The sequence below is a fragment of the Elgaria multicarinata genome, chromosome 9 (assembly GCF_023053635.1).
Source record: "Elgaria multicarinata webbii isolate HBS135686 ecotype San Diego chromosome 9, rElgMul1.1.pri, whole genome shotgun sequence".
NCBI lineage: Eukaryota > Metazoa > Chordata > Lepidosauria > Squamata > Anguidae > Elgaria > Elgaria multicarinata.
The window spans coordinates 53,878,331-54,022,509 of NC_086179.1; the positions used below are offsets into that span (position 1 = coordinate 53,878,331).

At 40.7% G+C, this 144,179-nt stretch overlaps 1 protein-coding gene across 1 annotated transcript; it reads right to left on the reverse strand.

Moving 5' to 3' along the window:
- Nucleotides 1-18,178: 18,178 nt before the first annotated feature.
- Nucleotides 18,179-110,847, reverse strand: LGR5 (leucine rich repeat containing G protein-coupled receptor 5). The gene is made up of 18 exons (XM_063134994.1): nucleotides 110,612-110,847; nucleotides 74,355-74,426; nucleotides 69,139-69,210; nucleotides 66,478-66,549; nucleotides 56,148-56,363; nucleotides 50,862-50,933; nucleotides 50,064-50,132; nucleotides 41,664-41,735; nucleotides 39,450-39,521; nucleotides 39,273-39,341; nucleotides 38,624-38,695; nucleotides 27,874-27,939; nucleotides 26,911-26,982; nucleotides 25,097-25,168; nucleotides 23,074-23,199; nucleotides 20,677-20,822; nucleotides 19,760-19,843; nucleotides 18,179-19,269 (listed from the first exon to the last, which is right to left on the reverse strand). Exons 1-18 carry the CDS (start codon nucleotides 110,845-110,847, stop codon nucleotides 18,179-18,181), a joined length of 2,751 nt encoding a protein of 916 aa, XP_062991064.1.
- Between the last annotated feature and the right edge of the window lie 33,332 nt (nucleotides 110,848-144,179).

The window sequence follows — 144,179 nt, forward strand, 5'->3', positions numbered from 1 at the left end:
GCAAGAGCGATGTTAAGAAAAGTACTTGTGACTGCAGTGCGGCCTAGGAGGCTTTTTAATCGTTTTGACAGCCACTTTTCTTTATATGTTTGCAGTCGAACTTGCTGCTGCTGAAAGTAATCTTAACTGCCCTGGCTGGCTATCTGGTACAATAAAATGAAATGTATTGCAACTGAAAACAAAGCTTGCGAAATTGTTGGCACAGAATGCTGAGATTTATTTGCTTTTCCGTTGGAGGGGGTGTAACTTTAGATCGTAAAAGTTTTCAGTTGCACCTGTCGGCATAGAACTGAGCTGGCCAAGAGGAAAGGCATTGTCCCGTGTATGATGTAGTAGTAGTAGTAGTAGTAGTAATAATAATAATAATAATAATTAAAAAAATTCTCTCCTGCCTCTCCATTTTGATCGAGGCAGGGAACAACAGTAAGTATAAAATACATAAAATGCTGATTAAAAACATAGTTTACATTGTTAAAACTTCCTAGAAAACATCCTAAGAGAATAATAATAAATTTATGTAGAAAATGTGCAAGCAAGAGCAGCAGGAGAAACTGTATTTGTGCAAGCATTTGAAAGGTATATCCCCTTCTGCCCTGTTTGCTTGGGGCAGCTTGCAATATTTCTATATTATAATTTGTATACTGTACTTAGAGCAAAAAAACACCAGAAAATAGATGTGCTGATGGCCAAATCCTCTGGGGATGCTCTTGTGTTAGATCCATGGGGCCTGGTTCTTCCTTGCCTGAGAGCGATGATTGCTAAAACAGAGAATCCTAGTTACATTTGGGGCGGGGCGGGGTGGTCAAATGTAAACTGTTATATTGTAATTTGAATGTTCCTATCATGATACTGTTGGATTTCAGAATTTTAGGGGGAAAAGATGTAAATACATAGAATTCGGTAAGTTGCTGCTTAATATTATTGCCGTACAATGCATCAGCAAAGTGCAAGACTTCAAAGTATCCCTTAACACAGGGGTGGGCAACGTTCAGGCATCGTTGGACTACAGCTCCCATCATTTCTCATCATTGTTTATGCTGGCTAGGGCTGTTGGGAGTTGCAGGCCAACATCTGGAGAGCCACATGCCCCTCACCCCGCCTTTAAAGCAAAGTGTGGAAATAGTCAAATCCTGACATTTTGCTAAATTTCCGATTTGTGCAGAATTTCATTTCAGCTCTAGCTTAGTTGCTCTGCAATAGTGGTCCCAAAGGAGGGGCAAGAAGCAGCGTGAGCCCACAGTCCTTTCCCCACTGTCACCATTACCATTACCACTGTCACCATTACCATGGATCCCTGCTTCTGATGCAGTGCGTGGGAACTATAGTTAAATTGCAAAGCCCTGTAGTGCATCAGAATATTACTGTGCATGCTTCTGGATGAATAGAAATGGAATTTATATGTAAAACTTAAATTTCCCAGTTGAAGGGAAACATATTTTGATGTTGATGTTTTTAAAAAATTGGTGAGGCAAGCTGCCAGGCCACAAAAGTGGCTTAGGCAATGCACGCCATCAGACAAGTGTTTTATCACACACTCCTTACTGGCCACTGACAATTTTTCACATGCCTTTTTAACGACGAAGTCTGGCTCCCGCGTGTCTCCTGTGCCTTCTAACCCTTTTTCTGCAACAAAATAAGACCTGGTGAATCCGGTGTTGTTGTTTTTATTGAAGCGAAACTGGGCCCCATTTCCTGCCGTGTGCAGGAAAAGCAGCACGATAAAAATGCCCACTGAACGGGCCACGTGGTTGTTGCTGCTGCTTCCTTTTTCTTCCCTGTGTGAAGAAAGAGGAAGCTGTTCGTTGCTATTGTGGGGCAGCAGCAGGAGGCCAAAGCAACGGTAGGGAAATGTGACAACTCCCCCCACAATCTGATGATGCTTAATATTGTGCTATGAATCACTATGTTTCCTTAATATAAAACAAGGGAACTTACAGATAATTATTTGAGAGATTTCAGAGCAGAAATTTCCAAAGCGCTCATAACATTACTATTCCTTTCCTGGGCAAGGTGCTTGAGCGGGTGGTTGCAGGACAACTCCAGGCACTCTTGAATGAAACGGATTATCTAGACCCATTTCAATCGGGCTTCAGGCCTGGTTTTGGAACGGAAACTGCCTTGGTCGCCCTGTGGGATGACCTCTGTCGGGAGAGAGACAGGGGGAGTGCGACCCTGTTGGTTCTCCTGGACCTCTCAGCGGCCTTCGATACCATCGACCATGGTATCCTTCTGGATAGGTTGTCTGAGCTGGGAGTTGGAGGTACTGCGTTGCAGTGGTTCCGCTCCTACTTGGATGGCCGATTCCAGAAGGTGGTGCTGGGGGATTATTGCTCTGTGCCGTGGCACCTAAGCCATGGGGTTCCACAGGGCTCTATCTTATCCCCTATGCTGTTTAACATATACATGAAGCCGCTGGGGGAGGTTATCCGGAGATGTGGACTGAGGTGTCATCAATATGCGGATGATACCCAGCTCTACCTTTCCTTTTCATCAAACCCAGGTGAGGCAGTGGCTGTTCTGAACCAGTGTCTGGGCACGGTAATGGACTGGATGAGGGCTAATAAACTGAGACTCAATCCAGACAAGACGGAGGTACTGTTAGCGGGTGGTTCTTCTGTCCGGCGAGGTGATGTTTGCCCTGTCCTGGACGGGGTTGCACTCCCCCTAAAGGATCGGGTCCGTAGTTTGGGGGTGCTCTTGGATCCAGAACTGTCACTTGAGGCACAGGTGAACTCAGTGGCAAAGAGCACCTTTTATCAGCTCAGGCTGATATACCAGCTGCGCCCTTATCTGGACAGAGATAGCTTAGCTACAGTTATCCATGCTCTGATAACCTCTCGTTTGGATTACTGCAATGCGTTATACGTGGGGCTGCCTTTGAAAACGGTCCGGAAACTTCAACTGGTGCAAAACAGGGCAGCAAGGTTATTAACAGGGACTGGCCGGCGAGATCACATTACGCCAGTCCTTTTACAACTTCACTGGCTGCCAGTCCAGGTCCGGGCCCAATTCAAAGTGCTGGTATTAACATTTAAAGCCCTAAACGGTTTGGGGCCAGGTTATCTGAAGGAACGCCTCCTCCCATATGTACCTACCCGGACCTTAAGATCATCTACAGGGGGCCTTCTCCATGAGCCCCTGCCAAAGGAAGTGAGGCAGGTGGCTACTAGGAGGAGGGCTTTCTCCGCTGTGGCACCCCGGTTGTGGAACGAGCTCCCCAGAGAGGTCCGCTTGGCGCCTACACTGTACTGCTTTCGTCGCCAGCTGAAGACCTTTTTATTCACTCAGTATTTTAACACTTAATTTTAACTTAAATTTAAATTTTACTGTTTTAACTCTGTATTTTAATCCTATATCAACTTTGCTGTGTGGTTTTATCCTGGTTGCGCTTTTTATACTGTATTCCGTAATTGTGTTTTAAACTGTTGGGTGTTTTACTGTGGTTTTAATTTTTGTGAACCGCCCAGAGAGCTTCGGCTATTGGGCGGTATAAAAATGTAATAAATAAAAAATAAATAAATAAATAAATCTCCCATTTCCTCGCATCCTCTACTCAAGCTTCCGACTAATCCTTCCATTACACAGAGTGAGGTGGCCATCTCAGGCAGCAGAATGCTAGGGCCAGGGAATGGTGGTAAAGTGTTGGAGAACTGAGTTTGCCTGTGTGCCATGCAGTCCCTTTCCACTGCTTTCTGATGGAGGAGCATTGCAACGGTCCAAAGGAAATAGTGGAAGCTTTCTTTAATGTATTTACAGCACTTATATGCCACCCAATGACACTATTCTCTGGACAGCTTACAAACAATAAAACATTAACATATAACATTTCCTAACTAGGATGCTATCACTGAGAATAGCTGTCCATAACACCTCACCTGGAGAAGAGCTTCTTAAGATGATCCCAGGTCTGGGTAGGGACATATAGGAGGAAGCAATCCTTTAGGTAACTTGGTCCTAAGCCCTTTAGGCTTTAAAGTTCACAACCAGCAGTTTGACTGAGGCTCAGCAACAGATGGGACACCCATGTAGATCAGTGGAGGCTGTGGCTCTGATGTCAGTGGGTTTGTGAATTTGGTCCAGGATCCAGTCAGAACTCTAAAGGAGCTATCCATAGCTCCTTTAGTGTTCTGACTGGTTCTAACAGAAACCCAGAGTGGATTCACTGCCCCACTGACATCGGAGCAGCCAACTTCCACTGGTGAAGGTGATAAAACACTGACCTAGTGTGATCAAATTATCCAGGCCCCACTAACAGTCTTGCCACCCTATTCTGGACTAACCAAAGTGTCCCACCCATTTTGAGTCCTATGTACAATGAATTGCAGTAATCAGATGACAAGTTACTAGAGTATTAGTAGAAGGAAGAGTATTATTTATTTGTTTAATTAATTTATATACCGCCCCATAGCCGAAGCTCTCTGGGCGGTTTACAAGAGTATGTCCATCCAGGTAGGATTGCAGTTTGCATAACAGCCGAAGCTGACAGGGAATATTGAAAGTGGGAGGTGGGGCTAAAAGGAAGTGTTGTTAAACCCTGTTGAACTATGTGTAATCTCTTTGCTGCAGAAAGGGGAATATTCCCTGGACTCATTCCAAGATATAAACAACAACTTTATTCATAGAACTCACATGAATCAATTGAGGATTATAAAATCCAAACAGACTTATAAAACTCATGTTTATATTCAGGGACATCTTCCAAGAGCCTAGCATTCAGTAGCTTTTTGTTGGGATTTATCAGGTCAAGTAAGATCAAAGAGTGGGTTGTGCATAAAGATTGTGCAAAGAGTGGGTTGTGCATTTAAGCCAAACTTGGCTTAAAAATCTTCCTGATTTCTCTCCATCCAAGTGACTTGGGTTTTTTTTTTTTTAGTTTTTACCTGTTTGAAAAGTATTGTTTAAAATTAGTGATAAACATATTATTGCTTTTTGGTTTGGGAAATGGTGCATTAACAAAGGTATCAATGAATATCCTACAAGAGGCCAGCTAGGAGTAAAAATGATCCTGAAGGATCATTCTAGGTTACCCACCTTCATTGTAAGTGAAGTTCATTGACCTGTGTGTCCTCTACTGTAACCTCACCAAAGGAGCTGCCTTCCTGCAATATGCAAAGCCAGGGAACTCCAGACGTATATAAATGCCTTCCTGGCCTTCATGTCACCATCCTAACTGAGCAACCCAGAAGGCTGTCCAATCTAGAGGTTTGTTGGAAAATGTCATCCAAACCTGAAGTATCCTCATCTTAAGCTTGATCAGCAAATTAAAGCACCTCGTGGGCACCTCTCCCTGCTCGTTTATTATTCTGAGGACTTCCACCTAATTGTCTCTCAGAAGCATGTTTTTTTGTAAGGCTTTGTCAGCTTGCTGTAATTTAGTCACGTGCCAGGCATGCAAAGGAAGGCTTCCTTTATCCCTCTGCCAGTTGAGTTATTGATCCCTTTGGTCTACCTCATCCTGAGTCTGGCAATAACCGCTGTCCCCTTGCGCTCCCAGTTTGGATTATCATGATTTTTGGCCGTGGGGCCCAGCGTGGACAGAGTCGTTGTCATGCAGATCCACTCCAGGGTTCACTTGGTGTACAGCCCCTTCATTGTGTTCCCCACTCTGGTGCCTAATGCCATCTGCAGCAGGAGGCTGCCAACTTACATCGATTTTAAATATCAAGAAATACTTTTGTAAGCCGCCGTGAGAGCCTTTTTTGGCTGAATGGCGGCATAAAAATCCTTAAATAAATAAAAATAAATAAATAAATTTTGAGAGATCTAAGATGGTGACCACCTGCCATGGATGATAGCTGAGCAGCTCCCATTCAAAAGTAGGTGCCACCCCATGCATGGGTTGGGATGTCTGGCTGAGTGGGGGACCATGATTGGTAGTGATGAATGGGTGTGGCAGCAGGTACAATGGCATGGCTCTGCAGGTGATGTCATGGGAACACGGCATTTCAGATGCCTGAGATCTTTCTGTTACTTTCTGGCTCCTGGCTCCTATCAAAAGATATTTCTTTAAACCTGGGCCCATTAGCCAATAACCTCCTTAATAAAAGTCATGGCCAGGCAAGACTGTCCAATTTGACTAACTGTAAGTAGTTTTCTGGCCCCATGAAACCTCTCTTGTCCAAACATATAACTTCATATACTTTCATAGAAGCAGTATCTTCCTTCCCCCTGTTGTCCCCCCCACCCCCCCGGCAACTTTAAACGGTTTCCCTCCCATTGATGCTGTTCAATTGTGCGAACCACTCCAACGGCAGATGAAATGCACAACAAAGTGATGTGTGTTCTGGCTTTCTATATACATTGTGTTGAAGTTTAAATCTTAGAAGTTGCAGTAGAAAATAAAGATTGATCCAGTGTTATGCATTAGTTGGAAAGGGAATACTACTACTACTACTACTACTACTACTAATAATAATAATAATAATAATAGCAAGCATGTCCATTTTCATAATGCAATTACATGCATTTTGTAAGCCAGTAAGATGCAAGGAATAAAGTTCGGCTAAAACATAGGAGGAGACCTAGGATGGAGACCATACTCTGCTGTAAAGTTAATTGCAAAGTCTTTGACCTGTCATCACCTCTCTCCACACTGGCTGTGAGGCTGAAACAGCGCACTGCATTTCCACTTGTCCCTGTCCCTGTTTGCCTGTTTGCCTTTCAACCCGTTGGTAAACTATGGTTTGGCCATGTCTAGAATTCTGTGGTTGAGGCAGATGCTGGTGGGTAATACCAACTCTTCTCAAAGGTCCTGCTGCATTCAATGCCTGGAATTATAAACTTGGCAATGTGCTGTTTTAGCAGGGCTTGGGACGCACTTCCTCCAAGGGCTGTTTTGATTCTCCCAGCAGCTACCTTCAATGGCTAAAAAGTGTGTCTTTAACAATTAGCGCTATGTTTATATTCTTTAATGGGAAGCATGTCTACTTTTATATGAGAAAAACCATGAATAACAGAACATGTTTTCTGGGCAGGGAACGTCCCGTGAATTTAACCTCCATGCCCTTCTTTTAGGTTAGGACTAGAGTTAAATTTATGTCCTCTGTAATTCCAAGAAATATTGAGTAAGAATGATACCCTAATCGTACATGGGTTCTATCATCTGTCATACACATTCTGTTTCCAGTCACGTTTCACTTCCACAAGTTCCCCAGGGACAAATATTCCCTTTGTTCACTTAAAAAAATAGTTCACATTCTCTTTCCGTTATTAAGTGATCTGTAAGCTACTTTTTTTTGGGGGGGGGGGGAAACAATATGCCAAGTGATCAGAATTTATAGTTTGGGGTATGATGATGAAGAATTAATTTCTGAAAGCATCCTCTGAGATTCTTTTGCTAGCAAGTTAAGGTCACCCTTGGCTGGCTCATGATTTGAAATCATAAATGTTAAATGTTTCTAAATGTCTTCCTTATGGCAAAGGTATTTGGGGTGGAAAACCTTGAAGAAGAGGGTTGCCAGGGAATTTACTGGGCAATCTAGAACTGTATAATCTTTCCTAATTAACCTAATAACTTGCATTATCGGGACTTCTCAGTGCGTCCCACAGGAAAATAAAATGGAGTGTTTAATTTCTAAAATGTGAAGTGCCAGAGCTGAAACATGCCCGTGGCTTGTATTTTCATGGACCTCATATGCTTGGCTTCTGAACATACAGGCAGCCTCCACTTTGCCTGTCCATCCCTCCAGCAAAGTGGTCTTCACAGTACATGAGAACTTGCAATAAGGGCCTGTTAGGGTCAGTTAAATATTTGGACTGGAAAAGTGATTTTTAAAATGTTATTTTTGTCAGTAAATGATGTACTTAAAAGTTTTTTTTTAATGGAAATGGAAATTATTTGCAAAATCCAGCTCTACTACTGGGGGCGCCTCTTCCTTGATTTGGTGAAAATCCTCTGTGTGGACAACTTATGGAACACATGCTCCACTGATGAAGCTTCAAGAGGGAAGAGCAGTATTAATACGGCAGAGCCTGCAACTTGCTCCCCTTCAGTTGAGTTCCGGGGGTAAAATCCAACATAATTCCTACTTGGAGTAGAGATATTAAAATGAATGAGACTTAAGTTAGTCATGCCATTAATTTCAATGGGATTTTACTAAGTGAAGGGAGGAAATACTGCTTTCCAGAGTCTAATTCTTCAACGCCCAGCTCAACAAGGGTTGATGGTATCAAGTTTTAAACACACACACACACACACACACAGAGAGAGAGAGAGAGAACACATTGGCACATGTAGATGAGCCATTAATTCAGGGACTATCGCTTGAGTTAAGTCAGTGTAGGTTGTTTGTTATGCAAACAAGTGGTGAGGTGTAGTAACTGACCAAGCAAAAATTCAACAGGTTGAGCTTTTCTCATCACTTTTGCCTAAGCCCAGTACTGGTCAGCCTAAACCGGGAAGAAGCAACATTTTAGAAGCACACAAATACAAAAAAGCAAATTAGTGCACCTGGGGAAGAGCTAGCACCTGGGGAAGAGCTGGCATTTGAATGTGAGCGAATACATGATCTGCAGTATAATAGTAAGGGTATATTACTGGTGCTTGCAGCACAGCTCTGGAAGGAAGGAGTATGGTTTGCCTTTCAGCCAATGGGATGGAAAACTGGTCCACCTGAACAGGGGATCAGACATTTTCTTTCCTGAGATGTAGAGAATTGTTTGAATGGGCCAGTGAATGGATTCACACTGCAGACATCAGTGCACTGGAGTGTAGTGATAAACACCTAAACAGGTGCAGCTAATTGCTAATGACATTTGCCAGGGTTCATCCCTGTGAGATAATAACAAACATCTGGTACTGCTGCAGGAAGTGTTATTGGTGCACCTCCTTTTCACACAATATGGAGACTGGGCTTGGACAGCGTGGTAACCCACAGTGGGTTAAATAAACCACAATGGTTAATTTAACTTCTAATGGCTTCGCATGTCATCTGTGAGCTTTTTTCCCACCCAGGTGGGTTATTTCCCCCAAATATGCCACCCTGCGAACTCATGGTCTGCAGTAAGGATTATTTTAACTGTGGTAGGTTAGCATGTCATCTGTCACAGTGGTATGGGCTAGGGAGATTGCCTACAGAGCTGCTTGGCAAGAGCGGCCAAAAACGCTGCTGCTCCTTCTCTTGAACTTGTTTTCCTGCCACATTTCAGCTGTGTCTTGCTCCAAGTAAGTTCTCACACTTCCTGTGCGGTTCCCAAATGATTTCACGTTTGGATAAATCCTCTTTTCCATGAAAATTTTTATTTATTTATTTATTTATTACATTTTTATACCGCCCAATAGCCGAAGCTCTCTGGGCGGTTCACAAAAATTAAAACCATAATAAAACAACCAACAGGTTAAAAGCACAAATACAAAATACAGTATAAAAAGCACAACCACGCAGCAAAGTTGATATAAAATTAAAATACAGAGTTAAAATAGTAAAAATTAAATTTAAGTTAAAATTAAGTGTTAAAATACTGAGAGAATAAAAAGGTCTCCAGCTGGCGATGAAAGGAGTACAGTGTAGGCGCCAGGCGGACCTCTCTGGGGAGCTCATTCCACAATCAGGATGCCACAGCGGAGAAAGCCCTCCTCCTAGTAGCCACCTGCCTCACTTCCTTCGGCACGGGCTCATGGAGAAGGGCCCCTGTAAATGATCTTAAGGTCCGGGCAGGTACATATGGGAGGAGGCATTCCATCAAATAACCTGGCCCCAAACCATTTAGGGCTTTAAATGTCAATACCAGCACTTTGAATCGTAATGTGATCTCGCCAGCCAGTCCCTGTTAGTAAACGGGCTGCCTTGTTTTGTACCAGCTGAAGCTTCCGGACCATTTTCAAAGGCAGCCCCACGTATAACGCATTGCAGTAATCCAAAGAGCATGGATAACTGTAGCTAGGCTATCTCTGTCCAGATAAGGGCGTAGTTGGTATATCAACCTAAGCTGATAAAAGGTGCGCTTTGCCACTGAGTTTACTTGTGCCTCAAGTGACAGTTCTGGATTCAAGAGCAGCCCCAAACTACGGACCCGATCCTTTAGGGAGAGTGCAACCCCGTCCAGGACAGGGCAAACATCACCTCGCCGGAGAGATGAACCACCCGCTAATAGTACCTCCGTCTTGTCTGGATTGAGTCTCAGTTTGTTAGCACTCATCCAGTCCATTACTGTGCCCAGGCACTGGTTCAGAACAGCCACTGCCTCACCTGGGTTTGATGAAAAGGAAAGGTAGAGCTGGGTATCATCCGCATATTGATGACACCTCAGCCCACATCTCTGGATAACCTCCCCCAGTGGCTTCATGTATATGTTAAACAGCGTAGGGGATAAGATAGAGCCCTGTGGAACCCCATGGCTTAGGAGCCACGGCACAGAGCAATAATCCCCCAGCACCACCTTCTGGAATCGGCCATCCAAGTAGGAGCGGAACCACTGTAACACAGTACCTCCAACTCCCAGCTCAGACAACCTATCCAGAAGGATACCATAGTCGATGGTATCGAAGGCCGCTGAGAGGTCCAGGAGAACCAACAGGGTCGCACTCCCCCTGTCTCTCTCCCGACAGAGGTCATCCCACTGGGCGACCAAGGCAGTTTCTGTTCCAAAACCAGGCCTGAAACCCGATTGAAATGGATCTAGATAATCCGTTTCATTCAAGAGTACCTGGAGTTGTCCTGCAACCACCCGCTCAAGCACCTTGCCCAGGAAAGGGATATTAGCCACCAGCCTGTAGTTGTTAACGTCCTCTGGGTCCAGATTAAGCTTCTTCAGGAGTGGTCTAATTACTGCCTCTTTTAAAGAGGCCGGCACCACTCCCTCTCTCAAGGAGGCATTTACAACCTCCTGGACCCAGCCGGCGATCCCCTCCTTATTTGATGTAATGAGCCACGAGGGGCAAGAGTCAAGCACACAGGTGGTCGACCGGACTTGGCCAAGCACCTTGTCCACATCCTTGGGCCTTAATAACTGAAACTCATCCAATAAAACTGAACCGGATGGCGCTCTGAACGCCTCTACTAGTGGAGCTGCATTAAGTGTGGTGTCCAATTCATGATGAATCTGAGTGACTTTATCTTCAAAGTGCCGTGCAAACTCGTCACAGCATGCTACCGAGGGTTCAACTATCTCACGCCCTGGCCCAGAGTGTAACAGGCCGCAAACCACTCAGAAAAGCTCCACTGGACGACACTGAGAAGATGCAATGCTGGTGGAAAAGAACTGTCTCTTTGCCACCCTCACCGCAACAGAGTAGGCTCGATAGTGAGCTCTAACCCGTGTTCGATCAGACCCAGCACGAGTCTTCCTCCACCTGCGTTCTAGCCGTCTCCCCTCTTGCTTCATCGCCCTCAGCTCAGGTGTATACCAAGGAGCTGACCGGGCTCTGCTCAGAGGGAGAGGGCGCTTGGGTGCGATCGTGTCAACTGCCTGAGTCATCTCTGCATTCCACAGAGCGACCTGGGCTTCGACAGGAGCACCGGCCATATCAGCAGGAAAATCCCCCAGAGCCCTCTGGAATCCATCGGAGTCCATTAGCCTCCGGGGGCGGACCATTTTAATAGGCCCCCCACCCTTGCAGAGGGGAAAGGCCGCCGAGAGTCTAAACCTCAATAGGAAGAAATCTGACCATGACAAGGGGGTAGATGTTAGTTCTCCCACTTCCAGATCACCATCCACCTGTCCAGTCGAGAAAACCAGATCAAGCGTGTGTCCTTTTACATGCGTTGGGCCAGTAACATGTTGAGACAGCCCCATGGTTGTCATGGCAGCCATGAAGTCCTGAGCCGCTCCGGATACAGCAGCCTCGGCATGGAAGTTGAGATCCCCCAGAACCACCATCCTGGGGGTCCTCAACACCAGGTCCGAGACAACCTCTGTCAGCTCAGGCAGGGAGACTGTTGGGCAGTGGGGTGGACGGTACACCAGCAGAATCCCTAATCTGTCTCGAGTACCCAACACACAGTACAAACACTCAAGATTAGCACTCGAATGAACAGGAAACCTAGAGAGGGAGATTGTATTTCTATAGACCACGGCAACCCCCCCCTCCCCGGCCCTCGAGTCTGTGCTGGTGCTGCACTGAGTACCCAGGAGGGCAGAGCTGGGTGAGAGTAACTCCCCCCCAGAAAAGGCAAAGTCCCACATTTATCCAGTAGTGCATGTGGTGACTCCCCATAAGGGGAACCGAATATTAAATTTCAGTATATTAAGTTTCCATTTCTGCAAACTTTCAAGGAGTTAAAAGCCCCCCTCTTCTGTTGTTGTTGCACACAGGCAGAGAAAGGAGACCTGGCAAAGCCTTGAAAATCAGCAAAGGCAGCTGGGATACGTGCCTGGGTGGCAGGCAGACAACAGTAGGAGGTGGGGCAAGGGGAAAAAACACACACGCACGGCACTGTAGCTTATTTGTTCAATCATCTGTCAGGGCACAGTTGGCTCTTTGCAAAATAAGCTACTGTGCTTATATAAGCCACTATGGGTTAACATGATGCGTGAACAGGCTTGGAGTGCCTGAGATTTTTTTTAAGAGAAGTGTTAAGGATCCTACAAATTCACTTGTATTCCTATTATTATTATTATTATTATTATTATTATTATTATTATTATTTGTTTAAAATAGATACTGCGACTTAAGGTCCTTACCTTAAGTTGCAATTACCTGTGACTTGCCAGATGTCCCATCAGCCCTAACCATTGCCCATTCTGGTTGGGGTGACAGGAGTTGGAGTCAGGCAACAACTGGAAAGCCACATGTGGCCCACCCCTGCCTTTATTTGTGCTCAATGAAAGTAGTTATTCAAGACTATAGAATGGCTTTTCTGGAAACTTATGCAGAACTAGAAGCATAGAATCAGAGTTGGAAGGGGCCTATAAGGTCGTTGAGTCCAACCCCCTGTGGATGTGGATACAGGAATCCATGTTAAAGCATCCCTGACAGATGACTGTACAACTGCATCTTTAATGCCTCTAGTGTGGAGAGCTCACAATCTCCCTAGGTAATTGGTTCCATTATCAACTCTCTCTCTCTCGCTCTCTCAGAATGGCATGTTTAATGAAAAAAAAATTGACATTCCTACCATGTAATTTTTGGTTCCCCCCTTTTTTTATTTCACGATTTGTTTTCTGTCCTGTCCTGTTTAATGGGGGGGGGGGGGAGAGAATGGCTTATATGTTGTGTTTCTTTAAAACTTAGATTCTGTGCACCTTTGCTATAATCTTTCACTTGTCCACCATGGTAAGATTACTATGGCAATTCTTTCTTAATTTGTATCTGTAAGTATCAATTAGCATATATAAATTTTATACATACCTCTATCTGCCTTTATTCTGCTTTTTGGCTGAGGCGTTACGTGGCCACCTGTCCTATATCAATGTTTAGTAAGATACAGGCTTGTAATTTTGTTTTATTTATTTATTTTTAAAGCATTGATCACTCTTTTCTTGCTATGCGAGCAAAATATTAATGAAGTTTTATATTTCTCCCTACATGCTTCTGTGCATAGATATAGCTAGATCTATTTAGTACATTTGTGTATTCATTGGCATTTTGTCTTACAAGGGAAGTCATCAAATGCAGCAAGAAACCTCATCTATCATTTCTAAGACAGATTTGGATCAAATTCCTGGGCGGAATCTTTAAAGATAAACACAGAACTGTTTAGTCAAGTTTTTATTTAGAGAATGGTATTGTTTTTAACTTTTAAAAATGATGGATGATCTGTTTGTATCTCAAAATGAATTTAGATTATTGTTGCCTATTATTGGCTAAAATGTTGATCTGCCTCTATCAATGGATGTTTATTTCCAAAGTCATATACCCAGTTACATGCTACTACAAGCAAATTTAAGTTTTGTGAGTTTGGCAATGTTTTCTTAAGCTTCTTGTAATTGTGTTCCTCCCCACTACCTCTAATCTTTACCTCTTGAAGAGTCCTTAATGCACCATTATTTTGGGTTATTTTAAAATTATAGCCTTTTGTGCAATTCTTTATGAGAAGTTTGTTATGGCAATAAAAATTGCAACGTGAAATGCATGTGACCTAAAAATCCTCAAATTTGATGATTGTGCCAATACTTTTCTTTTTTTTAGTATGTGAGAGAAACTAAGTAGTATTACCCTGATGCAGGGACAAATGGAGGGGGCGCCACTATTCCAGTGTTTTGGGGCAGAAGGAAATGTGGCAGGAGGAGGGGGTTGGGACATCAATGTAGAACAGCTTATAGGTCTCTATACACTGTCCCCCTTCTACCCTCCTCCTCTAGCTCTCTTTTACCTGGAAGCTCATCCACTGAGCCTTCCTTTCTTGCAGTGTTGCTACTTAATGCCAGGTCAGTTCATAATATAAGGTCACTCTTATTCATGATTTAATCATGGATGAGAAAGCTGACCTGGCATGCATTACTGAAACTTGAATGGGTGAGCTGGGTGGGGTTGATCTGACCAAGCTCTGCCCACCTGGGTACTCAGTGCAGCACCAACATAGATTGGAGGGCAGGGGAGTCACCGTGATTCATAGATATTCTATCTCTATCACTAGGAAGCCACTCCACCTTGGAGCAGGCCTTGAGAGGTTGCACCTGGTGTTGGGCCATAGGGACAGATTGTGGATGCTGCTGGTGTACCACCCACACTGCTGCCCTGCATCCTCCCTGACTGAGCTGGTGGAGGTGGTCTCGAGTGTGGTGTTGGAGGAATCCAGGACAGTGGTTTGGGGTGACTTCAACTTCCATGCTGAGGCCATCTCTGAAGCTCCAGCTCAGAACTTCATGGCCTTCATGACAACCATGGGGCTATCTGTTTGTCACCGGCCCAACACATGAAGCAGGGCATACCCTTGATTTGGTTTTTGCTCCAATCTGTGAGATGGGTAGTCTGAAGATTGGCGGGGTCCAAGTAACCCCATTGTCATGGTCGGAGAATTTCCTGGTGAGATTTGAACTTATGGTGGGGGACACATTTGGATGGTCCATCCCAGGAGACTGATGGAATCCAACGGGTTTCTGAACGCTCTTGGGGATTTTCCAGTGGAGAGAGCTGGTGAACCAGCTAAGGCCCTAGCCTCACTGTGGAACAGTAAGATGCGCAGGGCCATCAACTTGATTTCACTGAGTGCCCTCTCCAGCCCTGTAGAGCCCGCTTTGCTCCTTGGGATACTAGGGAGCTGCAGTCAATGAAGCAGGCTGGTCATCGGCTAGAGCACAAATGGCATAAGACGAAGCGAAGATGACCGAGCACGCTCTAGAGCGCATATTTATGCCTATTGCATGGCAGTGCAGGCAGCAAAGAAGGCTTATTTTGCTGCTTCCATTATGTCCTCGAGTAGCCATCCAGTGGAGCACTTCTGGGTGGTCTGGGGGCTGCTAATACCTTCCTTTGAAAATGGGGCCCTGGCCCTGTCGAGGACCCGCTGTGACCTTTTTGCATTGCACTTTGAGGACAAAAGCACTTGTCTCTGCAGCAAGCTTGACACTGTTGTTAGTGCAACTCCAGTTGAGCTGTCTGATGCCACCATCTGCCCAATTTTGTGGCATCAGTTCCCGTTATTGTGGCCTGATGATGTGGACAAGGTGGTTGCAGCAATGCAACCAAACACTTGCCCTCTCAATCCCTGTCCCTCCTGGCTTATAAAAACAAGCCAAGGGGGGTTGACTGGGTGGGTCCAGAAGTGAAAAATGTTTGCCTTCAGGAAGGGAAGGTCTCTGCTGTCCTTAAGGAGGCAGTAGTGCGACCATTCCTTGGCCCCTTGACAATTGAGCAATTGATAGTGCCGCAGGGCACCATCTTGTCTCCAATGTTATTTAACACCTATATGAAGCTGCTGGGAGTGGTCATTAGGAGATTTGAAGCTAAATGTCATCAATATGTTGATGATATGCAGCTTTATCTCTCTGTGACAACTGAGGCTGTGCAGGTCCTGGACTAGTGCCTAGACTCAGTATTGGGCTGGATGAAGGCCAATAAACTGAAACTAGATCCTGGCAAGACACAAGCCCTGTCAGTGAGATAAGCTCATTGCCTCTTCCGGATGGGATTGCACTCTCTTTGAAGTGGGTTCATAGTTTGGGGGTACTCTTAGATCCATCTCTGTTGTTGGAGGCTCAAGTGGCCATGGCGGCTCAGAGTTCCTTTTATCAGCTTCGACAGCTATGGCCTCTCCTAGACAGGGATAGCTTGACCACAGTGGTACAAGCATTGGGAACCTCAAGATTGGATTACTGCAATGTGGGGCTGCTGTTAAAGCTGCCTCAGAAGCTGGAGCTAGTGCAGAATGCTGCAGCTCGGCTGTTGTCTGGAGCTGCCCCTTTTCAGCATGTAACTCCTTTGCTGAGGGAACTGCACTGTCTGCCTATTCGCTACCAGGCCAGGTTTAAGGTTCTTGTACTAGTGTAGAAAGCCCTCAACATGGGACTTCTCTCCTACCAACCTGCCTGGTCACTGAGGTCATCCAAGGGCATACTCCTGGTGGTTCCACATAGACTCATCCTCCAATTGGAGTTCACTAGGGGAAGAGCCTTCAGCGTGGTAGCCCCCTCCTTTGGAATTCCCTGCTTTTGGACGTCAGGCAGGCGCCAACTTTGTATTCCTTTCGCGCCTCCTGAAGACACCATTGTTCTAGGAAGCCTTCCCTTGATGACCAGCCATGGTTCACTTTGCATTTTGCTTCCTTTAAAAATCTATTTTAATGTGTTTTTATTCTGTTTTAATTTTATTTTATCTTGTACACCACTCTGAAATTTTGAGTGGGAGTGATCTATAAACATTGTAAAATAAATAAATAAATAATTTTAGGTTTTCTTTTTTTCTTTGGGGGGAAAATAATAATTTACATGTTCTATTATGATGAAGTGGTAAAAAATAATCCAGAATTATTTGGAACTACTGACAAATGTTTGTGAGTATAAGGCATTGAAGTTCCCTTTCTGCTTAGCTGCAGATTTTATTACAAATTACATATATTTGAAACACCAGTAGAAAAGAAAGCACACAATCTATTTACAATCGCTACACATTTACATATATTATATACAAATAGTGAATTTAGTCAAATATATGAACAGAAAATAGAAATCTAGCAAATATATCAGTATGAAACTGTACAAGACTTATTCTCATCTTTTAGTATGATTTTACTGTAATAATAAATACAGTTCTATATTTACAAATTGTATTTTTTTTTTTAAAAAAAAAAGCTTCTCTGAAATGGATTTTAATATTTCCAAGTTAAAATATCTGAATCAAAGCTTTTGAAGTTGCTTATAAAAATAATATGCATAGTAGCCTGTTTCGTTTCGAAGTTTATCTAATCATTTTTAATATAAAAGGATATTTCTTGAGTCAGTCTTCAGACTGAATTCTTTCACTTCTCAAATTTGTATAAAAATGTAAATATAGACATGTGAGGAACAATTTCACTGACATTAAGCAGCTCCCCGTAACTGAACCACAGTAAAACAATAAAGCTAAATAAACATGGTAATAAAGTATTGTGCAATGATCAGATGAGCCCTTGTTTAATCCACAGTGGTTTTCATAGCAGTGCTCCGACTACATGCTGCATTGCTTCAAAATCCAAAGAGATAAAGGAATGTGATAATCTTGTAGCCAGACTTTTTGGGCATAGTTTCTGCATTTGTTCATTTTCTTTTCCGAGGATGCTCATGTCAGCTAGTAAATTACTGCAGCACAGAACTGAAAATAATACAGTTTTCCCCACCCACATAATTCAATATGGCTCTTTCAAACATATCTACTAATGTTCATAGACTTCTCAAAATAAAAAATTATCTTAGATGCCAACAAGTTGTGCAAGGACCAGAAGTCATTTCTATTTAATATTTTTCAGTTATTTGGATACAATGAACTGTGCAATCCTATATATTACTAAAAGTAAGTATAATTGAGTTCAATGGGTCTTACTACTAGGTAAGTGGATATTGTAGGATTATACCCTTATGGGGCATGATAGGAGTTAAAATGACTCTAAAATATAATTTTATGTGTGTGTGTGTGTGTTTAAGGCAGACTGAGTTAGTAGCTGTTGGCATTTCAGAATGCCAGTGTTCATTTCCATCAAGTATTCTTGACACACGTACTACAAGTAGGCCATTCTTTTTCTCTCTTCTGCATAAGAAATTAATACACATTCATGTAATCTGAGTGATAATTTTGTAAACATGACTTGAAGCTAACAACATGAAGCTAATGGCATGGAACAAATGTTACTGATGTAAGGTTACAGCTTTCACTCGTTCGATAGGATGATGACACTAATGAATTGTTGGGGGCAATATCATACGATATTCTGGTGCTTGCAAAGGTTACTAGAGCCTGTGTTGAATCACATGACTGCTTTTCTGCATCCTCTGAATTAACAGAGACCAGACTGGCATGCTTTGTTGCTTTCCATGCAACTGTTTGCTTTCGAAGACTTCCTAGGTCTTCCTTGAAATGGGGATTAAAAAGTATGTAGAGAAGTGGGTTTAGACATGCAGGTAGGGGGACAATAACTAGAAGTATTGGTTTAATTACTTCTGGGCTGATAAAAGTAAGGTTTAGTAGGGAAGAAAATGATAAAATAGCCACAGGACAATAGAGAATGCAGTTAGTAAAAAGTAGTAAAGCTATATGCTTGACCATGGAACAGTCCAAAATACTGTCTAATTCTCCCTTATCCAGACTACAGTAGAGTTTTGTATAGGCTATGGTCATTACAAGAAAACAAAGGGAGTTCAACAAGACTAGCGCTACCATATAACCCACAGCAGTTGGCTTCCCAAATGGTAATGGTATGCACAGGGGAGAAACACCATACTCGCTCCCACCCAGTACCGGGATCACTGCAATGATTAAAGCCAACACAAAGCAAAAGAAAATAGCTATTCTTACACTAGCAAGGGTAGTTTTTGTCTCAAACTTTGCGGCTTGTTTCACAGAGAACCCACGCTCAAGAGCTGCTAATGTGAGCAAGAAAATGGAAGCCTCTGAAGCAAAGATGAAGAGGAGGCCAGTCATGTGGCAACCAAGTCCACCTTCCCACCACGCACCGTACTGAGCAAAGACGCCAAAGGTTAGCGCATCCACGCTGGCAAGCACACTGCTAGACACACCCATGAGAGTGTTTACAATGGCTATTAGGCCAATTAACAGCTTTATGGAGGAGATGAAGAGCGGGAATCTGAAGATCGTTGCAACCACCAATGCATTGCAAAAAAAGGCCAAAACCACTATGGTCCAAACTCCAATTCTGATTAGCCAGCTGCCAAAGAGGTAGTCACAAGGCTTGAAGGGTCCTGCAATGATAAGACAGGAAAAGCAGTGTCATATAAAGCTTAGCTGTGTTTGGTTTTCATTCCTCTGAGTCCTGCATTGATGAAACGGAATAAACTATTTCTTGGTTGCAACAATGGCCAGGAGAACACTTCACACTGTTTTCACCTGGTGAGGGCTGTGCCATTTACCTTGGGATCCAGATTTCATGACTACGATTTATTCCTTTTAGCCTCAAAGCTAGACTTTGTCATAGGAACACATAGGAAGCTGCCTCATACCAAATCAGATGATTGGTCCATTGAGTTCAATATTGTCGAAATCAGGTGTAGGCAGAAAGTATTTTATTTGTTTATTTAAAACATTTGTATCCCACCCTGGGATGCACTGGCCCGTTTCATAGTTTCTCTTTTTCCACAGGTTTCTATAAAACATCCAGAAATTTCACAAAAGAGGATCTTAAAAATACACCCACACCCACCAGGAGTTCTGCTAATACAGCAGGATTTTTACCTGGAGAGGGAGAACACTGCACTGAATGATGAGCTTTCAAATCTTCATCAAAGTCAAGAAGAAAATCTTCAAAGTCATGGTCATCTGTAGGAAGGAATACCACAGTGTTCGGTCACTTACGTTGCTGATAACATCTCATTTGTAGCTGTTTGTAGCTATTGTAGAAAGGTTGTGACCATTTGATATTCTGGTCACACTCTTATAAAGAGCTCCAAATTGCTGTCTTGGGATCTATTGAGTTATGAAATATTATTTCAGGCATGTCAAAATGGGTTGGGTCCAGGAGCAAAGGATCACTTGGCTGGTGCATGAAGGAGGAGCTCCTCCATGCAGCAGTCAAGTCAGGCACCTCCTTCTCATGGGATGGCACATGGTGGATGAAGAATCACTTGTCTAGCAAATGGAGGAGTAGCCTCCTCTGTCTCAAGACTAATCTATTGTTATTCATTCTGACCCACTTATTCATGGTCTGTTATCTTTTAGAATTGCAAAGATACCAGGTTTCCCTTGCCCAGATCAATGCCTGTAAACTAAACCATATTGTATATTATCATCCTTGGGCAGTTTACAGTACAGTCTAAAACAACAACAACAACAACAGAACAATACAAGCAACAAAATATTAAAACAGATTGAGACAGCAGAGTGGAATGCTCCCAAAAATTCTGAGTGCTTAACAAAACATAATACCACTCAGAACTGCAACTCACAGTAACTTGACTGGGAAAAATATAAAAACAAAACATTGTTTTACAAGGATGTAATATGTATATTATTGGGAGTTTATTAATAGCATTCCCGTATTAAAATGGCAAATTAGAAAGGCATATATTTATTGGATCACTGACTACCACATTCAAATCATACCCATTTAAAAATATGAGTTAATTGGGTTGGTTTTTTTTTAAAAAAAATACCATGTGCATGGAAAATGCCAACTTCTTTCCTCTGAAAGTCATCCATACTGCTGTTGTCATCTTTGTTCCACTGGTTTTGGATTTTGTAGTAGCTGTCACAAGCACCAAATGCACAGCACTGGTAAGCATAAGGCATTTCTATTACCCTTTAAAGAAACAGTTAAGATGTGGTTACACTCATTAAAATAACTCATTATACCATCATTCCCTCTATTTCTAGTGTTTAGGTTGTGAGTGACTTATGCAGCCAAAACATAAGAGTGTTTTGGCTACATAAGCAACTCTCACACAAGAGTGAGGTATCAGGAGGCTGTGGGGAAGCCCCAAGGTTTGCAGAGGTACAAAGAATATTTAGGGACAAAACCCTAAGGCTGGCACCCAAAAAACAGCCCAGTGAGGACTGAGCATGCCATAGAATCTGACTGACTGTTGGGGAGAAAGCACAGAACATCGGGGTGGAATGGAATGGCTGTAATATAGAACAGCGGCACTCCACAGGGCAACATTGATGTACATCCTCACTCTCCTTTATTCCTCATATCGAGGCAGTAGCTAAATCCTGTCGTTTCTTCCTGTATAATATTGCCAGGATTCGACCATTTTTGTCTGTCTCTTCTGCCAAGACTCTTGTTCATGCACTGGTTATCTCTCGGTTGGACTACTGCAACCTTCTTCTCTCTGGCCTTCCTTCGTCTCACATCAGTCCGCTGGTCTCTGTCCACCACTCTGCTGCTAAGATCATCTTCTTGGCCCGCCGCTCTGACCATGTCACTCCACTTCTGAAATCTCTTCATTGGCTTCCAATTCACTCCAGAATCCAATATAAACTTCTCCTGTTGACCTTCAAAGCTTTTCACGGTCTAGCTCCTGCCTATCTCTCCTCTCTCATCTCACACTATTACCCCGCTCGTGCCCTCCGCTCCTCTTATGCCATGCTTCTCGCCTGCCCAAGGACCTCCACTTCCCTTACTCGGCTCCGTCCTTTTTCTTCTGCTGCCCCTTACGCCTGGAATGCTCTTCCAGAACACTTGAGAACTACAAACTCAATCACAGCTTTTAAAACTCAGCTAAAAACTTTTCTTTTCCCTATAGCTTTTAAATATTGAGTTTGTTCTGACTCTGTACTGTTAGCTTCACCCCACCCGGTGCCTATTTACACTTCCCTGTGCCTGCTTGCATTCTCTTTCCCTCATTGTTTACTACAACTTTATTAGATTGTAAGCCTATGCGGCAGGGTCTTGCTTTTTACTGTGTTATCTGTACAGCACCATGTACATTGATGGTGCTATATAAATAAATAAATAATAATAATAATAATAATAATAATAATAATAGAATGGCATATTCATTATCTGAGGGCCAAATTAGGAGCTCCATCAGACGCGGGGAAATCATGCTTCCCTACCATCACTTCTCTATCCAGCTTTTGTTGCTGAAGAGGAAGTAAACAATGTGTACATGGCCCATTCAGTGGGCCGTTTTTATCAAGCTGCTTCTCCTGTACACAGCAGGAGATAGCAGCAACTTCCATCTCTAAAACTAAATTGGACTTAACAGGGTCTTTTTTTGTCACAAGAAGAAGGCTAGAAGGGGCGGCAGACACATGGGAGGTAGACAACGTCCTGAATAGGGCCTGTGAAAATCTGTGAGTGCCCAGTAATGAGCGTGCAATAAAATGCTCGTCTGATCATGCTCTGGATGTGACATTAATTCCACAAAGCATTGCAAAGCTGATTTTTTCTAAAGACAGACTGACTTTTTGTGTTGCATCTATACTGCAGCTGGTAATAGCCACTCAACACCCCTGGCTGGTTCATAATATTGGCGCAATGCAGCAATTTGTGACCCTGTGCCTCTTTGGCACTCCTTCAGCCTTGTTTTATGTTCTTGTATGCCAGCTCAGCCTCTCAAGGAGCTGGCTGTTAAGAACTCTCTCTCAGATCTTTTTGATACAGTATTTTTTTTCAATATGAATATGTCAAAGTATTTACTTCCATCCTCAAACTACCTATATTTTTTTGTAGTTAGCTATTGCCTACACTTTTTTTTTAAGTGGTAGATGACATAGTAACAATCAAGTTGAGGGAAGCATGCCACTATAAAGTATGAATTATACAAAGCAATTTTAGGAAAAGAGGCCGTGTATGTTTTTTTGGGAAAATATTGCTGAGAATCAGATGTGTTTCAGAGTGAGCAGCTACCAGGGTGTTCAAAATCAATCATATTTTCTTGAGATAAAAAAGGATGTAACAAGGCTGTAATTTTTACCATGTATGTCTTAGTTTCAGTGCTGTGGTTCAAAGACTTCAAATAGGAAGTAACACACATTATACAGTGACACCCCTTCCATTGCACATGAGCACAAGTGTGCCTTATTATTTTTAATGAGGTACTCACTTGAGTTCTGGAAAGTTTTCAGATGATATCAAACTTTGTAGTGCACGATTTCCTGTTAATTTTAGATGAGTTAAACCATATAGGCCAGTTACAGGAAAAGAGGACAAAAGGTTGGATGACAGATCCCTGCAAAATAGCAAAGAAAATCAGCTTACAATTCTAGAAAGACGGGATTTTTTTTCACCCAAGGATATTTGTTATTGTCACAGGTTATTAAGCTAACAGAAACACTACTCAGCAGACAAAAGATGAACCAGCTCCAGAAATGTCTATCTGGATTCAGTTAAAAACAAAGCCTTTTCCTTGGGGTCACTAGTAAGAGTCCGTCACTTCATGTTAAAGCACATTCCACTTGGAAATTGTCTTGTAGAAATTGTGGAAATGAAGATAGAACGAACACCAAAAGTTGCATTGCTGTCACTATTTGAAGAAGATTTTAAATGTAAAAAGGAAATTAAGGAACTGATAACGAATTTGTTGACTGCAGCAAGATTGATTGTAGCTAGGAACTGGAAGATTCAAGGGGAATAGTCTATTGAAGAATGGTATAAAGAAGTATGGGATATAGCTATTAATGATAAATTGACAAGTAATATTAAATGGAGAAGAGGTATAGCTAAATCAAATGATTTTGAAGGAATTTGGAAACAGTTCCTAATATTTGTGTTTTCTAAAGGAAGTGGGAAACCACCAGCAGAAGAAAGTATGAGATTCTGGAATCAGGAATGAGATCCCGAGGTGGGGGGTGCACTTCTATGTTAATTTTGATTATGTATTTAGATAAGATATTATGTATTCAACGTTTCAATATTATGTAGTATGTTGTTGTTGTTTTTCTTTATGAGAGGATGTAATGTGTATGTTTAAGTATTGTAGAAAAATAAAATTATATATATATATATATATATATATATATATATATATATATATGGAAATTGTCTTGTAGAACTCCCACTGAAATGAACAGAGGATTGCAAGAACATGTCAGTGGGTTCTCCTCTTACTTTTTCTTGCGAACTACTCTATGATGTCCTAAGGACCCTTTTATGAAAGTTATCCTTATCTGGATGTCAGTCCCAGTGATTTAAATGGAAATTGCCTCCAAGCAAAGGTGCTTAAGAGTTGTGAGATTGTCTTGCATTGGACCCAAAGAATCATAAATCACTATTGCTGTTCTGCAAGCACTTAAGAATTTATGGAATGCTGTAACAGGTGCTATAGAGTTCTCATGCTTTGTACAAAAGCTTGCACAAACTGAACATCTCTGCATTCAGTTTCACTTTTATTTTAAAGCCATCCAAATTGGTGACCATCACTATGTCTTGTGGAAGTGAATAGTTTATGTGCTGTGTGAAGAGGTACTTCCTTTTATCTGTCCTGAATCTCCCACCAATCACCTTGCGTCATCCCTATTATGAGAAAGGGAGAAAAATGTCTCCCTCCACACCACATTCTCCACACCATGCAGAATTTTGTACACCTTTATCATGTCTCCCCTTAGCTTCCTTTTTCTCAAGCTAAAAAGGTGTTGTAACCTTCCCTCATAGGGGAGTTGTTCCATCCCCTTGATCTTTTTAGTTGCCCTTTCCCACACTTTTTCTAGCTCATATACACACACACACACTCAAAAACACACACACACACAGACCAGAATTGTACACGACTGAAGAGTGGAATAAATTAATGTAGACGTTACAGTGATTGTGAGCTGAAATGCATCTAATTGAGCTCCAGAGTGATCTGGATCTGATCCTAATTGAATCACATGGGGGCAGACACCAAGCATCTCGTGTCCACGCTCTCCTGTTTAGGATTCTACCCTATCACTAATTAAAGCCATCTGCAATGCAAGACTACAAGACTACTGTGTTGGCCAGAAGGAAACAACTGATTCACTTTCAAATTGTTCTAACCTATTTTGCTCTGCACTGAATAGGGTTTTCTTTTTTGCCACTGCATAGCTGAATGATTGTAAGACAGCTCTATTGAACATTAAAATAAAGAAAAATAAGCAGACACTTACAGTTTAATCAAGGACAGTAAAGAGGAGAATGCATTGGCATGAACGACTGATATTTTGTTCCAAGCTAAATCCCTACAGGAAGGATGAAAATGATATGTGCTTAGTAATGCATGGGGCTTTACATCGAATCATTAAAATAAAATAAAATGCGTTAATTTACTCAGAGTAGTTTGATGTTAGACCTGTCATAGTGAAATAGATGTATCCAATTTAAATGTCACTAGAATCAAATGAAATCCCTGGAGCCAATGTTTGGGTTGATACATTTCAATGAACACATCCCTTTCCTTGACCCACCACTTATTTATCAAATCATGGGAAATACTTTGACCTGGTTCAAAGGTAATGTTGCTGCTCCAACAAACCATGGCTTGCTGGAGTGTGAATGAGTAATGGCCTTGAGCGCTCTCTCCTCCAACTCCCACTCCCACTTTCTCTCAAATGCCCAGCTAAAGAAGAGAATTCCCAACTGCTAAATCACCTTGATATCTGAGCTGGGAAACTGAGGTTTCAGTGCTCCCTACCATCCTGGTTTGCCAACCAAGATCAAACTGTGGCCTTAGCTAGACCTACCTGTTATTGCACGATGGAGGGGTGAAGAACTTGTGCCTGCCATTTTGGGTTTTTTTCTTAAAGAGGAAGATGCGCACGAGCGCTCATGCACAAAAGGTAAGGCTTTTGTTTTGTTAAAAAAAGTATTTTCCCCACTCCCCCATGCCACCCCTGATGGGCGCAGTGCTCTGAGGAGCTCTGTGCCCCGTGCACGGCTCCCCATGAGGAACCATGAGGAACCGGGACAAACCGGGGCACGTATTCTGCAATCTCAGGCCCAACCCGGGACAACATAAAAACCGAGCTCAAAGGGTAGGGCAAGATCCTGGGGCAAGGGAGGAATTATTCCTCCCTGATCCCAGGATCCCCTGTGCATCATGTGAATGCACAGGGATGAACCCAGGGATCACCCAGGGATTTTGCCCCGTCTAGCTAAGGCCTGTGATTTCGATCTTGGTTCGTAGGCAGTGTTAAAGCCCCATTTGTCTAGTTTAGATGTTACAGGAAACTGCGATTTAACAAACCAGGAAGTCTCCTCTTAAGCCAAGCATGCAAGAGGATGAAGGAAATGAAAGAGGGAAACACTCAAGGTTGTACACACTCTAGCAAACCATCTGAAATGGACTTTTTTTTAATACATCACCTTCTCACCTGTCTTATTGCCTCTGGCACATTCTCTCCCCCCACTTCTTTCCTGTGTCAGCCTCCTTTTTGCAACATCCCCCCCCCCCCCGCATCCTTCTCTCCCCTACCTCTTTCTTGATGCCTATGCTGTTCAAGGCAAGGCTTCACAAGCACAATACAATAAAGGAATGGTTTTATCTGTTTCCAAAATATTCAAGCAGCATTACCACTTTCAGCTGTAGATTTTTATAGATTTATACAGTCTGCCCCTATTTCTTTAATATTGTCATCTGTATAAAAGTCACTCAGCTTTTCCCTTCAACAGTGGATTTTGGAGAGTATCAATAAGAAGGTTATATATATGATTAATTTAAGCTTCCTATTTCTTCAAGTGAAGTCTACAAGTGGAAGCTACTTCAAGGGATTTTTGTTTTTTTGGTTCATGGCTATGTGAATTCATTGCTGGAAATGCTCAACGTCAGAATGTTTGTTTTGCTTTGGCAAATCTAACCCAGCAAGCTAAATGATCAAAGGGGAAAGATGGAAACCAAAATATGTAGGAGCAGGCAGAGGAAAGGAATGTGAGCTTCCATGATTCTCAGTACCAAGGTAAATAACTCTTTTATGGCTGTACTCACAGTGAACGCAGGGCAACCAACTGCTGAAAAGTGCCCGCATCGATTTCATATATTTCATTGTGGTGTAAGACACTGTAATAGCAAAAATGGGCTTTATAGATAACAACTTTTGAATTATTTCAAATGCTGCCTAGGATCCAAGCGCTACTTCAGATGTGCCCAAGATTTCAGACACATCAACACTCCCACGCCATATCATAAACTACTTTTGAAAATTTCTCTCAGATTCATAAGTGGCTTGCTATATATGCCACGGGGAACTGATGTTCAGGAAACATGATCCAAATTTCCCCTGAATGTGTAGAACTGGTTGTATGGTTCTTTGGATCTTGTTTAGATTTCTTTTAGAGCTAGATGTTGCACTAGAACAGCACAAAGCCCTCCAGATATTTTGGCCTACAACTCCCACCAACCCCAGCCGGCATGGTCAATGGTCAAGAATGCAGGGAGTTGCAGTCCACAATATTTGGAGGGCACCAGGTGGGAAAAGGCTGCACGAGAACAGAAGTTTCCAATTGTCTCATGCAGAAGGAATCTTTTCCCCTCCAGAGATGTGCACTCTATTCATTTTCTCTCTTCATCCTGGAGGAGGAGCCATAAGCTGTGAACAAGGTGGGGAAGAGTACTGGGGGATTGGATCTCCCATATCCTGGATCAAGGTCTGGAGCTTTCAAACTGTATTGAAAACCCCATAGGCAGAGTCACCAATCCTCTCCAACATCAAAATCCCCTTATGGTAATTGTGTGTCCTCCTCCCGGAGGAGATACATAGTCCATTAACATACAAAAGAAGTGTGCTATGTGACAGGATAAAATGATTCACCCCTAACCAAAACTATGGATATCAAATACAAGCAAACAAACATTCACACTCTCATGTTTACAGATCTTCTCCCTGCACTAGAGAGGCTGGGGAAGGCTGCATCATGTGTGCATTGATCAAAAACTTTTTGGAAAACTTACATTTTCTGAAGTTTTTCACAAGCGGTGAAATGAGGCAGGACTTCCAGCTGATTATATGAGAGGTCTCTGAAATGCAGAAAAAAACACAAGGTTCATGGCTCTGCTAAATAGTAAACACATATTTTAGAATTACTGCTTGTTTCTGGAAAGGGATAATAGTGGAAATATTACTGGATCCATTTTTCTCCTTTTAATTATTTAAAATAATCTACTAGATACTTGGTTTTGAAACTTTTTTTCCTAGGAGGATCCCATCTTTTTAGCTGTAATCACAGTGAAATTTAATTAGCTTCCCAGACTACACTTTAAATTAAATAATCTTGCTTCTGACCTTTAGAACTGCCATATCTTTAGCTGAGGAAAGTGGTTTGTGGAACTAGAACTAACTCTGGAAGTCAATCACTACATGGGAAAAAAGCCTTTCAAACGATTTGAGCCAAAACTCAACAAATTACAGAATAACTGAAACATCTGGAATCATTTATAGTATAATATAACTAATCAAAAACAAGCCATGGTAATTTGCAGAAATTGTAAAAAGAAGAAAGAAAAAAGGGAAATAGATTTGTATCCTGTACTCCTTTGTGCAGGGAAAACTCCCATCAGGTTTAATAGGATGTTTGCCTCTGTAAAGAAAGAAATGAGACTGGACAGAGGACATGTCCTTTGTTTCTGTTTTTTAACCTTAGATGGTAAAGTTTTATGACTGTGTGAATGCTTTACAATTAATTCAAATTTATGTTGCTCAAAAATCAAATTTCCTCTAGCTAGAGAATATTTAATCCTCATAGGAATGAGGAAGTTCACAAAGATTCCTCCTTCTAGACCCTGCCCCACAAGGTCCAGGAGATGCTCAGTTAGGGGAAAGGAAAATACAAGAGTCACCTGTAATCTCCTCAAAAGGGGGTAAGTGGGGGAGGCACAGGGAAGTTGAAAGGAGGCATTTTTGGATACCAGAGAGAGCACTGGGGAGGGGGGCAGTCTCAGGGTGGAGAAGCAAAATTGTAACACACGGGTAGGGTAGAGTGACTGCAGTGACCCTGAAAAATGAACTCCCAGAGGGCCTCAAAGACTAGGCATGGTAATCTTTGCATCTCTGGTAGTATCATATGAGCCCCTGGACTTGAGGATTGATTATTTGCAAATATTGGCAAGAGAGCCTCATGGAAGGATAAGGATTGTAGGCTATATCCCTGATGTAAATTTTAATACCAATGAGAAAATCACTCCATACCCAAATACGCCACACTTGGCTGGTCTTTGGCAAAGGGGGGAGTGGCATAACTCTGGAAACTTCGAGGCTTGACTTCTGTAATGCGCTCTACATAGGGCTACCTTTGTGCCTAGTCCGGAAACTTCAACTAGTTCAAAATATGGCAGCCACGTTGGTCACTGGAACATCTAGGGGTGACCACATCACACCAGTCCTAAAATCTCTTCACTGGCTGCCAATTAGTTTCCAGGCAAAGTATAAAGTGTTGGTTATCACAGTTAAAGCCCTACATGGTTTGGGTCCAGGCTACCTGTGGGATCACCTTCTCCCATACAATCCGATCCACACACTCAGGTCCTCTGGGAAGAATCTACTTCAGTCAGCAAAGACCAGGCTGACAACCATAACCCAGAGGACCTTCTCTTCTGCTGCTCCCAGACTGTGGAATAGCCTGCTGGAGGAGACTCATCAGCTTGACAGTTTTTTAGCATTCAAGAAGGCTGTCAAGACTGATCTCTTCCAGCAGGCCTATCCAGTAGAATTTTAGGATCTTTTAGTATGTTTTTAGGATGCTTTTAGGATGTTTTTAAACAGTATATACCATGTTTTTAAATCAGTATTTTATGCTTATTGTTGTTCCCTGACTCGATCCAATCAAACAGGCAGGTAAGAAATAATAATAATAATAATAATAATAATAATAATAATAATAATAATAATAATAATTGCCAAATCCACAGGAACCACTGTGTCATGGTTTTCAGTGAAATCTCAGTAAAGTGTGTTTTTCCTCAGGTTAGTTCATTTGTTGTGCTTCCGGGTAAATGAGTAAATGTTTAGTTATAGTGTTTGATGTTAGCAAAAGGGTTTTAAAAAGGTCATTCATTATCTGATATGGGTGTTGTTTAGCATTTAATCTTAAGCTGTTTAACATTCTATCTTTAAGTTGTTGCTTGTCTGATTTGTAGTCATACTTGTTTTATGTAGCTCCTGATGAAAGATGTATTTCTGAAAAGCATAGAGCAGATCGAAGAAATCATTAAAGATTAAAGAAAAATATTGTTTCATAGCACCAGAGCTTGGCTTTCATTTTTTTCATTGGTTAAGTGGTGCCCTTTTCCCTCTCTTTTGTATCAATTCCAAGGAACCATTGAGTCACGGTTTTCTGATTCCTCCAAATCCAGCAACCTTGGAATCCACAGGTCTTTTCTTTACAATGGGCAATTTTAGCATGACAGAGGAGGGCCACTTCTGTGTGCCCAGGGGCCATTTGCCCCCTCCTAACCCACCAGGGGCAGCACCCCAGCAAAACTGCCACCACTGTTCAGCAGTGTGCTGGTAAAAAGCAGCACTTTCCCCTTAAAACAAGGTATACAGGAAGCATGCATCTTGTTGGGAAGCAAACTCACACTCCTGGAAGGCACGTTTGGCAGGGGTGGGGCAGCAGTGGCTTCAAAAATGGTGAGGTGGGTGGGGCCGCATGTTGCCCTTTCACTTTAACTTGCTCTTTGATCAAGCAAATTCTATATGCAATACAGTGTACATACTCTCATTCATATATTCTCATATATATATATATATATATATATATATATATATATATATACACACACACACACACACACACACACACATACACACACATACATACATACACACACCCTGTGCTGCTGAGTACCTAACAGGTACTGATTCCTGTTTTGTAATTGTACCAGCAGGTCATAAATCATATTCTGGTTAGGGTAGCAGGTGATGAGGATGACCCAAGACCCTGGAGTGCTGTTGCCAGTTTGAGTAGACAATACTGGGCTAGACGGACAAACAGTCTGACCTGGTATAAGGCAGCTTCCTCTGTTCCCATGATACCTTTCCATGGTGCATGCAGCAGCAGTGTGATTCAGGTGAGTTTATGCCCTGCAGATTCCTAGCCCTATTGCGGTGTTCTTCTCATGCGATTAACAGATGCGTAAAGGGGGGAAGTGAAGCTGTCCCCACTCTCTGCTGCCCCTGCAATGGGGGGCATCCATAGCGGGGAGCCTGCTGTACTCATGCAGACTCCCTCCATGATATGGAAACCTGATTGTGGTTCCCTCTCATGGGGATGAAAGCTAAATGAAAGGAACCTACATGTGTACAGTAGGCTCCCCACAGCAGGCTTTTCTCTCAATGCACGGGTAGTGGGGACATGAAGATGGTGGTAGGAGCGATAAGCACAGCTCCAATCTCCTCACCTCATCTTCATGAGGGGGAATATCTGAACGGAGTGACTGTGAAATGCATTTCTCTCCAGTTCTGTGCAGGTAACCTCTGCTTTTATCTGCAATCACTGGAGATAAAAGCTGGGATTTCCTAGCTGAGTACTGCAGGAGGACAGCTTATTTAAACACAGTACATGGAAGCCCAGTGTTTGGGGATAAGAGAGGATTTAAAGATATTTAAACTGTAAGTACCCTGCTTTGAATGCCCTGGCCTGTCTTGAATGTTTGGTGGGAAAACATCCAAATTTGGCCCCATCCACTTTTCTTTGACCCTGCCTACACTGTCCTTAGCACCATCCCTGTCCCCTTAGCCCCACCCACTGCTGGAATGCAGCACCTGAGACCCTTCCCTTCCCCACCCCACCCCAAAAGTTCCCCACCCTGCCTTAAAAATGTTGTCAACTTGTTTTTCAAACAATTAACAAATAAAACTTCAATATTGGAAGGTACATTCAAATTGACCTACATTGATTTCATAAGGTTGGGTTTTTCTTTCTCTTTCTATCCAACCACATTAGTTTTAGAATTATTAACTGCTTCTGAAAAAATATATTTCAAACATAAATATGAATTTAAAGTGGATTGATTTATCATGGTAGAAATACACTGATCTGACAACACTTTATTTATTTATTTATTGCATTTATATACCGCCCCATAGCCAAAGCTCTCTGGCTCTGAAATTTGGCTTAGTTGGAAGCTATTCTGTGCTTTGCAGGAAGGGATGTTTCTTTTATTGCTCCCACTATCAGTGGTGCAAATTCAGCAATATTTAATATTGCTCCAATAAAATTAGTACTTAACTTTCTCAGAAATGCCTATAAGGGCCACTTTGGTACTATAATAGTGTGTTACAATTAGTGTTATTAGAATGTTGGCTAGGCAAACTAATACCAGATACTAGGGGTGTGCACGGACCCCCCGCTCCGCTTCACTTGCAGATCCGCCATTTTTCGGAGCGGGTCGCTCCGCCCCGCCCCCGCTCCGCCCACTTCCGCTCCGCTCCGCCCGGAGCTCCGGATCGGATCCGGAGCTCCGTTTTTGCCCCCCCATAGGCTTGCATTGAAAGCTAAAAAAGTAAACAACTTTTTTTCCGTTGAAGTTAGAAACCTCACGTTTGGCACCATGACACCTCATGGGCGTATACACACACACGCCAAGTTTCAAGGCAATCCCATCATCCCCTGATTTTTGGCGAATTTTTGAAAATCGGGCACCCCATTCACACCCCTTGGGATAGCTCCGTCAATTTGCATGTTACAAACCTCAAACTCGGCACCAGGGCAGCTTATCCATGTGTCCACATGCACGCCAAGTTGCAAGCAAATCCCATCATCCCCTGATTTTTGGCGCGGCTCTACCCTCTAACGCACCTCCCATAACCCTAATTCACACCCCTTTAGATAGCTCCGTCAATTTGCACGTTAGAAACCTCAAACTCAGCACCATGATAGCTTATCCACGTGTCCACATGCACGCCAAGTTTCAAGGCAATCCCATCATCCCCTGATTTTTGGGGAATTTATGAAAATCGGGCACCCCATTCACACCCCTTGGGATAGCTCCGTCAATTTGCATGTTAGAAACCTCAAACTCGGCACCAGGAGAGCTTATCCATGTGTCCACATGCACGCCAAGTTGCAAGCAAATCCCATCATCCCCTGATTTTTGGCATGGCTTAACTCACCCCAAATTGTCCCATTCTACAACTACGTCAATTTGCACGTTAGAAACCTCAAACTCAGCACCATGATAGCTTATCCACGTGTCCACATGCACGCCAAGTTTCAAGGCAATCCCATCATCCCCTGATTTTTGGGGAATTTATGAAAATCGGGCACCCCATTCACACCCCTTGGGATAGCTCCGTCAATTTGCATGTTAGAAACCTCAAACTCGGCACCAGGAGAGCTTATCCATGTGTCCACATGCACGCCAAGTTGCAAGCAAATCCCATCATCCCCTGATTTTTGGCGCGGCTTAAACTTTTTAACTCACCCCAAATCAAGTCCCATTCTACAACTACGTCAATTTGCACGTTAGAAACCTATCCTTTGGTCCCATGACAGCTTACCCATGTGTCCCCATGGACACCAAGTTTCAAGGCAATCCCATCATCCCCTGATGTTAGGGGAACTTTTGAAATTTGAACACTCCAGTATGTCAGGGATTTAAAGTTGCAATTGCAGACAGCTCAATGGGGCCAGTTCCAAGGCAATCCCAACATGCCACGAGATAACCCTAAATCTTCTGGCACATTTGAAAAAGGGATTATTGAATTTGATAAAGTCTAAGTGAGCGCAGGAAGGACTTCTCCCCTTAGTCAAAGCAAGACACATACACCATCGCTGCAAGGCGGGAAGGGGAGAATTATTATTATTATTATTATTTATTTATATAGCACCATCAATGGAAAGCAGGCAGGCAGCATGCATTGTAGTGCCGCAAGGATGGCTTGAGCACTAACGCATAGCAAACCAACCCATAAGTGGGCGCAAAGTGAGGCAAAGATGGCTGGTTGTTTCTTTCTAAGCCAGCAGTTACGCCTTGAGGGGCACAGAGGAGGACGATTGGGAGCAAACCAGGCACCAGGCGGGCAGAGAGGCAGGCAGAGTAGGCGAGGAGTCAGTCCTGGCAGATGCCCCACCACAGCAGCACCCCGGGGGAGGCGGGCAGGCAGGCAGGCAGGCTGCGGGCATTTCTGGGGGCACAAGGAAGTGATGGCTGGTTTCTAAGCCAGCATTGCAGTTAGTCACGCATTGCAAACGCAAACCATCCCAGCGAGTCGGTCACCGAGGAGGACAGGCTAGCAGAGGGGCAGGCAGAGTGACATGTCATAGATCTAGTATTGGGGAGGAGTCAGTCCCGGCAGATGCCCCAACACAGTAGCACCCTGGGTGGGCATTGGAAAACGCCATCTTGTGGGTCAATACTTCCCCCACCCCATGTCCTGCAGGGTTGCCTGCCTAACCCTTGTGGGGATGGGAGATGGAGAGCTTAGAGTGGCAGTGCCAGCAGCAGCCTTCGGCTTTCCCCTGGAACCAGTCGCCTTGCCCGCCTCTTTCCCCAGCAAGATCGCCTGGTGCTGCCTATGAAGATGCATCTTCATGCTGCTGGTTCCATAATGCCCTGTCGATGAACCCCTGCTTAGGCTGAGTTTGCAGTGGCGACAGACAGCAAAGCGGGGATCCGCTCCCAACTCAAAGTGGTCCCACACGATGCTTGTCTTTCGTTTCTGTGGTGACACCACCAATTGCCCGCCTGAGCTCTCTGGTGTTGCCACAGAAACAGGGGTGTGGGATGAGACTGGGGAGAGAGCCTCGGCCTGCTGCTGCTCCTCCTCAGCCCCCACATCCTGGAGGCCCACCGCCTCCTCCTCCTCCCCCCCCTCCACTGTGCTGAGGACCTCGTCTAGGTCCATCAGCGGGCTCGTGGGCTGAAAGGAGAATGAAGGAGTTGGGGATACTCCTCCTCCTCTAATGGCACTGCTGCCACGTGCCTCTTGCAAACGGGCACTTTTCCCATTCCCACCCTCAAAAAGAGAACGCCGGGCACAAGTTGCAGAAGAGAGTGGCTCTGCCTGCTGCTTGTCCTGCTTCTGTTTTGGAGCAGTCAGCCAAGGAGTTGCCCGTTTGAGTTTCACAGGAGGAGAGGAAGCCCTGCTGGCAGACTGAGCCTTGCTGCTTTCAGCACGCCTGCTTTCTCTTTTCATGATGACTAACAAAATATTAATACTACTAATACTATGTATAAGGTACTACTAAGAATATGTATAAGAAGAATATAATATGTTTAAATGTAGGGAAATGGGACAAGAACAATAAAATATACTACTACTAATATGTATGAGAATATACTACTAAGAATATCTACAAGAATATAATAATATGTTTTAGAATATTACTAATAAATGTAGGGAAATGGGACAAGAAATGGGACAACCACTACTATAAGAAGAACAAAATATGAATACTACTACTAATATGTATGAGAATGTATACTAATAGACTACTAAGACTATGTCAAAGAATATAATAATAATATGTTTAAGAATAGGGAAATGGTGTGCGTATGCTTTCCCCAAAATGCTCAATCTGTGGCTGCCTGTTGAACTTGACAAAAGCAGCCCACTCCGTCGAAGTTACACAGAGAAGAAAAAGAGAATCCAATTTTTTTGGTATATTTGGTATATAGAAGATAGAAGGAAACACAATCAGGATTTAAGAGAGGGGAGGGGGAAAAAGAACCAACCACTACTATAAGAAGAACAAAATATGAATACTAATATAATATGTATGAGAATATATACTAATGGACTATGTGAAAGAATATAATAAAATATGTTTAAGAATATAAATGTAGGGAAATGGGACAAAAAGTGTGTGTATGCTTTCAAAAGAAAGCTTTCACAAAAGCAGAACAGTCAGGCTTTAATACAGGGAAGGGGGGGGGCAACCAACCCAACCACACACTCCAAAATTCAAAAATAAAGTTTATATTAAATCAAAGTAAGGGGAAAACACAGGGCAAACTAAGCTACAAGTCAGAAAGAAGCAAACAAACACACACACGCGCCAAACTAAACCTATATTAAATTAATCTATCTCCAAAGCAGGAGCACTAGCTAAGTAAGTGTTCCCTCCACGAACGCCAACCCACAAAGAGACACAAAACAGAAAGTTCTCAGGGTGGGTCTGCCTTAGTCCCCCCTCCAACGCTGGGATTGGAGGAGGATGCTTTCTGAGGAGATGAATTCTCATCAGGATTGGGAGTTGAATGTGCCTGTCATCGCTTCCAAAAAAATAATAATAATAAAAAAAAAAAACCCAAACCCCGATTTTTAAAAAAATATTGCACGTGAACCACAGCACGCAGAAAGTTGAGAGTGGTCTCAAAATGACCCCCATCCACGACTCTCTGTGCACAAGAATTTTCAGAACGATAGCTTAAACCCCCCCCCAGTTATCCCCGATTCTTTCCCTCAATGCAATCCTATGGGCGAAAAGCCGAAACGGAGCCCCGCGGTTGACCCTATTTTTAAAAAACTTCTAGCCCGCGACCCGTACGATGCAGAAAGTTGAGAGTGGTCTCAAAATGACCCCCATCCACGACTCTCTGTGCACAAGAATTTTCAGAACGATAGCTTAAACCCCCCCCCAGTTATCCCCGATTCTTTCCCTCAATGCAATCCTATGGGCGAAAAGCCGAAACGCAGTTTGAGCCCCGCGGTTGACCCGATTTTTAAAAAAATATTGCACGTGAACCACAGCACGCAGAGAGGTGAGAGTGGTCTCAAAATGACCCCCATCCACGACTCTCTGTGCACAAGAATTTCCAGAACGATAGCTTCAAAAACAACGTAGTTATGCGCGATTATTTGCCGCAATGCAATCCTATGGCGAAATGTTTTCAAGATGGCGACCGGAGCGCTCCGACTGAACTCGGAGCTCCGAAAAATGGTCGCTTCTCTTCGCCTTGCTTCTAGGGGGTCCGCGGTCCGCTCCTACTCCGCCTCTGGGTAAGGCGGAGCAGGCCAATCCGCTACTGCTTCTACGCTCCTAATCGGAGCGGAGCACATCCCTACCAGATACATTCATCATGATGTAATTGTTAAAAGAAAGGGCAGTTGGCCCATTCACAAAGAAGTAGACAGAATGATTACTTTTGATAGTGATTAAACTAACACTGCAACGTTCTTGCAAGTTACAATAATGTATTGGTTAATCATTATGAGAAACTAGGTCTCCCACATATCTCAGAAATACTGTTCAAAATTCCGAATGAATAAATGTGAGTTAGAGAGAAACAAAGATATGAAACATTAAGGGATCTATATGGAAGCATAAAAACAAAGTACTTAAGCAAGGACAAACCCTGTCATGATTCAGTAACAAGGAAAGAAAGAAAAAAAACCGTTCACGATTTAGGATTCAACTCTGCAGAGGATTTCTAAGCTCAGACCAAATTTAGGGTACAGGATGAAAACAGAGCTTCTCTGCTCTATCTGTATCCTATCTGGACAGTGGTGACTTTTAAAAACTGTCTGAAAAATCGGAAGAAGTTTGCATAAATTTGCAAGATCATCACCATATATATACTTAATTTTCCACCTCTGCTCAAAATATCTGCACTTCAGGAACTGAGTGTATTCTTCCTGATCAGATCTGCTCATGATATTGTTATCAAAGTCCATCTAGTAAACTCATGGCTGAACTGATTTCAGTCCAGGTCTCCCACAACTGCAGAGATGTATTCATTACAACCTACTTATGCACACATCTTAAACTTGACCTACCATTGTCTGGTCATGTCTCATTTCGATCGCTGTAACCTCTTTTTGGCTAACCTTCACTCCTGACATCTCTTCACTCTTTGGTAAATAAATCCAACATGCCTCTCCTAATATCCTTTATGCTTTCTGACTACAGTACCACCCCCCACTTTTATGCCTGCTACCATATTACTCCCTGTTGTTGTACAACCTCCTCCCTTCTCCGTCCATCAACCTCCAAAGCCATTGTGATTTCACTCTTTATCTGTGTTATGAGTTTGAATGGACAGATCATACATTGATGGTGCTATATAAATAAATAATAATAAATAATAATAATAATTCTGTTTCCAGTCCATGTCAGCTTTGCATGTGTTTATTCATAAGTACATCCTGTTTCTGCATTAATATGTGCTTTAAAAAAAACCTGCATAAAAATGGCATATCAATCTACATTTAAATCCATACCTGTGAATGACCTTGTTCACACAACATGACAGGCCATCAACAACCCCTGATGCCTGAGTTTACATGACACAACAAGTTGATCCCATGGATGTCATGCAAAAATGGAGTCTAAGGGCGCCTGGCATAACACAACGGTCCCAGTGGGTAAATTAAGTTATGGTGGGCTGTCGTGTCATGTGAAATATGTCATTGTATTTCATTACAAAATAATGGGCAGTATTCTATGCTGCCTGCATGCTAGTGGGACCTACGGTTAACGTAATGGGAAGCTAGTGCCACCAGAAACAACCAGAAATGAGCAGAAACAGAGGAAGGAGGCTCTGGGAGCTCTGCTAGCCTGCCCCATTCCAGCAACTAGCATTTCTGCTCATTTCCAGGGTTGTTTTAGGAAGCACTAGGTTCTTTGTTAAATGGCTATTTCTACTCTTGAATTTAGAAGCCTAAATGCTTGAATTTACATATTTATTTCTTAATACATTCTTGATAACATTGTATATTGCAAGTTCATATAATCTACTGTAAGCTCCCCTTTATACTTACAGTACTTGGAGGTTGGGGAGTTGATCACAGACTGTTTCAGGAAGAGATGTGATCTGAGCTCCTGTAAGGGTCCTGTTAAGGTATGAAAATTGTACATAGTCAATGCTTATTAATTAACTGCCTGATCCACAACCTAATTCAATTGAAGTACTAGAATAAATTCTTATCCAGTGCCCTATGGCTAGTTCATACAGTTACCCTGCTGGCAGTCCTCTTTGTGTAAAGGAGGAACATGCTTGCACCCTGTCACTTCCCTATGCACATATGTTAACATGTTCAAGCAAAGGCCCATGATTTTCCCAGTTGAAGGGTTGGGGCTGAGAGAAGGTTATATTAATCAGGCTTATGTATTGGCCTCTATATGGAACAATTGCTTCACATATTGACATCCTGTGTATGGCCTAGGGGAGGGGTACTCGTTTGCTTCTTCATCATGCAATTAAGAAAGACTGCTGGCTCAGCAAGTATATGAACCAAGTAATAGTGTCAATGGTATCAAACTAGCTCAAATCCACAAATTTTGGATTAAGTCGCAGACTGGGTTGCAAATGGCTGGTTGAAGGACAGCTCCTTTAAAGTAACTCAACATCTGCAATAATTAATGACATCTGCTTTCAGAGGTAACATGAACTATCTCTCTGATACTTACAGGCTTTCCAGACTTGTTGTCCCGGTCAGGTCAGGAAATTCTGTTATCTGTGAAGCACCATTTAATGTCCTAAAGTTACAAACACAACATAATTAGTGACTGTTCCCTTTTTTAAAAAAAAGGAGCGGTGGAGTTGTTGTTTGGAGGTGAAATGCTTTTAAAGATGGGAATACATACAAGGTTCGGAGTTCAGGTAAGTGCTGAAAAGCAGACTGTCCCACAATCAGAATAGGGTTGTCATAAAAATGGCTGTGAAGAAGAAGAGAGTTTTAACACTCGAGATTTAGATATATTCAAATACATATGCAATAAACTGGGGTGCCCATAAAAGCTTTGATGATCTTGCCTGCAATCTACTGCTTAAGCCCTCTCCCCATGGACTACGTTATGTGACACAAGCAGATTTTCTCCTCGCTTCTTGAATTTGCTTCCCAAATTACAATTATAGCCTTATTTTGTCTTAGACCAATTATATGTTTATGTGGACTATGGGTAAAATATTTACAGTGTCCTGAAATGGGTAAGGATGGTATTGAGCACGTGACAAGTGAAGATGCTATTCATATTAACCTAAGAAGGCCTTCTCCAGAGTTATTCTCTTTTCTTTTGGGTGAAGATGCTTTGATTTTATTAGGTGGTATTACATAAATATTGAAAACAAATGAATAAAAGAACTCTCTGGCCTGCTTTGGATGTAATATATGTTGGCTCATTAAGATGAGATATGCACAAACCTTGTGCTTGCATGCTCCATCATTGTATCACCCCTTGTGTCTTCCCCTACTTGGTGCATTGCATTTGAAGACTTCTTGGGTGAATTAGCCAAAGTTTCCCCTTATGTTCAAATTGGGAACCTATGGTTACTAAGTTAAGAAGAAGCCAAATCAGAAACCAACTTCAAATTGTGCTTTCAGAACCTCCTTTGTTCCGAATCTGGTAATCATAGTTCTCCAGGAAACTATGGTTAAGTCACCCAGGAAGTTTTCGGTCATGATGCCCTGAGAAGGAAAGAGGGAAGAGGCCAAGCAAAGATTTATTTATTTATTGCATTTTTATACAGCCCAATATTTATTATTTATTTATTTTATTTTATTTATTTATTAATTACATTTCTATACCGCCCAATAGCCGGCACTCTCTGGGCGGTTCACAAAAATTAAAACCATTCAAAGTATATAACAAACAGTATAAAAGCATGATATAAAATTCAATATAAAAGCACAACCAGAATAAAATCAGTAGCAGATGGAGTGGACAGAAGGCTTGTGCATATCTTGGCTTAATAAGATGAGATATACTACATCCAACCTGGGAATCTGTAGAAGCGTTTGGTCTCAAAAACAAATCCACATGAAAAAGGCCTTATATGGGTCTAGGCAAGTAACTTAAAAAACCCCAACACCTTTTCTTCATTTTCTCACATTTTCATATGCCACTGACATATGTTGATGCAGACATTATGAGCCAAGTATGTTACTTTCATCTGTGGAAATTAATGTGTTGGCTCCTTCGTTGCCAACTAGCTGAAAAGGGTGATAATAAAAATGGCCTTTGTGAGACTGGCAAAAGGAACATCCCTGGCAATGGACATGCAGATGGACTGGCATACAGAACTGGAGGCCTTTTCACACTTTGCCCACTGTGTGGAACATCAACCTGGATAAATGCTTTTCAGCAGTCTCCATACGGGCTATAATATTTAAACTGACCATCAGAAGTAGCAACTTGAGTATAACAACACACCAAAAGGCCATAGGAGTTTGCAGTATTAGAATAGGAGTATGGAAATTGAGGATTAGTATATCCACAATGCAGTTAAATATTCTACACTACTATTCAATTGATTCCCAAACTGAGGAGGTAGGCAGCCAAGTAGAGAGGCATGAAACATTAGAGGAAAGCCCCACCACCACCAAAAAACTTTTCCAGTCTTTGTGATAACTGGCCTACAAATAGCCAAAAACCAGGGCTTACCAGGATGAGGATGTGGCCCTTCTGGAATCAGTTCAAAGGAGGACTGGGGCTGCAATTTCCTGACTGTTGTAGTTTCTTTACATCAGGCTGGAAATGAAGTGATAAGGGGAAAGGGTGTGTGCAGGACTCAGAGGAAGAAATGGCATGGGGGGATATCTTTGGGCCAGAGCTGAGCAGAGTAGTAAAATGTCATGGAGTGGGGGAACTAGGGGGAAAGGCAAGTGTGGAAGAAGCAACATGGGGTGTAGGAGGTAGGCAGGTATGTAGGTTGTGGCATTGAAGACATAGTATGTATAGTGCACAGTATGGAATTTCATAAGGTTTGAGAAGCACTGGCTTATTCATATGACAGGATTGACTATGAAAAACAGTAATTAATTCCACATTTTCTATGAAAAGTAAATTGCTACTACTTACATTGCTATAAGTGATGGATTCCCCACAAAAGCTTTTTCAGGTATTGACCTGATATTATTACTATGAAATCCCCTAGAAAGAAAACAACAGTAAGTATGATACACATGCTTGCAAGATGTGAAGGGCATGTTTTGTTTTAAGGGTATCCTAAAGCAAAATTACTTGTGACAAAGTCACTTCTGTAGAATGCTAGCAGCTGCAACAATGGATATCTTTTGTTCTGTATACATGATATAAGTAAGTACAGGGATAGCTGGACAGAGGGAACATTTCCCCTGATTTTGTAGCACTAGCACCCATTTTCTTAAGCCTTTTATATCCCTAAAAATCTTCACAGCACACACTATCATGCACCAAATAGCAGTAAGATGAAATGTTTTGTGATGTTGCACTGGTTGGTATGCTCAGTGTTGTGCACAGTTTCTGCTGAAGCATGTTTTTGTTTAATGAGACTTGCAGCCTGATTCCATGCATGTTTACTTCCAAGTAGGACCAATGAATTCAGTGGGACTTGTCCCCCATGTAAGTATACTTACTGTAGACCATTCTCCTAAGAGAATGGACAATGTTTTGTCCATTCTAACCTTGGACAAAGTTTTAATTAAAATCAGTAGGACTTAGTTCCAATATGTTTTAGATTAGAGTGCTAATGAATGTGAATATATACATAAAATCCCAGGGCATCCTGTACATTTCATCCGTTCACACAGTTGCTTTATGAAAGTATTTTAAATGGTCAATGTAATTACTCCTATTTAAGAAGGGAGCAAATTGTCTCTCAATTAATTACAGCATTTTATTCACATGAGTAATAATCTATTGTTAAAAACAAAAGCAGCAACAAAGTGTTCAGCAGGAACAGTAATGATTTGTGTGGGAAATGTTCATTTGTTCAATCAGGTATGAACAAAGCCTCCCAGATTTGAACTGAAGCATTGGATGGTTCACTGATGCAAGCCCCTCTGTTCATTGCATGGGCAAGATTATCAGCTGCTGAGATTAGTGACCACACCAAGGCTGGCTCGAAAGCTGGCTGAACAAGAAAACTGTCTCTCTAGAGGAAAATGCAGAACAATGAAAGTTAAGGCAGAGCACAACATTGGATAATTTTGTAGACAAGTAAGCTTCATATTAGTTCTGATAAAAAAAACACCCAAGACTGGTAAAAACCGCAGCTGGGTTTAAGGTTCTAGTATTAGTGTACACATACTTGGGACTAGGATACCTGAGAGAGCACGTTTTCCCTTACCAACCTGCCCAGTCGTCTGAGGACATGTACTTTGTATATAGGCAGGTTATAAACTGAACAAATAAATAAAGTGTGGATGTGGTATGATAGCCCATTTGCACATGCATACCACTAAGTAGTTGGGAGCACCACACAAAGAATAAAACCCCAAAATGCATGTAAGAAACTAGCTCATGGTTATGGGTGTAGGTGAAGAGCTTGAAGCTTTTAAAGAGCTAGAAGCTTAAAGACCATGCAAAGGCCTCGCAGAAATCCAATCTATAGATTTAAGGAGAGTTAAGGACATAGGTGATATGAGAAGTATCCTAAGAGCAATGTTTTGCAGGAAAAGTGACTGGAAAGATCCCACGGAAGGAAGGAGAAGAAGATCAAAATGTTTTGCTGGCTTCATCTTGCACGAGTTTTATTATACTCATATTTAATTTGACGGTAGAGGAAAGTAACTTAATAATGAAACCTTGTATTTAAGTACTATCCTGGTAGCCATAGGCTACAAGGAATTGTATGCTAGTGAGTGTGTGAGCGAGTGAGTGGGGTGGTAGAGAAGGGACAGAGCCCTTTCTCTGCAGCAAGAGGAAACCATGCAGGTTGCACAGAGAAAGCAATTGGGCTGCCAAAGGGTAAAAGTTCTGTCCTCCACACCCAATATAACAATGCAGTACACTGCTGTAGGAGGGATGGAACTCTTCACAGCAGACCAGCATATATATTTCGTAGAGTAGTAACTTCTAGGGCCTTATTTCCAAGGCTGAGATAGTTCAAATACTGCCTGCCAATTTTGAACTATTTTCAAGTGCTAATAAAAGAAGTTCTCTCTGGCCCTACCTGTTGTTCCGGGGGAGAGGAGGGGAGACTTTACGTTATGAATAATGCAAGATCTTCCCCTCGTTTACACGTAAGGTATGACGGCCTCAAGAAGAGAGGTGTTGCGCCCACCATTTTTTTTAATTCTTAAAGAGGCAGGAGCGGTCCACTGATCCTGTGCAAAGGTAAGTGGGGTTTTTTAAAAAAAATTACCAACTTTCCTGCTCCCCCCACCCTGGCCCCCAATGGGCACAGTGCTCCTGAGGAGTGCTGTGGCTCCCGGCTCTGCGCAAGTAATTGCGTGGAGCCAGGAAAAGCTGTGGAAACGGGCCACACACTCGCAGTCTCGGGCTCAGCCAAAGTGTAGGGCTGCATCCTGGGGCCAGGAAGGGATGATGCCTCCCTGATCCCGGGATCCCCTGTGAACCGCTGGCCTAGCTAAGGCCCCCCTCTCTCTATATATATATGACCAACCTTGAGAGAACCTACTCCCCCTCTCTCTCTGTGTGTGCATGTGGCTGATGCTCATGAATCACCATGTGAATAAACAAAGTCATTGTTGAGGATTTGGGGAATATAGTCCAATGTGTTGCCTAGATTCTGGGAACTGAACACTACTTTCTGCAAAGGCAAAACTGTCATGTATGAAGCAGTTCTGAGAGCTAGCCTTGTCGGCAGTATTTCCAGATGATATCCCAATTTATGTTCAAACACTTGGGAATTGAGAAACTTTGTTACAAATGCAACCATCATTTATCTAGATCATAATGATTTTCTTTTTAATGTCTACAGGATGTGTTTTTGGCCATCCTGGTAGCATCTGGAGATGCATATGTCATATGGCAATGATGGGCAAAATTCAGCTGAATTTTTTCAGTTGAATTTTTGTCCAAATAATTTTTAGAGTGGAAATTGTTTCCATGTGTTAACATGATAACCACACCACTTTAGATGATGGAGAAGGAGAATGCACTGCAAAATAACACATGCACTAGGAAACTGCATGTGGAATGTGCCTTCATGGAGTCATTGAAGCAGTGATTCACAGCAGATATGCAAGGTAGGCACTGCAGGTTAAGAGGAAAACTTCAATGCCAGTGAATGCCTACTGGATACATCTATGCACTTTCTGGAATTCCCTGATATGTCTCTCTATGCCAGATACAGTAACTAAGGCAGCAACCCTAAATGCAAATACTAGAAAGTAAGCCCCATTAAACATAGTAGAAATTACTTAGAAGTAATTGAAATCAACAGAACTTAAATCAGTCATGAGGCTATCCCATTCTGTTGCTTTAAATGAAACATTTTTGCTGAGTGGTCAGTCATAATATTGTGATAGAATCATTGGGAAAAAAATTACTATAGCAAGTGGGTGATTCTTATCCACAAAACTGAAAGCCTAGGCCCTAGAGCAGGGCTGGGCAATTTGTGCCCATCCAGATGTTTTCACTACAACTCCCAGCATACCTCACCATTGACTATGCTGGCTAGTGCTGATGGGAGTTGTAGGCCAAACATCTGGAGGACCATAACTTGCCTACTCCTTCCCTTGAATCTAGGGGCATGCACATTCCAGGGCTTGTGATAATTAATTTTTTACAGATGAGTTCTACAAAAGCAGCTACGTTACTCTTAAAAGCAGAAAATACTGCACACTTTACAGACTGTAAAATAGGACCCAGATAGACATGATGTTAAAAGTGTGAGTGTGAGGGATATTTTGTCAGAATTTCAACACGGGGCAAGGATTAACCTCCTTTAATCAGTGTGCCTCTCTTTTGGCTACTATTTGGAATAATCTTCCACTACCCCGATATGTTAAATACAATCATGACCTTAACACTGTCATGGGCTTGGCCCATGAGCCCTTTAAGGAACATCTTAACTTTTCGTCCCGGGAGGGAGGAGATGGGTTTCTTTGTATCCGAAAGAGAGTAGAAGAGCTGTAAATGCCAAGGACACACTTTTCCGCGGTGCCTAGCACCTGATAACAGCTAACCGGGCTGAAACCGGTGGGAGTACCTTCTGCGTTTGAAAACGTATCCAGCTGCAGCTGGGCAGGCTCCAGGAGTGTTCCCCTCCCTGCAGGTGAGGCTGGGGGCTTCTGAGAGCTTCTGATTGGTTGGGACGGATCAGGCGACTTAGGTGCCCCAAAAGAGATAAAAACTTGGGCACCCACTCAAGGGTTCGCCCTTTTTCCTGTGGGTGTTGGAGTCTGGTGTGTGAGCCAGGAACATCCAGGCCAGCCCGGCTGGATGGCGGAGTTTCGCGTGAAGGAGTTAGTTCGGGTGGCTATTGAGCCGAGTCGAAGTGAGCGACAATTAGGTCAAGTCATAGTGTTAAGTGTTTGTTTGTTTGAGTTTAGGTTTGGGTACTGGGGGCAAGCGACCTGTGCTGAGTTATGGCTGGGGAGTGGTTGGCGGGGAGTGTGTGTGTATTCAATTAAGCTGATTGAGAACGGGGGCGGGAGGGGGAGGTATTAGTCCCTGCTTTCCTGTGTGTGTCTTATCCCTTTGTCTATGTTTTTCCCCCAAACCTCTTAATTGTGTGTTAAATCCTTGTGTGTGGACCCTTAAGGAGAGTGTGTTAAATGTAATAAAGTTGTTTGGTCCCTATATCCAGCCTTGTGTCATTCCTTGAAAACCGAGACTCAAAGGGGTTAAGTTTGGAGGAGCAGAGAGGTGTGTGTTTGAGCCTGGCTGGGCAAACCCTCTCTCTCATCTGGGAACCGCTGAGTTAACCCTCGCGGTTCCTTCACAAACATAATCTGGTAAGTAAACTTTAGGAATGCTGTAGTGAATCTCATATCAGACAACATGACTGCTTTCTCAGAGATTCACAGTGGCCCAGTACATACATTCAGGAGTGGCTGCTGCTTTTTCATAGTTAGGATCCCATGCCAAGGCTATAATATCTGGAAGCTGGAAACATCTGACATTGGCATGGAAATTAACCATATCCACACAACAAGTACAGGGACAGTATTCTTGCAGGGTGGGACTCTGGCCAACAGAAGTGCTAATTCTGCCACAGAGAATACATATGGGCCAGATAAACCCTATGGGAAGAAAGCTGCTACAAGCAAGATTTGATCACGTTGCCATTTTTGCTTCCTGTGCATGATTACAGTGTACTATTGAATTACAGGATGAGCTGGCAGTTACAGAATTGTCTCTTAGTTCATAGGGTCAGACTAGATGACTTTAAGAATTCCCGGCTAGCCCTTGATTGTTCTGAATAGTTTGAACAAAGAACTGAGGTGAGTTTATATCACTTCAGTCTCCCTTTATCTTCTTGATTCTCAGAATTTAGGACATTACAGTTCTATTTTCACTGAGGTTCTTTCAATTATATTATAAAATGGGGAATCAAGAATCCTTGTTAAACCACAAAAATGGTCAATTCATTATATTAATAGCCAGTAAAAATAGAAAAATATTTTCCATTATAAATAGAGGCTGTGTGTTATAGTTCCATATGACCTCCAAATTTGGAACAAATTCAATGGGTAATTCATAAATCTGATAGATCGTATGTCAAGGCTAAAAGTGCAGACAGCTCGTCAAGGATAATACAATTTAATGTAGTGGTTTGGCTGAATACTGAAGTGACAATATTATTTTCTTTTTAAAAGAATTTTAATTAATCCACTCCCATAACCAGGAGCAGAAGATCTGTTATTTCTACCAAAACAAATTTGATCTCCACTGAGACCCACCTAACGTGTAGCTAAATTCACAGTAGGAACAATCAATAGGCTACAGCCAATTGGCTATTTTGCCCACCATCTTCCTTGAAGTATGGAGCAGTTATGTGCTTATTTTACTGTATTTATAAATACCCATGTTACCCTTGCAACAATCCTGTGTGGCTCTGTTTAAATATATTTTTTTAAAAACCCAGTCAATTACTATTGGATCCAGGTTTACTCACAGGCAACTGGACTGGCAGGAGTGAATTTCTCTGTCTCCTCCCCATGGCAGAGAACGTGTCCCACATGATTTTCGGGGATATCCTCTTTCTTACCCCACAGCGTACCCTATTCAGCATAGCCTCTGCTTGCACCACAGATTCCTGTTATACTAATGCTGGACATGCAGGAATGGTGACCCTCATTTGAAGTGAGATGTGGAATGCCACACTGGTAAGTTGCTTTCCCCCTTTTTCTTCTGTTATGCCTAGTATCTCATTTATATTGGGTCAGAGGGAAGTTAGACTGAGAGCTAATTATTTGGCTAAGGTCACCAAGCAAGCCTCATGGCCAACATTTTATCCACTGCAACACACAGTTCACACACCCACACATTCTCTCCCCCATATGTTTGGCCCCAATATATTACTAGTTGTACCAGTATGTAACATGTAACTTTCTTATATTCCAGTTTGATATTAGGAAGGCAAATAAACCACCCATGTTCAATAATGCTAACTTTTCTAGAACTGACACTTTTTGTTTTTGTTTTTAAATAGTCTTTTATTCATTTATTTCCAGCACATTTATTTAAAATTATGAGAGTTGGACTAGCACCATAGCCAGATTAACCATAAGGCTAAGGGGGCTGTGGCCCCCAGCTCATGATCTGAGGGGACCCACTGGCTAGTCCAGCTTCCCAGCTTTCAGATAAATAAAAGAGCAAGTCTCTAGTCCTTATAGAACTCAGGATATGAGAGAAAATGTTAAGGAACATTCCAACATTTTATGAGAAATGGATAGTGATTTTGCTTCATTGTTTTATGAGTAATGAGCTTTCCACCATCTTTTAGTGTGTTTAGCCAATGAGCGAAATCACAGTGATGATCAACAGTTGGCCACAGAGATAAGTGTAGAGTGACCACTTAAATGCAGAATGGGCCCCATTACAGATGGTAAGCCCTGGGGACCATCATGGCCTTCATTCAGCCCTGACTAGCACTTTGAGAAACCACACCACAATATAGTGTGTTTTGAAAGCATTCATTGACCTAGTTTGCATGATGAAACAACCCATAGTTTGTCAGAGTGAGCAGGTATGCTGGCTCCCACCCTCTCACCCACTTCCAGTGCACTAAATAACCCAAGGAGAAAATGTCATGGAGAACAACTTGGGTTCTTTAGTGCACCAGAAGCAGACAAGCAGCTGGAAGCCAACACACTCACATGCTTCCATGTGCTCACAAACAGCTCACGGTTAACAAACAGTGGGCTATTTCTAGAAATGTGTGGATTTTGTGAAATCTGTCCCATGCATGTTTTGTGGGATGTACAGCGTCGTTCATTCTGGCATCCATTCACAGATGGATTGGTTCCCCCCTCCACCACTTTTTGTGGAAAAATATATAAATAATTCCATAAGAAAGTTTGCCAGAATTTACATAATTAACATTACTATGTAATATTTAGCGTATTGTCTCCCTTTTGGCTCAGGAGAAACTTGCATATTTTCTTGCAAATAAATTTTGTGTAAATCTCGGGAAAGTAAAAAAAAAAGATCCCAAAGTCCACGGACTTTGCATAGTTTGGGGAGGCCAGTCTGGTAGCAGATTCTGCAGTTCAGATTTTTAGAAATCCGAACTCATTCGTCCATCTTGAATTTTTCCAGCGTCCCTAGTTGTTTCATTGTGGGTAATTCTATCTGCTTTTCGAAGTTTGACTTAGTAGTGCCATTACAATCTGAAGACTCAATAAACCCCTCTGCAATGCAACTGAAGAGTTAAATTTTAGTAACATGTACTGAATTTTTGTTTCAGAGACTTATGGTTCCAAGGCTCAAAAAAAATAATAATACTTAAAAGCATCTTCAGAATTATGCTTACTAACAGGAAAGTGAAGCATCCTTACTAGGTGCAAATAACATCCTTTTCCAATTGTTTTAGATATTCCCTATGTTGAGGCAAGACTGGATGACGTTAACCCATCCAGTTCCAGACTAGTGGCTGCTAACACTCTCAGAATTGCCACACTCCCAGAGGTAACTGGCTGATTTGGTTCTGAGCTTGCCTTAGTTACATACTTCTCCTTGCCACAACTTCATTCCCAGAGGGATGCAGACAGGGATCCAATATTAATGCAGTAATTTTTTTGGCCTCCATCTTTCACGTTCCTCTCCCCAGACTGACGGTGTTCAGGGTTTAGACAAATTGTGATTCTTGACTTTGACTATGAGGATGGGACATTGTTCACAGTAACACCAATTTAAACAATATAAAAATGCACTTGAAGCTATAAAGCCAGAATGAAATTTCTCTTTCCTAGGCTTTAAAACAGGGAGGACTTATTATCTCTAGTATTTCTAGAATACAAAGGATATACAGTTATGCTGATAAAGGCATCAGGATTCAAAGGAAACCCTAAATTCAGTACTTACAGTTCTTTCAGGTTTCTGAGTGCTCTGACAGAGGTAGGGAATTCATCCAGATTATTGTAATTTAGATCTCTGGATTAAAAACACCAACCAGTTATTAGATATCATGGAATGAATTATATGAATTATATAGTATTTGTTCATATTTTCAAATTTTATCTGCATTATATTTATAGGTCTAATAAATTGCTGCCTGCCTTGTATTTTAAGGTCTATGCATTTATAGAACTTCAGGAACATGATGTGTTTGTGGATATTTCTAATGTCTTCTTCTTCCTTGTTTATTATTATATTCTGTTTAGTGAGTCTATCACCATGAAATAATCACTTCTTTTACTGACCAAACTAGAGTGAAAGCTAAATTCTATTATCCTTAAAATTCATTTCAATGTCTTAAACTGCTCTTAAAGAACCCCCCTGATTGCAATGATATTTTAAAAACAGGTAAACTAAACCAAGAATGCTGTTATAAGTATTGCCACCTGTTGCAGATAAATATCATATACATTAAAACCTTATCAGCAAACTGACAGTTTAATTTAGGTAAAAATATGTCAAAATCGAGAATAATTTAAGAATGTGCAAAAATCACCCACTGATAGATAGTAAAGTACTCCCTTCAAATACCACTGTTATGATTCATTGTCTACTCAAAGGAAAAGTCAAATGAATAATTTAAAGCTTACTTTTATAAAGTCATCATAAATGATCACTCTGAGCTGCATGTTTGGCTTTTTTGTTTTTGCAGAATGTCAGTGAAAACACTGAAAACAAAGCATAACAAATAAAAGGTCAACTCACAAAGTCTCTAGGCTGTGGAGACCATCAAAGCATTTCTTTCCCAGGGAGTAGATTCTATTGTTATGGAGATGCCTGTAGTAGAATGTTAAGAACACAAGTCAAAAAACATACTGCCCACAGAAAACTCCAGGAAAACATTATGATGGTTAATCTAAAGAAAGTTATTTGTTTCCATTCAGGCATGATTATATGCAAGTCAGGTTTTCACGAGAGTATAGATGGGACGGAATGTTTTCTACCTGTCTCTTATCCCTTTGCATGGGGTTTCAGTTAAAACTGCCCAGATAAGAAATTTTTAGTTTCGCTCCCCAAATGCCTACTTGCTCTAGTTCTTACTTTATTTACATCTCTGCCCTTCACATATAACTAATTCCATTATTGCTCCTTATTCTCTTTTCTCTCCTCAGCATTCATTATTTTAGAAGTGTGATATGTTCTAAAAGGTTTTTTTTACAAATCACAAACATAACTAGCATAGTCAGAGTACACAAAGGCCAGTCACGTATATTGCAACTAAGCAGGTTAAGTCTGTAATTTAACAGCCATCTAAAATAATGAGCTTCAGGCTAGCAGCAAAAAAATAAAAAATAAATATAATTTAGGATTATTATTATTATTATTAGCATTTATATACCACCTTATATGCTAAAAGGACAGCAAGGCAGTGTACAACGAGGCTAAATTGAAAAGATGCAACTTTAACCTTTTCTAAAAGCCAAGGGAGGGATCATAGTTCTGGAGGGAATCATAGTTCTGGAGGGAATGCATTCCATCATTTGGGAACCACACAGGAGAAAGCGCTTTCACACATGCCCAACAAACGGGTCTCCGTGGATAATGGTACCCTTAGAAGCCCCTCTCTTGCAGATCTTAATAGGTTCATAGTGAGACAAGCATGAGGAGGTGAGTAACACGTAAGTAACCTTATAAGAATATTCATGTATTCATCATGTATTCATGTATTCATCAACTATATTTTTGTTGTAGTACAGCCTTCCATAGTTGAAACTTACGTCTAACTGGGCTCCAAGGCCTGCACTGTTTTGTACCTGTCAGGTTCACCTGCCTGCTGCTGGATTGTAACTGTGATTATACATCCTTAAGCTAGGGTGACCATATGGAAAGGAGGACAGGGCTCCCGTATCTTTAACAATTGCATAGAAAAGGTTATTTCAGCAGGTGTCATTTGTATATATGGAAAACCTGGTGAAATTCCCTCTTCATACCAACAGTTAAAGCTGCAGGAGCTATACTAGAGGGACCAGATTTAAAAGAGGGCAGGGCACCTGCAGCTTCAAGTGCTGTGATGAAGAGGAAATTTCACTAGGTTCTCTATATATACAAGTGACACCTACTGAAACTCCCTTTTCAATACAACTGTTAAAGCTATAGGAGCCCTGTCCTCCTTTTCATATGGTCACGCTACCTTAAGCTATCCTGAGCCAAAACAGCTCTCCCAGGCTTTGTTGATGTTTTTTCTTTCTTGCCCCCCAACTGGAGGGGTGGGTGGGTTAGAAGTTTTTGTTTTTGTGCAACCATAATATGCAGTTGTTCTTGCATGTGTGTGTGTGTGTGTGTGTGTGTTTATAAGAATCCCAAAGAGAAGTATGCAGTTCTGCAAAAACTGCAGAAAAAAATGTAAAAATGAGAAAAGATACTGAAAGCCAACAAATCACACCCTCCACACCCTAGATGGAAAATAGGCCTGCCTCCCATATTAATTTTTAAGCAATTTCTCCCAAACCTTCATAGCCAAAAGCTAGCATTACATTTACATTTTTATTGACAGTAGGCCCAGTTTTTCTCCCATTGAAGACGGTATCAGATTTCCCTTTGACCTGAAGATTTATATTACTTGCCGCACTAGTAATGATACAGACTAAACTGCAAGGTAACAGAGCATGGGAGTGTAAAGCACTGCCTACTTTCAGACAGGTTTGTGACTAATTGTTAATAAAGAACAATCCTTCCTACACACACAAAAGGAAAATGTTGAGAACAGTTACCATATTTGGGTACATATTATCCAACAGAAAATTATTCTTTCATTTATTTTTTTAAAATAACATCCCAGATCATGATTTTGTATTTTTTGCCCATATCCATCTTAAATGTTAACTTGCACTGAGAAGTAAGATGTTCACACATCTTCGGATGCTCTTCATTCTTGTGATAGCCTCTGATTTGTCTGCCTGATCCAGCTCTTTTTATACCATTGGCTGGTGAAAATAGTTCATCTCCCTGCCAATGGCTTAGCTTCTCTGATGTCACAAAGGAGCTGGGCAAACTTGTGCTACTCAATTGAGTGTAAAAGCAGATTGGGATCACATTAGAATTTCAGCATGTACTGTGTGAGGTAATTGCCAGTATGCCATGAGATTTCAAATGATATTGTGCTGGGGTAGGGTGACCATATTTTGGAAACCAAAAAGGAGGACAACATGGTCGTCCCAAAGGGGGCGTGTCCAGTACCAAGGAGGCGTGCCCACCCGAACATAGCTTTGGTCACATGTCTGATTTTACTGTACACATTTAAGACAAATCTCTTCTACATAACATCTTAATGTTAAAATCACTGAAATAAAGAACAAGTGAGAGATTCAATGTATCTGAAATTAACTTCACTCACTCCTACTTTTGTAGGTTTTGCTGTACTTTGAAGCTTTTGCTGTACTCTGTGTGTTACATTCTCCCCTTCCCTCAAAAATCTTTTCTGACTGTATCTTCACTCATTGCAAGCTGCTGTTGTTGTTAACAGGGTTTGCTACTGCCCCCAGATCTGTTTCAAATTTGGTACGGCTAAAGCTCTACCTAAATCCTTTCATGGTGCAAAGTTTCATCTCTTTATCTTTAAAAATGATGATTTAAAAATAATAATTTTAAAACCTCATTTTAAAAGTGGTTTGGGAGACTGATTTGAAGATACAGATAGGACAGCAGAGATGGGAGGGATTATGGAGACAGAGAGTGTTGAGAAATATGTCAGTAAGAATAAAGGAGAATTATTACAAACTGGTATGGAGGTGGTATTTAACTCCGGTCAGATTAAATAAGATTAATAATCAGCTTTCAGCAGATTGTTGGAGGGGTTGTGGTGAAAAAGGAACGTATTTACATATGTGGTGGGACTGTAAATATGTGCAAAAGTTGTGGAAGATGGTTTTTTATGAGATTGAGCAGATAGTGGGATTTAAAGTAGAAGTCACACCAAGGATTGCACTACTTTCACCGCAAGAAGAACTTAAATGTAATAAAGAAACGAAAGAGCTAATAACGAATCTGTTGACGGCTGTGAGGCTGATGGTAGCCAGGAACTGGAAGATGCAAGGAGACTATTGTATTGAAGAATGGTATAAAGAAGTGTGGGACATTGCTATAAATGATAAATTGACATGTAATATTAAAATGAAAAAAGGTATAGCAAAAACAAATGATTTTGAGGGTATATGGAAAAAGTTCCTGGAGTTTGTATTTTCTAAAGGAAGTGGGAAACCACCAACAGAAGAAACTATGAGTTTTTGGAAACAGGAATGAGATCCCGAGGTGGGGGGAGCACTGTTATGTTTAGTATAAATATGTTTAATAGGCAAAATTTGAATATTTGATATTAAGGTAATTTTATGTTTATGTAACAAGTGTTTTTTTTTATATTCGATGTTTTGTTGTTGTTATATGTTGTTTAATAAAAAAAAACAAAACTCATTTTTAAAAAAATTCCTAAAAAATCAATGGATGAACAGATCTGTTTCAAATTTGGTGTGGCTAAAGCTCTACCTAAATCCTATCATGGTACAAAGTTTCATCTCTTTAACTTTAAAAATGACGATTTTAAAAATAATAATTTTAAAACCTCAATTTTTAAATATTTCCTAAAAAATCAATGGGTGAATGGATCTGTTTCAAATTTGGTGTGGCTAAAGCTCTACCTAAATCCTTTCATGGTGCAAAGTTTCATCTCTTTTTCTTTAAAAATGACAATTTTAAAAATAATAATTTTTAAATTTAAAATTAATAATTTTAAAACCCCCAATTTTTAAAAAATTCTTAAAAAATCAATGGATGAATGGATCTGTTTCAAATTTGGTATGACTAAAGCCCTTCCTAAGAGCTACCATTGTGCCAAGTTTCATGTCTTTATCTTAAAAAATGACGGAGTTATAAGCATTTTTGTTAATTCCCATTAGAGCTGCTCTTTGAAAAAAATCCGGATTTCCCCTCACCATCCCGGATTTGCCATCAAAAGCCCAGCCAAATCCGGTCAAATCCGGTCATATGGTCACCCTATGCTGGGGTAGATTGGTTGAGCTATTCTGGAGCCATATGAATCTAATTAATTAATTAAACAGATTTATAGTAGGGATGTGCATTGCATTTGGCCAAAGCCTAAGTTGAACTGGGCCCTTTCAGACCATTTCTCGTGCTTCCTGAGGTGAAGTAGACATCTCTCAGAAGTGACCAGAACCAAAGGTGTACAAAGCTTCATTTGCAATTTGGCTTTGGAAAGGCCATCATCTTTTGCTTTCATTTCTCTAAGCCCTGATAAGAGGGAAGAGGTAGGTAGGGAATTTGCATGACTAACAGAACCACCTTCTAATCATAGGGTACTAGGGGCTTTTCAATCACTGTGATTTGGGGGATGGCAAGGATGGGACAATGAGATGAACATTTCCCCAGTGTTACCAGACTTCACTATGAAAAAAGCCTTAAACTAGTTTTCAGTCATCACAGATCTCTAGCCCCTGCACCAATCCTTCTGGAATTTTGCAGGTTTCATGCCAGGAGACAACTTAATGATGGTTTGTTTTTTTCATAAATTGCCCAAAAATCCACTGGTAAAGGAAGGGGAAACAATTCACTCACCACCACCACCCAAATTTGAGGACTTGCCTTCCACATAACCAGTCGTGACAAAGCCACTACATCTTAAAATTTGATGTTACCTTTATATCAGAATTAGGCTATAAGCAAAGCTAATTTACCAACAATTTCTTTCATATCTCTTTGCATGGGTGAGAGACGATATGCTATGTCTTTAAATAAAATGAAAGAAGCATGAACATTTACAACCTAACTTCCTCCACTTAAATATTAGCATTCAGTTGGCGTTAACTTATTTTTAGATTTATCAGTCATTTCATGTTTTTGCTACTCCATCTGCTTAAACTACATTGTCTCTCTCATTATTATTTTTTATTAAACAAATTACTTCAAGATGCCAACAGCCCAAAGTTTTGGAAAGAGTTTGTTAACTACGATGTTATATTTTGGAATGCGAGAGAGACTTACAGAACTACTAAACTGGAGAGGTTTCCAAAAGCATAATCTGGAATGTGGTGTATTTTGTTCAGCGCCAGTGTCATTGCCTGAAGTGCTGGCAAACTCCGGAAAGCTTGCACTGGGATTTCTGTCAAAGCGTTGTCATCTAGCCACAGGTGTCTGAGTGAAACCAAGCCGCTGAAACAGTTGGGAGGCACGAAGCTGATATGGTTAGCATCCAGACGTCTAAGAGAAACATAAATTGCAGAATTTAGATGTTGGAAGAAAAAAAATGCAATGTTAAAAGAATGGACTTAATAGGAAAAAAGGTGACAAGTTCCTCTATTTTATAGAGACACCATATTCCATTTTTTTCTGTCTTGTACTTTCTCTTAACTTCTGCTTTCTGCAACACACATGCACACACATATACACCAGTTATTTAATCCACATGAGCACTGAGCACAGGGGTGCTCTGGGGGAAAAGGTATCTGTCTTTTTCGCTGGGACACTTCCCCTCTGGCTGTTTGATTATTATAGCATGTTGCCAGAAGGATGCTCTTTTCTAGACAGCACCTTACCATTGGCACTTAGGGCCTGTTTACACATGCATGTTCATCATTTGATTTCCTTGATGATTTGGGGGTAGGTTGTATAAACCGACTCCACAGAGGTGAAGTTGGTTATCTGCTTTTCTACTGAAGGTACTCAGATTGGCTTAGAGAGCAAGTTCTATTACAGGTGTTGATCAATAATGACTTATCCAAACAAGCTGATCATCACTTTTTATTCAGTCATCATGTATGATCCATCCCTTAAGTAACACACTTGTGGATGTTACAGCTGCACAGACCTATGGGTAGGTGTTCACGTTCTGCCCTAAAGAACAGCAAATAAAGAGTACTGCACTGAAAGCAACCCAAATCATGCACAAATAAAAGTTGGATTCTGCAACCTGAACTTATCAGAGTAAGCGAATTTGATGAGAATCCCTTGCTTAAGACCCCAGTCTTCATATCCCACCACAACAGAGTGCATGCAACTCCATTTGTTCATATTCATTCTTTGGTTTTTTCCAACCCTTCTCTTCTTCCCTCTGTTGTCGCTCCTCTGTGAAAGGTCACACTGTAACTTCCTCAAAAGAAAAACTTTACTTTTTCTGTCCATGTTGTGAAATACCATATTCACTGATGACACTATATATAAATAAAACAATGGGGATGCATATAAAATTTAGGTTTGGTTGTGGATGATCAGCTGTATGACCAATATCAGAGCAACAACAACAAATGCAATTATAACCATTCAGTACTTAGATACGTATATCCTAACATGGCTACCCTCTGGTAACTATTCAATAGCAACAATGAAATGAGTACTTTTTGATACATCGGTATAGATTTATATGTACAAAAATGTAACATGTAATTGGCTTGTGCTGTGTATCAATAACCTATCATTTCATCATAAGGCAATCTACAAAAAAAGGCCTATGTTTTGAACAGGGATGGCCAAATTCAATATGCGGGGTGGGGGGATGGGATCTATTTAAAAAACAGTGGTCCGTGTTTCATGAGCTGTATTTGACTGTACAACTCCATCCCATCTTGGGTAATCAGACTTTTTCAAGTCTTAAAAACAGCTATCAGCTAAAAGCCAACAATAAATACAACACTAAAATGTGGAATAGGACTGGGATTTACAACTTTTGGGGAAACAAATTTGATAAGAAAAGGAATGAAGTGCAAACATTGCCTTACTAAAAACAGGTCTTTTATGAGCCAGATAAGAATTGCTCCATGGGCTTACAACTGGTTATTCCTGGCTCAAGGGCACGTGAGATAAGAATTGTATCTCATGTTGTATGCTCGAAAAGAGCTATAGAAAAGAGAAGTAAATGTGACTTGCAAATGTGATTTAACAAAACTGCAAATCATTTCACTGAATTAACTGTTAAATAGTAAGATGATCCATTCTCTCTGTGTGGTAATGTCCATGTGCAGCTAGGATGGGATTCATGAGTGCAAGAGGGAATTGCTCTGGAGAGAGACTGGATCATCTCTCTCGTTTGTTTTCCAAATCAAAGTTGAAATTTAGGGTCCTTTTTTAGTCAGCTCTTTCTTTTTACATTAACCCAGTATTCTCCCTGAGGTGAATTTAAAGCCAGGAAAGAACTTCTAATTGCAGAGCCAGCAATAGCAAAACAATATAATGTTGCTTTTCTTCAGAATTCTACAGGTTTTAGTCTGATCTCTTCTCAATGCCATGGTACAGGTGCCACCAGTTTATTCTCACAAACAATGCAAACTTTATAGCCAAACCCACAAAAGGTCTGAGTGCAGGCAGACTTTTTGTTATTGCACGGCAGCTGTAATTCCTTGGCACTATTTAGCAGCTGACATAGATTTTTTGGTGGTTTTGAAACAGGATCTGCCATGCTATCTGCAGATCCCACTGCCTTTGCATCCAAACTTTTAGCAGCCATGTGCTACCCTGCACCAGTAATGATGGAACTCCTGCACTTCAGTACCAAATAAAGGCGTAACGACAGGACTAGCCTCTTTGAAGGAATAAGGTTCTGATTCATCATCTACCCTGAATAGTATCATGACTTATTTTTTACCAGATTGAGAAGATGTAATGAATCAGACTGCCCAAGTTAGAGCAGAAGTGGTATTTATTCATTTATTTGACTTTTACCCCATCTTTCTACCAAAAGTGGCACTCACAGCGACATTGTACCAACAAAAGCTTTTACAAACAAAATGCATCAGAAACAATATTTGATATGATTTTACCAAGTGTGGTGGAAACCACACTTTTTAAAAGTACTTAAAACTGAGTACTTGTTTTTAGATTAGCAGTCTCTAAATGGGACAGGAAGATGGTAATTAAACCAAACAGGAATGGAATATCTTTATTAAACCAACTAAAAATTACAAATAAGTGAACTAGCTTTTGAGCTTCACAGAACTCTTCCTCAAACTTGACATTAAACAAACAAACAAACAAACAAACAAACAAGAAAGGCAAAAACAGGAAAAAGGTAGCACTGGGTGAAGACGTTACTGGAAGAATATATACTAGACTGCCTATCTGCAATGATACAGTCTTGAGATGCTGATTCAGTAGCTGTTATCAGACTACTTACATGCAACTGTAGTCAGTTTAAAGTATGCCAAGAAAGGGGAAACAATTTTAAAATATGCTTACATTAAAAGAAAAGAAAAGAGAGCCAGTGTGGTGTAGTGGCTAAAGTGTTGGATTGGGAGTCAGGAGATCTGGGTTCTAGTCTCCACTCTGCCATGCAAACCCACTGGGTGACTTTGGACGAGCCCAACCTACCTCACATGGTTGTTGTTGTGAGGATAAAATGGAAGAGGTACCCCACCTTGGGTTCCTTGGAGGAAAAAAGGTGGGATATAAATGTAATAATAAATGCAATAATAAAAGATATAAGCAGACTATAAGTAATCCTGCACAAAACTAACTAAGCTCATTTGAGAGAAATTGGGGCTTTGTAGCAAGCATGCTAATCTCTTTATTTAAAGCTGCTTCTTCATTTATAGTCACATAAAATGTCAAGACCATTCTATCTCCTTGTCCACAGTTTTTCTACCTACTGCACGAGAACAAATAACAGTTTCTGTGGCTTCATGCCAGGCTGGCAAATAACTGAGACAAGGTCAGTTGGAACAAATTTATAAAGTTCAGTGTCAAAGCCCTTTTACAATTAAATTTTCAATATAATAACTGACATGGCAGGCCATAGGGACACAGCTTCCAAAATAGCTCACAAAGTCTGTCAAGAAATTGGAGAAGCTGGAAATGTTTAGAAATACCCAGCCTGTGCTCTCCTTTCTGCAAAAGCAGCAACCTATTTTGTGCTGTGTTTTCAAATAAGATATGCTTTAAAAGAAAATATGGATGGTTTTTTTTTAATTTTGCAATTAGTCAGGAATAAATTTCTTGTCTGTGTGATGTTTCTGTCTAAGCCAAGGACTTAAGAGTTGCACTAGCTTGACAGTTACACTGATTAAAGGAAGAAAAAAAGCTTTAATCAATTCATGTGTTTTTTCTCCAGCAGGGTTATATCCTGGCTTATATATGACCTAGATCTTACAATTTTCCCCTTCCAACTCCAAGGTTGCTGGTACACCAGTTAGGATTGTAGGACATTAGCCTGTATGATATACATACTCTGCCCAAGGCAACCTGCAACATGAAAATTCAGATTTTATGCTGTCAAATTAAGCAATAAGTTACAGAATACCTTATTTTGCAAAAAAAATTGTCAGAGCCAGCTCCCCCCCCCCACAACTTAGTCATGACTTAGTCCCAGTGATACAATGGGACATACAATGCAAGCGTATGTACATTTACTCAAAAGTAAAATCCTATCATGTTTAATTGTGCTTACTTTTTAGGAACGTATACAAATGGTTACTTTAGTCAATATGGACTGAATTGGAGACTTCATTTATTTATTATTTATTAAGACATTTTTATCCCACCCTATATCACAGGGTTCTCAGGGTGGTGTACAGATAAAAACATACAAACAACATAAAACAATAAATATACACAACTAAAAACAAAGTAAACCATTAATAAGCTAAAACCAGTACAGAATTTAAAAACAGTAAAACCAATTAAAACAATGTACAGGCTTGGTGAATTGAGCCATCAAAGGCTTTGTTAAAAAGCCGTGTCTTATCTTGGCGCCTGACTGAAACCAGTGCTGGCTCCAGTGGGGCCTCCAAGAGAAGGGCAATCCACAGCCAGGGTGCCACAACAGAGAAAGCCCTCTCCCACATCCCACCACAGCATATGTCTCACGTTGGTCAGACACAGAGGAGGATCTCAAATCTTCAATAGATCTCAAATCTCCGGTAGGCAAATATAGGGAGAGGCACTCCCTCAAGAATCAAGGTCCCAAGCTGTTTAGGGCTTTAAACATCATTACCAACACCTTGAATTCCAACCAGAAGCATATTGTCAGCCAGTGCAATTCCTTTAAGACCGGTATTATATGGTGTCTGTACGATGTACTGGTCAACAGTCTAGCTGTTGCACTAGCTACAACTTCCAAGTTGACTTTAAGGGCAGCCCCATGTAGAGTGCATTACAGTAGTCTAATCTGGAAGTTACCAGTGTGTGCACTACTATGGCTGGGTTATCCCTGTACAGGAAAGGCCGTAGCTGGTGAACCGGAGTGACCCTAAGTACTCTGGCCGACAGAGTCCACCTGGGCCTCCAGTGACAAAGATGGATCTAGGAGTACTCCCAAGCTATGCCCCTGCTCCTTCAGAGGGAGCGCCACCTCATCCAGAACAGACCGCTTACCCAATTCCCAGACTCGGGAACCACCAATCCACAGACCTTCCATCTTATCAGGATTCATCTTCAGTTTATTAGCCCTCATCCAGCCTCCAGTTTATTACAGCCTTCTCATACACAAAAGATGACATGGTTTGTAGATAGCAATAACATGCACTTTGAAGCAATACTTGTTCCTAAAAACAGTTTTAGGACTGTGCATGAACTTTTAACCTTTAAACAGTGTGTGTGTGTGTGTGTGTGTGTGTGTGTGTGTGTGTGTGTGATACATTTACATGACATACTGAAGTAAAAATATTAATTTCTGCTTCTAATTCACGGAAGTTAATATTTAACCTGACAAACTAAGAAGCTACTGTGGCATGTATTACAGAATATGTAACCCAGTTAAAAGGTTCACAAAGTACCTTAAAAAATACCGCTACAAACATTTCTCTGTTATCGAATCTTCGTTTTTTTTTTAAGAACCATTTTTCTACTTGCAGATAATAAAACATTTCATTAGAGATTGTGCTTCCTGTCATAATGTAAATAATGCATGCTGATCTATAAAACATGCAATGAAACCTTACATTTTCATTCAGTTGTTTTGGTTGTGATGATCAAAGTTTTGGCACTTTCAAAGCTAAATCCATTAGCTCATAAACAATACCTTATTTATAAATTAAAATATATGGCTAACATGTGGAAAGTTTAAAATCAGATATTATCTTAAAAGAAAGCCAATTTAGGGGTAGAAAAATATTTTATTTCCTACTACAGACAGCATATAAAAAGGAATATAACATCAACTTGATCATGGACTCACCTAAAATATCCAAATCTTTCAAGCAGAATTCATGAAACATAAGGAATGTGCTCCAGTATTACTTTTTATAACACATTTGTATGCTCTAATCATATGTTATTTAGCTTATGTGTAACATATTATGCCTGAACAGTTATTATGGAAATCGCACCATAATTTAAATTGCGCTTTTAGATCGCTTATTTTGATAAGGCAAACCAGGTCAATCTAATAATAAAGTACAGATTCCTTACATTGTTACATTGCATTTTCTAGTCTGCAGCCATCACATACATTCATCTCAGAGAAAATGTAAATGCAGGATCTACAAGCCATAAAATGATATTTAAGAAGGAGAAGATGATTGACAGCTAAATGTCCTCAAAAGAAAGGATACTCTTAGTTTTGATCTAAGGTCCTACTGTTACTTTTGGACTGCCCCAAAGGATGCATGGATAGGATTTCTTTGTGATCACCTTCACTCTCTCTCTTTCTCTAGAGGTATTTTAATTTTCATAACACACGCAGTTTTTTTTAAAAAAAAAACCTATGAAGCTTGTACAAGTGTACACCTGATGCAGAAAAAAAATCACACAATGTATTAGGTGGAAAATAACCCAAATGTAGCTGTATTGGTTCATTTCAGCATTGTCACTAGGGTGGCCACTTATGTCATGGCTAAAAGGGGCTCATCCCTTCAAAATGTGTATGCTTTTATCTGTATGCCGCCCTGAGATCTTAATGAAATAGGGCGGGATACAAATGTTTTAAATAAATAATAAATAAATAAGTTATTCAAAACCACAATAAGAGAAGCTCAAGCTAAAATGTATACCACAGGTTAGGAAAGGAAGCACCCAGTCCAAGAGGTCACTAGCATGGTTAACTAGTGGTGTCAAGGTAAATGAACAAGGGTTCCCTAGCACATGTTGGTCATCAGTCTGACCTTGGTAGTGAATTTCTACTTCTCTGCTGTGTGCTGTCCTGTCTTCAGGTTTCCAAGCTCTTTACAAAGATACCAGCTACCTCCAAGGCCAGTGTGGATATTTGCAGAGCTCACAAGCCAAATATAACAATGTTATTCCGGAAGTCCACAGAGCCCACACTACCACAGTAGGATTACATAGCTGCAAACTGGATGTTGGTTTGGAATATTCACAGTTCATGCTACAATTTGAGAGAATGAAGCACATGGGAAGCCTTGCATTCCCACATAACTGTGTCATCAGCTATAAGCTTCATTTTAAATTCTAAATTGTTGTGATACATCTAAATGAACACAATGCATGAATGTCTAGGTGACAAATGTCTAGGCCAGAGAAAGACAACTTAATAGTTTCCAGCTTTTAGACTACAATTCCCATATTCCCTTAACATTTGGCATGCTGGCTGGGGTTATGGGAGTTGTAGTCCAAAACTATAGAGGGCACCAGGTTGCTGACCCCTGGTCTAGGCCATAAATGTCTGGTGGTTGAAAGTAACAGGCCATTTATCCCATCCCTAAACACCCATTATCCCAGAAACTGGTTGTAAAGATATTGGGGGCAAGGAAGAAACAATTTGTTCCATGATTATCCAGTAAATTCACTCTGCATTTGAGAGTAAAGCAGCCAACCCCCAACCTAGTACCCTCCAGAAGTTTTGAAGCACAACCCCTATAATTCCTGACCACTGGCTATGATATCTGGGACTGATGGGACTTGTAGTCCAAAACATCTGTAGGGTACCAGGCTGGGTCAGGCAGAAGTAGAGTATGAAAGCACTATTTGTGCTAGAAGAAAAAACAGACTGAGGCTACAGCTAGACCTAAGGTTTATCCTGGGATCATCCAGGGTTCTCCCTTGGCTGAGCACTGGATCCTCTGTGTGTCACCTAGATGAACAGGTTTGACCCCTGGACGATCCAGGGATAAACCTTAGGTCTAGCTATGGCCATAGTCATAAAATTCTGTGCAACCTGTAGATTAGCTTGACTAGCCATCAGTAAACATGAGCAAAATGGAACAAAGAAACCATCAATATCCAGATCAAATACCAAGTTAACAAACTTGTTGGCCTTGTTATACCTTCAAAAAACATTTATTTTGTTAAATGCATTCAACCAGCTTTAAAGCTTTCATTTCTTTTTTTAAAAAAACGATTTCCTGTTTTTCAATAGTTTTCAATAGTTTCAAAGCAATCCACAAAACAGAAACCAAGACAAGAATCTCCTTATAGATAGAAAATTACTAGGTTGTATGAAACAAGAAACTGAATCTCTGCACACCCTTATCAGACTGGCACAACTCATTTGGAAGAAACAAAATAATCCTGGTTTTCTTTTCTTCAAAGAGGTCACATTTTCCAACGATCCTCTTTCAATTGATAGTAGCTATTCTGTACTTACCCTTATCATTCTATCTGCTTGTCTGCTCCACAGCTGTTTAAAGTTCTTACTGACCACTCTCATTCTCTTTTTATTTTAATTCTGTCACCAAACACCAGGCCCTTATACAGACAACACAACTACTCAGTTTACTTCCTTTCTTTCCTCAGCCTCCTCTTCTCTACCTTATGGAAATATATTTGCAACAAAGAGTGAAAGATAGCGAGATAGTTTATTTAGAAACTCTGTTGAAGCATCAAGTCTCTCTCAACATAACAAGGAACCCTTTGTTTACATGACTTATCATTTCTGCCAGTCCAGTTTCTGGTAAAGTTACAGCTTGGGCATTGGAGGGAGAGCAACAGAGGGTAGGTTGCCTTAAAAATCATCAGAATGGGAAAATGCAATTAATTTAAAGTTCCATTTTTACAATTGCAATTTTGTTTTGGTATTTGTTTGGCCATCTTTTTCAGGCTTATTTATACAATTATGTGGATAGGAGACTTAGGCCTTAGCTAGACTGGGCTTTATCACGGAACGAAACCCGGGATTGTCCCTGTGCGTCCACATGACGCACAAGGGATCCCGGGATCAGGGAGGGATCATCCCTCCCTTGCCCCGGGATAGAGCCCTCCCCTTTGGGGCTGCTTTTTCCACGGTCCCGTTGCTGCAGTTTGACCTGGTTCCACGTGATTACTCGCACGGAGCCAGGAGCTGCGTCCATTGGGGTTAGGATGGGGGGAGCAGGGAAAGTACTTAATTTTTTTTAAAAAAAAACTTACCTTCAGTGCATGAGCATTTGTGCGCTCTGTCCTCTTTAAAAATAAAAAAAATGGCGGGCACGACGCCTCTCTTCCTGAGCTCATCGTGCCTCATGTGTAAATGGAGGAGGGATCTCGTGTTAAACACAACGCGAGATCTTCCCTCCTCCATCCTGGATTAAACGGTAGGTCTAGCTAAGGCCTTAGTTTCATTCAAAATGAATGCTTGGGAACTCAAAATTCTAAGTCGATACCATATGTGAAGCATACATTGCTTAACTCTATTTTACAGTCTTCTATAGTTTATTTGAAATGAAAGAGAAATATATCCTTCTGGCCAGAAAAAAATATTAGAATAATTGATCAAGCACATTAGTGTTTGATTAGCCATGAAATTTCATAATTTCAGAAATTACACTATGTTTTTGAAGCATACAATACTGCTTGTGTGCGCCTTTTGCAGGACTCACCATTAGTGCAACATGGAGTTGGTGCTTCCAAAAGTAACCCTGGAAATGAGCAAAAACATTTATTTCCAGAACAGGGCTGGTAGTGGAGCTCCTTCCCAGAAACAAGTGTTTATGCTCATTTCTGGTTGCTTTCAGAACTTTCAGCTCCATGTTGCACTAGTGGTAGATCTCACTGGCATGAAAGCAGCATAGGATACTGCCCATACTATTTATTTAAATATACATTGTAATGCAACAATCTGCAATGAGGGATTTATCATACCTGAACCAGTTCTATTTAAAACAGGGCAGAATGCTAAGGGAATTTATTCCTTGTTCAATTATTTTTGACCAAGCAATACGCACTATACTTCTGAAAAAACTTGTGATCTCATGCCACATTTCAGCACCCTTATTTCTTTCATGCAGTGTCTCTTCAGTAATTCAGATGAAGTTTACATTTCTTTTAAAGCTCTGAAATTGTTTTTCATGTTGTTGTTTTTTAAAAAAAGTTTTAATTGTAAGTTGCCTTGGGAGCCCAATTTGGATGGAACTGTGATGCATGAATGTATGTATGTATGTATAAATAAATCTGTATCTTTTTGCATTATCACACTAACTGCAGTGTAGATTGCTGTAAGAAATGTGCATATACTTACAGAGACTGGAGCGATCGCAAGTTTTGGAGTGCTTCATTGGGAATTTGTCTTAGAAGATTGTTCTGAAGCATTCTGCATTTGTAAACAGAGTGAACAAAATAATTTCACTTTAGCAGAATCACTTTAGTATTTTATACTGGCAAAAAAACCCAATTCAGAAGCAAAATGGAGATCACATGGGTTTATAATTAGTTAGGAATAATTTTGGTCCACAAATATATCCCTATTGATTCTACTACCCACTAATTGCCACTATTTTGAAATCAGTTTTAGATAATACCTCTACTTTGCACATATAATGAGAGCCAATGTGGCATAGTGGGTGGTTCAAGTGATAGGACTGGAAGAACCTGGTTCAAATTCTCATTCAGTCATGAAGCTCGCTGGGTAACCTTGGTCCAGTGACTAATCTCTCAGTCTATTCTACTTCATAGGGATATTGTGAGCATAAAATGGGGTGGGGAGAAAGACTACTTATGCTACTCTTGGAGGAAGGTGAGATATTAATGCAACAAACTGATAAATATAAAAGTGAGACTTTTCTCATCATTTTAAGATTTATTAAAATAAATGTATTACAGCTTTGCCAAACAAACTTTATAGTTTCCCCACCTCAAATTTTATCAAGCTTTATGTGTGCTAAACTGCACAGTGATCTCTTTGAGAAATCATTAGTGGAAAGGGCCCCTCTTTTTTCGAGGTGTTTATTAATGAAATACAGGTTTAGGAAACAAATTCTTAACTAACAAATGCTGCTGTCTGTATTTATATCACTAGTGGATTTTGCCATCACTTTAGGGGCTGCAAATTAATGTAGCTTCCCTTTTTACATTTTCAGAGAAGCTTGTTATATAACAGGCTTTGCTACTGTGATATAGTAACTTAAGTGCAATACAACTAAGGGTAAAGTCCAACAAGAGAGTAGACCCATTGAAATGAATGGCACTTTAGTTAGTTATAATTAACTTAAGTCCCATTCATTTCAATGAGTCTAAGGATTTATGTTCGAGTCAACCCTAAGATCCCAATCTTGGCAAAGTTACTTAGAGCGTCATCACATGGGGAGAAATTGTGTTTCCTTACCGTCGCTTCTCCGCCCACGCTTTTGTCCCTCATTAATTCCTCTTTTGAAAGAGGAAGTAAACAACATGCACATGGTTCATTCAGTGGGCCGTTTTGATCATGCTACTTCTCCTACACACAGCAGGAGATAGTGGCAACTTTCATCTCAAAAAATGTTGGACTTACTGGGGTGTTTTTTGTCATGCAAAGAAGCCTATAAGGGGTGGGAGAAGTGCGGGACAAAGACAAGTTCATGAATAGGACCCATGGAAATCTGTGCATACCCAGTAATGAGCTGCAATAAAATGCTCACCTGATGACCCCTTAGTCACAGTTGCAGCACAAACCTAAGTATGTTTGCTTAGAAGTAAATTCCTCTAAGTTAAACGGAACTTACTTTCTCATAAGTGTATTTAAGATTGCAGCCTGTTAACTTCAGTATCCTATTAACCTCAGTGGGGCTTATTTATTTATTTATTTATTTATTACATTTTTATACCGCCCAATAGCCAAAGCTCTCTGGGCGGTTCACAAAAATTAAAACCATCATAAAAACAACCAACAAGTTAAAAAAACAAATACAAAATACAATATAAAAAGCACAACCAGGATAAAGCAATGGCAGCTTGTGTAGCTGTTTGCATGGGGGAGAGGACCCTATGGCTTTATTGGAAGGCATTGGAAAGTAGTGGTATAGGCACAGGGGCTGTGCAACTATAAAACTACAGCACTGTGCATGCCACACCAGGTGTTACACCCATTCAGCTGTTGCACACCTGTATAAGACTGACATAGGAGTCTGTGATGTTGCTACCACCACCTCACAACACTCTCCAGTAGAGGCACTGGATCCATTTTCCTGACAACGTGGCATTCACCAGTGGAAGGTGGTATCCCACCAGCAATCGATGGCATCAGCCACCACTGGGCTTACACACAACTACCAACTTCTTCTGAATGAGGGTCTAATGCCAAAGAACAGCACCCTGTTTCTCAAAAGGAATGTGTTTTAATAAAAAGAAAAGGGGGGAGGGAAGGGAAAGAGACACCTATTCTAGAAAAGTCAGAGAATAATCACTAGCAAAATAGTTTGCACGTTTATCTTGAAATGTTTATATCTACCAGGAAATACAACTTAAGATATGAACACAGAATGTTTCTTTAAATTCTACTGTACTGTAATGATTCTACTCATTTTCTCCTTCTTGCTTCTACCCATTTAAACAGAAATAAAAATGATCTCCTGTTTTCCATCATCATTAGAAATGTCTCTGAACTTTGAGAACTGAAACCTGCCCTTTTGTGGGAAGTTAAAGAAACAATTACATGAAATTACATTTGTAGTTGATATTGTACAGAGACATTAATTTGACGAGTAAACTGTTTTTGGAACATCACTCATCTTTTCAAGTTTAGAGATTCTTCAACACAATGAAGCAAATGTGCTCTTTCTAAACATGTACAGCTTCCTTTTCTGTGCATACTCTGATCAAATTAAACAATTCACTTAAGTGAAGTGTTGCATTAATATTAGATCCTGGGAGCTTTTAATAAATAACATTAAATTTTTTGAAAGGAAACAATGCCCAGTTTACTTACAATACTTTAAGACTGAAAAGCCCAGCAAATGCTCCTTTGGGGATGTGTGTCAAGCCATTTCCTGCTAGACGTCTGCAGGGTTTAAAAAAAAAAAAAAAGATAAATAGATTTCATTTCATGTGGAATTAATTTGGATGTTAAAATGTACAAGAAAGCTATGGTAGAAGCATTTGGGTCAGAAGCAATTGTTTAAGAGTCTTGAATTGACATCATGACTGTTCTTTACAAAACATCCTATACCTATATAGTCCATTTACAGGCAGCTGGGCAAATGCATTTGCTTCAATAAATCCAGTTTATGGTGCATGTATAATTGTTCAACCTGTTCTGCTTCAGTAGCAAACAATACACAATTCTAGACTATAGGCTGGCTACTATTTATCATTTTCATAACTTTGAATTTGCCCCAGGAGACATGAATTCGGTTGCAGGAGGTACACACATAAATGGCCAAACATCATTAACTACAAGAGACCATATGGTTACAAAAACGGTGAATGCTTCTTCAGAATGCTGCATTAACTTCTTAAAATCTGCTTGGCCATTCATTTCTTATCCTCTCAGTATTAATAATAAAATTCAAATGTATGATTTTACATAGCCACAAAAGCAGCAACTTGCTCCCCTCTTCATTATAGTATAGATGAATTTCTTACAATAGTGTTAAATACTACTGGAGAGAAGTAAATATGAGAATAGTATCAAAGTATCTGATCAATGTTGTGCCACATTTCAATTCAATCTCAACTCAAGCATTTGAAGCATTAAGACTGGCACTCATACTAACTAGCTTCTTTTTGCCAGAGCTGCATTTCATTTTGGGGATCAGTGCACATGGTAACTACCACATATGCTGGGTCTTCTGTTTGTTAGTACCACTGATTTAAAATTTGCAAAGTGTTGGAAAAAGAGCATAAGGATCTGGGAAGTAGCCAAAAAGAAAAAAGAAAAAAAAAAGGGGGGGGAGAGAAAGAAAGAAAAGAAGAAAAGAAAAGGGATTGTGCGATAGCATGAGGCAAACTCACGTTATGCACACTGTGTATGTGCAGGGTAGTGCCAGCAGCCATCCTGACTGGTACTGCTAAGTTCCTCTAGCCATTCCTCTTTGCTGGAGGTCAGAAATGGGTGTGCTATGCAGCTTGCCTTGCACCCTGTAAGTTAATCTGCTTCCTTCAGGTGCAATGAAGGATGCTGTCCCGTCACTAGAGTTGAATTAACATTTAACTGCTAGTCTGGCTGGCTTTTGTATTGGAATAGAGGGCACCATCACTGGGACCTACTTCCAGGTAGGCATGCTTAGGTGGCAGCTTCAGATAATCAGAGAAAGTATATTAGGGTGACCATATTTGGGAAACCAAAAAAGAGGACACCTAGTGTGTGTGTGGGGAAGCAGCTTTCTGAGTCCTTCAGAAAGTACGTTATTCCCCCGCCACCTTAAAGAACCCGATTGGAGTGGAGGAGGGGAAAGGATTTTATTCTGTACCACCACCATCCACTCCAATTGGGGCCTTTTCTATAATGTCCACGAATGACCCACTTTCCCCTTTAAGACCTCAATTGGAGCTCGGGGTGGGGGAATGATGTGCCTCAAGAAAGCATGTCATTCACTCCTGCCATGCTAATGGCAGCCTTAAAGGGGAAGGTGTGTCATTCCAGGACATTATTGAAAATTATAGAAAATCTCCTCTGACACTATGGAAAGAACAAAAACCAGGACAAATCCGGGGAAATCCTGACAGTTGGTCACCCTAAAGTATATATAGGAGGAAATTCAAACACACAAATCATGCACTATAAAGCCTGCCCTGCACCCAGTTTTGCTGAAATGTCTCTGCACTGGGAGATATGTGCAGAAGGTCCCATCCCCACCTCCTGAAGTGGCCTGAAATATACAAATCTTACTGCTACAGATCTTGCTTTTTGTTCACCTATGTTTGTAGCTTTCTAGAGGAGGCCACACAGGCTGGCTGTAGATTTTTGTGGACCACTGGGCACGAGGTGCCTGTGAGTAGTGGCTGACAATTTGCACTCTCTGTGTAGAGTAGCAGTTCTCAAAGTGATTTCACTGAGACCTCTAGAGATGTCTGATTCCAGCAGGCTCTTTAACTAACTCCCCTTGCCTGGTATCAACAAAGAGCCCTTCTGTGCATTAGAGTTTGTGCCAGGGAGTTCCCAAATTTGTTGGAAAAAGAAGCAGAAGTTTGTTGGGTTAAAAAGGTTTGAGAAGTGTTGGATTAGGACTCGCTTTATAGTGAGCAGTGCTTTGTTTCTAGTGATTTTGTTTAAATTGGCATATTATTAGTCCTCAAAAACACCCCTCAGATTATTCATCTATCTTTCAGCCTAACCCACTTCATAGGATTGTCATGAAGGTAACGGGATGGCTACATGCATATCATATTAAGCTCTTTGCTCTTGTTAAAAATTCACTTTATTGATTAATCATTCAATGCTTGTTCACGTTAGTATAATTTATCTTACTGGATGAAACAGTTTCAACCTTGGGCTCATCCAGTTTCACCTGGATAGTTTCATTTTATTTTAAGCCATCATTGTTCATCTGAAGGATTCAGCACAAGGCAGTCAAAGAAATGAATAAAGGATTGCTGTTGAACTGGTTTGTGCATCAGCCTATATATTATATTCTCCTTGAACCACCAGAATTGCATCTCTCTCTGTGTCCTTGGATTTGTAATCTCATGTTCTAAGTGATTTACAGTCCAATCCTATTTATTTAGAAGTAAGTACCACAGAGTTCAAGGAAAAGAATACCTTTAGGCAACCTAACATAGACTGATAACTATCTTTTATGATTTCCCCCCTAGTCATTTTTAAAACTTATAGTGTCATGATATTAAAAGACTATTTACCTTGGCTTTAAATTTGCTGCATAATATGCAGCATCTCAGGACATCTATTCTACAATTTTGTGGACTTGAGAACAATTGTACTTCACTTTTTTTAACAAAAAAAAAATCTGTTCAGTTTTATGTACTTTGGTCACAGGTTTTTTCATGGTCTGCTTAAAGACTTTTGCATACCTAGTTGGACAGAAACCACACATTGGCCACTTCCTGGGATCATTTCCCATGCCTCTTCGGGTATTGGTGCTACTGCTTTCACTCTCTGGCCCAGGTATTTTATCTGTAGTGGTGAGTGCTGAGTTTGCAGTTTTCCAGATTGGGGGTATAGGCTGCAATCCAGCACACACTGGAGACAATGAGGTTTATCCATGGAATTGATGGCAAGACTATTATCTTTAACTTAGTTAACTGCTCTTTGATAGCCATTTTCACTTGCCTTATCACACTGAGATATGATTTGCCAGAAATTTCACTATTGTACTACTTCTAGTTTTTGTTAAATGTCTACTGTTTAAAAGCCAGCATTTTTTGCTTTGAAAATTGCAATCACTTCTTTTAATTTTGTGCTGTGTCTTTATACTTCTCTATTGAATTATTATACTGTCTTGGAAAGCTTTCTCTCACTGATGGTAAAAAAAAGATAAAACCTGAAAGCTCAAAGGAGTTGTATATCATTCTCTTTTTAAAAATGGGATGATGATTATTTTTGTTGGTCTGCACCTCTAACTGCCAAGTCAGAACTAAAGTTTAAGGTGGCTTTGTCACTTAGCCTGCAAAATGGTTATCTGAAACCAATTCTCAAGTCATTCTGTTGAAAAAGGAGGGGGAAAACAACCCAGTCATCCTAAAGTGAATTTATCTGTGCATTGTTCTGTTAAGGGCACCTGCTGTAAAGTTGTTCAGTAATAGCAGTATATTAAAAACTGTTTGGAGCTTTGCCCAATCTGCTTTTGTTTGAAATGACCAATTTTTCAGTCTTAGAAAGGAAAGGAGATATGTCTTATTCAACGATGCTGTAACTAGCTCCAGCAACATAACTGGCTTTCTTCTTCAGAGCTGAACAAGCAATCGAGTGGCTTGTACATGCAATTCACTTAATTATAGGCAGTTGTAGGCGACTGGCTGGCGAGACTTTGCAGAATAGGACAATGTATTGGCATTCAGAGGACTGAGGTTGCAGCTGATAGCCAGAGTTCCCATCACAACATTCTCAAATGTTCAGGCATTATGCATGCCATTGAAAGTTTAGACCCTTTTCTAGATAGAAAGTGCATTAGAATAAGCTTGGGGGGCTATCCCAGCACCAAATGATCAAATCTCCTACTTGGAGTAAAATCCCAAACTGAAGACCTTTCCATGATTCTCCTAAGCAAGGGAAATTTTAATTTGGGTATATGCTGGTAGATGAAGCAGAAATATAATGTTATTTATGCAAAACTACCCATTTATATGACAGGTAGTTGATATGATATGCAGGGTTTTTCGTGGCTTGTTAGTAGAAATCAGGCTTTGGCATTATAGAGAGGGGTGAGACTGAAGACCAACTATGTTGCTTAGTGAACTCGCCAGAATGTATATTGTTTCACTTCTTGAAATACTATTGTTGTAAAGTGTAAGAATTTGAAAAGCATTTTCAAATTCTTAGTTCTAACTCTGGTCACTTTGTCATATATCCAAATCTGATGTGTGTTGAGTGCTTTCCACTTCTGGCTGGCCATCATCACTTTTAATCAACATTCCAGTTGTGATCCTGTGTTTGATTAACTCATTTTTACAGCATCCCTTTTCCTTTTAAAACAGAAAGCACCAAATAGAGCAAACTAAGCTATACGGGGTTATGTGTTTCATGCTTAGCCTTGAGGGATGCTAAAAGCTAAAGAGTAAGGAAACAGTAATTAAAAGTGATTACAACAAGACTTAGAACTATGAAATGTGAATGCAAGTGTCCTTGACACAAGCAGAACCAGGCAGCAGGTTTTGGTTTTGATTATAACTTTACTTGCTATTTTAATAAACATGAGCCAGTATTCAAACTTTTAATATCCTGCTGCTTAACTATTTCCAAATAGCAATTCAGCTCTTTAAACAACCCTTAAAAATTAATTTGTATGGCTCTGTCTCTGCTTAGAAAAGTTTGTAGCCTCATGGTAATTTTTGGGGGGCAGGGGTAAATTCATTTCCAGAATCACAAGTAATTGTTTTTTTCAACTAAGTGTTTCCGTATGTGCCCAAAGTGTCAAAGCTCACAGTTTCTCTGTGCCGTGTTAACTGGTTCCCAGAGTAAGTACAAGAGACAAACCCAGGAATGTGCATAGCTCTCAACTATGACAGTTATGATACAATGATACATACAGCTCTTCCAGGAAGCGGAGATTGTGCAGGGAATCTGAGGGCAGCTTAGAGATGTTGTTCATACTGAGATCACTGTAGAGGAAAAAGAGACAGTGCATATATAACTGCAGAATCCACCTTTTTATTTGTATATTTTAAAGTAGCATATTAACAACAACAAATTGTTCCCCTACCATGGGTAATTAATTAACTAGAAGTCCTCAAACTGTTTACTCCAGACGATTCTAGAGATTTCTATAGGATTACTTTGAAAGTAAATGGTTTTAGATGTGGGATTTTAAATGAATGGTATGACATGTTTTAGCATTCCCTTTTTTCAGCAATGTCCAAATACTATTTTTCACTACCTTTTATTCTTATTAAGCCATCTTTTTCTGATGCCAAATACCACTGCAAAAAGTTAAAATAGTTGGCCCAATCAGGTTGATTGCTATTCTAAACAAAGACTTTGCAACATGATAAAACACTATTTAAATATCTAATTGTATTTGGCATTGTGGGGAGACCTGTATTTCACTGTAGCTAGCTACAGAATATAAAAAATAGCTCTAAGAATTTCATCCGATGTTACACTTACAATACTATAAATATGGATATTTTGATTCATATAAATCAAATACCCCCAACCCTCTCCTTTTAATGTGTTCCCTTTGAAGATTCTCTAGTTACATTAAATAAGTGAAATGAACCACAAAACAAGGGTGCAATGTGATCTTGCTATGTAGTACACTTCCTGATAGGATTCCACAGTAGTTCCTGGCACAGGAAACCAGCAGCTTTTTCTAAGTCAAATCAGCCTTAGTTTTATACAATATTCCCTTTAACCACATCACAAAAATCCAGTGCTTTTCCATGCTAGGGCAGCATAACTATTTGCCAAAATCCACTGGGAAGTCCCCATTAAAATACATAGAAGCTATAAAAGAGCAAATGGCCTCTGCACATACAAGGCAAAAATCCACTGAGAGGTTCTCCTGGACCCATGGACCCATTTCACATGGACCCATGCATTTCAATTGGTTTGTGCAGGAAAATCTTCCATGTGGATTTTGCCTTTCCCTTTGGATTTTGCCTCTGTGGGCACAGCAATTAATGGAATGCAGGTAGAACATTTAATACAAAATTCAAGATTTATCCTATATACTAAGAGTAACAGCAAACTCTGTTCGCAGAATGCCATGCCTGGCATTTACCAAGACCCAAAGCCTTCCACCACCCATTTCGTTTTTGAACTGGACATCACCACCATCAGCTGCAGCAGCAGAAGCAACAGTATAAAAGCCGGACTTATCAGAAAGGGCTGCTGCTGCTCCTCCTCCTGCCATTTTAATTCTCCCACAATGTCTCCGGGGTCCTCTCAGAACATTGCTCCAGTGCAAGTTATAGGATCGCTGCAGGGTGGTGACAATGTAATATACTGCAAACAACCCTGATGCACTCTCAACTCCGCACTAAATCACCTGTGTAGATTGGCCCATGGTTGGCTGGCTGGCTTGCTGTACAGGACTACTCATTATACCATTTTGTATAACGAACTCTGAAAGCAGCATAAGTATTAATGAAAGCAAAACCAGTATGTAAAATTTAAATAGCCAGCTTTATTTTGAAGGAAGTAAAATTTTTCTAGATATATTTACAATGTGGGCCATAATTGAGCTAGATGGGAATGCTTATATGTATCCTACTTATTGTACTGGAAGGAAATCAGCATTAAACTTAAATATCCTGCTTCAGCTGAGTTAGGTTCCAGATCAGGCTGTAAATAATGCTTATAGATTCAATGGAACATATTTAATCTTGTGGGAAATATTATTATAAGACTCTGAATTTTATTACTGTGTACATTTTAAATTATCATCATGTTGGCTGTTCACTTCAGAGGTTAACATTGCTTTTAACCAACATTTTTAAACACATAAATACATTTTTACTAGTTTTCAGCTATTTCGTTGACAAGAGGGCAAACATGAAAATAAATTAGTTTTGTTAATACTTCTGAACAAATTATCCATTTTCAACTAGAAATCTGCTGTTTAGCAGTCACTTCAAAAGCTAATTTATTAAACGCTAGTATAGTTATTAAATTCTCTCTTTTGTTGTAATATTTAATCATGCCATTCTTTCTCTTCAGTAGTTGGCTACTTTGCTTTATTTTGGTAAAGGAACAAAAATACAACAAATGAAATACAATTCATCAAATTAATTATATATTAATGGACAATAAGATAAAGCCTTTTGGATGATGATGTATTTTCTACATATGTTGATAGTGGAGTTTACTAAATACTGCATTACTCAAGGGACATGTTCTGAATAGGACTGATTTTTGGAAGAACAGACAGACTCCATTAAGGCAAATTTATCTAGATGTATACTCTGAAAGACAGATACACCATGAAATATATACAATTAGTGCTCAGTTTGCAAACTTGTATACAATTAACTCAGGCCCAGGTAAACATGGTGTAGATTTGCCCCGAGTTTCAAAATAACACCAGGGAACACTTGTCACGAACTGGTCTCTCTACATTGGCTCTAGCAGTAATTTCATTACACTTTTTAAAAAGCGTGTTTATACTCGTGTAGTTTGGCCCTTAACTTCGCTATTTATTTAGTTATTTTGCATTTTCATCCTGCTTTTTTTCCTCCAAGGAACCCAAGGTGGCATACATAATCCTCCTCCTCTCCATTTTTATCCTTACAACAACAACCCTGTGAGGTAAGTTGGGCTGAGAGTCTGTGACTGACCCAAAGTCACCCAGTGGGTTTCCATGGCCGAGTGGGGACTAGAACCTGGATTTCCCGACTCCCAATCCAACACTTTAGCCACTATACCACACTGGCTCTTGTTAACCTTAACTTTGTCTCCAGGGCCTACAGCATTCTGTCCATGGTCTTAAGAGTCCGTGCACTGTTTTAGATGTCTGACTAGCATTATATGCTCATCACTGTTCCTTTTCTTTTCTCCTACCAATAATGAATACAGGTTCTTTTTCATTGTTTAACTATTGAAATTATATTGATTTTTTTTTTTACAAAAACACCACATGAATCACCCAACCCTCCCCTCTGATCTTTTGGTCCATGTTACACACACAGATGCACATACACACACATACCACCTATGTAGAAAGATAGCTAAATAAGTTTTCTTTTTAAATTGACATTTTATATCCTTCCTTTCAATAAGATTTTCTATGCTGGCTTAGGAAATTTTAACAGACTGCTATAAATAATAACATATTAAAATTTTAAACAACTACATTTCAAAAGACAGTAGGAAGCACCACAACAAAAACCACAGTGCAAGCAATAGAAACAACAAAGACAAGTATAAATCATCTATTAAAAGTTCAGGAAAACAAAATTATCTTCATAAGATACTGAAGAAGTGGTTAAAATAAGTGCCAGTCAAGTGTTCCTGGGGAGGGCACCCCATAATCAGCACAACTTCACTGAAAATGCCCTGTTTTGAGTTGCCACCCACCTTACCTCTGAAGGTGGCAGCACAAAGATCAAAGCCTCTAATGGAGTTGTGCCAGTATTATACATAATTATGGATGAAGTTGGAAAAATGTTACATGCCAGGTGTTAAGTCTATTTGTAGTTAGACCACTAATAGTCATGAGGAGATAAGAATAGAGAACAGACTTATGGTACACAATACTTGCATATCTCTTGAGCAAGCCTACTGAAATAGATGAATGAAAAACAAGAAATCATATATTTGAACCCCTCATCTACGCAGAGATCACAATCAGTTGGTTGTCCAGTTACCAACACAGTTATGTATTCTTCAGTTTTCAATTTTTTTATTGTACTTGAAACTTGATTTATAAATGCGCCTTAGCTGAAAGGCTTCATCTGCAATAGCACATTATTTTCAATAGTATATCCTTATTAATACTGAGGTATAAAATTACAAAAACAACTTCAGCTGATTGTAGTTATATTAATAACTGTTTGCTTACTTAGAATTTTTGTATTAATTCATCTTCATCTTACGCAGATACCATTTCAAGGCTGTGATACTGGTGATTCCTTCACTTACAAGATGACACAAGTTCATACATAGCACTTCACATATAGCACTTCACATATAGTCCAATGTAGATGTAAAGCCCCATCTCTTAATCATGGTGAAACGATCAGGACTGGGTATCAGTCCTGTACACTCCACACTTCCCCGCATCCTGCATCAAATCTTACTTCCCTTCACCTTTCAGTAATATCACTATGGTGTAGCGTTACACTGCCATTAATCATGACTATATAACTAACAGGGTTAACTTTAACCAAAGTCTCAACGCTTCTACCTGAATCTTATTAGCAAACCATGACTTAACTTAACCATGGTTGACACCAATGCAAATGCAACGTTAAACCATGGTTAATGCTGAAATAGGAATGGAGAGGGAGAATTCATATAGGAGAGGACAGGAAGTGGGAGCATATGAGACTGCAACCTTCTCTTGATCTCGTAACCAACTGCACCAGGCGTCTGGCATCATTAAAACTTTGAAGGCAGATCAGAATTATATTCCCCAAAATGCCTAAGCCATCTAGTGAGTTCACAGTTCAGGTAAGATCTGAATCAGGGACATCCTAGGTTGCTTCTCACACCATGAGCTACTATGTTACAGTATAGATTATGTATACTACTATAGTATACTACTATGTATACAGTATAGATTATAATTTATTTACATGTTATGATTTTATCTCAGTCTTCCACCAAGGAGTCAGCATAAATGGTTCTCCATCAACCCATTTTATACTCACAACAACCCTGTGAGGCAGTGCTGGCTCAAGATGTTTTATTGCCCGAAGCACACCCCAAACGATGCCCTACCTTTAAAAAGTTTTGCAGAACCATTCAGACACCAATTCCTGCCTTCATCTATTTCTCCCTCCCTCTAGGATAGAGTGGACAACATGTACACACACCCTCCCAGATGTTTTGACCTCCAACTCCCATCATACCTCCCCACTGGCTATGCTAGCTAGGTCTGATGGGAATTGTAGGCCAAAAAATATATCTGGTTTTGGCACACTACAAACTTGGAGGTGAGAAGGAAGGAACAAGGAAAGGATTAAGGTTTGGAGATCAGCACCAGTATTCTCGTAATCAGTGTCTCCTGTAGCAGTGAGACTGTTTTGTTCTTTTGTGGCAGCTTTTATGAAGGTACAGGCAAACACTACCCAAGCTTAGTTCAAGGATTTTATTTATTTGAAAAAAATACTGTATATCTTGCCTTCCAGTATTTGCACCTCCAAGGTAGTTACAAACAAACAATAAAGCAGTGCATCAAAAATAACAAATAAATCAGTAGTCACAACAAAGGCATAGCAGGAGGAGAAATAAAATCAGTTCAAATGAAGTTTAAATGCCTGGGAAAGGGCACCTGGTGAATCTCCTGAGAACAGCAGTAGAAAATGCCACAGTTTAAAATGCCCACTCTCCTTTTGCCATTCACATCATCTCAGAAGGTGGGATTCCTGGAAGATCTGGCAAAAGGATCTTAGTAGATATCACCTTAGTAGATTTGTTCATTAATTTCAGTTGCTTTGTTATAAACTGTTCTTCAGCAACAGGATTCTTAGAGTGGCAAACAATTTAAAAATAAAAACAATAAAAAGATAGAGAATAAAGATCACAAAAGCTGCAGCAACCTCCACTAAAATCCAACAAAGTTGTAAAGCATAATTAAGCCCAGCTAAAGCACAATTAAGCCCAGACAACTGCTGATGGAAGTGGTTGCTGCAGAACTTCAGGTACTCTTGGTGGAGATTGTCTGACTTCAGGCCTGGTTTCAGCATTGTAACAACCTTGGTTTCCCTGATGGTCTATGCAGGAGGGATGGAAGTGGAGAATGTGACTCTGCATGTAACAACAACAATGATCTACACAGTGACACAAAATCATTCCTTGGGATCTACATCCTAGCCATGTACCTCACTCACTCCAGGCAGAAATCCACACACCCCACTCACTCAACCCACTCTCACCCACAACGACACACAGAGCAACCCATGCACATAGACCAAAACCAGGGGGCTTAGTAGTTATCAGTGTATGCTTTGGTGACATTGGCATCATGCGGGTTATAAAAGACCAGGGATTGATCTGTTTGGGAGAGAGATCCTGGGAGAACGAGAAACCCACCATAGGTGTGTGGGCTGGCTTCACCCACCATGCCTTCCATTTAGGGAAATATGAAACTTTGATAATGAATGTTCGATTGAGTTAGGTTTTACTGTGTTAACAATATGCTTGCCACTATTTTCATTGTACTTTCATTGATTATAAGTTGTATTTAGGAATGTTTTTGATCTGCCTCATTTTAGCTAAAGTTTGTTATTCCCTTAGACTGTTTGAGCATTAAATATATATTCTTTAATACAATATTTGTGTTGTCTGCCTTGGGAGACATTTCAGGGACCACTAACCATATATTAATTCTTGAAGTCCAAAACAGTTGGAATTGAGTTGGGTCTGTCCTTTAAAGCCATTGTATTCTCTCTTGATCTGGTGAATCTCAGATACACTCATTCATGTTTGGCAAACAAACTAGCTGGATGGAGTGAGAAGTAGTTACTGGGATTTTACCCTTTTCTCAGAAACTAACATACTTATGACTAGTGTCAGTATTTCCAGAGTGTATTAGATCCATTACATTTTCTGTTATCCATGCAACTAATAAAAGCAAAACTTTTTAGCTAATTGGCATATGGCCTGTAGGGCTTTTCTTTCTCTTACTGAAAAAAAAGTTTTAATAGCTTGTTTGCATGGGCTATGTTTGCAGAAACAGATCTGGAAAAGGCACATACCACATTCATATAACTGGAATTTGACTACTTTTTAATAAAGTTGAAAGAAAAGTGAGCTCCTCTTACTTTACACAGATCAGGGTAAAGGTTGTGAATCAATGTTCAGATTCACCACATTTTTGACAAATTTTAATCTGCCACACCCAGCTCCCACATTAAAAAACTATTAGCAGAATGGCTATTGAAAGGCTGACCATGATCCCAGAGACTTTTCAAGAAACAGTTCTATTCACTTCTCATGGCTGCACAATAGAAGATTGCACCAATCAGTTATATACAAATGTCTCTAAAAGGGGCCTTCCCACCCTCTTTTTCAAGGCCACGCGTTTCAGGGTTCCAATACCGAAGGAAGCCAGTGAAGCGTATGGAAGGAATGGGGGTGGGGAAAGAGCTAGCACTGAGATCTTTCAGAGTTGTCTTTCTATAGTGGGAGGGTTTCCCTTGAATTCTTTTTCAATAGGTTATTGATGGCTTTGAAACTTAAATGGCATTTGTCAACCATCAGTAAATCTTTAAAACTTTTTTTCCAATAGCTCAACTCTGGGTCTCAGCTTTTCCCATTAATCTGTATGTAAGGCCACTGAGGGCTTTTTCAGAGTTTAGATAATGCCTAGATTAAAAGGTCCATTCAGAAGGAAAAGCTTTAGCATTCACCTTGTGTACATAGCCATTTCACCAGTGGCATTCATGGCTTGTTATTTCAACCCTGCATTTGTCTTGCAAACAAGACGTTTGCCACAAAGGCTTGGTAGAGACATTCTTTAGTGAATTATTGAAATCTATTTGTCTATTTGTCATGGCTTGTTATTTTTATTATGTATATTCAGTTTCAATTCAGGAACATTAAAGTGACAATTGCACAATTATGTTGCTATTTTTAAAAATGAAAGGTACCTTTCTCCTAATTCAGGAAAGATGGTGATAAAAGGTCAACAGGGACACTTTGTCTTCTTTCCAGGTGAGTTTTAACATCTTAGATGATACACTTGATGAAAGTAAAGGCACTTTGCAAAATTATTTTAGTATTTTTTTTTTGTCTGTCTTTTGCTCCTTAAAAAAAATGAAGAAGTTTTGATATAGCTAGAAACATCTCCTTTCTATATGACGTAGAATAAGAACTACAGATTTGCAGCGCCAGCAAAAAAGTGCTTAGAATCAGGAAGGGATACTTACCACGAATACAACATTACTGACCATGATCTCATACAGATGTTGCAGGCTAAAATGCTGGTGGAAATATTTGGAATACTACATTTGGAAATTCACTACTCTTTAAGGGTTGGGAGGGGATCAGACTTTTATTTTTATATTTAAATGGATGCAATTATGGATCCAGTGCTTGTAGCAAAGTATTCTGCCTACAAGCAACTGATGGGGAGGAAAAGAGCCTTGCTTAGATCTCTCCTATTGAAACCAGTAGAGCTTGAGTGCACAACTTTTTCTGGATCATGCTTATAATTATTACATAATTTTAGTGAGCCATACACAAAATGGCTCCACTATAGTGATGCAAACCTCTTTTTTTAAAGTCCTTTATTCATGTATAATATGGTCAGCCCTAGGCTAGTTGCACAGCTTGTGAGCCTTATATGGGTTCACAGGTATACAGGACTATTGATCTCTCTGTGCTAGGCCCTGAACAGCATTTAATTCAGGAGACATGAGAGCAGCCATGATGGATTAAAATGGACGACAGCAATGGAAAAATTTGGGCTTCTGAGTAGACATGTATATAGGATTGCCTTGCTCGTCCGGGAAACTCCTCGCATTCACCCGCAACGCTGCTGCTTTGCTGTTACCGTGGAGAGACCAGGGCGTGGGAGGGGACGGGATGGCTGGTCGAACAGCGTGTGTGTGTGTGTGTGTGTGTGTGTGTGTGTGTGTGTGTGAGAGAGAGAGAGAGAGAGAGAGGGAGGTAGGGAGGGAGGGAGGGAGGGAGCGGCAGCACGAGCAAGGCAATCCTATATACATGTCTACTCAGAAGCCCAATTGGGTTCAACAGGATTTACTCGCGTGTAAGCGCGCTCAGTATTAGAATCCCGAGCTGATCAACAGCAGCTGGGAATCTCCCCGTTGAGAACTGAGGAGAATAGAAAAGGCATCTTTTCCCCCCTCTCAAAGCCAAGGTCTACACGAGGAGCTTTGGGACGCTTGCCTGCATCTGGAGTGCGCCTTCAAATTGACGTGTAGATTTCCTCAAGAGGTTTCCATTATGCCTACTAGGTCCTTCTTTAAAATCATGTATTCTGACCTGTCTTGGCTTGGAGGCTTCTAGCATTTGCATAGAAATATTTATATATGATGTCCCTCCCCAGGCATCTATGGCATGAGCATTTTCTGCTATGGCATTTAGGCCTCTTTGACTGGCTATTACATTTCACCATATGCTCATGGCCTATTTCCTCCTTGTCTCACTTGGGTAATTGGAAACATCCCTAGGGATAAAGATGATTCAGCCTGAACCATATGCTTCCCAACCCCTATCACTTTCCCCCAGGGTTCAGTTTAAAAGCTGCTCTGTCACCTTTTTGATGTTAAGCACCAGCAATTGGGTTTTATTCTGATTCAAGCGGAGCCTGTCCCTCTTGTACAGGCCCAGCTTGTCCCAACATATTCCCCAGAACCTAACAAATCTGAATCCCTCCTCTCTACATCTCTGCCTGATCTACACATTGAGACTCCTCAGCTTCACCTGTCTAGCTAGCCCTGCATGTAGAACAAGTAGCATTTCAGAGAAAGCCACCTGGCATATCTGGGAGTGTTTTAATAGAAACTAGTAGAAGAGGAAAAAATTGACAAATAGAAAAAGGTAGAGAAAAACTATTACAGAAAACCACATTTAAATTTCAAAGTTTGTAATTGAATCACGGAAGCCTTCAGAGTGGGCTGCCAGATTACTACCAGGAAGTATTAGGGCAGTGCAACACAAACAGCTAAAAGGAAGGTGTCATCTGGATTAGGAGACTGGGCCAATATATCTCAAACAACAAGAAATTACGTTTTCTGTGACACTGATTTCTAGTCTATTTCCAGGCAAAATTCAATGTGCTGATGCTTACCTACCAGCTTGGGACCTAGGTATCTCAAGGACGAGCTTCTACAACATGAGCCTGTCTGAATATTATATTCATCATCCAGTGGTATTGTCTTTTTGGTTCCAGATAAAGACATTTTATTCACTCAGCTTGGAATGACTTCCAGCATGAAATGTGAACTAGCTGATTACGTTTTCTCTCTCTACTGGAATATTATGCTGTTCTCCTCTGTATTTATTTTATTTTATTGTGTTTTTACATTGATGTTTCATTATTTTCTTATTTATTTACTTATTTATTTATTTATTACATTTCTATACCGCCCAATAGCTGGAGCTCTCTGGGCGGATCACAAAAATTAAAAACATTCAAAGTATAAAACAACAGTATAAAACCATAATATAAAATACAATGTAAAAGCTCAACCAGATAAAAACAGCAGCAATGCAAAATTACAAATTTAAAACACCAAGTTAAAATTTATTTATAGATGTTAAAATGCTGGGAGAATAAAAAGGTCTTCACCTGGCATCTAAAAGCATATAATGTAGGTGCCAAGCGAACCTCCTTAGGGAGCTCATTCCACAGCCGGGGTGCCACATCAGAGAAGGCCCTCCTCCTGGTAGCCACCTGCCTCACTTCCTTAGGCAGGGGCTCACGGAAAAGGACCCCTGAGGATGACCTTAGGGTCTGGGCAGGTACATATGGGAGGAGGCGTTCCTTCAGATAACCTGGCCCCAAGCCATTTAGGGCTTTAAATGTTAATACCAGCATTTGAATCAGGCCCAGACCTGGACTGGCAGCCAATGAAGCTGGAAAAGGACTGGCGTAATGTGGTCTCATCAGCCAGTCCCTGTTAGTAAGCGTGCTTCCCTGTTTTGTACCAGTTGACGTTTCCGGACCGTTTTCAAAGGCAGCCCCACGTATAACACATTGCAGTAATCCAAACGAGAGGTTATCAGAGCATGGATAACTGTAGCTAGGCTATCTCTGTCCAGATAAGGGCGCAGCTGGTATATCAGCCTGAGCTGATAAAAGGTGCTCTTTGCCACTGAGTTCACCTGTGCCTCAAGTGACAGTTCTGGATCCAAGAGCAGCCCCAAACTACGGACCCGATCCTTCAGGGGGAGTGCAACCCCATCCAGGACAGGGCAAACATCACCTCGCCGGACAGATGAACCACCCGCTAACAGTACCTCCGTCTTGTCTGGATTGAGTTTCAGTTTATTAGCCCTCATCCAGTCCATTACCGTGCCCAGGCACTGGTTCAGAACAGTCACTGCCTCACCTGGGTTTGATGAAAAGGAAAGGTAGAGCTGAATATCATCCGCATATTGATGACACCTCAGTCCACATCTCCGGATAACCTCCACCAGTGGCTTCATGTATATGTTAAACAGCATAGGGGATAAAATAGAGCCCTGTGGAACCTCATAGCTTAGGAGCCACGGCACAGAGCAATAATCCCCCAGCACCACCTTCTGGAATCGGCCATCCAAGTAGGAGCGGAACGACTGCAACGCAGTACCTCCAACTCCCAGCTCAGACAACCTATCCAGGATACCATGGTAGATGGTATCGAAAGCCGCTGAGAGGTCCAGGAGAACCAACAGGGTTGCACTCCCCCTGTCTCTCTCCCGACAGAGGTCATCCCACAGGGCGACCAAGGCAGTTTCCGTTCCAAAACCAGTCCTGAAACCCGATTGAAATGGATCTAGATAATCAGTTTCATTCAAGAGTGCCTGGAGTTGTCCTGCAACCACCTGCTCAAGCACTTTGCCCAGGAAGGGGATATTAGCCACCGGCCTGTAGTTGTTAACATCCTCCGGGTCCAGGTTAGGCTTCTTCAGGAGTGGTCTAATTACCGCCTCTTTTAAAGAGGCCGGCACCACTCCCTCTCTCAAGGAGGCATTTACAACCTCCTGGACCCAGCCGGCGATCCCCTCCTTATTTGATGTAATGAGCCAAGAGGGTCAAGGGTCAAGCACACAGGTGGTCGACCGGACTTGGCCAAGCACCTTGTCCACATCCTCAGGCCTCACTAACTGAAACTCATCCAATAAAACTGAACCGGACGGCAGTCCGAACACCTCTACTAGTGGAGCTGCATTAAGTGTGGTGTCCAATTCATGACGAATCTGAGCGACTTTATCTTCAAAGTGCCGTGCAAACTCGTCACAGCGTGCTACCGAGGGTTCCACCATCTCTCGCCCTGGCCCAGAGTGTAACAGGCCACGAACCACTCGGAAAAGCTCCGCCGGACGACACTGAGAAGATGCAATGCTGGTGGAAAAGAACTGTCTCTTTGCCACCCTCACCGCCACAGAGTAGGCTCGATAGTGAGCTCTAACCCGTGTTCGATCAGACTCAGCATGAGTTTTCCTCCACCTGCGTTCTAGCCGTCTCCCATCTTGCTTCACTGCCCTCAGCTCAGGTGTATACCAAGGAGCTGGCCGGGCTCTGCTCAGAGGGAGAGGGCACTTGGGTGCGATCGTGTCAACTGCCTGAGTCATCTCTGCATTCCACAGAGCGACCTGGGCTTCGACAGGAGCACCGGCCATACCAGCAGGAAAATCCCCCAGAGCCCTTTGGAATCCATCGGAGCCCATTAGCCTCCGGGGGCGGACCATTTTAATAGGCCCCCCACCCTTGCAGAGGGGAAAGGCTGCCGAGAGTCTAAACCTCAATAGAAAATGATCTGACCATGACAAGGGGGTAGATGTTAATTCCCCCACTTTCAGATCACCATCCTCCTGCCCAGTCGAGAAAACCAAGTCAAGTGTGTGTCCCTTTGCATGTGTTGGGCCGATGACATGTTGAGACAGCCCCATGGTTGTCATGGTGGCCATGAAGTCCTGAGCCGCCCCAGATACAGGAGCCTCAGCATGGAAGTTGAGATCTCCCAGAACCATCATTCTGGGGGTCCTCAACACCAGATCCGAGACAACATCCGTCAGCTCAGGCAGGGAGACTGTTGGGCAGCGGGGTGGACGGTACACCATGTACATTGATGGTGCTATATAAATAAATAAATAATAATAATACACCAGCAGAATCCCTAATCTGTCTCAAGTACATTATTCTTGTACATTATTATTCCCTGTTTTACTGAATGGAGGCCTAAAATATTTCAAATAAATAAATAAAGTGAGAACAATATTGCACACTGTGGCTGCAGGGGATCTGGCTGTTTCAAAATACAGACATCCTATGGGAGCAGTTTTTCTTTGCCACAATGTCGAAATGAAAAAGAATTTCAGGACAGCATCACTGAATATTACTGTTAGATCAAAAGCCTTTTTGTGTATAGGAACTTTTAAAAGCAGAAATCAAGGTTAAGTGGCACATGTATACTACTGACATTTTCCATTTTAAAAAGGTCTCACACGAAATCTCTAATCTGCTTTTTTGAGTAGAGTTTAAACACTTTGGGAGTTCTATGACAGAACATTCTTCTAACAGAGGAACAGTTAGAACACACCCACAAACAGATGGTGCATGGTTATCCTTCTGGATCATGGTGAGGGGAAAAAATACTGAGGAGAAAGCGGTCAGTAAAAATGGGTACCTCACAGCCACAGAAAAACCTTCTAGGGCAAGGGAGGACTGTGTTTATTGGGAGAGGTGAAGTTGTCTGCTTGCCTCCTTTAGAGGTGAGAGCAAATAGCTGAAAGGAAAAAAGTGGTTTCATGATAGATGGCCATTGTGGGACTTCGAGAGAAAGAACTTGTGCTGGCTTGTGGTGCTACTACAAAGTTAAAAGGTGATCCCTCCTATCTGCCAGAATTTCCTAGTTATCATGGGACTTGGTTGGAAAGAGTTAGATGAAGCTTATCTTCATATATCCACTAGGGCTGTGCTCCGCTTCACATCGGAGCGTAGAAGCAATAGTGAGGCAGCCTGATTCGCCTCCGACAAAGGCAGAGACGAAGCAGGTTGGGAGGGCTGCGGATCGAGGCGAAGAGGATTGAGACCAAGCGGATCCTTCGCCTCGATCCAGAGCTCCAAAAAAAAGGTAAGTGGGGGCTTAGCTGCCGCTGCCACAGTCAGTGCGGCGATGGTGGCAGAGCCAGGGAGGGGGGCAGAGGGAGGGGGGCTTACCTGCCTCTGTCACGGTCCGGCGGTGGCTTCAACTTAGGCTGAGGCTCAAACCGGAAGACCAGGCTGCAACTGCGGCCTGCCCTTCCACTTTGAGCCTCGGCCTCAGGTGAAGCCACTGCCAGAACATGACGGATGCAGGTAAGGGAGGGGAGGGAGGGGGGCCTTACTTGGCACTGGTGCTGCACCACAGTCCGTGTGGCGATGGCGGCAGAGCCAGGTAAGGGGACAGGGTCTTACCTGAGCCCGCCGTGTTCCGGCAGTGGCTTCACCTGAGGCTGAGGCTCAAACCTGAAGACCAGGCCACAACTGTGGCCTGGTCTTCCTGTTTGAGTCCTCGGACTCAGGTAAAGCTGCTGCTGGAATGCAATGGATGCAGGTAAGAGGGGAGGAGGGAGGGGGCCTTACCTGGTGCCGGCGCCGCCACAGCAGTCCATGCGGTGATGGCGGAGGAGCCAGGTAAGGGGGCAGGGGGGAAGGGTCTTACCTGAGTCCGTCGCGTTCCAGCAGCAGCTTCACCTGAGGCTGAGGCTCAAACCAGAAGACCAGGCCGCAACTACGGCCTGGTCTTCCTGTTTGAGTCCTCGGGCTCAGTTGAAGCAGCCACCGGACTGCGCCGGATGCAGGTAAGGGGGGAGGGGGGGCCTTATCTGGCACTGCTGCTGCCGCTGCGGAGCTCCAATTTGGAGCTGTAGCTCCGCAGCGGAGCAGAGCGGCCCGTAGGCAGATTGACGAGGGGCGGAGCAGGCCCGATCCGGAATTTGCAGATCAGGGGGTCTGTGCACAGCCCTAATATCCACATAGCTAGGCATTAGCCTTCATTATAGGCAGATGGTTCAGATTTGGACAATTGTGGCTGGATAGCCAGCCTAGTTCCTTGGTTAAAGCTCAGTACAGAGAGAGAGATGTCATTCCCACCCACCCCGTACTGATCTCAATTGATCATATAGTGCAGTGGTTCCCAATTGGTGGTCCACAGACCCCAGGGGGTCTGTGTAACCCATCCAGAGGGTCCGTGGCACCATTCACATATTATCTCTGCAAGGTCTGCATTTTAATAAAAGAAAATACACTCAATGTTGATCCAGATTTGAGATTAAAAGTAGGAAATATTGAACTGGATGTGGAAGGGATTGTTCAGGACAAAAAGAAGCATGATTTCTCCCATCACATTTAGGTTTAGTAGCTGCTAGACATGTCATAATTTGTTCAATTGTAAACTAGATGTTAGTAAAATTAAACTCGTCTTTATATTCCTAACTAAATCATTGTCATTTTTGCGTGGTAATATCATACATATCACATTTTTTTTTTTTTAGTATACCTAAAATCCTTTGCTAGGGGCTACCCCTTATTTTCTCCAAAAAATTTTGCTTCGCACAGGTACCTACCATAGAGATAACAAAATTTTCAAAAGTAGGGGGTCCATGGCTTGGCATTTGAAAAACAAGGGGTTTGCAGTACTTAGCTAATTGGGAACCACTGATATAGTGATTGTAAGATCACCAGTCAGTATCCACTTCTTTCTTGGCATTCTGCAAGGGGTTATAGGAACAAAAGGGGGAAGAAGTGCATTTCCCACCCATCCCAAAACACACAATTTGGTCAAGAGAATGAGATAAGAGGAAAAACAAAAAGAAAAGGGTAAAATGAAACTTGGGAAATGGAAGGAGGTTAATGAGAGTATATTGAAAGGGGAAGCAGGAAATAAAGGGAGGAAAGTTCATAGGGCTAAAGAGGAATGGGTATCTTCTCTCACTTCCATATCTATGAGTTCTTCCCTCTTGTTTTCACTTCAGATCTCTTCCTATTCCCCCATAAAACAGACAACTCATCTGCAAAGTAACGGAGGTAGACGCCTAGCCATTAAGAGCATAACAGTACCTCATAACCTAGGACTATATAATTCAATGTAGAAGAACAGAAGTAGCCAGCAGGAAAATGGAAACATAAAAATCAAAATGGAGTCAATTTAGCTAAGACAATAAAAAAATCAAGTCTATTTATACATTGTATTATTATTTACAGAGCTTTTAGATATAACAACTATAAATAAATACTATGAAACAACAAACATGCTTGTAAAATAAATAGTACATCCCAACCATTAATATTTGGAAAAATCGAGTAAGATTTCTGAACTGAATTTAGGAAAATAAAACAAAATGTTAGACTCTGAAGAAGAAAATTTTAACCTAACTTACTAAAACAGCTTATAATGAATTGCTCTACAGAAGCCTTGATTTAGTTGCATAATGTTATACATCACAACTTAAAATAGCATCTTTAGCCAGGGCCTCTCCTATGTCAAGCATCCTACGTTGAACTAACAATGTTCTCCAAAGAGCTAAAAGACTGTATTTTGCTCTCACTATTACAGTTTCTGCTCTCCCATTCTATGTTCTTTTCAAGAACATGAAAGTAGTGGCTTGCTAATTACTTTTATCCAGACAATAGGAAAATTAATTTATCTTCTTGAGTAAAGCAAATTAGGCAGATCATGGCCAATTAGAATGCAGCAGTAAAATCTCCATACTTTCTATTCCACCCCTTTTCTTTCGAAAATAGGGACTATGTCAAATATGTAGGTATTTCCCACGGCCAGTCTGGACTCTTGTTTCTAACAAGTGCTGTGGCAGGAACAATGGTTCCTACACTTCCACTGAAGTTCTTTAGTTTAGTCATTGTGTGCAAAAAGAACGAGGGAACCCCTTGATGAAACATCTAGATTTCCATATTCCCCTAACTGCATTTTCTGAATGTGTGTGCAATTTATCTGACCAGAGTTTACTTTTTTTCTTTATTTCATTGCTATGGTAAATTAAGAATTCCAAGATGAAGAATGAAAGTAATGTGTCAGTTGAGAGGAGGTGGGGAATTAATTTTTAATAAAATGGGTGACAGCAACAGTCACAATGTTAAAAACAGAAAGTGTCTTTCACCTGCCAAGAATAAATGTTGTCTTTTAAACTGTGGCTTGTTAGCTGTTTCAAAAAGTTCAGTTTTGATTCATCTCTATAATACTTCCCCGTTAATGTGTTTCACTCACAACTTTTCCTGTTCACTAAGTTTCCCAAAGAGTTTATTTCCTCATGAAAGGTTTTCCTAAAATTTGTGTGCTATAGACGTAATAGATGGAAGTTGGCTGTGCTGCTCCTTTATTTATTGTCAATCACTATACATTAACAGTAGATCTTATATTTAGATCCATTTAAACCTCACTATGCAGCTGCCCATTTGAAAATAAAATGGTTGCCTTCTTTCACTTCAGTGGGCACAATACAAAACATCCATTGAGCTTTCCCTTTATTGCAGCTGCCAATGCCCAGCCGACTTTTAACAAACCAACCAAGCGGAATAACAATGCAGCTGCAACATTTTATGGTATTTCTGTTAGTTCTCCTTTGAGACTGAAGGTGTTAATTAGGAATCAAAGAATACAACCCTGCCAGCCTTCTTTCACAACCTATACACTGGTCACTGCAGTTTTGAGAAGAAAAATAAATCTAATAGAGGGACAAAAATGTTGTTTGTCACACCAGTAACATGTACTTAAGACCCTTTGATCACAAGCTTTTTATGTAGTCTTGTCAGACAGGCTGAAAATATTTTTTCCATCTTTTTTCCTTTTCTGTTTGCTTTCCTGAATACTGATTCTGAAGCACTCTGAACAGGAGGAAACGTAATAGTTTGCTTTGCTAGTGAACATTGGCAATCTATTTTGCATTAAAAAGTTCCAAAGTAACAGGTAACAAAAGAGTTTTGCATCAAATATAAAAAGGACATATCATAAACACATTTGTTGTTCATATTCATAGTTAAAAGGTAGATTTTGCACTCTAGATTTGATATCGGTATTTGTGTATGCCATATTCAAAGATATCAGCGTGAAGTCATTACCTTTAATCTTCCATCAAACTTTAAAGCTTGAAATAAAAGTTTATGAAGTCAGCACTGCTGGGAATTAGTCAAGCTTCCTAGCTTTCCCAGCAAGAGCTTTTACTGCTAGATGTTCTAATCATGCCCAAATCCATTAATCCTGCTAGAAAAAGACAGAAAGAAGCTCTAGTTATTGATTTAATGTTAATCAATTGAATGGACTTCCAAGGCGGTGTGCTGAGTTGTCTGAACTATAAAACAAATAATGCAGTATAATTTTATTATGCTAGAAAAGTTAACAAATTTACAGTGAAATTTTGGAAAATGAAATTTTATTAATAATATTGATCAATACATCATTTTGTCATAAAAGATTAATCCCGAAACCTATAAATATATCTAGTAAGGAGAGATAATAAAGAAACAAGAATACCTAGAAGTGTATGCCAGAGCCAAACTATGTAAACAACATCTGTGGCAAAAGGAAAAATAAAGGCTGATCCAGATGCAAGTGTCTAAACATTTTCAGCCTCTGACAGATGTGGACCATGCTGTGCTACCAAAAGCATGTAATTGCTGAATTTGGCTTTTGAAACAATACCACCAACCCAGCAGGATCATTTGCAGTAGTATGCCAAAAACCCAATTCAGACATGACTGAAACTGTAGGGACTGAAACTGCAGCTGCCATAATTACGATCTAATTCATTGTTCACCAGACAAGGTGCTGGGTTCAAGTTGTACATTCAACCATGAGCTCATTGAGTACTCTGGGCAAATCACTATCTCTCAGCCTTAGTTTCTCTGCTGCCCAATGAGGTGATAAGAGGTAGGAGAAGATAAGAGAGAGCCTCTAGCTAAAGTCATCTCTGGCTAGCAACAAGATGGTAAGAGAGAAGATGCAAAGCATTAGGGATAAATTCCTTGTCTCCCCTCTAACATATCAAAAGCCGCTAATTGAATTTCTGCCACTCTTGTGTGGCAGAAGACATTGTGCCACAACAGATAGCAGAATATTCTCTCTCAGTTGTAAGTATCTGGGTTGGTTCATACATTAAAGATGACACTTGCTTCCTGTATATAATCATGTGCCAACTCACACTGAAGTTTCTTGATGTACTAATGTACACAATGAGCAAAGACTCTAGCCCTATGAAAACATTTTGAAAGAGGTAAAAGTTAACATATGAGAGGGATGCTCTAGCCCCACCTCTTTCTCACATATTTCTGTCACCCTGTATTTGTGGAGGGCGATGACTTTCTGAAGGAGGAGAGCCTCCTTTATCCATGGAGGTTCTCCATGCAATACATAATGTTGGAAAATCAGAGTTCTCAATTGTATGGACAACCTTCATAGATACAGGAGTGTCTCCTCTTCAGGAAGTTGCTCTCCATGAGTACAGGTTGATGGAAATGCATGAGGAGGCGGTAAGGCAAGAGTGTTCCTTCTCCTTACGTTAATTATTACCTCTTTCAGAATGCCTTAAAAGGGCTTCTGTTTGCAAGTGGAGAGGGAAGCATAGGATCAAGACACAGACATCAGAACTTGGATTAAACTAGGACCTCTTTATTTGAATAATATGGATAATTCACCCTTCCCTGGATCTGCATGTGCAAGTGTGGGAATCAATGGGTCCTATCTAAGGCCACTTGCCTGGCTTTATGGGCGAGCACTCTCCAAAGCCTGGCTCCTTACTTATATGCCACTTTACAAGTGTGGGGAGACCGCCCCACATCACCACCTCCCCGTGCCTCACAGCGCAGGGAAGGTGAGGCAGGAGGGTCTCCAAAGGCAAACCATATCCTGACACGTGAGCCTTACAGTTCCCTAGGAGCAGGTCCTCCGGATATGCCAATCATCAAAAGATGCCACAGTGTTCACCATCCCTATCCTAAAATGACCAATTCCCACACCTCCCTAAAACAAATTAACCTATTTATCCACCCTCCTTCTTAGCAATTCCAGTATGAAGTAGGCAAAACCTCAATGGAGGAAAATTCCTACTTAGCCCTCTTTCCAAAAGGAGCAACTGGCTAATCCCATACTAGATTAAGGGAGAGATGGTGGGAGCTGAGACGAAAGAGGCCGGGCTTCTGGGTGGGCTGGCTCTTATAGTCCCAGCCCTGCCCTGCCACTCAAGGCACATGTGCCTAAGCACGTGAGGTGCCTTCCCCCTGGGTTTCTTAAAAACATGTATATATCGAATAGTAACAACCATTACACATATACAAAATCTCTGAATTGCCCATTGAAATAGAAGAGGATATTTCAGCAAAAATGACATCTGAATATGGCAATTTTGATTTCTCAGGAAGCATGTTAAGATTTCTTTTGATATTTTTAATGTCAAAAATTGTCTTCTCTTGTTTTGCAAGACTCCTTTGATTCTAAAGATAATTGAGCTAAAGCATAGAAAATAAAAACAGAGTAGCATTTACAAATATATGAAGACTGGAATACTGGATAATTTCAGGCTGTATTATTATTATTATTATTTATTACATTTATATACCGCCCCATAGCTGAAGCTCTCTGGGCAGTTTACAATCTCATATGTCCTTGTAGTGCCTGACAATATAATTCCCAGATTACCATGTGCTTTGTGTCCTGTGGAGTGCACAAAAAATCCTATTATTTATATTGTCCTCTGTAACTGTTTATTACATGCTGTAGTTTTCAGATTTTGAAACATTTATCCCCAAATTTTGCTATTCTTTTGGATTTAGTGCAGTCTGACATCTGAAATGTTTACTTTTATCCTTAAATCCTTACTTTTATCTTTAAGAGAAAGAGCTAAAATCAAACTTAACAGAGATAGCATTTTGCATATTTTTTGAACTACGCATTCAATTTTTCTGAATATGTAGTCCAAACATATGTTTATTTTTCTGTTAGTTTCTGTTAACATATGACTGATAGCTGAACCTTAAATTCTATTTGCAGTGTGATTTTGTTGAATATGCTATACATTGCTAGTATGCCTACTATGTGACTTGGCCCCGAGTTTTTGGCTAGTGTAACACAGTGGTTAAGAAGACTATGAGTTATAAACTAGAGGGTTCACCACACAAGGATAAAATCCCGCATCCTCACTGGGGTTTCTGCTTCCAGATTCTGTGGGGGATTAAGATTGGCTCCTTTGCACAGGGTGACACACTCTGTTTCATTTTTAAGGAAATCGTATATGATTCATTTTACAGCCGGCACTGCTGTTACAGTGCCATTATGGAAGTACACCCAGCAAGTAGAGCACTTCCTAGAGAAAAATTGACTTTCCCAACTACAATGCATTACAATGGCAGGATAAAGCTCATAAACTGTGGGAGGGGCCCTGGAGGTTGATGATGTCATGTAAAGGACCTGCAAACTTCTATGTGTAAGCCTAAACCCAGTGTGAAGAAGCCCTAGAAGTCTGTGGTTTAAACTTCAACTAAGTTGTGAACTCACTGGGTAGCTTTAAGCAAGCCACTATTTCTGAGCCCCACCATGAGGATGGTGCTGGTCTTTTCTATACATTTGAGATAATGTATTGGCCACATTACAGTATACACATGCATAACATGGCCATGTAATTATACTGAGATAATGTATATGGAATATTAGGAAAATTACTGTAGGTCTTACCACGATTCTGGTAAGCAGAAGCAGAACAGAAAGTGTTACCCCACTTCTAAAGCATAATATTCATTTTAATTTTGGTATCACTGACATAAACTACTGCTTGCATGGTGGCAGTTAAAATAACCTTACTCAATTGGACTTTAAAAATAATAAATGAATGAATCCTTAAGAACAGTATTTAAGTTTTTATTTGTTTTATTCAGAGTCTATGGAACTTTGTGTTGTCTTTTTCACCAGCAGAAGAACACAAAAGTTCTGGGTGGAATTGGCACAGAACGCTGAGCCCCAGTGAACAGCATGCATACCTGGAATCAAAGGTAAGATGGCCACTTATGAATCACCAAAAAAGAGGAAAGGCATTACTAATAAAGAGAATACAAGAGGACACATGTTTGCATAAATTTGCACATGCTGATTTGTATGGGTTGTATCCAATGTTAGTCCTACTTAGAATAGACCCATTGAAATGGTATTTAACTGAGTCATGACTAACCTAGTTCCCATTCATTTGAATGGGTCTACTCTAAGTAGTGCTAACATTAGATACAACCTGAAGTTTAGATACAAATTTAGAAATAATTAGTATAATTTCAATGAAATACCATACATCTCACCATAGTGAGGAAGACTGTGACCAGGGGGCAATCTACATGAGTGATTTGGCATGAAGGCAGAACAGTTTGAGACCCTTTACAACATATGACATCATCGCCAATCTGCAGCCAACCAGCCACTTTCCACTTTAAAAGCCACATGTTCTGTAAGTCCGTTTACCCCAACTTAAAGTGGCTCCCAGGCAAAACCCCCACAGTATGCTCTGTTCTTCTGCATTAAATCCTGGGCATGCCTCTGGCTGTGACCTGTCAGTGATGTAGTCAAGGGGTGCCCCACATTCACTCTATTCCCCCATAGGCATTACTGTCTCCAGCAAGAGTAACTAGCCTGCCTTTTCCATTCATAAAAGCAGGCTAGCTACTCTCTTTTTCTAAAGCAGTAAAGAAGTGTGCAATTTTGAAGGGAAGTAAAATCACTATCACACATTTATGAATGGGAAAGCAGTGAGAGTAACTAGACATTGCTCTGATGACCTGTATGCCTGCTCAGCCTGTTGTCCAGGTGCTAACCATGGTTGGGCAACTTCAAGGACCCTGCTATCCCATTTTATGGTTCTTTATTTTTCAACTGGATACAAATACAGGATGCCTTCAAGAGGGCTGTCCTTTCACAGCCCATCAAATCAAGGACTGCCTGCTGTAAAGTAGAACACATGGCCACCCTAAGAACATTTCTAAACCCAGCTATGCAACTACCACTGTAAATCAGAGGTGGGGAACACCCTCCAGATGTTGTTGGAATCCAGCTCCCATCAGCTCCAGCCAGTTTGGCCAGTCATCAGGAACGATGAATGTTGTACTCCTGCAACATCTGGAGGGCCACAAGTTTCCCCACACTTGCTGTAAATGATTCAAGCAGTTGCATCAGTTCCCAGATAGAGAGCAGTTATTACTGCTGGGTGCCAACATATCCATTGACAGAAAGGGCAGCAAAAGAGATTTGCATAAAAATTGCCCATCCTAATTTATATGTAGAGATGCACATTTAGAAATACTTATTATTTAAACAGAAATACAATACATCTCATCATAGCAGGAAAGAATATGACCAGGTGGCCTGTGTGCCTGTTCAATCTGCTGTCCATGTACTAACAGTACGCAGGTAATTTCAAGGCCCCTGTTGCTCTTGTTATGGAATTTTTATCTTTAAACTGGACTGCCATTCAAACAGAGGATGGTCCTTTGTAAGCGATACATCATTATCTTAACTACTGCTCCCACCAATCACCAAACTAATGCCAGTTGTTGCATCGCTGCTGGGCTGTACAGTCTCTCTTGCACCCAGAGGTAGCTGAAGTTTACTGGGGATGAGGGCCATTGGTGTGGCAACTCACAAATCTGTCTGGCACAGTTGAGTTATTGACCTGGCCTTCTGCCTCTTAAAGCTATTTCACTGTTATTGAAAGGGTTAAACGTCATGACGTATGTGTTCCATAAACAGTACTGTGTAAAATAAGTTCTCCCACTTACAAGTGTCCAACCACCAAAAAGTTATGCTGTATTTGGCAATACTGAAACTGGCCTTCGGATCTCAGCAATTAGATAAGCTATGATTTCAATGATCTGACAGGGAAGCATAAAAAGCATTAGCTGCAGCATTTTAAATTCCTGCAAACAATTAATAACTCTACACTATAAGTTCACTTGTATGTAAATCCCATTGCTCTGAGTGGAAATGATTGCAGTCACAGCATTAAACAAGAATGGATGGGAGCCGCAGAGAGTTTAGAAAGAAAGCATTCTGAGTTGCTCCAGATCTGGGTTGAGAGTTTAATAGTAAGCATTTGAAAGGCAAACTGCACTGGAGAAAAGGCTGAGTTAACAAGGGAAAACTTGAAGGAAGTTTAATCTCAGCTGGCATGTTGACTAGGGAAGGTCACCTCCATGCACGTGTTCCCAGCTGGAGTCAGACTCCCTCTGTCAGGCCAATTGTCCTCTGCACTCCAGATACTAAACCAAACTGAAGGTACCTTCACTCTGCCAGATCTTTGTATTTTACTAGTTTGAAGAGAGTTTCCTCCCTACCCCCTGTCAGCTTACATATCGTTTCTACAGAGCAGCCGCCACAAAAAACGAGCATTGTGTGTGTGCAAGTGTCTTTTCAATCTCTCCTCTTAAAGAACAACATGCAGATTTAGCAAACAAGAAAAGCAATAAGTTTTGGTTGTGTTTTAATAAACTACAAGATTCAAGACAGCATATTTTTAAATATGCTAATTTATACGCATTTCTATTTTCCCATTTAAAACAAAGGAAAATAGATGTGTTTAAAATTATTATACTGCTGTCATCTGAGCCATCCGCCATGCTTGAGACGTTACATTACACTTATTTATTAATCAGTGTAGTGGATTGAACTGTAAATTAACCAAAACAGTGTACAGATCAAGCAGATAACTAGAGGGGAGAATCCCTACCTTTCACCTCTACACTGGTTAATTATGGACTAATTTGCATGACTGAACAGCCAACCATGGTTTATTTTGAATATTCAATAGTCATTTTGAATATTCAAACTGCAGGTCCAGCTTGGGATGTCATCTGAACCCATGTACTCTGGGTTATGCAAGGGTTAAACAACCCTCACATAATCCAACAATGGACCATGTTTAATCCTTGCATAACCCACAATTCCTGGTTTCAGACAACACAACAAGCTGAGGCTGCAGCTTGAATATTCAAAAACTGCCTGGTACAAGCCATGGTGGGCAGTGATGAGCATGTGAACCAGGTTACTGAGTTCCAAATTTCCTTTTCCATTACTTAGTCTGAATTTTCTCTACATTACAGAATATACCTTTGAATTTATTTTTATACCTGCATTCTATTAATGCATGTTTGAACCATGTAGCAATCTACTTTTTAATAACATTCCTTAATAAAAATATTTTATTACAGGATAACTGGTTGCTTTTTTAAATCTCAAACAAGGCAATATGTGAATCTTTGAGAACATGTAAAACTCCCCTTCTCACCTGCTTCCTTTAATGCCAGAACTGAACATAAAAAATGGGTATTTGTATGTTGTCTTGTCATAAGACAGATATGATTTATTCAAAATAGAACTTCTATTTTCATCTAAGAAAAGTTTGAACAAATACAAAAGAGGGTATTTCAGAACACATATTTTTAAGGGCAGTGAAAAAAATTATTAGGGCATCTCCATGTAAGCTAGGAACGGCAAATCTCTTTCAGTTCAAGGGCTGAACTCAAATTCAGAAAAGCTTTTCAGGGCTTTATTCCAGTGACAGTGGTGGTGGAGCTAACGGCAAAAGGGGTCAGGCCAAAAATACAAAAAATACCAGCATGTTGTATCTTTATTTTCATTAACTAAGCCTTAGGAGAGGCAATTCAACCTTTAAGATTGGGCAGGGGTGGAGGGAACTGCAGCAATGCTGGGAGACTAACAAATGGCAGTGGTCTGGGGAAAGAGTGTGTGGCCATAATGGGAACCCTGGAGGACTGGATTTGGCCCATGGGCCTGAGGTTCCCCACCCTGTTGTAAGCTATAGGGTTTGCCTAGCCCTTGTTAGAAGGATCACTCAAATCAATATAGTTAAAGCTGGAGAGGCAGTTCCCTAAAGTTGGGCCTCCCTCCAACTGTACTGAAACATGGGGCACTGGTAATAATAAAAGTAAAGTTTGGGGTAAATATAGATCACATGTGAATGGTATATATATATTCTCGACTTATTAACAGTATGGGTATGCAAAGAGCAAATGAGGCTGTCTGGGAGAGAGGCCAATTTTAGGCTGCAGTCACTCTGGGATATCTTTCTTGTTGTTTTACTGAATTCTTATGGGATTATTCCAGGACTACTTCGGCACAGTTAGTGGTATGAAGTCAAAGCCTTAATAAAGTTGCCTTTCTTTAGACATAACATAATAAGTTACAACATCATACATTACTGGCCTTAGGTTGGAATTCGACTTACCCAGGAGAAGGCCCCACTGAACTCAATGGGAGTTGCCTCTGAATAGACAAGCATAGGATTGCACTGATAACTGTTTCTGTCTTTTAGAATTTATTGAATAGTTTACTTCTACAAATTATAAAAGAGAACTTGTTTGTATCTTCTTCTCCTTCTTCTCCTTCGTCTTCTCCTTCTTCTTCTTCTTCTTCCATGGTTAGAAACAACAAGAAAAGACATTGTGGAAATTGCATTTGGTTCTCCCAGAAGCAATGTATATAAGATTTCAAGAATTTTCTTCCCAGCGTTATCTACTCTTTCACTGAATAGAGATAAGGATTTCCTATGGCAGAAGATTGGTGTAGTACTTAATGGAAATTCCATGTGTACAGGACTTGCAGATGTGTACAGGATCCTTGCAGATTAGATTTTATTACAACACACTGATAAGAAAGATCATATTTGTAATTAAAAACAGAAGCTCCCAGTTTAATCTCATCAGACAGCACGTGGAAGTCAATGTAAATCAATAGGGACCAAGTGCACTGTGTGTGCTATCAGGCCTAAGGTAGATACGAAACCATCACACTTTAAAGAAAGAAAAAAAGAAAGAAAGATATGCAAACAAGACGATATGTGTTTATATATGCACTGGAGTTCAGGAATAAACAGTCTAGTCAATGTCTCTGTAGTTTTTATTACTTTTATGACATACTATCTGGCAATAGCACAAAAGCACAGAGCATGATCCAGCCAAAGTTAAGCACATATAAGTCAAATTGATTTCATGCATTTGTATAGGTCTCCCATTAAAATCAGTGGTACTAAGAAATGCTTACATTTTAGCTGGATGATGCCAACTGTCTGCATGCTGATTCAATATGGCTACTTACAGACAATGCTTTTAACCTGTATTCACCAGGCTCATCTACACCAGCAGGATATTCCACTGTGAAAGTGGTATGAAAGCAGTGTATAAAAGCAGGAGCCACACTACTGCTTTATAGCGGTATTGAAGTGCACTAACAACTGTTGGGGCTCATGACACATCTACACCAAGCAGGATATAACACTATGAAAGTGGTATGAAAGCAGTATATGGTATGTGGCAATAGGCCCCAACAGTTGTCAGTGTATTTCAATGCCACTATAAAGCAGTAGCGTGGCTTCTGCCTTTTATATACCTCTTTCATACCGCTTTCATAGCGGGATATCCTGCTTGGTGTAGATGAGCCCACCCTTCCTACAAACATGGATTTTTTTGTTGGTTGTTTTTTATGCTTTTAATTTTTGTGAACCGCCCAGAGAGTTTCGGCTATTGGGCAGTATAAAAATGTAATAAATAAATAAATAAATACAGGGGATCCAGATGTCATTGTTTCCTTTTTGTAACCTTTCTGTGTTTTCCTACAGCCTGTGCTGTCTTTTCTTATGAGGGGGGGAAACATTAAGGAGGAATAGATGGAATAGATGCACAAGCACCCTATATCACAATAATAATAATAATAATAATAATAATAATAATAATAATAATGTAACACACATTCAGAGATACCTAACCTTTCAGATTATTTTAATATTTGATTAATTGTTCAATTCTAAGAACATTTACTCAGAAGTGGGTGTATTTATGAAGAACCTCAGGGAATCAGACAAAATTTTCAGTTTCAAAGGTAAACAATACTTCAGATTATCCACTCTAAGCCATATAACATAAATATTGGGTACAGAACATGTCTCTAATATTGACCCAGTCAAGTTTCAGTGGACAGTGAAGCTCAATTCTAAGGGCCAAATAACTATGACAGGCCCAGCCATGTTTGTTTAATCATATGTCTATGCAATTCTAGGGAGCGATCATGGTGGGATAATTTTTTCATCTGAATTGAGCCACTGACGTTGCAGACAGATACAACAGTGCAGGTGTTTGGTGATACATGAAACACTTGAGTAGAGATAAATGAAACTGTCATTTTCATTTTCTCCCACGTTCGATTCTTAAATTCTTTCCATCCTTTTTATGAAGAAATTTGCAAATGTTGTGAAGTTCATATTTATATAAAAGCACCAAACAAAATTCTCAGCCATTTGTACTGGCCAAATCCAATAGTACAGCTCTTCCTGGAATGGAGAAGACAATGTTGTACCTATGTGCCATTTAGCTGTTAAAGATGAGGAGCACGTCAGAAAAAATAGGTGGCAAACCTAATTCTCCCTCATAAATATAGTTGAATACACAGGGATTCAAACCCAGAATTTTAAGAGCTAAGCACTCACAGTCCTCTGCCTGGATGGACCAATCCATTAGGTTTGCTTTCTCTCACATTTGATTTTTTAAAATCAAAAATCTCGTTCTTTCTATCTTTTATGAAAAATGCAAATTTTGGGAAATTATAATAGAAAAACCTGAACTGAATGAAATTCTCACCCATCTCTACACCTGATAACAGACAGACAAGCTGGTATAGGAACTCAAGTAATGTCCATTTCTGAAAAAAATTCTTACAGATATATTCAGGCTGCCAACTGCTGAAATGTTATGGAAACATATGTATATATACCTTTCTTATTGAAAAGTGTAAACATCATATCTTCAAGCACCAATCCTAGAAAAAAATATTTTTAAATTCTATGGCACTAGCACTATATTTTTAAGTGCTTGAACAACCAGGATTTTCCAAGCCTATTTAGGATGCAATCTTATTCATGTTTAGACAGGGGAGGGGGGATCTACAATGCCCAGTACTCTCAAACCAGTCATACTGGCTCAGGAATGCTGGAAGTTGTAGGACTTTTTCTGTCTAAACATGCGTATGATCGCATCTTTAGTATCCTTCAGCTGTTAGTGAGAAGTGGAAAATGGGATAGCCACTATGCCACTACATAATTAGTCTAAGTTCAGTTTAAATCAAACAACTTGATGCAAATAGCAAACAGTGGTATCACTGGACCACATTATTAAGTTTTGTACAGGACGACTAAACTAGTGCAGATATTCTATCCTATTCCCCAAGGTGTGTTAGATTACAACTCCCATCAGTCCCAGCCAGCATGGTCATTGGTAAAGGATAATGTAAGCTGTAGCCCAAAACGTCTGGAGGGCATATGGTTGGGGAAGACAGCTGTAATATAGTTCCTGTTCTTCAGGACATATAATGTATTTGAATTCTTCAGAAGAACACACACACACACACTCACGTTGGAACAAGCTTTCCATGTATTACAGAAACTGATTACTAAAAAGCCACTTTTAATCATTAAAAGGCACAGTTCTTAACTCCACCTTTTCTCTGTTCTGTAGTTTTTCACAGCACATTTCTAGTTTATCATTTTTATGTGATTAACTAACTTGCTGTGGCTCAGTCTGGTTAAATTGAAAAGAAAGAAAAGACAAAGCGGATGTTTCTAATATGTTTAATTTCACAATGCTTGTGGATATACAATATTTTTAGTTGTTCCATTGTCTGTGTAGATATAGAGACTGTCTGGTTTGCCGACTCTAGAACACACAACATATAATTGTCCATGTGAGAAGCAATCTGTGTCTAGATCTAAACCGCACAATTCTAAAGATTGGCCCTGAGCTTTGTTGATGGTGATTGCAAACGCCAATCGAATTGGGAATTGCAATCTCTTAAATTGAAATGGCATATCTGTTGGAATCATAGGAATGCGAGGAATGAGGACATCTTCACCTTTGAAAGGTCCTGTCAAGATTGATTTCCGACTATAACAATTGCCACTTCGTCTATAGTTGGAGCATTGAATCTTCGCACATGTTCTCCAGCAGGCGTTTTGTCAGCATGAATAACAATCTTGTGTGTATCAGATGGCATCATGTCAATTGCTGTTTTGAACAAATGTACTAAATTGTTTTTTTCGTGAAGTAGCTGTTGCAGTTTTGAAACGATGGACCTTTTTATGCCGGTATAAATTCCGCAGCGTGCATTCAATTCATCATTGCCATCACCAATGAAATACATTTGTAGGAATTTATGTTGACTATCTTGAAACAGAAGGAAGGAGCCAGCTTTATGATAAATTTGTCCTTTGACTTTGAAAGTTGGCATAAATGGAGCTGTGATGATTTCTGCGCCGAACGACGTCATTTGGAAGCATGAGTTGTATTTCCTGATGTTAGATAGGAAATGCTTTGATTCAGCGGTATATCCGGCAAGCAAAGTTTGTAATGGCTCTGGTGGTTTTCCAAGTTGAGGCAGTTTAATTTTTCCAGCAGCACAACACATTCCTTTTGTTTCTCCATTAAATTTAAGAGCCTTGCAATAAGGACACACTTCAGTCATAGTGCCAATGAGAACATGCCGCCTCAAACTATAATCATCAGCTGGGTTGTACCGGAATGCAAGGCGATTGTAATCATGTGATTGTTTACCACGGAGTCATGTTTGATGCTGATGTGCTGTTTCTCGTTGACATCTTTCAGCCCCTCTCAGCCTTTCGCGTTCATTATGTTGAGAACAAAGCAGATCTGTAGCTGTAGTACGCGATTGCCGTGCTCGCAACCGTGCATCCTCAAGTCTGGCTGAATGTTGCTTGGTTGATTCCTTGGCACGTATTTGAGCCATTTTTTTTCTTTTTTTCTCATTTGCTGAAGCCCGTTCTTCCTGAGTCTGATTTGCAATTTCTCGTCGCAGTGCTTCCGCTCCGCGAGTACGACGACCTAAGTGTGATCTGCGAGGCATTATTTGGATGAAGTAAAGCAGTTTGTTTGTTTTTTAAAAAAGGTGTTTTTTTTACGTTGAGGAGGTTAGTGGAAACTCATGGCAGTTACCTTTCTTCTGAACGTGTAACTGTCACAGGTGTGACATCTATACACCCAGCCAATTGCGAGAGTACATGCAAATAGGAGAGGAGGCAGAGGGAGCGGATTGGTCTACTGGTTGGTGATGTCACAATGATCAGCAGGACTGGTTTTGAGGAGGCCTATTGCTTCGATTTTAAGACAAACCTTTGACCCCATAGAGAACATAGTTACATAACAAAGCTCGCGTATTCGAACGCAACGCTGTGTCAAAATTTCAAAGCAATCGGTGAAGAACTTTCGGAGATATAAAAGCATGTTTTTACGGTGAGGAGGTTACTGGAAACTCCTGGCAGTTACCTTTCTTCAGAACATGTAACTGTCACAGGTGTGACATCTATATTCACTCAGCCAATTGCGAGAGTACATGCAAATAGGAGAGGAGGCAGAGGCAGCGGATTGGCCTACTGGTTGGTGATGTCACAATGATCAGCAGGACTGGTTTTGAGGAGGCCTATTTCTTCGATTTTAAGACAAACCTTTGACCCCATAGAGAACATAGTTACATAACAATGCTCGCGTATTCGAACGCAATGCTGTGTCAAAATTTCAAAGCAATTGGTGAAGAACTTTCGGAGATATAACAACAGTAACGAACGGTCTTTTTCATTTTTATTTATATAGATGCTAAAAGTCTATCACACTTCCTTGGGAGTAAATTTTATGAGCTACTTTATTTACTAATGGCCAAATCTTATACAGATAAAGTCCTACAATTCCCAGCATTCCCCAGCCAGCATGTTGCCAGACTTTTCTCTCTCTAAATATGCATAGGATTGTACTCTTAATGTATTTATACACAATACCATTCAACAAGTTGGCACCATGGCAATTATAAGTTGATCCTAGGCATGTTTACTTCTGGGTAAACATGCATAGGATCACCCTATAAGCGTTCAATCTTAATATACTTACTTTCAAATAACATCTACAGAAATAGAAGACTTAGTCCATGGCTAGACCAGGCCTATATCATACCGTGATTGTCCCGGGATCATCCCTGTGTATCCAAATGACACACAGGGGATCCCGGGAGCAGGCAGAGACGACCCCTCCATTTGCCTGGGATAATCCTTAGGTCTAGCTAAGGCCTTACTTTAAAGTAAATGTGCTTAGCATCAGAGTATAAAGCACATGATGGAATAATGTGGTTTATATTCATTTAGCCATCAGGTTCCCATCAGCAGCTAAACAGGCAGATGGTAGATTTCTGGTGAGATACTTGAAATCCCAATTTTGGGGAATACAGATTGAGTACTTTTGCCATCAAAGCAGATTACCTGGGACAGACTTTGAATGTTTATGTCTATCTTTCTTTGATGAACTGTATTGTACAATACATTAGAACTTGGTGCAAATGAAGGATGCAGTTCTGCCTATCTTATTTACAATGAGGGAGTCTTAGCACTAAATTCTAAGGTAATAGTTGGTTTATTTAGTTCTAATATTTTCTTCTAAAGTTTTTATTTTTGTTAGATCTATAAACAATAATTTGTTATATTTCTAAATGCCATTACTAGCTCTAGAACATGTAAACTTATCCCCAGTAAAACAAACTGATATTGGTCTTAAACAAAAAGATACATTTCATTACACAAGAATTAATACAGGGATTTATATACATAACAATGTTCCAAAGGTTTGTCAAAGCTGACAGAGAAAAAAAGATGGTAGTCATAACATTTTACATACTAAATCCTAATGTCAAGATAATAATAAAAACAAACCAACTGCTGTTATCTTGTCAGTTTGGTTTGATGAAAAATGGCATCTTCTATAATAATAATAATAATAATAATAATAATAAGCACAGCAACAAATTTCTAGCCCATTGTATCATGTCAAAACCTATACCAATGGAGATTGCACACTTCTCTAATGTAGTTTAAAGTAGATTAATATTAATGGATTAAAATTCACAAGATAGTGTTGCAGCATCCCTCCTGGTGTCGAAGAACAGCTCTCACAAGAAGGGGGCTTAAATGGGGCTCAAGTATCATGTTCTCATACTTTGTGTCCAGATTCATTTTTCCTGAGCCTCTTGAGTAAGATGGGCTCCACCATGTCCAATTATCTTTGGCATTTCTGACACAACACACCTCGACTTATACCTGGGAAGTTTGAAGGTAGTTATTCAGTGTTAGACAAAGCAAAACTTGAACCAACAGTCTTCAGAGATAGTCCCAGGTGTCAACACCAGGCTGCTGTACTTCAGAGCATTACACAAATGTAATCCATGTAATGTGCTCCATTCAAAATAACGTCTTTCCCCCCCAATAAACAAAATATACAGTGCTTTGCATAAGTATTCATCCCCCTTTGATTTGTCCACATTTTGTTCTGTTACAACCTAGAATTATAATGGGATTAATTGGCATGTTCACCATTTGATTTACGCAACATACTTAACACTTTGAAGGTGCAAAATGTAGACAAGTCAAAGAGGGTGAATACTTATGCAAGGCACTGAAGGGGCATGAGTTCATCAAAGAGTGGGGGTGGTTGGTCCTGAAATAGGTATTCTTGCAGAGTAATCCTATGAATGTCTCTTCAGAAGTAAGCTCAAGAAAGCTCAATGAGACTTACTCCTAGGTAAGCATGTATAAGATTGGAAACAAGTAGGATATTTTACTGGCCAGATCCATCACCAGTGCTGAAATATGACAGAGATTTTCATAATTTGTATTGTGTATTGGCATAATTAAGCAATACTTGTAAACAATACTTTGGGAAAGTGAGGAATTATTCACATGCAAGTTCTGCCTTATTTATATTGCCAAGTATGTATAACTATCAAAAGGTAAAATCTTCTCCTGCTTTAGTGCTAATTTTTTCAACAGAAAAGATGAATGTCTCCAGAAGAGGAAAATGATGGCTTCGCTTTTATTTAAAGCCGTGCTGTATGCAAAATGAAGACAATGTTGCCAGAATACAGATAGAATAATAAACACAATACAATTTTATATGGACCAACAACCATATAGTTGCATATAGCTTGTTAAGGCATTTGCTTTGTTTTTGTATCACTGGAAGATACCAAAAGTGAGACCAAGCCATACATTTTTCATTCATATCTTTCTTTTATGTCCACCATCTGTACAGTTATGTAAAACATGCAATACAAAACTACAGGTCAGATGCATGCTTTCAGAGAAAAAAATATTTGATATGTGTACCTCTTATTACAACCCTTCAATTAACCACTGAGTTTGATCAGGAGCATATAGTATAATTTCCTTTCTACAATAGTAGACCCAAAATGACCTTTTTCCGGATCCGATGCTAGGGGAGCATTTATCTGCCTTTATAGGCACCTGCTCTATTTTACTTTTCTAAATCTAGATAGAGATCAGTTAAAGATTAAATGAAATGCAGCAGTTCCAAGCCTTGCCTTGGGAAGCAAAGGTAAAGATAACACCCAGCAGGTCTAGTCAAGTTTATGCTCTTGCCTCATTTTAATTACTTTATAAACAATAAAGCATAGGGTTTTTTGCATAAATACCTTACACTTATCTGAATGGATAACACCAGAATGATGCCTGTATATGGCTTATATCCCATTTTCTAAAACAGATGATTAAAGAAAGATTTTTGAAAACTGACACTACACAGACCCTTAGGCACGAAATTAATTCTGTTTCTATGCAGCCTGCTATAAATCTGTTCTAACTATTATGTGCATCCTACATGTGCATATATTTGGCTCTGAACCTCATTTGCACAGAACCAGCTCAAGTCATATTAGAATAAAGCAAGGATTAGCCAATATATGTACTGAGGTGCTACAGCCGATTACCACTTCCCAACGCATGTACAACTATTACAACCAAAGCATGTTATTATTGGCGGAAGTTAAATTCGTGTGTCCTTAAAGAACAATATTAGAAACAATTCTTTTTAATGTAATTCATTCAATGTTGATTACATCTAACAGTTATAACATTACAGGCTACAGGTTAATTTGTATATGGAAAGATAATTATAGGTTATAGATGAATTCCTATATGACAATGCTTTCCATATTTTGTAATATGAAAGGACCTTTTCAACCACATTTTTTCTACCTTTCTAAATTAATTGCTGACATGCGTATTCTACTTGTCTATGTTACACCTCCCCCAAATTTATTGCACTTTGACAACATAGTAATGTACTGATGCAGTCCGTTTGTGAGTGTAATATTGCACTCAATGGTCCAAAAATCAAAGCATTACAGGTATGGTTATAGTTGATAAGAGAACAACACAAAGTAAAGTAACATCAGCAACTCATAATAACTCCCAACTTTTGACCAGCTTCTTCTTGGTCTTTCTTGCCATTGACAGACATTTTGCCTCTACCAAGCAAATTCCAGGGACTTTAATACAGACTTAGAACATATATTTTAATCAAACTTCAGAACTCCACTATCTGCATGAACTGATATCTATCAGTTCTGAATATTTAACAAGAATACAAACTAAGCAAGTGAAGTTCTCCAGTTTTCAAAGCACTTAGTCTGCAGTGATTCCATCAATTGTAATAAATAACATGGCTCAGGAACTGAATTTTACTGCTTTGATGAGGACATGGAACATGCAGAAACCTAACAGTTTCAGCATGTGGCTACAACATCCAACCATATTTTTAAAAAAATCTTGTGGAGAGTGCCTATGATTGCATCACGATCCATGATGCATCTGGATTTCTTTTTTTATGCTGATGGTAGTCGGACATCACATTTATAAAACTGGTGTGGAATCACCGGGTCCTAAGCTTTAGACTGGTTGATGTTAGTGTGCCTGGTCTCTGCACCTGCAGTGCAATCAAAATGGGCAGATACAAGGTACCAAATATCCCTAATTTTACAGAGCTGCCTTTTGATTCTAGACCATTCCAGAGAGATGATGAATACAATCTCCCATTCCTTTACACAAAACACAACTCCACAATGCCTTTAATATTTGAAAGGTTCACCTGACAGCCCCACAGCATAGCTCACACACATTCTTTTTAAAACACAGGAACAGGTTAACATGCAACTAACCAACCATCATTTCTATAGAGAAATGATGCAGGTTTGTTTGTTTATTAGAGGATGCCTCTGCCTGATCTTTCTTTCTTTGCAGTTTGAGAGATGTCCCTGGTTTTAAGCAGCATGGCTTTATTTTGGAGAGGACTGTATCTTAAACCAGGACTTCACGTCCTTCGCAAAGCACAGTCTGGTGCTCCCATCGGGGTGGGGGTGGGGGTATCATCACCGCAGGAGAGGCTGATGATGTGGTAGCGGTGAGTGCTGACCTAGCCACGACTAATGCCTGCATCTGGTCACTTCTGCCAGGCGGCAACTTCGCGGTTCTCTGCCCCTTTCACCTTCTCCTCCATTTCTCGGGCTGCAGAACGCAGCCCGCCAACGTCCCTCCCCCCGCCCCTTCGGGGCCAGTCCCGCGCGCCAAAGGCACTTACAGGTAGGAGGTGAAGACGCTGAGGTTGGCGGGCACGCCGGCGAGGCCCAGGTCCGAGCAGTCCACCCTCAGGAGCATCCCATCTTGCTCACAGTGACAGGCGGCCGGGCAGCTGCGTTGACGCTTCCCCACCGGGTTCCCGCCCGAGCCTCCGCCACCCGGAACCGAAGGCGCGACCACATGGAACCCGAGGACGCTGAGGAGAAGCAGCGCGCGGGCGGCAGAGGAGGTGTCCATGGTGCCAAGACGGAGCTGGGGCCAAAGGCGAAGACGGCTGCTGAGTTGCTTTCGTAGAAACGGAGGGACCTGCTGACATGCCCCCTAAACTGTGTAGCGAGCCAGCTGGGTGGAGGCGTATCTGCGGAGAAGCGGCGTCGGCTTTTAGCTAGTGGAGCCGCCGCACCTCTTGGAAAAACTCGGAGGTAAACGTGCTGGCGGTGCCCGCGCGCGCGCGCCAGAATAGCTGTCTCTCTCTGCCGCTGCTGCACGAGCCGGGAGCGTCTGCCCTATGCCGCCTCCTCCGCCGTGGGGTGGGTGAGACGCCTGCTGCCGTAGCCCGAGCCGCTGCTGGCGCTCTGCTCTCTGTGGCAGCATCTCAGTTTACACGCCGTTTTTAAAGAGCTGGAGTCTAAACTGCGCGCGCCCACTGACGTAGCCAAAACATTGCCTTGCCGCGGTTGCTGCCAGCGCCGGAGGGGGTGCTGCTCTGAGAGCGGAAAGAAAGCTCGCGAGGAGCGCGGAGGTGGGGCTTCCTGCGCTTGTCGCGGCCCTTCGCTCGGGAGCCCGGGAACAGAAGGCGGGGGGCGCTGCCAGGCAGCGCGCGCTCCTCTCACGGCCCCTCACTCCGCTGCGGCGGCGGCTCCTGCTTTTCGTGCCAAACGGGAAAAGGCCAGCCTGGCAGCGGCTCGAGCCTATTGAAGCCCAGGTCATTATTTTTACACAACTAAGCCAGAGACAGCGACAGGTCCCTCTTCATGCGCTCGCGCGCGCAACTGAACTATTTTTCTTTCTCCCTCACCCTCCCTGCATCACCACAACTGTCTGTAGCAGCTTATTTTTACACGGGTTGTCACTTCTCTCCCCCCACCTCACCCCCACCCCCACCCTACGGGTCACCCTGACAGACACATTGCGTCTCTAACAACTAGACTGTATGGCGGGAATTCAGCAGGTGCAGCCCGAATAGGTTAGGCAAGCACTGGCTAGATGTTTAATCTCCTGCCCTGTACTAGATTTATTTCTTTATTGTATATCTATCCCTCCCTTTCTCTAAGAAACTCAGGATAGCAAACATAGTCCTTTTCTCTCCCACCTATTTTACCCTTACAACAACCCTGTGAGGAAGTTTTGGCAGAGAGAGAGAGAGAGAGAGAGAGAGACAGACACTGATCAAAGATCACACATGGCTGAGTTGGGATTGAATCCAGGGCTCCCCAGACCTGGTCTGACACTCTAACAGCCATGGAAAAAAGACAACTGATTAATATGGAAAGGCCCTGAGTCAGATGCCCCATTTGCCACGAGCAGACAAATGGCTATCAGGAGGACCTCTTCTGCCACTGCAGAGCTTGCCTCCACCCAATTTTCAGTGATTTCCCCTTCTCTACTGCATCATAGCATTCTCTGTTAAGCAGGGTTCCCTGAATCTCTGTAGCATTTTCATTCTTTTCTATAACTGCAGTTACCTAAATACTGTACCCTCTTTGGCAAGATGGCAGTCCTATTCATTGTGTGTTCCATCAGTCATGAACTTTGCCAAAGTATGCCAACAACTTCACCAAAGAATACTTTGCCAATGGAAGTCAACATAGTAGTCAACTGATACGTAAATATTTTTCAAAAGTATGTTGCAATACTATTTGCATTCTTTGTTGGGTTATTGTAGAAATATTTAATTTGTTCTAAAAGAGTATAAAGTCCACTGTTTACCTTGTTCTTTTCATATTGAGGAAATCATGAGTTAGGCTTGATATCTTTACTTCCTTTTGATAAATGTAGTTTGATTAATAATTGAGAGGGTGGAAAATGATATTTTGCTTTAGCATTATTTATTTTGTGCAGATATGTTTGATTGTCTAATAGACCAGTATGAAATATTAACAAATTAACATGTCACTAATACAAATATTAATCTTTGAATAAGACTAGTGTGTTTGTTTTCTTTAACTTATTAGAAGCAGGATGTGATTGGATTGGAATTCTTTATTTTGTGCTGTGTGCCAAATATTTGTATGTTAAACTAGATCCTTCAAATTATAGGAGAATTTAATTTATATACAATTTTCTTCCTCATTCCATATATATGAAATTACTCTGTTACCTCTTCCATATAGCACACTGAGATGAAGCAAGACTTCGTTGTGTTCACTGGGGCTGGCAGAACAGACTTCGTAACTCTCTCCTCCCTACAGCATCCCTGTCAACACCCCAAAATGCTACAGAAGAACCTGCTGGATGGGGATCATCAAATGTTGGATTGAAGCACTTCCATGAACAGGCATGGAAGGTGCCTCCATCCAATTTTCAGTGACTTCCCTTCTCCCTCAACACCACTCTACCATAGCGTTCCCCCAAGAATCCCCTGATTCTCCATGTAGCATTTTGGGGGTATGTGTGGTGGAAGTGCTGCTGTGGGAAGGAAAGGGCAGGAAAGCCTGCTTCCATCAGCCCCATTATATGTGCCTACATCTGGATGCAACCCATTTTATGTGGGAGGCTTTCTTTTTTGGTGTTACCAGCAATCTGAATGACTCACTCTCTGGAGCAGACTTCATATGCATGTTTAGTTGGATGAAACTTTACCGAGATTGCCTACTACCACACATGCCTGCCCATGTACTAAGATCTGTCACAGAAACCCTTCTTTAGGTTACCCTATTCTTCAAGGTAAGGTGGGAGGTGACACCGGCTCTGTGATAGTGCTTTGGCTGTGGCAACTCTTCCCCAGGACATTTTGCCTGGCACTGAGTTTGCCTTTTTGGCACCAGGTAATGCCATTTTTATTTTCTCAGGCCTTTTAGCTCTGTAGAGCCTAACTCTGCTTTTTAGTTGTTATGTACACCTAGGGGTGACAATGTTACACCAATTTTAAGATCACTTCACTGGCTGCCAATTAGTTTCTGGGTGAAGTATAAAGTGTTGGTTATTACCTTTAAAGTCCTACATGGTTTGGGTCCAGGCTACCTGCAGGATCACCTTCTCCAGTACAATCCGCCCCACACACTCAGGTCCTCTGGAAAGAATTTATTTCAGTCAGCCAAAACTAGGCTGACAACCATTACCCAGACTGCCTTCTCTTCTGCTGCTCCCAGACTGTGGAATGGCCTGCCGGGAGAGATTCGCCAACTTAACAGTCCTTCCGAATTTAAAAAAGCTATAAAGACAAAACTCTTCCGGCAGGCCTACCCAGTCGAATTTTAAGATGTCTGGCTGTTATTTTAATAATGTATTAGTTTTATATGTTTTTAATAAGTTTTATGTATTTTATAGTATTTTTGTATTCAGTGTTGTTCCCTGCCTCAATCCAGAAGGAGAGGCAGGTAGGAAATAATTATTATTATTATTATTATTATTATTATTATTATTATTATTATTATTATTATTTCTTACATTTTGTTTTTGCCTTTCCTTACTGATTTTATAGTTTCAATTAAAACAACTTTAAATTTAAGGCGCTTTGGAGGCCTTGGGATAGAAAAGAAGTTTATGCATTCAAATATAAATGCAAAAATTAATATTATCATACAGCTGAGTTAGATATAGGACTGGATTGTATGAAGGGGATGTAACATTGAAATGTTTTCATAGCCATGTGCATTTTCAGCAAATCTCAAAAATATGACTTGCTCGTTTTGTTAGAAGTTCATTCTGTTTCCTGTTTCTATCTTTATAATACTGTATATTAAGTTAGAAATATGGCTTGCTGAAAAGGTTGTGCTTGCTGCATATATGTTCTTTCCATATCAGCGAGTTTTGTACATTGATGCCTTCACTGTTTGGTAGGAAAATTAGTTATCTGACAGAGCAGTGTTGTTTTTAAGTTATGCCTGCTGGTTGATGGAGGATTGCTCCTAACCCTACATTGATGGAGTACAGTATTATTGAACCAGCACAGTGATACCCTTGCACTAGTGGAATGCTGCCACTAGCCATATGTTTTTATGGACAGAATACTATTATTGGGTGCAATGGGTGCATGGCAAGAGAGGAGGGGAGCTTAGAAGGAATCCTATTCTTTCTCAGGGTTTGTTCCACTCCCTGCAATTGGGTCGTGCCTTGCAATGGTGTAACCTATGCCTGTTAAAATGTTTCCATTGAAGTCGACAGATAGCTCCAGGTGACAGCTCTCCCTCCATCTTCTCCTTTCTACTCCAGTTACAATGGAGAATATGGTACCATCTAATGTTGCAGTCAATCTCAATACACTACCAATAGTGTATTCCCATTCAGGAAATCCATATCCTATACGTATGTCAAGCTTTGTGACATGGGCTACATCACTCTGTCCTTAGGTCTATAGAACAGAGCACAAAGTGAGAACTTGATGATGGGTACATTGGTGATAGAACACTTTGTGCAAGCAGCTACAGATCACGAAAATTGGAAAGACCATAATTCTAACAGTTGTCTCCTCTGAACCCTTACAGGATTCCAGATACAAACAAATATCAGGAATCCCAACACTACTGCTGAGGCTGGAAGGATATGACACCCAACACAGAAAATCTGAGATGGTGCACTGATCACTCAAAAATCCATGATGCCAGTGTGTGTTCTTCTTTTAGCATGCCATATTCTTCTAGCATGCCAAAGATGCCAGTGTGGTGTAGTGGCTAAAGTGTTGAACTGGGAGTTGGGAGATCTGGGTTCTAGTTCCCACTCAGCCATGGAAACTCATTGGGTGACTTTGGGCCAGTCACAGAATTTCAGCCCAACCTACCTCACAGGGTTGTTGTTGTGAGTATAAAATGGAGAGGAGGACAAGGAGGATTATGTTCCTTGGAAGAAAAAAGGCAGGATATAAATGTAATAAATAAATAACTATGAAAGACTCGTGTATTAGCGTAACAATCCTCTCTCAGGTCATTAAGATGGAACATGGCTAATATGGGGGCATCATTGGCCAGCAAACTCTGGTTTAGTGAGTGGTGGCAGTGTTGCTAGGTACATTGTAGGTGTGTCTGACAGAGTTGCTATATTAGCTTTTGTTTCTATAGCATGTGTTGTGATGTTTGCTCTGCTGGCTGAGCATAACATTGTATTCTGGTTGCCAGGGCTTGGGACCCACAAGACTATGCTGGACAGATTCCGGTGAAGGAAATTAGATTGAATGAAGTATTTTAAGTTCAATCAGTCAGGTCACTCTAATTTAGGACTGGTCATGTATGTCAGGATAAGAGCAGTCAGGACATGGCGGATTCAGGAAATCAGGACCATGGATAGCTCCTATAATATACAGCTGAGCTGGAAAAAGATGTTGACTCAGCAAGGGAAGGCTATCTTGAAAAGGCTGGAAGGCCTGGTCTTCCGTTTCAGCAGTCTCATGCCCCACTTGCATGGAGTTGCAATGTGACTTGTGCCAGCTCAGAATAATTGTCAGAGAAGCTGCAGGGGAATCGCCTTCATAGTCAGAGTTTGATGTGAAGGCTGTCTATGCTCAAGTATTAGAAGGAGAGGGGACCTGGGACCTGTCTGAATTCAAGTCCTCCTCAGGGTGATGTTGGGCCTCAGAAGCAGAGTACATGAGAATTAGTCCAGGCATAGTGGCTTCCAGGCACAGGAGGTTCATAGGATCACCCTGCCTTATCTACATTCATTGAATTGCCTTCCTATTTAGGAAACATTCATGCCACTATTTGGGTGTTGTACCCCCTTTTTTCATGTGGGCCTAATTTGTAGTTTGAGCAGTTCCAGCTGACTCCAGTGAAGTTATGGGGGGGGACCCATGACCTTCTAACTCTTGCTGACTTGCGGGACCATAACTCCATTTTGTTCAAGGGCTACTTCAGGCACAGATGCACACTTTCAGCAGTTATTCAGAGCAGGCACAAGGTGCATTGCAACCCCAAGCAATTGCACCACACCATCTGAAAGGTGTGCTCTAAAATCCCTTGCAACATTATGGGGGATGCTATAGTTCAACTCTTGAATCAAAAGCCTTTTTATTGGTCTCTCTATCAATATTGGCATTCCAAGAGACTTGTTATGCGTAATCCCTAAAAAATGTGGCATACAGATTTTACTCTCAGACCATAATGTTTAATTCAAAGTATAAGAATCTATCAATGAATACCAGTACATAGAAGTGCCGTTATCAATTATAGCCACACCTATGGAATTTGATACTGATATACAAAAACCTGATATATTTGAGTTTACACTTGTATTTAACTACTTCTATAATACACAGTACCAAATCTGATATCAGAATCAGGTTCTTAAACAGTGTGTGTGATTAACTGGGTTACTTAGTGAGTCATTCTGGAGGTATCATATCACTAGTTCCTCCTCAAGCAAGATTATCTCCTCAAAAATTCACAGGACTCTTTGGGAAGTATTCAAATACAATGATATTGTAAGATGTTGGGCACTGCTTTAAAAAGAAGAGTTATTTGCCTTCTCTAAAGCAGATAATGCATTTCCTTGGTTGACATACAGAACATTTACCTTAGACACATTTCCCAGTAGAAAATATTATATATAACAACTGGTCATGTGCACTACTAGAAGTAGATGAAAAAGAAAGTGGGATGTTTTCTAGGGATGGATAAATCTGTCAGATTCAGTTTCTCATTTTTCCAATCTTAAGTTTAGTTTGCCCCGAATGTTCAGCTTTTTATAATAAAGGTTCACATAAAGATTGGTGCACATTTTTGTGTGAATTTCTTCTAATACATGCATTTTTGTAATTAATTTGGCCTTATATGCTTTTTTGCAAGCAATTTTCCTAGTATAATGCTTTTAATATATTATTTTCAGTAATATGCACACATTTATGAACTGATTTTTTATGGAAAAGTGTGGAAAATTCCATTGCAAAATTCAGAGAAGTGCGAATCTTGAAGGTTAACTGAGGTTAGTTCATGTATTGGTCTGACAGTACAAAATTAGCTAAATTTGTAAATGTGATTGAACAAATTTCTCCCCTTTCCCTAATGGCTTCATCAGAAAGAGAGAAAGTAGGATAGCTCATTTCAAATTTCCTCCAGGTATTAAAGTTTAATGGAAACATTTTTTTTGGTATTATAACTTTGTATTCCAGCTCAATGTGAAACCTCAGAAGTAACTTATTCCTGTTAATACAGTTACATTCCCTCATCTCCACAAAATCTTCAAGATGAAAATGCAAGCACTAATTTACAAATAAACTTTCAAAAATGGCAATTGTCCTCAGGATTTCTCTTTTTAGATGTTAACTTCAATCCTCTAGACTTCACCTTTCAGAAGATTTCCACAAATAGGCTAAACACATGGGAAAGTACTGTTACGTTAAACTTCCTTTGTGATCTTCTAAGTTTACATTGAAATTATACCTGTACAGTTTATTGTAACAGCTAAGTGAGAGTTCTCATTGTATAGCGTGGGCCCCACTAGTTCAAATGACCAAAGCAGAATCTGATTGGAGTGCTGCTTTTCAAAGAACAAGGAGCCTTCCCAACCTATCATTTTGTCGAAATACCTAGAATGCACACAATTCTCTTAGAAAGTGCATACAAGTTCAATGGAGGTGGTGAGAATTGTGGCTCAGTGAATTTAGTTTCAATTGTCTGAGATTCTGAAAATAGAACCTTGAGAGCCTGCCTACCTTGGTGCATTGCAGAGGAGGTTATGTTTGGGACGTTTATTGATGCTTCCTGAGGACTAGCATTGTATCTATCTGCTTCTACAACTTTTTACTTCTTTCTTGACCTATATTTTTTAAAGATACTGTAGTTGTCCAGTGTTCTCTGACCACAAATGGGAACCAACTTCACAATGGGAACCAACTTCACAAACCAACTCTCAGTCCATGGGTGGGGAAGATAGTCAAACAATAAACTCTCATTAATATTTAAGGTGTTTGATTTTAACTTACAAGTAATCCAACATATTTCTAATATTTCAGGCTATGTGCACAAAACCTCTGTATATACATAAGAAGGAGGTGTGCCCCTTTTAAAAAACAACAACAACCCAATAACAACATTATTTTAAGTAGAAAATAAATATTGAACTATTTATTGTTTTATAGGAGCTGTTGAACTTGCATGTGATATTGCTTTAGTAGAGAAAACACAATTTAAATGAGCACATCTATTGTGCTTTCTAGTATATAAAAGCTAGCTTAAAGATCCATATCAGGGAGGAGACTGAAGACCCAGAGATGCAGTAAAAGGAAAATACTGTACTAATTGGTAAAGCAGGAAGATGTTGGTATAATGTGTCAGCACTTCTATGTAGGCTTTTTGTAGTTATAAGACACAGTAAATTGTGTAAATATTCCCATGAATGGCTTCTCAATGGTATGTATAAGCCAGAAAGAATATTAAGCATTTTTACAATTTCAGCTTCTTAGTAGTTCAGCAACAAAGGTTATCTGGAATATGTGTCTTTTACAGCCAATTCATATTTTAAGACTTTGCATTTCTTTTTCTTTTCTTATATTTTGGTATTCATTTGAATATAGAGCTGCTGTACATCTAATGAGGCCATTGGTACTTCTAGCCCAGTACTATTAACTCTGACTGACAGCAACTTGCAGACAAAAGTCTTATCAAGTCTTGTTGTCTGAGAACCGTTTAACTAGAGATGTCAGGGACTGGATATGCAGTATGCAAAGCATATATTCTATCATTAAGTTACAGACCCCTTATCTAAAATGCCATCACACTGCTAGCTTACATCCAGAAATCTACAGGAAGAAATTTGTGTGATGAAGCTGACTTATATTATATTGCCCCTGATTTATAAGTTTGATTTTACTAGCTTCCATTTTAAAAGGATTCATTTGGGACTCAACAAAGTTGGTCTATCTTATTTGGTATGTGAACTCCCCCCTCCCCACCTATAAGCACTAGACAACATAGCCTGGCTCCTTCATCTTGTCTAGTTAATGGCTTCCCAATCAACTTTAATTACCCATAAATACTTTGCAGGGAACTGATCAGACTACTCCTGAGTGGTATAAATTAGGAAGTCAAGCCTTCATAGGCTAAATAATGTTTAAAAATACACTGTCGGGGCGCATTACACATTCCATATATCACTTTCATAATGTTATTTCCTGCTTTTTATTCCACAATATGCAAAATTCCATGACATCCTTTCTTCAGTCGTGATTCTTTTTTGCTGTTAAAGGGCACAAGGCCAATTTACTGGGAGATTTACCTTAGAGCCTCCTTTTGGAGAATTTATTTATTTCTGTACCAACCAATAGCCAAAGCTCTCTTGGCAATTCACAAACGTTAAAACCATAAAGTACAACAATATGATAAAACATAATATAAAATATTTTAAAAATGTAAAACTACAATATAAATCCAAGGAAAAGCTGGCAGCAGTATAAAATTCTAAAAATACAATGTTTGGGAGAATAAAAAGCTGCCAAAAAGACAACAATGTAGGTGCCCGGCAAACCTTTCTGGGGAGGGCATTACACAATTGGAGTGCCATGACTGAAAGGTAACCACCAACCTCATTTCATTTGGCAGGGGCACCGAGAGGAGGGCCTCTGAAAATAACCTAGGCTCTGGGTAGGTATATATGGGAAGAGACAATCCTTCAGGGAACCTTGTCCCAAGCCATTTGAGGCTTTGAAAGTTAGTACCAGCACTTTGAACTGGATCTGGAAACAGATTGGAAGTTAATGCAGATCACAAAGAACTGGGGGGCTTCCACACACAGTCTTCGGGGCGCCCCGAAAGTGCTTCAGGGTGCCCCGAAAGTCCTAGTGTAGCTACCTGGTCAGAAGAGACGGAGGAAGAGGCGGTGGCGGCGGCGGTGAAAAGTTCCCAGGGCTCGGCGGCTTCCTTGCCGCCGAGCCCAACTCCCCGCCGGCCTCCTGCTGCCAGCAAAAGAGCCACCCGGGTTGGTGAGCTTGGCGGAAGAAGGCTCAGCGCATTAAAAAAAAGCCACCAACCAAGCAAACAGGAATTTACCCTATAGTCACACGTAGCATGTGGATGGGAAGAACATGCAGATCTCGCCGAGCTCTCCAACCCGGGTGGCTCTTTTGCTGGCAGCAGGAGGCCGGCGGGGAGTTGGGCTCGGCGGCAAGGAAGCCGCCGAGCCCTGGGAACTTTTCGCCGCTGCTACCGCTGACTCTTCCTCCGTCTCTTCTGACCAGGTAGCTACACTAGGACTTTCGGGGTGCCCTGAAGCGCTTTCGGGGCGCCGCGAAGACTGTGTGTGGAAGCCCCCCTGGTATAATATGTTCTTCCCGTCCGCATGCTACGTGTGACTATAGGGTAAATTCCTGTTTGCTTGGTTGGTGGCTTTTTTTTAATGCTCTGAGCCTTTGACTATATGAGTTTGGGACCTTGATGGCTAGCTGCCTAACTGAATGTCTTAGATATGGTTTTGGAAAATGGGTATCTGATTCTTAGGCTGCAGAGAATCCTCAGCCCCCTCTTCAGCTTCAGAGATTGTATTTATCTTGTTAACATTGCAGGAATTTAGGCCCCATACTTTATACTACATAAACAGCTGGTGAGCAAACATTACATTATAGTCACCTGGAAAACATTTCTATGGGACTGTATCTACAAAGGAATACACAGACGGTTCTGTGGATAGGCTAGGGATCTGCACAGTTTCTTTCCAGAAGTAGTTTTCATGACAAGTTCCTGTTGCAAATGAACTGCATGTTAAGGACAATGATGTTTAGTAATGTATAAGAATAGTAATAAAAACTCTTGGAAAGGGTTGCCATGCAGCCATTCTACACAAACAAGGCTTGCCTAACAGTCTATGCTTAACATACATGCAAATATTAAGTGAACTTCACCATTGTGTGTTGCTGAATAAGGAATAAATAAATACTTAACCCAGAAACAAGAAATCCATCCTTACAATAAAGCCAAGAAGAGAAGTAACCAACAAGTAATTGCTACACACACCTATTACCTTATGGGTAATAATGATAAGATGGGGCTTCTTCTTTATTAGTTCACCATGAAACTGAGCTTTAATTCTGCAACTTCCTTACACTTTTAAAATGTTACAAGAAGAAGGAAAGCAGAAAAATGTTGAAATCATGAGCTCCCTCTGCTGGCAGATGAAATTCCTAAATTAGCATGAAATTTATATTCTGTAACTTATTTATGGTGGATTAGTCCCTTGACTAATAACATTATCTGGAACAAGGGTGTGATGGGCTTAGTCTGGCCAGTTTTTATTGATGTCATTGTGAAGGTGGGTTATTACATTAGTGTGGTGTACATTTTATTATTTTGGTATTGTAATTATCCAAATGTGATTTCGTAAAATGTACTGGTTTTGTAGGAGTGTTGAAATAAAAAACTGCAAGAATGCATATTTTGTGATACTAAAAGCTACATATGTTTTTTCATACTAGCATGGAAAGAAACTACATAAGTCTCTACATTAATTTAAAAACGTAATAATTTCCTGCAAAGTGTGAGATGCGCTAGATCTACACTAATGTTTTATAGTGGTATTGAAGTGCACTGATAACTGTTGGGACCCATTTCACATTCCATATACCACTTTCATAGTGTTATTTCCTGCTTTTTATTCCACATTATCCAAAATACTGCAACAAAAGTCATTGTGTGTCATAAAAGATATAAATGCCAAGAGGGATATAGTGTTACCATGATTGGATTTGATACAAAGTGTAGCTCTGGCCTTGGTTTGAAAAAAATTGTCAATAAGATTCTCTTCTCTTAAAATTTTCTGGTTCACACAAAACCTTTGAGGAGGAAAACTGAACCCACTTTTTTTGCATTCCTAAATTCTATTGAAAATGTATTTTTGTGATTCTTAGTGATGCTGTCATTTAATAATATTACTTTCTGTACCACAAATAATGTATATATTTAGGGCCAAACATCCAAAAATATTGTTGTGCCTACATAAGTGTCATGAGAGAGGTGTGTTTTCCCCTCTGCAATCCAGCATGCAAGCAAAACATTTAGGCAAAGAGACAGAAAATGCTGTTACTCCACAGTTCCTGTAAATATCAACCGACTATTATTTATACACACACGCACACATGTGGGTGTATATAAATAATCTTATCTTCTCCAGGCTAAACATGCCCAGTTGTTTCAGTCTCTCTTCATAGGGCTTTGTTTCCAGACCCCTGATCATCTTGGTTGCCCTCCTCTGAACACGCTCCAGCTTATCTGCGTCTTTCTTGAATTGTGGAGCCCAGAACTGGACACAATACTCAAGATGAGGCCTAACCAGTGCTGAATAGAGGGGAACCAGTACCTCGAACAATTTGGAAGCTATGCTTCTATTAATGCAGCCCAAAATAGCATTTGCTTTTTTTTTTTTTTTTTTTTTGCAGCCACATCACACTGTTGGCTCATATTCAGCTTGTGATCTACAACAATTCCAAGATCCTTCTCGTTTGTAGTATTGCTGAGCCAAGTATCCCCCATCTTGTAACTGTATTTGGTTTCTATTTCCTAGATGTAGAACTTGGCATTTATCCCTATTCAATTTCATTCTGTTGTTTTCAGCCCAGCACTCCAGCCTATCAAGATCACTTTGAAGTTTGTTTCTGTCTTCCAGGGTATTAGCTATCCCACCCAATTTTGTGTCATCTGCAAATTTAATAAGCATTCCCTGCACCTCCTCATCCAAATCATTAATAAAAATGTTGAAGAGCACTGGGCCCAGGACTGAGCCCTGCGGTACCCCACTTGTTACCTCCCCCCAGTTTGAGAAGGTTCCATTGATAAGCACTCTTTGAGTCCGATTCTGTAGTCAACTGTGAATCGACCTAATAGTTGTTCCATCTAGCCCACTTTTAGCTAGTTTGTTAATCAGAATATCATGGGGCACTTTGTCAAAAGCTCTGCTGAAGTCAAGATATATGACGTCCACAGCATTCCCACAGTCCATAAGGGAGGTTACCCAATCAAAAAATTGAGATCAAATTAGTCTGACAGGATTTGTTCCTGACAAATCCATGTCGGCTTCTAGTAATCACTGCATTGTTTTCAAGGTGCTTACAGATTGACTTCTTTATGATCTGCTCCAGAATTTCCCCAGGGATGGATGTCAGACTGACTGGTCTGTAGTTCCCAGGTTCTTTGTTTTTGCCCTTTTTAAAGATCAGAACTACGTTCTATCTTGGAGTGAAGGAAAAAAATAGACACTGCTTAGAGCCCCAGTGGCTCCATGGCTTCTTCCTGTACTGCAAAGATAATGCCAGAAATGTGAAGTCATCTGGGAAGAGTTGACAGCGTAGCTCCTTCACATTGCAGCATTGACCTGCTGCAATCTGGATATAGGAAGGACCAGCATCATGGACTCCCTTCCTCTTTTTTTTTATTCAGAGATTTCAAGGAGGGGGAATACTCTAAAACTTTCTCTTCAATTATTTAATGTACTACATGGACCAACGCACAAATTATGAGGGAAGGTAGGGGGCACTCAATTAAATCCTAACCTTAAGTGTTATCCCTTGTCTCTCCCATATTCTTGCCAAATCATCCCTTGCCTCATGCCTTCTAAAAAACAGTAGGTGGTGGGGGTGGGGGAGGCATAAGGGATAAGTTCCCTCCCCTGTAATTTGAGCACTCACATGGACTCTGCAGAAGCAATCTGAAGTGGTACAATCCAAAATTCTACACCTCAGACTTTCACATCATTCTTTGAATTGTTTTGAATGTCAGTCAGTTATACTAAGGCCAGATCTACACCAAGCAGGATATAGCACTATAAAAGCAGTATGAAAATGGTATGTTTTTAAATGGATACTGTTGTTTTTATACTGTTTTTATGTTTTTTAAATTTTTGTATACTTTTAATGTTTACTATTTTTAATTGTTGTAAACCGCCCAGAGAGCTTCGGCTGTGGGGCGGTATATAAATATAATTAATTAATTAAATAAATAAATATAAGAGGCAGGAGCCAAACCAAACAGGATGTAGCACTATGAAAGCAGTATATGGTATGTGTCATGGGCCCCAACAGTTGTCAGTGCACTTCAATACCACTATAAAGCAGTAGTGTGGCTCCTGCCTCTTGTATACTGCTTTCATACCACTTTTATAGTGCAATATCCTGCTTGGTATAGATCTGGCCTAACAGAGTTCTAACAGGGTTTCTCCATCCCCACCCCCCACTTTGGAGAGTAATACAATTTATGATAAAATTTGAGAGGCTACAGCTAAGATTCCATGCTTAACTCAGCTTCATTTGTCATGAAAACCCACAAAAGCTTTTCAGCGTGACCACCCTTTTAGCATTAAGCCAAAACATTTTAGTGACTAAAATTTCTTACTTGGGTCTCTCTCTCTCTCTCTCTCTCTCTCTCTCTCTCTCTCTCTGTGTGCAATGAATTTTCATGGCTTTTTAATGCTAAAAGGATGGTCATTGTTCAAAGCTAACAAATGATTTATCACTTTCATAGAAGTGCTTTTGTGCCACATGCACAAGCAATATGGAATGGATGGGTAAAAAAGCTGGAGGCCCTAACTGCTCTGTCTTGTTTTGCACACTAACCTCTCAATATGACTACTGTAATGCACCAAATATAAGACTATTCCTGAAGACAGTCAATGCATCAAAGAACTTCACTGGTTGCAACTTTCCATGCTGAATTCAAAGTGCTAGCATTGACCTTTAAAAGCCATGTGTGGCCTTGTAAGAGTTCAGGTTCTGCCATATGTTTCTTTCTCTGATTTAAGGTCATGGAGATGAAGCCCTTCTCCTGGGGTTATCGCCTTCTGGGGCAAAAGTGCTTCGTCGAAGGAGACAACATTTTTTGGTGTTGCCACTGTAGTTGTGGAATTCCCTTCTAAAGGAGCTACCTATTATCAGCTTTTTATAACAAGTTGTTAAGCCATTCTTATTTTGTCAACACTCCATGGTTTAAATTGCTGTAATAATGTTTATTGTTTATTTATTTATTTATTTTGATTATTTTTAATTTAATTTCTTTTGTTTTGTTTATTGTATATGAATTTGTTGTATCAACATAAAAGCCAGGTTGTAAATCTAAAATAATTAATAGATAGATATGCTGGCAGTGGGACTGTGGTTGGATCCCAATGAACTTGTGCCCTCATGCCACAAACCTGATCCTATGAGCTGCTAGTATTGAGGCTCATATCAATGGAAATGACATAGAACATAGGTGTTATAAAGGACAATTGGAAATGACATTCACCTCCCCTCTTTTTTCACAATAGACCAGCAAAATAGTGAAGCAATATTGTATCTATACGACAATGGGGAAACTGAGGTGTAGAGGTGTTCTCCTTACAACCATACAGGAAGATGTTCACACATACATCAGTTTCCTAAAGATGAGTTGAAACTGAACAAAAGAAGTAGGCCAAGAGTACAACTATAGAATAAATATTGAAAAGTCAGTGGTATCTGAAGTGCGCTCCTGTTCAACAAAAAGCATTGCAATTACTCCCCAGTTGTGAAGCTTTAGTTCTTGGACAAAGGATATATTAGTATTAAGAAATGCATTTGATAACTTTCACAGTCCAACACATGTGTTGCACTGAAGTCTTTGGAAAACATTTCGTAAACTCATTGACAATTCAAACAAAGCGACGGTACATTGCCAAATCTGATAAAAATATCAAACGGATATAGAAGTCTAAAAGCATTACTGATCACTTTCCAAGGTGCAGTTGCTGTAGCATTCTTCCACCAGATGTACTTTGGGCTCTCCTTTAGACTTGTGTGTGCCTTGAAGATGGTAAGTGGGTTAAGGATATAAAGTATGCTCCATCACCAGTTGGTTTTTATCCTCCCAAATGGGAAATTACTGTTAGAAAAATAATTTTCATTGCTTTTTGTTCTTGCATTTCTTGAATCTTCAATTCCTTCTCTACTATAATGTGATTTTATACGTTAATGTTCAATGATATACATTCTTCCCCAACCTAGCATCCTCCAGATGTCTTCGACTGCATCCCTAGCATCCTCAGCCAACAATAATTGTGGTGGGTTGATAGGATTTGTAGTCCAACACATCTGGAAGGCACCAGTTTGGAAAGGCTGCTACAAAATATATCTTGGATATTGATAGTTAATCCTTTCCTGCATGCTCATAGGCTTAGTAGTTGATATATTAGTTATTTGGCATTGTTTCCAATTAAATTGATGTAGATATCCTAGGAGGTGGGTGGAGAAGGTTGTTTGGCTTCCCTCCCCTCCCCTTACCTTTCTTGAGATTTTTTTAAAATGACTGGCTGTCTTGAAAGGCAGCCCTGTGTATAGTGCAGTCCTTGGTTCTATCTGATTTCCACTTGGATGACAAAAGAAAGTGCAAGTAGGACCTGCAACAAAAGATTGCAGTGTGGAGTGCTCTTGTTCAATGTTCCAGTCAGTCAAGTTTGCTCTCCTCCAGGATACTCTGTTCTAGCCTCCCACATGGTTTTCTGTTCCCCACCCAGCAACAGCCAATCAGCCTTCCATATCCATTCAGCATGCTCATCCTCATTTGACTGTTTTTGAGATCGCCTCCTGAAGTTTTTAAAAATAAAGATCAGTTTGTATTTCTGCAAACCTTGGGCTCCCCTCAAGGCTACCAATACCTCCCGCCTGTGTGTGTGTGGTGCTGTTTTATTAATTTATTTATTTATTTCATTTATATACTGCCCCATAGCTGAAGCTCTCTGGCTACATAAGGATCCACGTTCAGCTCTAAAGTTTGGAAATAGAAGGAATGATTTCTGGGATACAGGAGGCTACTTTATGCATGCTGAAAGTTTGGGCATTCTTAGGGCTTTTCTACATGAGGCATTTATCGTGCACTTGCCATGCCATAGTCACAGTTGTTTACAAGTTCCTTAAAGGATGTTGTGACCCTCCAATTCCACTTCTGTATCTAACCAGCAGTTTCACAAGGTTTTTTTTTAGACCAAGGGAAATGTGGCACTTAATTGTGTAAGTGAAAGAAAGTGTGATTTCCTCTTGTGTATTTTCACCATTCCACAGTGCTACCTCGAGGTTATGTAGTGGAACAGCAGGAAAGGAAATGTCCTTGTGTAGTGGGTCTCAGTTCTGCAACAAAACTGTAAGTAGATACAGCAGATGAACACCCTCATGTAGAAAAGTCCTATCAGGATGAGGGCAGCCCCCTGATGGTCATCTAATGCAGAGCGGGAGGAGCGGTGGAGGCAATCTTTGCCTCCACACTCCTCCCACTCTGCGTGTTGGCTAGATGGGCTTTTATGCCCATCTAGCTGGGGCTCTGTGGTATGTGAGGGAAGAAGGCTCTGGAGGCCTCAGGATACAGCACAAGCCAGCCTTCCTGGTCCTCTCTCCTCCTTGTCCACCGGCACATCTTGTTTCTATTCTCTTCAAGGTCACCTTTGCATCCTTAGAGAGGGAGCCAGCATAGTTCTCTCCATGTTGGCTAGGTTGGGAAGGGGCAGGGAGCTCAGACTCTGGATCTGAAGTCAGACCACTGACTCCAACTTTGGATTCAGGAATCCAAACTATCCTGTGCCCCCCGACTCTGTCTAGGGGCCACAGAATTGTTCCCTTAGTGGGAGTTTGGACTTAGAACTTGTCATTGGACAGTAGTGGTGCAACTGCTGCTGCTGCTGCTCCTTCTCCTCTTTCTTCTTTTAAAACTGTACTGGAAAGTTACCTCAATTTTAGAAGTGATTTGCCATGTGCTGTGGGTGGTTGGTGGTGAGGGACAGATAGTCAAGAACAGCCCCCTGAAGAAGGCCTAACAGAAAGTCAAAGTACCAAACGCATCAGGCTTGTCCACAATAAAGTTGCCTACAGCATCCTAAGATGTTTCTTCCCTTTTTCTGGGTAAAGAAACACAAACTCAAGCCTCCTTGGTTAGACAGAACAAAAAAAAATTGGATCCTACACAGGAGCGTAATCCAGCCATAGTTAAGCATAGTTTTAAAAAATTAAAAATCTCATTTATTTCTGTGGGAGACAGACTTGAACATATGCTTAACTCTCACTGAAATAAATGGGAGTTAAAACGCCTAAGAGGGTCATGGTCTATATTTTTAGTATATCGGCGGATCTGTTAGTCATAGCTCATTATGTAAGTTCCCTCCTCATTGCGCGTGATTGAACTAAATTATCTTCTGACATAACAATTCCAATTGTGTTTATGGATCTAAAGAAATTTGAGCAGGATATCACTCATACAATTGAGAAGAAAAACAGTAACATGGAAATGAGTGGGACATATTTCATTTTTTTTTAAGCCAACATAATCATAACGAGCTTTCAGGCACCAGCCCTAAAAAAATGTTTTTCAAATTCCCAGGTGCTAAATAGCAATGTTTCAGATGGATCAAGTGAAGAACAAATGGGCAGGCTTTTAACATTATGAGCTGATTATTTTTAAAAAATGCACTGAGGATAACTTACAACTATTCAGAGCTCCTTACTCCTTATTTGAATGGGCTTCACATTTCTATTAAGCAGACGCTGGGTAAGCTTTCATAACAGCTGGGGCAGCACCTAGCAAAAGCTACAATCTATCCAAAATTAAGCATCTTAAAGTTCCTCAGAATTTAATATGAGAGAGTCAAACAGATATTTAGTTAAATCTCTGCTATTGAAATCAAATGGGGATGAGTGAACAACAATGATTCAGTGGAGCCATGTCTCACAGGGTCAGAGTGCTGGGACTTCTTATTAGCAGGGATGATGACACCTTTTCTCCTCCCACCCTCCAAGTGCCATGCATAATTCAGGCCAGCAGGGCTGGTGCCAGACTATTTTGCACCCTAGGCAAGGTGAGGTACTTTCACACACACACACACACACACACACACACACACACACACACACCAAATTGCCAACAACAATTCAGCTGTTCAAGAAGAGTTACTGAACTGTTATATTTTCCTTTTATTTATTTTTTCTTAAAACAGCTTATTTGTATAAAACTGCGCCCCTCTGAGGTCTGCACCCTAGGCAGCTGCCTAGTTGGCCTAATGGTAGTGCCAGCCCTTCAGGCCAGGACGACCCTTTGGATGAAGGCCTTGACATTACAAAACCTAAAAATCTTGTGGGACCTGCAGACCCTAGTGAGATCCCAGACACCTCTGGCATCAGTGGGGAAACTACACCTGGCCCTTCAACAGCAATGGACCCTGAGGAGACTCCAGACAGGACCCATCCCCCAAGGATGATACCTTGCTCATGAAGTCAGAGGAGGAGGCCATTAGCCCAGTCTTAGAACACACCAACTCCAGAAGGTGGAGGCAGAAGCCATCACTAGGAGGCAAAGCACATGTCTCAAGAACCACAGCAACTGGGCTACTCAGGAGCAAATGATTCCTTATGAGTAGGGCCCTCCTCTTGAGGAGGACTTCTTCCAGATGCCTTTGATATTCCACAGCTGAGTCCTGGGTGGGACTCTGGAAGATCCAACTTATAAGTCTTCAGTTGGGACTTGCAATGTTCTGGGACAACATCTTCCTGTCAACTCCCGTGTCTTGAAACTTTGCATTCCTGAACATGTTTTGTGACTGATTCTCTGTGGTTCTGACCTTTGGATTCTTGCTAGACTCTCTTTGGACTGTGTTTGTTTGCTTAACTATATTTTAACCTTGGCCATGCCTCAGACCCTTCTCAAGTATTTCTTTCTTGAGTGGTAATACTGTACTCTTGACCTGTTTGCTGATTTTTCCTGTTTTGAGTTGCTTCCTTGCTGGACTGATTCAACACAAGTGTGACTTTTCCCCTGTTTGCTGATTTGCTGTTAGATTTGCCTCATTGTTGGCCCTAGAGCTAAACCTGGCTGAGCCATAGCAGGACATTAGGGTTCCCTGTTCCCTCTGACCATAGCTACAATCCTCATGATAAATGGTGTGGGGGGGATGGATTACCCTCCCCCCCCCAAGCAATATGTTGCTGTCAGCTATCCTGATTGTAATACAAAACCCGGTGTGGTCTTGAATGGGCAATTCAGACCCATTAGCTTTACAAAAGACATACATACACCACAGAACACATACACACACATACACCACTGCCTGTATTTTTTGCCTCTCTTAGGGGATAATGATGAGCACTTGCACTGTAAAATTTACCATTGCACCATAGGTGAAACATGCTCAATTATGGATGGATCCTTTGTAAAGAATGTGTCTGTAGAACTCTTAACTTTATTAGGAAGTAAGTATGAGAGAAACCAATCTTAATGAGCAGAAAACAGAACAAAATTAGCAGAATAAATAATTCGACTGTTGGCCTTCTTGAGCAACTATCTTGTTTCAAAACTATTTTTATGACATGGTTTCTTGTGAAGCTGTCTATTCACTTCCAAACTAGGGTGACCATATGAAAAGGAGAACATGGCTCCTGTACCTTTAACAGTTGTATAGAAAAGGGAATTTCAGCAGGTGTCATGTGTATGCATGAAACACCTGGTGAAATGTTAAAGATACAGGAGCCCTGTCTTCCTTTCCATATGGTCACCCTTTTCCAAACAGCATCAAGACACCCTTACCATCAAGCCAGCTGAGTGATGTTACAGAAGGACTTGGGTTTTCTGCTAGAGGATGGTGCCATTGTTCTTGTCTTTCCTAACAGCTAATTCACATGCGAGCAACATTTAAGGATGAAAATTAAAACTAAGTCGAGGTTTTTGGTGTCTGATTTCCATTTATGTAAAAGTCCTTTCTGGCAACTGTTAACTTGTTTCATTCCATTTCCATATGCTCCTTCAAAAATTGTATTTTCTGTTAATTTCTGAGACCAGCAGCTGTTGTACACTGTTTTGCTTGGATTCCAGGGTATATTAAAGGCAAGAGAAGATGGACATATTCTCAAAATCATAGAGAGTGATTGACTAGCTTAAACCAAACCAATGTTTAACATAGTTTTGGCATGTCTGTTGTCTGGAAAATGTTTTTGTAAGTTCAATTATATCGAAAGGGAGTGCTAGCCAGAATGTCCACCTCGATTCTTGTAGCTATTCAAAATGTGATCATTTTTACAGTTTTGCCCAGTTAAGGTTTTATATGATCCCATAACTGTGGATCACCTATCAGTTTTAAACTATAAACGTGGTAGTAATAAATAATGCACCAATGGAATGTTTCTGCTGCAGCTAATACGATTTACATAGTGTGTGTTTGGGTAGTTATCAAAAAGTAAAGACTGATTACAATGATGGTTTTGTGCAGAAGTCACTTAGTTAAAGAAAATTTATATGTGCTAATCTTTATTAGATTCAATCTTTATTAGACTTTTCTCTTCTCCCAGGCATTTTAACAGCATTTAACAACGTTAAGTTTGTTTTTAATGGACCCCAGAATTGTTGTTTTTAAATGGATACTGTTGTTTTTATACTGTTTTTGTTTTTTTAATTTTTGAATACTTTTAATGTTTACTATTTTTAATTGTTGCAAACCGCCCAGAGAGCTTCGGCTGTGGGGCGGTATATAAATGTAATAAAATAAATAAATAAATAAATAAATAAATCCAGTAATTTCTTTTGTTGATACCAAGATTTGATTGGTTTAAAGTTCTTCAAAAGAATTTACAAACTGATTACAGGTGCTTGTGTTTAATACACTTTAGTGAGGCTAAAGTCAGGTAAGCAGTTTGAAATATTTGCAACTCATTCTCCCTACCAGTCCAAAAAAAAAATGTATTTCCTATCACTAAATATTTTAGAAAATGTGCAATGCAATATATGTCTATTTGAAAGCAGGCCCCATTGAGTTCAATAGGACCTACCCACAAACATTATAGGATTGCAGCTGAACAGACTTAAGCAATGTAATGATATACAATTTTTCTCACCATCTTTTAAATATCTCTAGAGATAGTGTCATATATTGCATATGTTGAAATCCATGGGTCATACAGTTATTTTGTATGACCCAGCAGGTGAAATGTGAGGCTCAAAATTGTTTTAGTTAATTTTAAAACTGGACAATGTTCCAAAATGATTAACTGCAGTAATGAAGAGATGGAAGATTCTATATGGCAAAGAACAAATAGGGCAAGTCCAGCATTTAAAAAGTTTCTGTTCACACGCAATATTAATCCTTTGAATGCATTTATAATTGTCTGATGACACAAGCTAGGGGGAATTGCTAAATCAAATAATAAGGAAGACAGTCAGAAATGTTAAGGGAGGGGCCTCTGTGTAGTACCACATGGAGTGTCACTTCAAAATGGTACTGGACTAAGATACATAATTTTGATCAATTAATAACATCAGCAGGGAAGTTAACTTTATCTAAAGTGTTGAACAGGAAATTCCAATGAATCCTACCAAAGATGTTTAAGAACTGAGAGAAATGGCTAAAGGTGTGTATTCTTTAGTGTTCTGTTACTAAATCCAAGCCAATGCAGAATATGTTTTCAACTACCCATATTTATATCTACTCAGTGCATGTGTGTACACGCACAGAGAGAACACATTCACTTGTGGTCATATGTAGTTGGGTTTAGTTTGTCTTTATTTTGGAGCAATGTAGTCCTCCTAGACTCTTCTCAGCCACAACTTTCTCATGGTTCTTTTATATCTGTGTCTTCTCCCAAATCCAAAATTTGTTGATTGTTTCTCACCACCCCCACATCATTGCTTAAAGTTTAATTTAACACTTTAAAATAAGCTGCTGGGAGTGGTTAAATATATAATTAGCAATTGCTTGCCCCCTTTCATAGAGAAGTTATAAGAGGAGTTGAATGCTGCGCAAGTGCTGGACAATCAGTTGAGCTTTGCCTGTTTAAGAGTTGACCTATGTTTTTTATGAGAGCTTACCTCTGTCCAGTGGAGGGTGGTGGCTCTAATGTGAATGGGGTGTTGAATCGGCTCTGGATTTCAGTCAGAACCAAATAGCTCCTTTAGAATTCTGACTGAGACCTGGAGAGGATTCATCACCCCACTGACATTAGAGCCATCAGCCTTCACTGCCTCTGTCAGGGAGCCAGGTAAAGGTCTTCTTTGGACCCTGCTTCAAACTAAGGGATACTAATTGTTGGATCTCAGTTTAAATTATCACTGATTAAGATAACCAAGGTTTGGATCTTTTCTGTCTTACTGAATAAGCCCAACAGAGCAGTATTTTTGGTCTAAAATAAGCCTGTTAAAACATTTCCATACCTTCTGTAGGCTCTGTTTTCAAAGACCAAATAGATCTGCCTGATTAATTAGTACTTGTGTTTTTCCCTTCTAAAATTGGTTCTGCAAATGTCTACGGATGTTGCAGATACTGTTTGAAACACAATTGCTTCATTATTTGCAAGTTCAAAGTGTTTTAACCACTAGAAGTTTCTCCTAGCTTCTTTTATCAGTATAATTTTCAAACTAAGAAAAAATATATATTTTAAGATTCATGTCAGATAATGGGATTTGCAGTCATACAAAAGACATAAGAAGGGATGTGAAGTCCAATATTTTAAATGCAGGGAGTTTTAATCCCACCTAAGCCTGGATTTTGAATTCAATTTAGTTATCACTTTTCAGAACAATAAGGACCAAAGTATGGTGCCCGCAGATGTTACCTAGGGTGACCATATGGAAAGGAGGACAGGGCTCCTGTATCTTTAACAGTTGTATAGAAAAGGGAATTTCAGCAGCTGCCATTTGTATGTGTGCAGCATCTGGTGAAATTCCCTCTTCTTCAGAACAGTTAAAGCTGCAGGAGCCCTGCCCTCTTTTGTAGAGTGACTAGATGCTTTAACTGTTGTGATGAAGAGCGGATTTCACTTGGTGCTGCACACATAAAAATGACACCTGCTGACATTCCCTTTTCTATACAACTGTTAAAGATAACAGGAGCCTGTCCTCCTTTTCATATGGTCACCCTAGTCCCTTCCCTGGCTTGTCACTTAAAAACAAATGGAAAATTAATCAAGCTCAGGACTTGGTGTGGCATCATGCAGCATGTTTTGTATGGCTTGTATATTCTAGAATGCTGACGTTTCAGAGAGAAGTCTGGATTCTTTCGCATGAATAAAATCAATTAGGCCTCTTCCGGTCAGAAATGTAACACAGTCTGATCTTTTCCATGTCTTCAAGAACAAAACAAAATTGTTTTTATTTGACACCATATCATTTTAGAAGAGCTTTAAAAATGTGGGTAAAAGGCACTAATGTGATAGGAGGGAAACATTTTTTTAGCATCTCTTATGCTGCAAATTAATGGGCAATGGAGGTTTAGTGAATAATTTTCAGGTATGATATTTGGAATTTGGAACTACTTTACACACTTACCTGGGGATAAGTCCTATTGAACTCAATGAGGCTTACCTCTGAGTAGACATGCATAAAAGTGGCTGGAGGTGGACACCAGACCTGGCAGGAGAAAAACACAGAGTTGAAGCTTAAGAGAAGGCACTACTTCTGACCCCAAGAGTGGTACCTTTAAGGGGAAAGCGATCTGGGAGTCTGCTAAGGTGAAGAAGGTAGAGTTCTTGTCTTTATCAGTGATGTAAATGAGAAAGGACCAATAAATCCTTCTGCAGCATGTACCTATCTCATTCTCTGTTGATGAAGCCAATAGAGAAGGGTGGATGTGATGTCCCTGGGGCAGGCTCCATCACACCTACACTTTTGCCCTCGAATTATCTGCCTTCATTTCCATAGCATATGAAAGCTTGAGCACGTACACCTTTGTGCTTTGTTCATTTATCTTTTCACCTCTCCTGTGCACTAGCATATCGCTTTTGTTCTGTTGAGATGCACTCTCAGATCTCTTTTGTACCTCCCCCTACAGGTCATTGGTTGGTGGTAGTTGGGCACCTCACCCTCCCTAGTAATCGACATGGGGCACTCCTGGTCTTGCACTGTTTTTTCCTAGGAAGTAGCTTCTCTTCTTACTGAACTCACTTGGGGACAACTCTGTCTCTCTCCTATGTACTTTTGTGGTTATTCCCTGTTGCCTAGGCTACGCCTGTTCTCCTCACCCTGCCTGGAGGCTTTGGAGCGTGAACTGGAGAGGGCTGCAGCATTGTGTAAATCCCATTGATTTCAACTGCATTTACATCCAATTCATACTAAAATCTAAAGCATGCTTACCTTTTAGTAAACCCCATTGAAGAGAGACAGACTTACTCAAAGGTAAACATGCATGGGATTATAGTATGAATTGGATATAAATGCATTTAACTCATTTCTTTTGTAAATAAACAACAGCGCTGAGAGGGGGTAAAGGCAAGATCAGGGCAGGACAGGGACTACCTCATGTGATTCATCAACATTCAATGCAAGGTGACAGTGGGATATAATGCTGGTGTGATGGAGCCCTCACACCAGGATATAAATGTAGTTATAAAAGATAATACATCTGTAATTTCGCTTGGGCCCACTGTGGCATCCTCAATTTTTTTCTTGGAGCCAAATAAATACCACTAATGCAAAGCTCAGCTAATACTAATTCTAGGAAGGAATTTACAAACATCTGGAACATGTTTCCTGGTCTCCATTATCTCCAGTGGTATTCAATGACGTTGCAGGCTAGCTCCTATGGTTTGCAAAACTGTGTAGTAATGTTAGAGCACTAAACTGCTAAAATGCAAACAGCACCAGCAAAAGTGTTTCATATTTGGATAAGGACTTCAATACATGTGTAAGGTACAAGGAGAACATAAGTGCAAGAGTGCACACACCCATTATATCAAGCAAGAGACTACTTGTACCAGAAACAAAATGGGCACATATCAGCTGCCAGAAAAAGATCCATGAACTGATTGGGAAAATCCATGAACTGATTGGGAAAAAAATGTTATAAAAAAATTAGGCTGCCAGTTTTGGAACTGTTAATCTGGAAGAGATTTTTTTTTTAATGGACACTTCCATTTTGACATATCTGGAAAATTGGTTTAAGTGTGATGTTGTAAAAATTGTAAACCCACATTTCCAATGCTTTTCTCAACAATATATTTATTCTTGTATAGCTTATTATTTAAAGAATGCCTCATCTCTGGCTCAAAATCATAAGTAACAATGAGGACATGCTACAAAATCTGCACATGAACTTCCCATTAATTTAAAATATTAAAATATGAAACCTTTGTATGTTTTTCCCCAGTGCCTGCTGATTTTTGAAGGCCTTCTGAAACATTACAGATTACATGTTTAGAAAGTGTAGAAATTCTCAGGAGTCTTATTGTGCACCCCGAAGTGAAAACTCTGTTCTTCAGTGTGTGTGTGCCTTCCCCTTACTGGGTTTGTGTGGATGCATTCATGTGTGTGCACACATCTGCCTGCCCCTCCCAACATTGGATGTGACCCTCAGGGTGAAAATCATTGTGCACCTCTGATGTAAAAGATGTTCAAGTCATGTGTGTAGCACTGGAGTTACATGCACTGGGAATTCCTGACCGGTATTTGTACAACACATAAACCCCATTCAGTCATTCCTAAAACTGCTTTTTTAAATGCACAAATGGGCTGTGCCAAGTAGCTTTGCCCTCAACATCACACATCAAATAGCCCCACCACCAGGTATCCATGCATGCAGTGCAATTGTGCGCTGACAGAAGGCCTCCTCATGTACAGCTGTATGTATGGAGGTCTAATCCCTGTAGAAGTTTGTGTTGTATGCAAAGATGCCTGGGGGACAGGCTATGCGATGTGCATGACACTGCGGACAGAGCTGCTTGGCATAGCTCCAACCACATTTGCATGTTGAAGCAGAATTAAGAATGGCTGAACAGGGACAATATTCATGCAATGATATATAACTTACACATGGGTTTCATACTGTGTTGTATACGGAAGTGCCTTCTCATTATGAAATCTGTAATGGGTGATATGCCCATGAGATATTAATTAAAATATAAGGGGAACAGTGGAATACTAAATGTAATCTAGCATTATTTCATCCAAAGTTTTGTGCTACAAGAAAATGCTATAGAATAAATGCAAAATGGCCCAGCAGCAGCCTTTCTGCCTGGCCAGTTAAATGATCTACTTTGACACAACCATTTTAGTTATGCCAGTTTTACTATATAAAATGTTTTATTACTACTGCTCTGATTCTTCTGCCACTTCATATCTCCAGAAAACTGAGGGATATGTAAAATTGCTGAATGAACCAAAACGATTTAACTATCTCTGCTGAGTATCCCATTGGACTTGTTTAGAGGAAACATAAAGGAAAAGAGAAATAGCTAACAGTTTTCAGAGGAATGATAAATTTTATTTGTGAATTCCCTAGGGATTTCCTTATAAATTTATGGCTATGAGCTAAATGGCTTACAGCAAGTAGTATAAGTGAAACAGGGAAAACCTTAATGCATTAGCTATGGATTGGTTGTGCAGAGGCTTTAGAATAAGTATGTTATGTTATTCACTCAGGGGGCGTGTGTTAGTAATGCAAAAGCCAAATAATAAATTAAATATACTTTCATTGTTTTAATCAAAGGTATGCATTTTAGCCAATTTGTTATAGAGCTTAACTGATATACACTGATAGTGCAGTAATTAGAGATCACAGATATTGAATACTGACACAGAATCATGTAACATCTTAAAGATGAATACATTTAAGATTGATTCAGGTCAGCTGTTGCATCCCTCTTCAGAGGCATGGCTGGTGGCAACACGCAAGAGAGCTTTTTTTGGCAATGGTGATGGTGGTGGTGGTGGTGGTGATCTGGATGTGGATGTTGAACAGGTTTGGGCAAATTTGAGAGATTTGGGGACAATTTCCTCTGGTGCCAAAAGAAAAAAGATGTTGAGAGAGGTTGTGGAATGCCCAATGGCTAATTTTCAAACTAATTTTGATCCCATTGGTGCTGCATGGTAGCAACAGACCACTGAAAGGGTTCCAAATGGATGCCTTTTTTCCAATTTGGGGTGTGGCAGGGGGCAATGGGGGATGCATGTGCCCCATGGGCCAGACATTGCCCATCTCTAATGTTGAGGATGGTTCGTCTTCCTCTTTACCTTCTCCAGGCAACTGAAGACATTTTTTTCCCTTTAAATGAGCATTTGATCCATTTGTTGCTTAATTTTATTTATTGATGGGCTAGTCTTGGCTCTTTATATTATGTAAGCTGCTTTGAGTGGCTCCTGTTTTGGGAGAAGAAAAGCAGGGTACTCCCCATACAACATGATAATAATCAACCGTGGTGTAGATTAGTATCAGCCTTGAGTTGATTTTTAGTCCCTGCTGAGTTGACTCACTCATCGTCCTTCTGCTAGTATCCCATCAGCCATTGTTACCAAAAGTCTATCCTGCTGGCTGAACTAGAGCAGCAGCTACCACTTTGGCCACTTTTGTCTTGTGACTCTGTGGCTGACAAAATAACCAATGGTGGCTGAGGAAATAACCAACAGTGCCCTGCACATGATGTGATAACCAATGGTGGTTCAAATAGCCGACTCTGCACAGCATTGGTCATTTGCATTGGTTATTTCAGCCAAATAAACAACCATTGGTTAAAAAAAAACCTCCCACCACACATGATAACCCACGGTGAGTTAAATAATCAACTGTCAACTATTTAAACCACCATTGGTTATTGTGTTATCCGAACCCAGTCAGTTACACCCTGAATACAGAGAAAAGAAAAACTCAATTCCTTCCATGCTTTCCCCAAGGTTTTTCACTTTTCCTCCCCAATAGTCAGGTTGCATTCCATGCCCCCTTGAGCATGTTCAGTTCTTGCAGATGATTTTGAGTTTTCTCTTTAGTTTTATTCCTAGCGCTTCCCAGTGTTCTCAGTCACATGGGAGCCTGCTTGGCTAGAAAAGGCTCCTATTGCAGAAGTTAATTCTCAGTTTGTGAGGTGCTAGGAGGAGCAGAATTACTGGGATGGGGCTAAACATGGCCCACAGCCCTTTTCTATCTGGCTCTAATATCTGCATAGGGCTGCTGATTCCCTCATATCAAGTGGAACTGGGTTGATCCATCATGATGAGAGACTGATGCCAGTTGCATAGTATGTTCATTTGGAGACCAAAGCATCAGCCACAGTACTGGGTAAATGGCACAATGGTCCTTCTTTTATAGTTGCTGGCAGATCCATCATACTGAGAACCTAATGAGGAATGGAGGACATCTTAATATTAAGTTAGAGTAAATTAGAGGCATATTTGACAAGCAGAGACATGTTAGCAGCATGCTTGTTAATATCAGCAATATTAAATCAAGTATGGGCTCATCTACACCAAGCAGAATATTGCACTATCAAAGTGGTATGTAAGAGGCAGGAGCCACACTACTGCTTTATAGTGGTATTGAAGTGCACTGACAACTGCTGGGGCCCATTGAAAACATACCATAGACGCTTTCATACCGCTATATCCTGCTTGGCGTCAATGGGCCCCCACACTTGTCAGTGCACTTCAGTACCACTATAAAGCAGTAGTGTGGCTCCTGCCTTTTATATACCACTTTCATACCGCTTTCATAGTGGAATATCCTGCTTGGTGTAGATGAGCCTTATCTCTTAATTGCTACTATTTGTGGATTTTCCAACTTATCAGCCCTAGTTCCAGTTATCTGAGATGTAGAATCTACTCTTTTCCTCTGCCAGGATGACAGAATTAAACATTTAATTATTAGTACTTTCTCATACCCTATAGTAGTAGATTTATGGAACCTGAAAATGTGTCAATATATTCAATTGGTAAATTCTCAAATTAACAGCCTTTGATCTGGCTATGCATGTTAAGTCTGACATTTGTCCCCTGAAAACTCATTGAACTATGAAAAACAAGGACAACTGGAAGGATTTTAATGTACTTTCTACATGTACAAAGTTATTGCATATGTGGTTTAATAACTACATATCCCCTTCCAGTATTCTCTCTGAGCAGTCATATGAAATAATGTGTTTTTGAAGTAACAAACTGAGACAGCTGTGGTTTTGTTGAACAGAGTACTCTGGAGATACACTACATGAAGTTAGGTAAGCCTTTTTTTTTCAGTAATATAACTAATGGTCAAAAGACTTGCTCTTTCTTTTTCCAAGAAACTGCTTCCAGGAAAATGTTTCCTCTGCTTTTAAAATGAAAAACAGATACAGCAAAAATGTAACTGAGAAATAATAGGCTGACTGGCATCAGGTACTGCAAGAATTAAATATCTTTAACTTGACTTAAAAATTGGCTTATTTCATATTAGCTGCTGCCCAAAAGTACTTTGGAAATTATTGCCCATGTTACGTTGAAAAGTATTAAACATTTTATTACTGTCAAAGTAATTCAGCTTAGACATCCATGCTTTGAATGTACTTCTTTTTCCAGGGAAATATCTGTCATAATCTATATGTGTGAGACAAGGGTTTCTAACTATACTGGGGAACGAGGTGTGGGGGAAAATATGAATGTTTCATGTAATTTTCCACTAGCCTCTGCATTCCTAATTTTTCTTTGCTATGGCATTAAAGGAAATGCTTTTTGCCACTGACTTGTGTCCAGAGGTGTCTGCACAGTTTTACTCTGGATGCAAATGAGGAAGAGCCACTGTTTGCAAGAGCAGGAAAGCCTAACCAGTGTTAGTTACACACACCATTACTCAGGGAGCTTGGCCTCACTTTTTGGATCACTACAAATTACACTGAGAGCTCCATCAGATGAACATTTTATTGCACACTCATTACTGGGCACTCACGGATTTTCGGGGGTCCCTCTCATGATGTCGTCTGCCTCCCACACACCTCCTGCCCCTTCTAGCCTTCTTTGAGCAACAAAAAAACCATCCTAGTAAGTCCGCCTTTTTTTTAAAGACAGAAGTTGCCGCTATCGCCTGCTGTGTGCAGGAGAAGCAGCATGTCCAAAATGGCTCACTGAATGGGCCACGTGCACATTCGTTACTTCCTCTTTAAAAAGAGGAAGTAACAAAGGACAAATGCACGGGCGGAGAAGTGATGGTAAGCAAATGCGATTTCCCCTCTGTGTTCTCAACTCTGCCAGTCACTCAAGGCCTGAGTTGCTGATGAAGATATAATTAAACAAAAACTCTACGGTTTACAAAACAAAATTAAGGTTACACAACTTTCAACCAAGCATCAAAAAGCAAGGAAATGGTGAGCTAAGGCCTAACCTACACTTGCCATTTATCCCGGGATGGTCACGAGGTCGTCCCTGCACATCCAAATGATGCACAGCTGATCCTGGCGTGAACCAGGGATAAGCACTCAGTTCTCTCGGGATAGCTGGGACTGCTTTTTCCCCAATTGTTTCCATCCCAAGCTCTGCAGGCAGTGTGGCTCTCCCTCCCAGGGTCCTCCCTCTTCCCCACGAGTAGCAGGGCTCAGCATCAAGGGTGTTGGGGAGAGCATTTTTGCCATCTTTGGGATAGCATTCAGTGTCTTCCAGCACCAAGTTGGTTGTGTGTGGTTGTGTGTGTGTGTTTTTTTAAAAAAAATCTCACCTTTGGCAAGACTGTGCCTGTACAATTGTGCAAATGACTCCTGTTTTTTGTTTTTGTTTTTAAAATGGCACCCCAGAACATCCCTCTTTACTTCTGGGGCAACTTGCTGGCGTGTGGCCGCAGAGGGATGATCCCAGAAATGGAAAAGTCTGTGATCATCCTTCCCCACTCCCCAAAGGGCTGCAGGTGTAGATGAACCCTAAGACTCACACGCCTTAATGCCACATCCTCCCTAAGGAGGCAGAAAGCACAAGTGAAATTCTAATTCTCCCAAAGTGGATAAAACATGTGGACACGATGGAGAACATGATATGCAGTGATTGTGGAGTTGTGGGAAACTGATGGCGAACAACTTAGGGCCACCTACTTCTCTCTCTCTTTTAAGAGCATCCCCTAATGCTGACAGTTGCAATCCAACACTTCTGGAGGGCACTGGGTTGAGTGTTCTAGAGCAAGGGTGGGCAGAGTGTAGATCTCCAGACTTTTTGGAGTTCAACTTGTAAAAGTCCCTGCCAGCATGGCCAATAATCAGGAATACTGGGAGCTGACATCCAAAACAACCAGATAGAGCTATTTTCTATTCACACCTGTTTTAAAGCATGCTGTTTTCTAGAATGAGGATATGTGAGCCACCAAGGAACTCCATAATAGATTCATCACTTTAAATAGACTAGTTTAAACCAAATGTGTAGACAACTAATATTGAATATCTAATCCTGGCAGTTCTTCAGTCTTCAAAATTAGTTTTCAATACATAGGATAGGTTTTCTACATGACAACTTACACTAAGTTAAGAATATAAGAAGAGCCATGCTGGATCAGACCAAGGGTCCACTAGTCCAACACTTTGCTCATACAGTGGCCAATCAGCTGCCTCTGGGAAACTCACATGCAGGACATGAGTGCAACAGCACCCTCCCACCCATGTTCCCCAGCAACTGGTGTACATAGATACACTGCCTCTGAACCTGGAGGTAGGACATTGCCATCAGGGCTAGTAAGTATTGATAGCCTTCTTCTCCAGAAATTTATCCAACCCCCTTTTAAAGCCAACCAAATTAGTGGCCATCACTAATCTTGTGGTAGCGAATTCTGTAGTTTAACTATGTGTTGTGTGAAGAAGCACTTCTTTTTATGTGTCCTGAACCTCCTACTATCAGCTTCATGGGAAGACCCCACTTCTAGTATTATGAGAGAGGGAGAAAAATGTCACATTCTCCACATCATGCATAGCTTGTACACCTCTATCATGTCTCCCCTTACTATTACTGTGCCAATTTTGATCTTTTGATCTTTAAAAGTTACACAGATGTAAGCATTTTGGTTACCTTGGAGTAAAGGAGGGGAACTGACCACCTTTACAAAGAAATTAAAATTATTGTTCATCTGCCCACCCTTTGCAAAACAAACCTTCGCTCCTCCTCCCCTGTAAACTTTTCCCAAGGGGTGGGGCTTGAGATTTCACTGGCAGAGTAGCACTCCAGGTGAAAAGATACATGAGCTGAAAGACTGCAACAATGCACAGAGGTGTAAATGCCCCAGCGCTAGACTTGCTAAGGAAACCACAGATAAAAAGTAGGTGTGATGGAGCCCTAAGTGTGGTTGCACCATAGTTTTGTATGAAGGCAGTATGATACTAGCAGTTTTATTCTCACTTCCTTTTCTAAAAATGCCTAACGTGGAGTTTGCTTTCTTTACAGCAGCCACACGCTGGGTTGACATTTTCATCAAGATATCCACCACAACCCCAAGATCTCTTTCTTGGTCACTATCTCAGATCCCATCAAGTTATACTTGTCATTGGGATTTTTCACATCAACATGCATCACTTTACACTTGCTTACATTGAACCACATTTGCCATTTGGATGCCTGTTCCCCCGGTTTGGAGAGATCCTTTTGGGGCTCCTCACAATCCCTTGTTTTCACCACCTTAAATAATTTGAAGTGATAAACTTGGCCATTTCACTGCTCACTTCTAATTCCAGATCATTTATGAACAAGTTGAAAAGCATTGGTACCAATACAGATCCCCGTGGGACCCCACTATTTACTTTCTCCATTGGGAGAATTTACCATTTGTTCTTA

Excerpts from the sequence above, each read along its gene's own strand:
- LGR5 (XM_063134994.1), bottom strand. The coding sequence starts at position 110,847 with ATGGACACCTCCTCTGCCGCCCGCGCGCTGCTTCTCCTCAGCGTCCTC. Across the intron at positions 66,550-69,138 it reads CTTTTCAGTCTTAAAGTATT|AATGCTTCAGAACAATCTTC; the intron begins GTAAGTAAACTG and ends TTACAAATGCAG. Across the intron at positions 19,844-20,676 it reads TGGCATTTTCCATGCACATG|ATGACCATGACTTTGAAGAT; the intron begins GTATTTTTTTTA and ends TCCTTCCTACAG.